General features: G+C 40.5%; 5 protein-coding genes and 2 long non-coding RNA genes across 8 annotated transcripts in view; 2 read left to right on the plus strand and 5 right to left on the minus strand.

The window, feature by feature from the left end:
* The window catches only part of ptprb (protein tyrosine phosphatase receptor type b), a 39,455-nt gene extending 30,301 nt beyond the window's left edge, over nucleotides 1–9,154 (minus strand). The window contains exons 1-3 of the mRNA XM_082510704.1: nucleotides 8,701–9,154; nucleotides 3,347–3,725; nucleotides 64–201 (exon numbers count right to left, since the gene is read on the minus strand). Coding sequence (XP_082366830.1) covers nucleotides 64–201; nucleotides 3,347–3,725; nucleotides 8,701–8,775 — 592 coding nt within the window. The 5' untranslated portion in view covers nucleotides 8,776–9,154. The remainder of the gene's footprint in view (nucleotides 1–63; nucleotides 202–3,346; nucleotides 3,726–8,700) is intronic.
* A 4,854-nt stretch (nucleotides 9,155–14,008) lies between these two features.
* On the minus strand, nucleotides 14,009–54,417 carry LOC309691907 (receptor-type tyrosine-protein phosphatase R-like). The gene is made up of 17 exons (XM_082509925.1): nucleotides 54,351–54,417; nucleotides 53,677–54,040; nucleotides 43,088–43,362; nucleotides 33,350–33,463; nucleotides 33,126–33,275; nucleotides 32,185–32,292; nucleotides 30,445–30,567; nucleotides 29,578–29,699; nucleotides 29,222–29,362; nucleotides 24,483–24,672; nucleotides 24,073–24,157; nucleotides 22,952–23,031; nucleotides 21,412–21,549; nucleotides 21,141–21,251; nucleotides 20,900–21,057; nucleotides 20,704–20,817; nucleotides 14,009–19,821 (listed from the first exon to the last, which is right to left on the minus strand). Exons 2-17 carry the CDS (start codon nucleotides 53,720–53,722, stop codon nucleotides 19,728–19,730), a joined length of 2,049 nt encoding a protein of 682 aa, XP_082366051.1. The 5' UTR covers nucleotides 53,723–54,040; nucleotides 54,351–54,417; the 3' UTR covers nucleotides 14,009–19,727.
* Nucleotides 54,418–57,227: 2,810 nt separating this feature from the next.
* Nucleotides 57,228–67,223, minus strand: LOC309691951. The gene is made up of 3 exons (XR_014272168.1): nucleotides 66,904–67,223; nucleotides 66,038–66,211; nucleotides 57,228–57,424 (listed from the first exon to the last, which is right to left on the minus strand). It is a non-coding gene; the product is annotated as an uncharacterized lncRNA (long non-coding RNA).
* LOC309692266 (uncharacterized protein) lies at nucleotides 57,593–60,318 on the plus strand. The gene is made up of 6 exons (XM_082510599.1): nucleotides 57,593–57,620; nucleotides 57,898–57,984; nucleotides 58,724–58,799; nucleotides 58,899–59,054; nucleotides 59,487–59,576; nucleotides 60,020–60,318. Exons 1-6 carry the CDS (start codon nucleotides 57,616–57,618, stop codon nucleotides 60,233–60,235), a joined length of 630 nt encoding a protein of 209 aa, XP_082366725.1. The 5' UTR covers nucleotides 57,593–57,615; the 3' UTR covers nucleotides 60,236–60,318.
* Nucleotides 67,224–71,894: 4,671 nt separating the features above from the next.
* Nucleotides 71,895–73,678, minus strand: LOC309692962 (E3 SUMO-protein ligase ZBED1-like). Of its 2 annotated transcripts, none has more exons than XM_082511881.1 (2): nucleotides 72,534–73,678; nucleotides 71,895–72,236 (listed from the first exon to the last, which is right to left on the minus strand). In XM_082511881.1, exons 1-2 carry the CDS (start codon nucleotides 73,606–73,608, stop codon nucleotides 71,908–71,910), a joined length of 1,404 nt encoding a protein of 467 aa, XP_082368007.1. In that variant the 5' UTR covers nucleotides 73,609–73,678; the 3' UTR covers nucleotides 71,895–71,907. The 2 variants fall into 2 exon arrangements, with proteins under 2 accessions (XP_082368007.1, XP_082368008.1); XM_082511882.1 differs by having other exon boundaries at nucleotides 71,895–72,244.
* Nucleotides 73,679–76,653: 2,975 nt separating this feature from the next.
* Nucleotides 76,654–79,599, minus strand: LOC309692963. The gene is made up of 4 exons (XR_014272538.1): nucleotides 79,255–79,599; nucleotides 78,307–78,378; nucleotides 77,624–77,725; nucleotides 76,654–77,450 (listed from the first exon to the last, which is right to left on the minus strand). It is a non-coding gene; the product is annotated as an uncharacterized lncRNA (long non-coding RNA).
* Nucleotides 79,600–95,911: 16,312 nt separating this feature from the next.
* On the plus strand, nucleotides 95,912–106,500 carry LOC309692301 (tetraspanin-8-like; the record flags this gene model as incomplete). The annotated part of the gene is made up of 9 exons (XM_082510655.1): nucleotides 95,912–95,971; nucleotides 98,796–98,852; nucleotides 98,954–99,058; nucleotides 100,457–100,531; nucleotides 104,249–104,344; nucleotides 104,574–104,678; nucleotides 104,821–104,868; nucleotides 105,116–105,199; nucleotides 106,336–106,500. The coding sequence occupies 9 exons, from the start codon at nucleotides 95,912–95,914 to the stop codon at nucleotides 106,498–106,500; spliced, it is 795 nt and encodes a 264-aa protein (XP_082366781.1).
* Between the last annotated feature and the right edge of the window lie 13,069 nt (nucleotides 106,501–119,569).

Genomic DNA, 119,569 nt, shown 5'->3' on the forward strand with positions numbered 1-119,569 from the left:
ATCAGGGCTGTTTCTTTTGAGGACATGGATGATCATAAGCAGTTAGAAACATCACAGACGTACCGGACTGATCTGGACTCTCAGACTGTTCCCACAACTGAAGCCTGAAGCGCTGCGTCCTGCCGTTTCCGGCCTGCCAGGAAAGGCTTAGACTGCTGCAGGTCCTGGATGTCACCGCCAGGCCAATCACTGCCGAGGGCTCTGAGACAAGAGCAAATTAAACATTAAACTAAATAATTCAATTTACAGCCCGCTTTAACCTTTTGCCTTGCATGCTTATTTCATTTAATCATTTGTACCTGTTCCAGCTTTTGTAAGATTAAGTGCAAAGACTTGCAAGCGTTTAAATGCCCATTTAGGCTGGCTGTTCTGATTTTTGTTGTTTACTCCCACCAACCCCTGTCGTTTTTGTTTTTTTGTTTTTAAAGAAAAGCTAATTGCGGAAACTTTAACTGTTTATTTGTGGAGATTGTGATGACTGTATTTGACCTCAGACTGGAGTGGCTGGTGACACAAGAGTACTTTTTTAACAACCCTGTGAGGCTGCAGAGAGGCGATGTGGGAGAAATTCAAACAGGCATGTGTGTGTGTGTGTGTGTGTGTGTGTGTGTGTGTGTGTGTGTGTGTGTGTGTGTCAGCAGGCCTCCCACGATGTTCAGACTTTGATGACAAGGCCACAGATGGATGCGATGGATCCTTTTCCTGCTGAAACCTCCCTGCAGTCCGACTGACCTTCATGTTCAAAATATATAATTTACCTTAAAGGAACAGTCCCACTGTTTCAGACAACATGGAGCTCTACCATGTTCGAGCTCAACACATCCTTTGGTTAGATGACAACCACAACATCAGTGGACACAAACACAATGCTGTAACGCAGCACATGTGAACATGGTGCAGCTCGAGGCCGTTTAGGATCCACAGTTATTTCTTTGTTCTTTGTTTAAGCTTTTCTGACCCACAAAGCTACGACTGGTCTGAAGAATTTAGGACTGGTTCTGTACGTGCAGCCAGTCGCAGCCCTCTTCCTAAAACTGCTGTGAAGAAATGCCACCATGCTAATGGTTAAAGGCTACAAAGAAGTAAAGACATGGCATCAACATAGACCTTCACTGTGAAATGATTAGAAGTATCTTTATTCTGTAACTGGCAGACATACATGAACACTTTAAGAACTCTCTCATAACCTGAACCCAACATTAAATATTTAAGTTTTTCCTCTGTTGCCAACCAACTCTCTGAAATAAGCGCAGGAAACCTCGACACCACCCATAGTTCAGAGCAGAGAGCTTGTATTTGTTTCCAATAGCCTGAACATGATTTATGAAATTTGACCATTTTCTGTTACTATATGGGATAAAAATCAATGTCAGAAAATGATAACTGTTGCTTTTTTTATAGAAACTGTTAGCATTCATACATCTGCTGCTTAAGTCTGAAGTCAATCGTTTTCAGGTTCACATTCTCAAATCAAATAAACACAGAGTTAAAATTGTTTCAGCTCCAATAAAATCATCAGTGTGTCTTCTCTCCAGGAGCTATAATAAGGTGTGATGTTCAAACTTCTATGACAAGCAGGACTGATGAGGTTTTAGTTTTAGAAACATCCTATGAGGTCTTATCTTAAAGACCTCTTAGTACTTTTCTTCTGTCTTCCTCCCCTTACACCCAGCCAGCCGCAGCAGATGGCCACCCCTCCCTGAGCCTGGTTCTGCTGGAGGTTTCTTCCTATTGAAAGGGAGTTTTTCCTTCCCACTATCACCAAGTGCTTGAGCATAGTTTGATGGTCGGGGTTTTCCCTGTTTTATTGTAGAATCTTACAATATAAAGCACCTTGGCAAAACCGCTGTTATGACTTGGTGGTATATAAATAAAACTTAACTGAACCAAGTTAGAAATTAGCTACTTAGTTTTTATCTGGAGAGGATATACCATGTTCTGACTTTCTTTCTAAAAAGTCTTAAATGTAGAGTACTGCTATAACTTTGCCATAAATTTGGACAAAAATAAAGATGAAAACTAAATAGTGATGTTTGGAAGGTCAGTATAGTTGTGCTAGTTTATATAATGATTTGATATGTTTTAGCCTACCTCGTGACTAGCTACAGATCTAAGACTAATATAAAAACACTTGCACAAGGAATATGGAGGATGGGCGTTAAACTGTTCTCAATAATAGTTAATGTTGAGGACAAACAGACAAACGTCTTCATGTGACAGGAAGAAGATCCCAAAAACAGACCAAACTTCAGACCACGGTGTCTGACATGATCCTTCACGCAACAACTTAGTTAAATATAAAACTAAAGTCGGGATTAAGAAAGCTTGAATAATCTAGTAAGCTACAGGTGGATGGTTCTGTATCTAAAGATATCTTCAAATATCTTCAAAACTAAGTTTCTATTATTCTTTGAGACGTGAGACAGTTGCCTGGTTCATAGTTAGATTTTTCAACAAACTAACCAACCAACCAAGCTGGCAACCAAATAAATACATGTGATGTAAAAATATTTGACCAGTCCACTAAAGGTCAGTGGATGTAACAGTCGGCATGCCACAGAAGATAAGAAATCACAAACGCCACAGTAGAAGTGTTTTGCATTTCTGAGAAGGTTACTGTCGGGACTCGATTGGGTGCAGCAACACCCAGTTTTCCCCAAACTCAACACACACATGAACACAAACACACACTTATACACACCTTCACACCCTTTCCCAGTGCTTCCCACAGAACAAAGAAACAATGGAGGCAGGAAATGGCTGAACCCTGAGCTCTGCCCACGATGGAAATACACACTGAGGGTCCAACTTCTGTTCTGGACTCCCGCCAGCGTAGAGACACAACACACACACATGCATTTACTTTAACAGCTCTATCACTCTCTCTCAGCAGGGCAGGGGTTCCTGTAGCTAATCACAGAGCTGCAGAGAGGGGAAGCTGCATGACATTAACTCTGAGGTACACAAAGACATGGAGGTCGAGTCCTGTTGGTTCACTTCAAACGCGAGAGGGCAGAGGAGATGGAAACAATGCAATGAAACAGAAAACAATAGAGTATTAGCTCCACTATAGTGAATGGGGTTTAAGTCTGTGAACTGGTGCAGGTATGGTGTGTTTAGCACCGTGTCAAATAAAATAAAAATTTGTCTTGCCCTAATAAAACTACAAGAAGTAGCAGAAATGTCACACGTTCAACATAAATTCATTGTGCATTTGTAATCAAAATTACTGAGTATTCTAAGTAAGTAATGAGTATGCACATTAATATTGATATTTCCGTCAACAGTATGTATCTTTTTTGAATATTTTACATTTTTGACACATCTAGATGGGATCAGGACTTACTGGTGTGCGCGGTGATGTTTGCAGACTCCTGATCGGTCTTCGACTGCACCTGCAGCTGGTAGGTGGTCCCAGGCTCCAGGTGATCCAGAACACAGGTGAAAACTTCTCTCATGCTCTTGTTTCCTCCTGCTTCAACTCCTAGCTGGTCGGTTCCTACATGATGTGCTCTGCTTGAACCCTCCAACGCCTCCTCTTCTCTTGTTTTTTGCCTACACTCGATGCCATCTGTATCTGGAGAGGTCACAGTGAAAGAGCAGTTCTGTCCAGGTGTGCTCACAGTCAGTGATATGGAGTCCAGACTGGATACCAATTCAGATAAGGAGATGCTACATGGTGAAGAAGCTACATTTTCCTCTGCGGGAGCTGCGCTGCTTCCATTCTGACAGAAGAGATCAGACATCAGTGAGAAGAAACATTGAGAGGAAAACTTTAGAAATAAAAGCATAACATAAGTTTTTTTTTCCAGGTGTTTGTGACCAAAAGGTACACCAGTTAATACTGGGGAAAAAAATGCAATGCCTGAGCAAGGAAACCAAAAGCTGCATTTCTCCACTTGAGGCTTCAAAAGTGAGTCAGTCCTCAAAGACTTCATTGTTAGAGCTTTACAGGAGTCATACCTTTTGGTGCATTTCTAATCACCTGACCAATAATATGGCTCCTGTGCAGTTAATTGTATCAAACAGTCTATAAAGTTTGAGCCATGGTGGCCCTGAGAGTAAAACTGCAGGTCCCCACGAAGTACCGTAGGAAAGAACACCAGTTCAACTGATTTTATTTTGGCATGTAAAAATGTGGAACGTTTTTCTCAGATAACTGAACATGACGTACAGTGTCAGAAAAGATTATGATATTGTTCAAAATATCAGAATGTAATTTTAACTATTTTATATATGTACATATATATACATATATATATATATATACACACACACATATGTATATATATATACATATATATATATATATATATATACATACATACATATATATATATACATATATATATATATATATACATATATATACATATACATATATATATATATACATATATATAAAGGAAAAGAAAATCTCACAAAAAAACTATGCTACAGGATGCAGGTAAAGTGTGTTTTAATGGGATGAGTTGTTTAATATTGTAATTATATGTTCGCTTCTAGCCGTTTACCATTAGCTCGTCACTTCTGTCTCCATTGTGTTTCGTGAGGATGTCTTTTGTGAGCTGATGCTGTCTTTTCTGCCTTGAGTTGCAGTGCATTTGACCTCTCAGGTCCACCGTACTGAAATTCTGAGAACTGATTTTGGATGTTGCTGAGCACTAATGAGCAGGTCTCTGTATCTGTTAGCCAATACCACCCTATCGTCCAAATATGGTTAACAGTTTCTACAGACATGTTGATGCTGGAGCGTTCAGGAATCTGCAGCCTGTTTTCCATAAGGGAGGAAACAACAGACTTTTATAGTCTGCTTTCAAGTCTACAGGAGGTTCATTCCCAAAATGAAGACGTTGGGCGTTGCTGTACTTTGATCCCATTGTTCTGATAAATTTCTGAAGTTCTGGCTACAGAGGAGCCAAAACGTAAGTAGTACTCAGATCATGAGTCCAAATTTTCCCCACCCTTCTTAATTTTGATCAGCAAACAAAAACTTTTTTTTCATTTTTCTTTAATATTTTCTGCTTTCCAAATATTTTTCTGATTTTGACTCACACATGAATAGGGGCATATTTTGGTGTTGATGCTCCAACCACTGAGAGGTAAGAGCCCAGTTTGACCTGCAAAGTAGGCGCTGGGAAGTAAGGGGGGTGGTGTAAGTTGAGCGGCTATTTTTAGAGTCCTTTCTATACCTTGTTCTGTAGTTTGTTTTTTCCTACTTGTTTTTGGCTTTCAATTTAACTCACTGAGGTTCAGACCCTAAAAACAGCTCAACTGGGTTTAGGAAAGGATCACAGATGGACACAGTGATGCCACCAGTTGCATTTTGAAGAGTGCTAAGTTATCAGCTAATGCCAGCTAAATTAGTTAGCACGCTGCATCCATAGACTGTATCAGAGCATCACACAAACTCCTGCTAATCAGTGCTCTGTAACATCCAAATAAAATCCTAGAATATAACTCCTCAAAACTGCAGCTCAGACATCTTGGACGGTCTGTTAGTACAATAACCTCACAGCAGCCATATTAGTGGTCAGATAATGTCATTAAAAATGCTCCACAACGCTCCAACAGCACAAACACAGTCCAGAGGTCCAGTTCAGTGACTCCAGTTAACTGAGGTGAAGCCTAGCACACAGCTAGCAGCTCCAGCCACCTGTGCCACCGTCCATTTAGCAGTCAAAGAGACCAGGCCCCCAACAATGCCAACTGTAAGCCAATGTAAAGAGGTAAGTTATAAAAATATTCTGTACAATTGTTATGAAGAGACTAAATTAGCTACAGAGAACGTATTTATACATAATTCCTGCTTTAAAGTTGAGCATTTTAAAATGTTTATAGGGACTGACTTGCTTTTGAACCCTCAAGTAGACATCAGTGGAACAGCAGATTTTGTCTAATGGCCCCAGATGTTGCTACTTGGCCAACAACATTAATAACCTTTGAGATTCACACACCTTTATCACCAATGTAATATCCCACTCTGTCAAGCTACACACCAATGGACACTTTGTGTGTGACTTAGTCATACCAGCAGTGCAGCTTTGACAAAACAGCATTAATTAATGAGACTGAGGTGCACAAAGCTATCAAAGTGTCACCCAAAATGAGCAAAAATAGAATCAAATTTATTTGGTTCACCTCATGAGGGTCCAATCAGAAATGGCAGAAACTGACCGATCAAACCAACAAGCTTTTTAGCAACTACTGTCAGCGTCTGCTGTGAAGTATAAAGATTAAGAGTTTATTTTAGTAAAAGGGCTGATTTTAAGGCTTTGAGAGCTGCAGAGTTTCTGAAGTATCCACCGCACGGACAGTTATTCAGCTGTGCTATTTAAAGAGCTGCGACTGCATGTTTGTGCGTTTCTATCATGTTTTGGGTTTGACTGTTGAACTGACCTCCTCTGTACTATGATAATAAAGTTGGAGATAGTTGCTTCTGAGCTTTTTGTCCTCAAATTTTGGCCAGCACAAGAGAAAATAAAACAATTTGTCACTGATAATGAAGTTCAGGGAGTTCAGAGACAACAATGCGGCAATGAGGCGACAGTCAGGAAGAGAAGGAAGTGCGACCGAGGAAAATGAGACTGTATAAATGTTGGTGTAACTTACTAATCACAGAAGTAGCAGCATGAGGTTATGGTTAAATCAACCTTCAATCGGCTTTGATATACTTTGATATAGTTGGAATTCTTTATTAATAAAGAAACGCCTGAACTGCCCCCAAACACTAATGTGAGCTAAACCTTGGCTTACTGTGAGGTCAGACTCATTAACCCTGTCCTACCCAGATAACTGACAGTGAGACTAGTCTGGGCTTCATTTTGCAAAAGTTAAGCACTGGAAAATGTGTGCTATGACATGTCCAAATGTGGCCCACATGTCATAGCACACCTCATATGTGGCACGTCATCGTTAAACCTCTGGGAGATTTTAGGCAGTCAGTCAAAGTCAAATATGGCCCAAGCAAAACTGTACAGGAGCCAAACCTTCACTGCTACTTGGGTAAACCTGCTGATGTGCAGTTTTTGGTTTCAGCCAACAATCATCAGAGTGTAAACCTGAAGACACTGGCTAGAAGTAAAATGTTCTGTTCAGTGTTTCTTTCACTGAACAAACATAAAGAAACATGAAACTGAAGCAATGATAGTAAGAACATCCCATTTTTTTTACTTCTGAAAAAAAAAATACATATTTATTATTTGGAACTGTAATCTAGAAATGCATTCATCAGGAGCATGTGTTTCTTCTCTGCTTTTCTGCAATCACATCCCTGGTTTAGCGCCAAACAAGTGACTCGCTTGTTTGAGTGTTTTAACCGCCGGGTCCACATATGTGGACATCACATTTTGGGTTGCCTAGACCAAAATACTAAATTTTGCTTTACAAGGGCCTGATATCCACTTACAAGGACATTATACGCCACTGTTCTATCGAAATTTAAAACAAATGTTCTCAATTGTGGATCTCATTTTTCTCAGAAACAAAAATTGGGTAAAAAAAAAATCTGGTAATTCTTTGTTTTTACATTCATCAGGTCCTAATATGTCCAAATATCAAAGAGAAATTAAAAATGCATGACATGGAAGAGTTCAGGTCTTAGGAGGTTAAAGTGGATGGAAGTATATTTAATGAAGTGAACCGTGCAAAAAGAAATCATTTTATACATAGAAAAATGTTTTAGATTGTGTAAATGCTCCATCACATGTTGGAGCTCAAAGCAACACAAAGAGAGATGGCACTTTATGAGGTTTCCCTTTGCAGTAACAGGTGTCACCAAAGAAGACAAACTGTATCGCACAAACTTTTGTTTGTATCGAACTCAAAGTCTAAATTATAATTTTTAAAGGGTTCATTTCAAATAAAGTCTCATACATTTCTGGCAATTTTCTTGATTAAACATTTCCGTTTTGGTGTTTAGAACAGGTCAAAAGCCTTTGAAAAGTGTTGAATGTTAATCAAATCAAACACTATGCATAGTTCACTGGTGACCTGATGGATGCTAACACCAAGATTTGTTTGTCATGAAGACAAATCTTTCTTAAAAGGATGAAAAATACAGATTGTTCTAAATATATACGTATATGTATATATATTTGGTTGGTTTAAGACAAAGTTTGCTGTTATATCTCAAGTTTTCTAACTAAGAATGACAAGGTCCTTAAAGCTTGACATTAACATAAATTAACCTGGTTTCATTTTTTAGGCTAAACAGTGAATCTACTCTATGTAACATCTCACATGGATTTCATTTTATTTATCTCATTGCGTGTAATTTTATTCACACCTGACTGCTTTGGTATTTAAAATGTAAAAAAAGAAGGGCCAGTTTTATTTTGCAGTTTAATTTAAAGAACTGAAAGAAACCATGATTTAATATTTGCTCATCTTGTATTAGGCACACTTTTGAAAACAGAGTTGTGGAGACTTGTTCACAAAGCACTTTGTTTCTTTTCTTGTTGCATTTTTGTAAAAGTCCATGAAATATATAATAATTACTAAATTTCTAAAAAAAAAATTACATATTTGGAAAAGTAAAAAAAGTTTGCATTGTGTCCGAGATGACCCTGGACTACAGGAGCATGCAGAGTGATCAAAGTTAATCTAAAGAGTAACTCAGATCGCACGAGGTTGATATCACATTTGAAGCTTCTTATGTATGTGCTCCTTTTCTACACAGATCATGAATGTCAGACTGACCTGATGCAGCATCAGCAGCAGCAACGAGGTGAACCGCAGACAGCAGAAATAACTGCAAACTTTACATTTCAGCATTTTGATCCTGTCTCAGATCCCCACGCGGACCATGCACCACCATAATCCTAAGCCTGAGGTAGGACGGGTGTGTTTGTATTCACTGTTTCAGGTGGATGGTAGAAAATATCCTTCTCTTTAGTCTCTTTTGTGTTCAGCAAAGAATCCAAGTCCTGATAGGAAACCGAAGAAAAATGTTGAGAAAAAGTGGTTAAATGTCCTTTTTAATATCTTTTAAAAAATTATTCCTTTTTTAGACAAAAAATTGAAATTTTCCCAGGAAATGTGGTTTTATTTATCCGTCGTCTCTGCTCTGCCTCGTGTCCATCCTCTCCTTAAAACTCTCAAAGTAAAACAGCCTTTCCCCTCTTTGCGCTCCCTGTCTCACCAGCTGTATGTCTCTCTTCCTGCCTGTCTGTCTGTCACTCTATAGTGTTGAGGTTGGGACTCAGTAGCGGACTTCCTCAATCAGGCCAACAGACCTGTGAGTCACTGCAAAGGCACGACTACAAACCCAGCCTGGATGGAGGCTAAAAATAGGCCTGCAACTACAATAGCAGCACACCTTGATGCACTGACAGCAGAGGTAGATGTTAAAAATAGAGACGAGTGTTTGATTAAATCTCACTGAGACTGAAGTTTAAAGTTTGCTCCGTCTCTCTTTTTTAGTGACAGCTTTGTCTTTGGATGCCGCTCCATTAGTAACTTTGCTGTTTCTGTGGGTCTATATTCGGCTCAGCTGTATATTCAACTCTAACAAGTCTTCTATTGAGTAGGTTTACAAGCTAAACGCCAAGCCACTGTTACTCCCTTCAATGGCAAGTGACCTGCTGGATATTCAGAGAGCATAAAACCAGTGCATCAAAGAGCTGGGGAATTATTTTTATAGAGCCAACATCAATGATGATTATATTCATATAAGAATTTATATGTATGACTAAACTCTATCTTAAGAAAAGATATAATCCATAAAGTTTCTTGATTAAACATTTCCGTTTCTAGCCATGTAGTGGCTAGAATTTTGTTTGCACTGACAACAACAGGTCTCACCCATATGGAAAAGAAATAGTAAAAACTTATATGACTTAACTCATGAAAGTGGCCACTTTCATGAGTAAATCATATAAGGCTTACATGATTTACTCATGAAAGTGGCCACTTTCACATTACTTTCATATATTGTTTTAGTAAGTATCCAAAACATACAAGTTTCATTATATAATTCTTCAAGGGATCTTATATCTGTTTTTACTCTTGTATGCTTTTCATACAAGTTTCACACAAGACAGATACAAACCTTATAAGTTTTATATATATCTTTTCCATATGGGCATTCTCAACAGGTGCTGGACTTCACCAGCACTGCCCTTTGTCCACAATTCTTTTTAGGTATTTGTCGGCAGCCTTTCGTGAAAAGGTTCCTGTTAGGTGGTATATTTAAGGTGGCCCAAGGATTGCTTCACTGAGTGATGAACTCTGGCTTGCCCTGCAGCAGTTTGCAGCTGAGTGCAAATCAAGGAGTAAGGGTTAGTACCTCAAAGCCTGAGGCCATGGACATTTCCTGGACACCAGCTAGATAATATACTCCATGCATTACTACCAGGAGCAGGCCAACCCAGGACGTGCTGGATTATGCTTCTTGGCTGGCTCGGTGTCCCTGCAGTGGAATTAGAGGCCTCATTTAGGGAGGGGGAGGTCTGGGCATTTCTGGTTACACTGTGGTCACCATGACATGGACCAAAATAAGCATCAGAAAATGGATTGATGGTTTAATAGGTCAGTATAACGAGACAGAGCCATGGTTTATTTAATGGATATGCATTAAATATATGCAACCAACACTTCTCAAAAGGAGCAACGTGACAGCAAGGGGGCTCCATTTCTTCTTTCGAAGTTTTACGACTACCAGCGATCAGCTGCCGAGTGCTTACAGGCGAGTTTCCATCATCCATGCAAACTACAGACAACCGTGTCAATCTGCGAGCAATAAAAGCATTCACAAGGAGATTTTGGTGCATCATCTTCTAATATCGCCTAACAAAGTCCACCACCCTCAGGGAATACACAGCATTCCCTAGTGAGGACCCCAAGGGGGCCCACTAACCAGTGTCTGAGACACAGTAATGGACAAAGTGGTTTTCCAACAACCACAGTTTTGTTTTTTTTTTCCATAGCAGAATTTTAACATAGAAGCCTAACACATCCTTACATGTGTGACAAACTGCTAAATACTGGAAATCAAATTTCAGCTTTTCCACTTTTCACTGTACAACTTTTATCTTGTAGTTTCAACAAATACAAGTCAAAATAATAAATACCATGAAAGTTATGTTGGAAAATTCAGATTTGTTGGTTCTTGTCTGTAATGCCTAATTAGCTATAATTGTGCTTTCAGGCCTCTGGTTAGCTTTCTAGCATGATGGAGTTTTGTTTATATTATCTTTGTAAAAAACGTAATAATTCTAATTCAGTTTTGTGTTATGAATTTCTCTACTGTTTCCCCTTTCCTCCCAAAATATATACACTTAATTATCCACAATAACAAGACAATGATCAGTAGATTTTTGGCCAGGGCTGCCAAAGATCAAATCTGAGCCAGAAAAGGTCAAAGTCGACTTCTTTATGAAGCAGTGTTACAAGTTAAAGGCCAAACTCCTTTTGTTTCAGTTAGTTTGAGCCACATTTAGTCATCCCCACCTTTTTCCTTCCTTCCTGTTCCCCTCCTCTCTCTCTCTCTCTCTTAATCATAGTTTCTAGGAACAAAAGTTTTCAGCTCTACACAAGTTAGTCTTTAGTGTAACTCTGACCATTAAACATTTCATTTTATGGAATCTGGTAAATTTCAATGCAACAGTTTGTGCAGGGGTTACTCTTATTATTTTACTGTATACTAAAAGTTTCTCTCCCAAAGTAAGCTCTATAAATGTGTGTCACTTTTTCATGTCATGTTGACCGCTTCTCCCAGTCTCTGTTCAAATGTGACTTTTAGGTGTTTTTGTAACGCCACATTGCTCACATACCTCAAAAACATTTGCACATACAAATACATGATGCTTAATTTAGAAACTGAGACAACTCCCTTTAAAAATTCCCTATTTAATTTTTTTTAGCTGCTGTTTATTGAGAAGATGCTGATTAAATGCTGGGATTAAAACTTTAAATTTAACCACAGTAAATTAACGTATCTCAGCTGTAATATCGTAACTTCTCAATGTTTCCAGAATCCCTACATATACTATTAAATAATAGTATAAATATTTTTTTCCCATTTATGTCTGTCTTTTCAGATACACTTTGTAAATTGAAGTTCTTTTGACTGTTGGATTATAATATTATTGTCATATTAGGTTGTTTATATAAATTTCCATTTGCTATACCAGACTAGGTATTATATGAACATGTTTTTATGGCCTTCAGTACCAAACATATTTCCTGTGTTTCTTGATATTTACATGCTGAATATTTTTATCAGCATATCTTTATTTTGTTGTTGTCATCACTGCTTCTTGATTTATTAAAGTACATAAAAAGTAAAAAATAAATAATAAGATAAAAATATTTAATGTCATCGCATAACTTCAGCATTTAAATGTCAACATTTGGCAACCAGAGGCTCCAATCCTGCACCCCAGACAGCTTTACACCATGTAAGACTTTACAGAGAAGTAACTGAAGTTATTTTCATGGTTTAGATATTTTGTGGGATATCACATGAAAAAAAAAACCCCTGCTAATATACATCGTAAATATAAAGCAGTATTTTTGCTGCAGAACATTTGTGAAATGAAAATCAAAAATATTATTACTTATGTAATTATAGTCTGCTTATAATCACGGACTGAAATTATATGTTTGAGATGTTCAGGGAAACTATTTTTGCATTTTTTCCAGTTACTTCTGAAAATGGGGTCAAGGCCAGAGGTCGAATGGGACACGATATTTAGACGCAAACTATAACGTGATAGTTTGAATGCCCACATAGCAGTGCCATTTCCTAAATGTTACCAATATAAACATAGGCAGCAAAACTTTAAACAAAGTTATAAAAACAAAAGACATTTTATGAAAATTTGAGCTTGAAAAGGTCTAAGGTCCATAGTCAAATATTTAGAATCCTCATATCATCCTATATGTCTATGTGTTGTCAATACAAACAGTGGCAGTAATAAAATGTTTAAAAACAGTTCTATATGGCCTTTTATTATCATTTTGACATTCAGATCTACTAACCCTGAAGGAGAAGTCAGAGGTCAGCTACACAATATATACCATACTCGTAAGGAAATTGATAAGTTAGGCACCATTGAATGACACAGGAAGTCATTCGTGCCTGTGGCTCTGTCTCTGTACAGTTCCTCCATCTAAAGCACAAGTACACACTGCAGTAGCTGCACACTGTCACATCCTCCACAGAGAAAATTACAGTCAGTATGATAAGACAGGCACTTTCAAATTTATCTCATTCAATTTTATGTAAGACTTTGGAATATTTATACATCAGACCTATTTGTATTCAATAGAGCTATTTTTTTTTTATTTTTTGTATGATTTATTATTAGTACTTTAACTAGTGAGTTATGTTTGTACTATCTTCGAGCAACCGTACCCTCATAATTTCCTCTGAGATTTATAAAGTAGTCTGTTTTTGTCAATTTGTAACTATAAAAATCACTAAATCACTTCATCCCGAAGACCTTGGTGGGTGTAAGTTAAATTTGAATAGACTGTTAACATGAGCCCACTCTACACTCCTACAAACTTTTATCAGAATTCATACAAAACTTTGAAGTATTGTATTTACAGATGGAAAAAAACTAACACCATTCATCGAACACTGTTGTTAAATCCCCTGAATTTAAGCTGAAAGTCTGCACGTCCAACATGTTATTAATGTTTGATGTAAAACTTTAAAAATTGTCTCACTGTCCAAATATTTATGGCCCTGCCGGTATCTGGTTTTAAATCTACAGAAACGTTTAGACAACAATATAATCTGTCAACTTTTATACAAGTCCTTGCTGCTGCAATACTCCCACGTTTGATTCCTCTATTCAAGTTAGTGTACAATACACATGTAAAAACCTTGGATATTATTTGGACAAAATAAATTTAGGTCCTCTATTTTTATTTGCCTATATGCTGCCACCCCAGTTCTGGCAACATTCAATTATGGATTTAGATGGATTATAAACACAAACATGGAAAGAGTCAATGAAGATAAGCAAACAGGAATCCATATTTTTCATGTCCAGTGTTTTTAATCCTCAGGTTACAGGTAACAAATATATATATATATATATATATATATATATGTATGTAGATAGAGTAGATAACAAGGTTACAGCACTACTCAGTGGCTAATGTTCTGAACCATTACAACATTCAAGCTGGTTAGTAATACATTAAAAAGCTATGTTTCATAGGTATAATAGTTAGACCGTACATACACTAATTAGTATCAAGTGTACTCTGACTGATCTGTAATGCCCACACAAAAGAAGTTTAAAAAGGACCGTAATGTTATTTATATTATTTATATATATATATATATATATATATATATATTTTTTTTTTTTTTTTTTTTTTTTAAACTGTACAATTAAAAATGATCTTTGAGTAAATGCACATGTACAACTCATAGCAGAATTGGTAAAGCTTAAGAAAGTAGTATTCCAATGCATGTATTCATGAAAAGAAGTTAATACCACATGAATCAATGTGCAAGAGAGACCGAAGATTTAAATTAAAACACCTTTGAACCACTGGGCTAGAAACTTTTCATTAGCTAAAATTCCTCAATAGGGTAATGTTTGCAAATGAGTAGATTTTTTAATTAGGTATAATCTACACCAGCCAGTCCCCAACCCCCGGGCCATGGACTGGGAGCGGTCCATGAGTCGTTTGGTACTGGGCCACGAGAGTTGAGGCTCGAGCGTGTAATTTATGGTTTTCAGCGTTTTTAATCGTTTTTTTTCGTTATTTTTTATCATTAACTCCGTTTCCCTGGGTCTTTTCACACGTGTTATGAACAAATCTTTTTATTTTTGGTACTGGTTTTATTTTGTTGCATTTATCGGCGACACCTTAAAAGCCGGTCTGTCAAAATATTGTCAGACATAAACCGGTCCATGGTGCAAAAAGGTTGGGGACCGGTTTATGTCTGAACTAAAGAATAGATCCGTACATAACTGACAAGCTGATCGACTTTGGCTAGCTAAGGCTAGTGAAAGATTTAAAACTTTAAAGTTATAGTGTGTACAATTTCCACCACTAGATTACAGATATCAGTTCACTGAGTTCTGCTTTCTTACCTCTGCCAATCAAGTGCAAAATCCTAGCTACAGTGACTGTTAAAGGGCAAACAAGTTTTAGTCAGCCAAAAGAGTTTAGACAGATTAAATTTAGACTGTAACCCATAATACCTGCGGGCAGCTGGCATGTTTCAAGAACTGTTTGTGTAAAAATACTTTTTGGATACACTATATTTCAATATTTGAATAATAGACATTAAATACAAATGGATATGGTCACTTAAATATTTTGCAGTATTTTTCATTTTTACCCCAGAAGACCCCCAAAAACTCTTGCCACTATTGATCTACAGAGAGTGTACTCTGATAACAAAGTGACTCTGGACTGGATCCAGCTTGGAGAGTTTCCCTATTGTGTAATCTGTTTGCCTGCTGTTTAACTCAGCTGTCAATGCTGGATGAGAAGCATCCACCTTAATTTTTTTAATGTGCTGAAAGTGGTTCATATATTAGCACAAGTTTAAAAATAGTCTCTGTGCCAACATAGTTAACTATGCATGTGAAAATGGTAAACAGCTTTTCAGGTGCTTAAGATTTAGCTTTATATTAAGTTTAAAATTTCAAAAGTACAAGACAATGCTAGACTCCTGTATAATAATGTAAATACACACCTTAGCACTTTTAAATGATTGGAAGTTTTAGTTTTGTTTGGTCCACATGCTCATAGTTTCTATTGTTGATTTCCTGGAATGAGCCAGAATAATCATCCAGTGCCGATGACTTTTGCAAATTTCACTCTGTAGTTTCTGTATTCATTCTGAGTCAAGAAATTAAAACGTAAGCTTGCAGTAGTTTCTAATGAAGTGAAAGAAGAACATTCTCTAAATGGCTATACATTAGCATCTGAGTTAAAAAAAAAAAAAAAAAAAAAAGTAGTAAATTTAAAGATCTTCAGCAGAAAGTTGAATTCTTACAATAAACACTAAGAGCCCGGAAGCTGTAAATTTCATGTCAAAAAAATGAAATGCACTCCAAATTGTTTTCAATACAATGTGATTACAGTATGATAATTCTTTAAACATTTAGGGTCCCTTTAAGCTCCATCAACAGTCAACAACAATACAAGTACAGAACATGAACCACATCCTACTGTACACAATACTACGTCAGAGGCAGTGTGTGTTGTTGTGCCCGCTGCTGTAGAGGGCATGGAGGCTGGGCTGAACCCACTTTCACTTCAGTCAGTTCAAACAGAGAAAATTGTATCACTACTGAAATATCCGGATTCGTCATCCAGTTCCTGAATTTGCTGAAGTGAACAGCGGGTTGATGATGGTCCCATGAGGCACGTTGGACGTGCAGACAAAGAGATTCTGGTCCGAAGTCCCATGATTGTATCATAAGTAAAGAAGTAAATAAAAATATATTGTTACATAGAAAAAGTCTTTAAAGTTCCTCTTGTTTATTTTCCCTTAACGGTCTGATCCCAATGCTCCCAGTTATAGCAGCGAGATTTGTGTTTTTGTGATGTGTACTTTGAAAAGATAACTGCCCACATTGGGTTTAATAGCACTTTAACATGTACTGTACATGGTTTTCCCATTCACACAGAGAGAATATTAGATGATAATGCCAGTGTTCTTCATTACTGACATTAGTGTTGAAACCTCTGATCTCTAACAGAAAACTGAAATAGATGTCTCAATATTGTTATTTTTGTTTCACATTTTGTTCAAAAAAAAAAAAAAAGTAGTCTATTGGTTCTTTAAAAAAATAATTTACTGACAAATATAAGAGTCGATACTTTTTCTTTAGCTGTAATTTAGTTTAAGGAAATTTAGAAATTACTGCTCCAACACAGAGAGAGGCTTAAACAAAACTAAGGTTTGAGGTTGTGTCAAGCTTGGATTTTCTGTCTCCAACAGACCAAAAGCCAATTTTTAATTCATGTCAAACATTTAATGATAATGAGATATGTAGCCCAAATGGCTACAGTTGACAGAGGACTGCTAAAGACATCAAAAACATGTAAAAACTGTATAAAAATAAAGTTATTATTACTTTGATACACCAAAATAACATACTCACTAAATAACATAATTTACAACAGCACATCGATGTGATGACTGCACCATATTTCACATTTTTGGTATAAAGCAATATATCACACAACAGGGAACATGTCACTGCTAGACAAGGTTAACTAGATGGAGTGTAAACTCTGAGACCGAGCAGCACTAATTTCGTATTTGTGGCATCAGGAATGGCTTGTATTTTTTGACCCTGTTTTAGAAAGCCAAACTAAAATGGCAACACTCATTTTAGAGAAGACCACTGTTATCCTTTGCTACAGTCTGTTCATTTGAACTATGAATCATGCGAAGTTACCAAAGACCTTAAATAAAAATATAGAGCTTGAAGTAGCTATATCAAATCCCCTTCAGTTAGGCAGGGTTCAAACTGCTGGGGGGATAGTGGGGGGGATTTCTAGGCAAAAGCTAAAATATGATTTTTTTTGTTTTGTTTCTTTACACTCCCTGTGCTCTTCAGCAATCACAACCTGATTTAATTATAGATCAAATATAGGGCTGTTCGATATAACGATATATATTGGATGACAATATAAAAACATCTATCATTTCATTTTATACTATCGTTTGTTTCGTGGTGTCACAAAATAAACTGTTTAAGGCAATATTTTTTCGTCATTTTGATGGTCACTGTAGTGGCTATATTAATTTCTTAAAGTTCTCTCTTTCTCTTATATTTAATATAACCACACTACGGACGGACAAGCGCCTGTTTAATGCGTTGTCGTTAGCAACAAAACCATTGCGTGTCCGCTTGTTTATTTTCCACATAAACCTTTCATAATAAAGCTCAAGATCCTGTTTAGACTTTTCAAAATAAACTGAATCGCGTGAAAGAGTATGCAGAGTATTTACGGATGAGAAGCAAAAAAAGAGCCGTCAGGTGTTAAAAAATAAACCTTAGACTCAAACATTAGAACAGGCTTTTCCCCGCAGCACGCCATGTAATAAATACTTACAAAGAAAACGGCGGCCGTTACAACTTATGTCTAAAAATGTATAGTTTCATTCAGCATTAAAACACTCTACTCCAGTTACACGACGCCCAGCTGGAAACACTTCACGCAAGTCGAGCTGCCCGAGATTCGAAGAGTTTATAGAAAATGTTAAATTTTTGTGATTTATATCGTTATCGGGACGATAGATGTCTTATATCGGGATATGAGATTTTGGTCATATCGCACAGCCCTAATCAAAGTTTTGACTTTTAATTTAACAATTAAAAACACTACTCGTGAGATACCTTGCAAGCCACCATTTTCCATTTCCCTATGTATTTTCATTTGTTTATTTATTTATTTAATGTATTAGTCATTGGTCTTTTTAAGTGTTAACATCAAGGTGATAAAGAAAAAACAATTATTTCTTTTGCATTGTAAGTTACAGCTACCATATTACCCAGACTTAGCATTGCTGCCAGAACCTCTCTGGAGCTGTACTTGATGAATATTACATAAACAACTGTTAACACCACTATACAAGCTTCGCTTAGCAGAAGAATATTAGATTTAATTGGTTTAACAAAAATACTGTATTAGGATAATGCACTACTAGTTATAGCATGAGTTAAGTGGTTAGTATATATTTATCAACATTAAAGCAATAAAACTACTGGAGCTATAATTAGCCACTAATTGCTTTGCTGTACTACAAGAACTATAGCTTAGCAGAAGATTAGCATCAATCTGCTTTGTTAGCTTTTAGCATGTTGTTAAAGGTAGCCCCATTTGGGACCTCAGCAAAAGCTGGGAAACTTACAGAAACAAGAATGTAAAAGTTGCTGTTACCCCATGGGCAACCGTTGATAAAATAATTTATTTGTTAGCTGTTTATCCATTAGCTTACAAGCTTACATAACTACCAATGTCAATTGTTAATGTATCTGAACCTAGCATTAGCCCTATTGATGTCAATCTAGTTTGTGTGTTTGGCATCTCTGAGAAGTTTGATGTGCAATAGTTTAATAAGTCAATGAGATTGTGAAAAAATATGAAAAAAGAAAACCCACCAATAAATAACAGGTTAAAAAAAAAAAGGAGCATTTGAACCTTGTCTTAGCCTAAGTGTAGGAAGTGCACTGTGACTAAATCAGAGAGTAATGAATAGCATGCTGAGGTCACAAACAGGTAAGTGTTGGTTCAACAGTACTAGAATAGTTTAACCAATGGTGCAGCTAACAGTCATTTTTCAGTAGCCATTTTTATAAAAACACCACATTACAAAATAATGAAAATGCTAGAAGACATAAACACAACAGTGTTATTGAACAATGTACCATCAGTTTCAGTAAATTGAAGTTGTTAAGTCTCCATGATAAAAGAGACATTATGGGAGAGTCTGGTTAGTTAAAACTCGATCCAACAATCGGTTGGTTAAGTGAAATGGGCGGGTCCACAGAGTTTGATGAAAAAGAAAAGATGAAAAGATACATTCCATTCTTAATAATTTGCCTTTCCCTTTTCCTTGAGCAGATTCTTCCCAGAACAGTCCTGCTTGGTTGTCCATGCTGTCCATCAAATTCCAAGGCCTCCTCCAGAATTTCCCAGACTTCCCAAACCACAGTTCACACCCGCAGAGGACTGTTTTAGCACACTTCCAGGTTAAACTTGTACCTTCGTCAGGTGGATAAACCTCACTGGCCAGTTTCTGCACATAGACGGGCTTCATATAGGCTCAAGGCATGATGGACAAACTCATACTGTTCACCTGTCTGGATCATGCCTCCCCTACATAACGGAAGAGAGAGACAGAGTTAGGAATGAGAAGCAAAACTATTTGTTTAAAACATGCAATAGGGATGAATTTAGTGCTGGCAATAAACCATAACACACCATCTGACTCTAAAGTGCAGACAAAGTCAAATTTGCAATTTATGTATCTTATGTCACTTAACAAGGCTGGGCGACATGTTACAAATCTCCAAAACAACTCCTGATGAACTCAACAAATCAAAGTCATATTCGTCCAATCATTCAAACTTTGTTATGATTACTAATAATTTAATTTAAATTAATATGTATTGGATACATGTTTAAAAAAGGTCCTCAATGAGCGCTTTAGCAACCACAAAGAGGACAAAAAACAACAACAACTAAACACTGAACATAATCATCAATGGCAAGGAAAAAAGCGACCACACAGAAAGAAAACTGCCAAAACCAGTTTAAACAATCAATGCAACACAAAACAACTGCAGGACACCTTAAATTTCCACAAATGAGGGGGGGAAAAAAATAAAAAAATAAATGTCCAGATACACATAATATACACAATTGTAAACAAAAACAACCAGAAAGAGATAAAAAAAAAAATGACCACAAACTAAAACAAGACTATCACCAAAAGGTCTGAAACAACTGCAAGGACACACTCAATGCCTTCAAAGGGAAACCAAGAGACCACAGAGACTTAAAATGACCACAAAGACAAGCGAGGCAGCTTCAGAGTTTATGCAAAAACCATGTTTCTCAGCGACTAATGGTACTTTCTTACAAGAGCCAGTTAGAGGTTTAAATGTCAGCTTTTTAACACCCTTTAGATTGTTTTAATCATGGAAGTGAGGACCTGCAGGTCATCAGTAAAAACCTGCAGGAGTACACGTGTGTTACCTGTCGGCTCGGAGCTGGCAGGTGATGCCCAGTACATCCACCACTCCTTCCAGCTGTAGCTGCCGGCAGCCCATCGTCGTGGCGATGAAGCATCCCGTTCGCCCAATCCCAGCACTGCGATCAAACGAGCAGGGTGTCATTTCATAATTATATAGTAGTAACAGAACTGTCACGCTGTCGGTCAGTCTGTCAGTACCTGCAGTGGACTATAACTGGTCCCACGTTGGTGGCGGCCCGTCTGTCCGTCTCTACGTCAGTCATGAGCTGCAGCAGCGGCAGTGCTGAGACCGGGGTTTTGTGGTCAGGCCACGATGTGTACCAGTAATGCTGCACAGAGCAGGTTTGGTTCCCACACTGCATACATGAAAACATACATGACATATTAGTCCTGATTCTCAGCTCTGATGAGAACACGTTCCCTGCTGTGCAACGTGTACCTTGAGCGTGAGGCTGCGAGTGGTGTAGTGTTCGCACTCTCTGATGCTGTTCACCAACACTTCAACCTTCCCATAGATGCCTCTTTTCTCCGGCCAGTACAGAACACACTTCTACAGAGGCAAGCACAAAGACGGCATTCATTAACTTCAGCTCACTTTCCAGATCACTCCATTTTTGTTGCTATACACTCAGCGCCTACAACACTTAAAATCTACCCTGGCATTAAGAAGACGCTCTTTCTTCCACAGTCTTTGCTTTTTAGACTCTTACCTCGTTCTTCTCCTTCAGTTTGGTTATCATGACAATAACTGGTGACTCCTCTTGCCAGGCCATTTGCCAGAAGTCATTCACCGTGTTCACCATAGGACCCTGAGTGGCGATGTACGCCTTATCGTCCCCCAAGTAACCCTGCAGAATGAACCAATCACACAGCAGGGTCAGCATCATTCACAGAATGATGAATGTATTCCTCCACCAGGGTCTATCAGCAGCAGTAGACAAAATATACCGGGATTTCCCAAAACTTCATGAAGACGTGCAAAGAAAGAACCTGTTACATTTTGGAATACATAAATAAAATAAAAACGTAGAAAAACCCATTTGTCTGCATTTAAACCATTTTTACACAAAGAAAAACGGCAAGAAAATGTTAGAACTGTAGATTAGTCTAAAGAACCTGAAAAACATCATTAACTTGGTTATTCAGCTGATCCATTCGCTCGTATTCACTGTTAAACAGCAGGTTAAATCTTTCATGCCTGTATATGAACTAGTTTAATTGAACAGTGATTCAGTGTTCTCTCGCTGGCATGGCCTTTAAGGCATTTGTGAATAAAAACTTGTTTTATTTCAGGGTGCTCCTCATGCTGTTGGTTTTTAACCGACATAACTGATAACTGGATCAGGATGTGGCTAGTTCCAAACTAGCTTGAGCTAAATGTGTGCAGAGAGCAAAAAACGGTGCATTAATGACTCCAGGTGACATAACAAAAACAAACAGTAAGACCGTGCCAAACTGAACTTCAAAAACATATTTCATTTCTAAGCTTCAAATTTAAAAAAAAAAAGTGCTGTGTTTCATTTCATAATCGCTGTTATTTTCATGTAATTGAAGTGCTTACTTATTCTGGATGAATAAGATTTTTGGTGCGTGTGCGTGCGTGTGTGTAGTAGGACAAAGAAATTAAACAGCCTCGGTTGTCTCATGAGGTCCGCCGCTTTAAACTGTTTCAGTGGTGTTTCCTGACAGGAAGACAGTCTATTGTGTGGAAGTCTGAGAGCGACATTACAGACTTCTACAGGCAAATACTTTCACTGTGTAGGTCGACGAGGAGCCAGAAGAAAAAGAAAAGGCTGTTTACATTCCAGATGAGTGATAATGACAGCCTTCTTGCTGTTTTTTCTAAGGTTTAGAGAAGATTTAATAAAACAAATGTCATCATTAACTGGACTGAAAAGTTTTTCAAAACCTGAGTAAGTACCAAAATGTCTCCCAGATTAAACACAGCAGCTGAGAGCTAGAACAAAAAACAGGAAATACAAGTAAGCCAGGCAAAAATAAATAAATAATACTCAGAGTACAATTTGTTGTTATGCAACTGATCTACAGACAGAACATGAAAATACAGATGAGTCGATCAAAACAACACAAACAGCAAAGAAAACACAATAAGCTAATTGTCTGGAAAATAATGAATAGAATTTTTTTTTCAGAATAGAAAAAGGAAAATAAATGAAAACAACAAGTATGTTAAGTATTAGTTCATAAATCGATTGCTTGGACTGCAGGACAGTTTGTGCCGTTACCCACCCGTATGTAGTTAGCATTGATGTAGGTGCTCAGCAGGTCGTTGGAGCTCTTTGACTTTAGGATCACTCTGGAATGAGGGTCTAGGAAACATACCAAGGACAGGAGATGAGGACACAAGGAAAGGTACAAAGGAGAAAACTAACGAGAATAGTTTAAATTAAGCTCAAAAACATTCTGAGGAAAAGTATCACTTTTAATCAGCACCTGAATTTTGAAACTCATGTCTCAAAGTTTACCCAGTCTTGTTTTCTTTATCTGAGAAATATTGTGTAAATCAAACTTTTACTGTCAGTCAATCATCTTAAACTTTTAGTACACACTTTAATTTTCTCTAATCTTGATTATTGCAATTCACTTTTCATATGTGTCACTTCTAACACCTTATCAATGCAGCTGACCTCTCCAATCACCTAACCAGGGTCATCTAACAGTCCCTCGCTATCATATTAAAACCAGAGGTGACCGTGCTTTTAAACTGTAGCTCCCAAACTGTGGAACCGCCTTCTTCAGACTATAAGGTCACCTGACTCTGTTATTTGTTTGAAATGTCTGCTGAAAACTTATTTTTAGGTAAAAGCTGAGGCTTCAATGTAGTCCTAAACAAGCCAATATATGATGACAGTGGATATCTACCTATAACATCTAGGGTTGGTAGAGTCCTATTGCAGGTTATGTTTTAACGTTTGGAGCACATTTAAGAACAACACAGAATGTGGAACAGAGGAAAGTCTGATTGACAGCAGCTCTAGGTGAGCATTCCTTTCTCTTGATTGGTCGGAAGGAAGGAACAGTGCTGTATTGATAACCCCACCCTCCTCCCAAAGCACGGCTACACAAACCAAAAAGTAAGTGTGTGTGTGTGTGTGTGTGTTACATAATGTCTTAATCAGGATAAGTTCCTGGCCGACAGTGTGAGAACAAACTGTGCTCAGAGGAAAATGTATTGTTCCGTCTGCTCATGGGGAAGAGGGAGGTGCGATAATAGCTGTCCTTGCGGTTGTTGGCCTTTGACACTAAGTCCCGCCTACATAATAAAACAACTTCCTGGTTCATCAGGAAATCAGAGACTGGGATTGTTTTGGAAGTATTTCTAACTCCATAGCAACACTGAGAATACTCACTGGGCAATATGGTCTTATATCTGTTCTTGGTCCCATGATTCGGAATATCCAGCTCCTTGGGATCTATGAAGTTCATTGGGATTTCCTGAGATTTTAGGAAGACAAGTTTCAATTTTATGGCACATTTCTTACCCAGATTAAAACACAATGCACTTTACATGAGTATTATTTCAACTTGACTTGGTTAGTTAATAATCTTTGTAAATGAAGAAAATGCAATGCCTTTCTCTTCTCATTGCAAGAAACTGCTGCTGATTTTCTCACATAGAGCTCTAAAATCCATTATAAAGCTGTTCCAGCTATGAACTTGAGGGCATTATGAAAGACTGCATCACTGCATGTAAATCAGCCCTTCAACATTTCAGTGTGTCCCATCAAAAACCCAACCAAAGCATGAAATTCGGGCTCACAGCGAACTCTGCGTGCAGCCTGTGGGTGTTGTTAACGATGTCGCGCAGCTGCTGTCGGGTGAGCGGCCGGCCAGCCGACAGCAGGTACTCCCTGGCCACTGCCTCCCTGGGGGTTACCACGGCGACGTTAAGGGGCTCCACAGTGCCGAGAGCAGACATGTCCAAAACCAGGGAGACATTAGAGCCACGTCTGCAGAGGAAGGATGGGAGGGAAGAGGCAAAGACAGCTTTTGTTAAAAAATGGAAGGGCTGATCACGCGAACGAGTTCCCTTCCTTCCTACATTTTTATTGCACTTCTCTGGTTTGCTGGTTGAGTTTCAGTTTGGCTTGGTCAATTTTAAGGTTTTTCCTGACTCAGAGTTTGCAATTTGATAAACAAAAATCCCCCTTAATGCTTCAGACAATAATTTAACACAAAGAAAAACCAAAACTGGTTGAAAATAATTTTTGTTTACTTTATTTTACAACAGCAGTGATTTAACCTCGGCTCTTACTAAAAACTCTGTTTGGTCTGACAAACTCTTGCTTTCATAAGGAGACAACGCTCTTCCAGCTGATAACAAACCACCGAACCCAACATCAAAGAAGTTGTCGTGTTCAAAATGGTTTGCTCCATCTGACAAATCACTCACTTTAAAAGCTCAGTCTCATTCCTCCTGTACATCTTCAAACCAAAAATTCTGTTTTAAAATAATTAACTGCTGTTCACCGTCATCATGACTCCACACAATCTGGTTTTACGTATGTAGGGGAAACCACCGCCAACCTCAGCAGGGTATATGGTTCAAAGAAGGATTCATTCCCTTCTGGGGCTCAAACCCGGTCACAGACAGTCTGTTTGATGAATTGTTACCTTCAAATTATAACAAAAATATAGTCAATTATTTTACGTTCAGGGAATCTGATCTGTCTGGTGACTGACCATTTGCCAATTACAAAGTAATGCAATGACAGATTCCTGCAGTCTTGCTAATCAACAGCTAGCCAACAAATGTTATCTTATTCGCTAACATTCAAGTCAAGTGCCAAGAGAGCTCTGAATTATACATTGGGGAAACCAAACAACTTCTGCTTAAGCAGATGGCACAACAGGATTCAGAAGTCAATTATTACAAGATGAGGATGTGCACATGGTGGACTGGAAGGAGCACTGGGTTGACTGGGCTGACAAGGACGCCCATTTTTATGAAAAGGGGACATCTCTGAACCAATGAGGGGACCTAATGGTCACAGCAGCCAAAAAAGCTGGGGTGCAGCCATCTCCCTCACAGTTTGCATGGTAATTGCTTATGAAATGGCACTTGTGGCTCATGGTTAGGCACTGGAGCTGGTTTCAGTTGTTATGCGGCTTTATGGTTTATAATGTAGGGAAACCTGCAGTCAGCTGACTGAAAAAGTTACTTTGATGAGTGATGAAATATTTCTTCCTGGATGAATATGCAGCATCCAGATGAACAGACAAACATCCACCTATTGACATGAAAGTCTGGTTTTATAAGACTCATTAAAACATGATTTTTCAATAATTCATGATAATTTTATGAATATTTTCAATTCAAACTGGAACTTTTCATACTTTGTGTACTTTGGTTTTACTTGCACATCTCTGGTTGTTGCCTCCTTGATATTAATTACATGCTGCATGCATTCTTCTGTCTAAAACATGGGGTGCTGCCATCCCGTCCAGTGCAGACATATCTGGCTAAATAACCAATGCATTTTACATTATTCAAGAATCTCGTGATAATCCCTAAATAAACAAAGGAAATTCTTTATTGACAGCAGATTAATAACCAACACAAACTTCATGTTGAAAGAGCAGAACTGCTGAGCTGAACTCGTCGGAACAAAAGGCCGAGAGGTACAGAAGACAAGGTGTGCTTTGATGGGGTTCATGTGGGTGGACTCTCTTCATCTGACTACGTGTCAGCCAGTTTCCTCTCCAGGATGCTGCTACTTCCAGTTTGTCTGATTGGCGATTGGCTGCCATCCAGAGTGGACAACGCACACACAGACACACAAGTGAGACACAGACACCGAGAAAAACATCCTGTTCTCACTCAGAGCCCGAAATCTTCCTTCCTTTTCTTACCTTAAGGAACACTGTACGTTTAATTACCTCGCTCTGATGTAACCAGAACAAAATGGCCTCCGAGGTCTGAGTGTGATTTAGCGGAAGACTTAGGAGCAGCAGATAAAGCCCTAAGTGCTCAACGTCAAGCCGAGGCGCACAAAGATGTTTTCTTTTCAGTTATGAAACTACTTAAGGGGGGAAATGAGCCTCAGCCAAGTTTGAAGGCGACAGCAACTGTATGAAAATGTAAGTCGGCGTTCTCTCAACACGTCTGACTTAGAAAAATGAGGTCAAACTAATTTACTCAACCAAATCCAAGCATCTCACAACTAAATGCGTCTTATGTAACTAATGTGCCGAAGGGTGACTTTTTAAGCCAAAAACATCATCATATTACTGAAACGATATGATGATAAAAAACCTACAAAGATGTGAGATAAACTTTAGGCACACCTGCCAATGTTTGCCAAGCTTTTACTCTTTTAAGGTTTGTATTAAGATATTTATGATATCTAACAAAGGGACAAATTGTTGAAAAGAGTGAGTCAGTTTAAGTAAGTGTACACGTTATATGGCACAGGTTGGGAACACAAGACCAAAACTTCACCAGGACTACGGATTCACAATCCTACCGCTTTAAATTTATTAGTAATCTGATAATTCAAAGGTAAGGTGGCAAATTCTTTCCACTCGAGGTGATTCATGTTAAACGCCTGTCCGCACAGAAAGTGATTTAGTTGTTGGAGAACGCTTCGAGCTGTTGGTTATCCGCTAGCAGGGATGCCACGCTCCTGCTGAGGTAATCAGCAGGACTCTTTGATCCCACTCAGAGTTGATAAATTCTGTAATTCGGGATCCACCAACTTCACCTCCACAGCAATTAGTTTGTTTACAAGGCTCAGAGTTTCAGATACTTCCCATCAGACAGGCCAAAGAATCTGATTTAGTGGAGAAGAAACCAGTAAAACTCCAGAGCCTACTTCTGCCTTGCCAAATATATTGCACTCCACTCGGGAGAGAAGTCTGCATTATGAAGCTGGAGGTGTCATTAATCACAGCTTTGTCAGCCAGAAGAATCTCCACTGCAAGCTGAAAATGACTTTATTAGGTCTAAGGAAAGAAAACATCAGAGTTTGGGTTAAAGACGCCCTGTATAATCAGGAACTAGCCCTTTATCAACTCCATCAGACGCAGACAGCTCCTGGAGCGAGGTCTCAGCGCACACACAGGATGGACTGAGGGGACAAAGAGGGGTCGTTTTAAACTTTCAACTCGAGACCAAGAATAAAAATGCGTTCATAAGAATCAGTTTATGACTGTGGAAACCTGAACTAACAATACACACCTCACAGCTCCAAGCCTGAGACAAGTGTGGAAGTGTGTCCGACGGGACCCCTCTATTCATATAAACACCAGCCTAAGGACCTGCTGAGTCCTCTCTGATAGATATGAACACACACTCTGCAGACTGATTACAGAGGAAACTTACGTGACTGTCTAAATGCAAGCCTTCGGTACTGATAAACAGGCAGACAATATATTAAAAGGGAAAGCTGAACCCTTCACCCCTATAGTGAGGGGGATCTCCTGGCTCCGCTCTGCGGTGCCCTGCAAAGCCACTTGTACCCTTAGAAGGAAGGGTTGCTGCAAATCACTTTTATCCTACGACAACATTTCTATCCTGATGGGAGCGGTCTCTTCCAGAATGATAACGCTTCTCTCCAAAGGCTACAAGGGCTCACTGAGTGGTTTGAGGAGGCTGGACATGATGCGAATCAAACACTATGGCCTTTAAAGTCAACAGATCTTAATCCAGTTCAATCCCAAATTTAACATCACAGCTATAGAGCAGCTAACACCATCAAAAGCAACAGCTTACAAAAGTGTTTGCATTTTATAATCAGGAAATAGACGGTACCCAGCTTCAAAGAGGTTTTTCTTCTTTTTGCACTGTTTGTGTCGAACTTGCCAAACACATTTCTCGTGCTTCCAAGTCTTTAGTAACAGCGAGAGTAAATGTTAAGACTCCATGAAATGAGACTGAAAAAAATAAACTAATCATGGATTTAATGTTTCCACCACACTTTCCACCTTGTGTAAGCACATCTGTTCAAAGGCTCATTGTGAGCACGTACACAGCTCAACACCTGCCTGCTCCAACAATCACAGGTTAGAGGTTACGCTACTCCACACACCCACACACACACACACCCACACACACACACACACGGAGCGCGTTCTTCCTCTCACAAACACTGAGTGCTCATTAGATACATTTCCATCTGAATATTAAAAATAAATAAATAACATACAGGCTTCATTGCCATTTGAAATTCAGTAGCTTTTTGATCTTACAATATTTTATAATTAAAAAATTCCCATTTTAATTCATCCAGATTCTTGATGCTTTTACATAAGAGTGTAGATATGTGTGCTACCACACAGCTGAAACTGTACTGAACCTCTACTGGGCGCACGTCAGTGTGACCGGGTCCTACAGTTACTAGTCTGGTTTTATTTAAGGTGATGTCTTTTTCAGGGACAGGCTCTCTTTTTTCAGTCCAAACCACATTCAGCACAACAGAAGAGTTCAGGTCTTAAAGTGTGATGTTCATGTTTGGTACCGGTGTTTTTTCAACATGACAATCCAGAAGAAATTCTTACCTTTCTTGAAGTCCTGCAGCTGGTTTCATCCTGAAGGGGGAGGGGCAGGGCTTCAGCTCGTTATTGGATGTAACTGGGGTCACGCTGGGTGGGGGTGTGTGGTTGTTGCTACCAATAATTGGTACAGGTGTGGGGGCGGGGCTATGAGGAAAAAATAGAGCAAATTAAGCCTAGACTGATTAAAAACTATCAAAGCAGCAAGCTGTGGAGCTTCATAAGATCATTCCCATTATGAACATCTGCAGATGTTATGCAGCTGAGAAGTCCCGACTTTTAATCAGATTATCACTTTATTAAAACTCAAACAGAAACTACCAAAGCATCATGGGAAAAAGTCTGTGGCTAAATAAAATAACCTTGGCAGGGGGACGACAGGTGGACCGAGGCGATGGCAGGCTGTGATTGGCTGTCGCTGGGGAATGGGTGTGGCTACAGCAGGCAGGAGCTCAGCTTGGACCATGCTTCCTGAAACGATCACCTGAAACACACACACTCGTTAAGTTGCATTCGTTAAGAGCTAACCTGGCTGTTATAAGCTGGGCATACACTGCAATTTTTTCAGTCATGTTATTCAGCTCGGGTTCGTCAGTCACGATGCGTGGTCTCACACTATACAGCACAATGCTCTGATGCGACCGGAGTGCTCACACTATGCGTCCATAACATGAAGCTTATAACACAAAATCTGTCTCTTGGTCTCCCTCTGTCTCACACACACACACACACACTTTGCTAAATTGCTAAAGAAAAACATTGATCAGGCAGCTGCAACTCAGCAGTAATGTCCATCCAACAGTCGTGATAAATTTGTGAGGCCAGACCGAAAAGGCTCGGATGAGCTTGCCAAAGATCTACAAGTTGTGCTTTCATCGCTTGTGTCCAGATCACACGCTGCACTGCCGTGCTGCTCTGTCTTCCTGCTTCCATTTCTGTTTGCGAGTGCGCATTGTGAGAGGCTGCATTGACATCCTCACGAGTGCCGACAGGATTTCAACCAGGTTTGATTTTCTTGCGACCCTGCAATTGTTGATCGGGAGTTGGTCGTGAGGTGTTAATCACTTCTCATCACCCCATGTATACTACACGATGCACGACACACGATAAAGGCGAAACTCGGGCCGATCCCCAAAACGGTCGCACGACTGAAAAATCCACTCAAAATGGACCAAAAATCGCACAGTGTATGCCCAGCATTAGACAAGCAGTGGGAGTGTGGTGGTGACCTTGGTGCCCTTTGACCTCTGGGTGGGGTCTGGAGGTACTGTCGGGGTTAGATGGAGGTCAGGGGGTGGAGCTTTCAGCTGTCTGTCAGAAACCTGCACCTTCTCTTTCATTCGGTACAAAACCTGGAGGGAAAAAAGAAAGAAAGATCGAGGTCGTTGCTGCAGAGCGTGAAGGATGGAGCTCGTTCAGATCAGGAACCTGAAAATGTTCTGATCCCAGATGTGAACATCCAGGATTTGCATGCTGGAAAAAAACAAAAAAAACAACAGGAACCTTCTAGAAAAAAAAATACACTTAAGGATAAATGATGATGTCATTTATTGTTTTTTTTTTAACATTGCATTTTTAGTCTCTTCTATTTTGTTTTTAGGAGTAATTTTTTTTGTTTTACCTTCCTGTGGGCCATAATTATTTTATCAAGTTTTCCACTGACTTTTTTCTATGTCTTCTATCAGCTGTATTTAATAACTTCTTGCTTTGTGTTGGTTGACTGATTTTCTTATATATTCTCTGTTTACTGTGTTTAATTTATTTTATATAGTTTCTTACATCTATATATTTTTTTTATATTCTTTATTATATTAATATTATTTTTTTAAATATATATTTGGGTTGACTTGTGTATTTCCTTCCCATTATTTTTTATTTTCTATTTATTGTATTCAAATGCTGTTTTATTTCCCCCACTCTATTTCTTTTTCAAATACTGGAAAGTGACATTTGTATTCTTAGATTTTTAATATATTACAGTTTTATTCTATTTTATCATCCTTTTATGTTATTCTTATTTTAATGTATTTATTGCTTTGTTTCTTTTGAGGGTTCACTGGTGAGTTTCTGCTTGAAGAGCAACAAAATTTGTCCAGAGGAAAAACAATTGACTTCTTTCTTTTTTGTTTTTAAATATAATATTTTAACAGGTTTTCATTCCGTTTTTGTTCTGTTTTTGGTCTGTTTGTTGGATCTGACATAAATCTGCTAAACCTGTGAATATTGGAACATTGTAGAAAAGGAAGAGGAGAAAAAAGGGAATATAAGGCCGAGGCATGCAGAGGTTTGTGTGTGCAGGTGCTCCTTCATGTGGACAAGATGTGACGTGCAACTTTTAAATATTAGTGACTATTTTGTGTTTGCTTTAAAAATTATTTGTTGTTCATATGCATATGATTATGTGATTTTATTTGTTTCTGCTTTCTATTTGGGGTTCATTAATATTTTTTTGTCATTCTAAAAAGATTTATTTATTTACATTTGTTTTTTATAACTTTTTATTTTCTTTTTGTATTTTGGGGAGTGACTTTGTAATCTTATTTAATGTTTTTATTAAGTTTTGTTTGTCTCTTTTGTTTGTAATTTTTTCAGATTTTTATTATTTCTAAGAATGAATTATTCATGAATTTGTTTTCCTTCTTTCTTCTTGGAGAATTCATTTATTTACTTTGAAGGCTTCATATGTTCTTCAGTAACTCTCTGACCTAATTACATGTAAGTCAAAGAGCTTGAAGGAGTTCTTGTTAACTGGTTGATTGGATTTACTGATGTGGCAGCTGAGGATTGTGAACCCAGATTTGAACCCAACATCGACTAATTAGATTAGCAAATCTTCTATCTTCTTTCACTGTGGGATATAGGACAGGTTTTTATGCTAACTTTATACACATTAGTGAGTGAGTGTCCAGTCTTGCATATTTACAAAAAACAAACAAACAAACAAACAAAAACAAAAAACACACATTTACCATCAAGCAGGTGATGACGATGACGAATACAGTGAAGAAGAGGACGACAGCATAAAAGCCTTCTCTGCTCCACACGTGGTCCCTCTGCTCGCCCTGAAGGACGTTTTTCTACAGAGGAAACGAAATTTAAAATCCAGTTTGTGATCATCTGTTCAGGATTTGCTTTATGACCTCCTCACGGTCTGTGTTAGGCTGTGAAGGTGGGAGGCAGATCTGAAGACGTTCAGTCCATCATGATCTAATATTTCCCAACAGGCCTGCATCTGTCAGCTCGTACTTCCTGAGAATATCTGATTTCAAAAAATTTCCACAAAATTATTGAAGCTATTCGTCCAGAATATGTGAACACAGTTTTTGTTCTTCACAGTGATTTTACAGCCTTAAGCTGCATTTATACTTGACCTTTACTTTAAAGTTTATTAGATTTACAGACTCTGGTTTTGTTTTGTTTATTTTTGGTAGCACGTTTTCCAAAACAGTGGCTCCAAATTTTTTGCACAGTACTTTAAAGATCACCATAAAGAAGATATTATAGGAGCTGCCATTCAGTCAGAGATTAATAACCTCTGACTGAATGTTGTCACTGCAGTCAGAAGTCTGAGAGCATTCAATATTCAAAAACAGATTTTTGGTGGATTACTCCTTTAACGCAGCCTGATTGTGGGCATCTGCTTCTCACTGACACCTGTGGGAAGTTTCTGATTTGTTGCTGTAATATCGCCACAGAAGAAGAACTGCGTTAGTCACAGCTGCGACTGTGAGTGATAATATTAACTTAACGTATAAAGCTGCTCCGCTCCTCATCTGGCTGATCGATGGCGCTTTAATAGTTCTATTAAACTTTCAAGAGCGGCGCTCTGCCCTCTAATAATCTCAATCCATCCTCCCTGCCTGTCTCCATGGCAACTAATGGGGATGCTTAACAAGAAACACACACACACCTCAGTGGAGACCTCGGTGATGCCAAAGTGTCCCAGGTGGCGATGAAGCACCCTGACGTTCAGTGATTGGATGACCTCCTCGGCGGGGCGGGGCTCGGAGATCCCCAGCCTATCGGAGGACACAAACAGCTCGATGCCATTCTTCTTCTCCTGTAAGAGATGTCTGTCAGTCAGGCAGTCAAGTGAACAGCGGGTGAGCAGCGGGTGATCGACTGGCATCTTACATTCAGCTGGTTGATGTGGACGTGCCCCACAGGAACGCCCAGCGCTGCCGCTACACCCTCCCGAAACCACCGAAGAAGACTGACGTTCAGCCTTCTCACATCCACAGCCAGGTACTGAGAGAGAGAGAGAGAGAGAGAGAGAGAGAGAGAGAGAGAGAGAGAGAGAGAGAGAGAGAGAGAGAGAGAGAGAGAGAGAGAGAGAGAGAGAGAGAGAGAGAGAGAGAGAGAGAGAGAGAGAGAGACCTCAGCAATCACAGACCGCCTAAACCGGACCCATTTGTGTCGTTTAATGCAATCATCTCACCCAAAAAAAAACAAATAAAACCCCCCAAAAAAACAAAAAACACAACAACAACAACAACAACAAACATAGCTGCCCTGCGCTTAGATGCATAATTATTGTACCAACAAACCATCTGAAGAATCTAGTTTTGGTGAGTAAAATTCTAGAAACTGTAAAACTATATTTTATGGACGCATTTGCCCGATAACCCCAAAAGTCATAGCAGCCAAAAAAAACTCTGATGCAGCCGTGCTAGGATATTAAATCTAGCCAAAAATATCAAACAGCAAATATCAAAAAAGTCATGCAAAAAACAAAAATGCCAACACTGGAGCTTTACAGCGAGTCCACGACCAGTCCAAGGCCTGAAGCCTGTCGATTACATACTGTAACCCCAGGTTCTGAGAACACTGGTGCAGCCGTCTAATACAAAGAGACCAAAAACATGTCATGACAGTTTTGTACTGATGGGAGGACACCGTGAAGCAGATGGGAAAGTTATGCTGATCTGAACTTTGATGCAGTATGATGGACGGGACTATGAATGCGAGAACAGGACATTATTAGCTGAAGGCGGTCACCGACACGAGCTGAGCTGGAAACTAAAACTTGGAATTCAGCTGAAAAACACCTGCAGACATCACCTGATTATACAGCGCACCGTTTTCGTGATGTTTTCAGATTTGAAATTATTGCATCGTGAATGTGTGTTTAAAGGGGAGAAACAGAGTATTCAGCCAGTCGTGCTTTACTGTACTCTCTTTTTATCCTTGGTCTGGCCAAAATAACAAAAATAATAATAAAAAGCAAAAAAAAAGCAAAAAAATGAATGACAGCTCTGAACTGAAGATCAGTCCCGACTCCGACAAATAAAACTGGAAAAGAAAACCTAAATAATCACCATGCTGGATCTCCTGCCTCTCCTTAGGAGGAGAGACTTTTGTTCTGTGGCTTCATCACCAAACAGATCAAATCATCCCTCCATCGCCCATCCTGTTATTTTATCTCTCTGTGCTCTCACCCTCCTCCTCCGGTTTGGCTCTTCTGGTTTTCCCAAAAGCCGCTCAGCTTCCAGAAAAAGTGATATGACAGACGCTAATGAGTCACTGAAGTTTACAGCAATCTGTGTGCAGAGAGAGCCAACAGGAAGTGCTTCTTTGGATGAAGACTGACGAGTACACAGACAAAGAGCTGTTTGGTTTAAGTCTCTCATTTCAAAGTAAACTTTATATTTAAGGGAAGTGAAGGTTCAGATGTATTGACTTTAAATCCACTTATCAAATCCAAATCCTCCCAGATCCCTCAATGATCATCTCCAGTTGTAATCATTTGCAAACATTACAGATAGATGCAGTTGGCTCAGTTAACAGCAGTTTATAGACCTGAGCTACTTCAGTAGGGACGGTGGGGCCAGCGGGGGCTTTGTGTGCTGTGGATCAATTTGACTATGCGGGCAAAAGAAATACTGCTGTCCTTGTCATCTCACACCTGTGCTGAGACACTACAGAGAGCGACAAGCTGAACACACTCATAAGTGCTGCCGCTGCCCTAACATCACACTGTGCGTGCTTGTGTATGTGTGCGCATGTGCTTGTGTGTATGTGTGTGCGCATGTGCTTGTGTGTATGTGTGTGCGCATGTGCTTGTGTGTATGTGTGTGCGCATGTGCTTGTGTGTATGTGTGTGCGCATGTGCTTGTGTGTGCATGTGCTTGTGTGTGCATGTGCTTGTGTGTGCATGTGCTTGTGTGTATGTGTGCACGTGTGTGCGTGCGTGCTTGTGTGTGCGTGCGTGCTTGTGTGTGTATGTGTGCACGTGTGTGCGTGCGTGCTTGTGTGTGTATGTGTGCACGTGTGTGTGCGTGCTTGTGTGTGTATGTGTGCACGTGTGTGTGCGTGCGTGCGTGCGTGTGTGTGTGTATGTGTGCACGTGTGTGTGCGTGCGTGCGTGTGTGTGTATGTGTGCACGTGTGTGTGTGTGCGTGCGCGTGTGTATGTGCGCGCGTGTGTATGTGCGCATGCTTGTGTGTGCGCGCGCGTGTGCATGCTTGTGTGTGTGCGCCCGTGTGCATGCTTGTGTGTGTGCGCCCGTGTGGGAGGTTGTTTACTAATGGCTAAAACAACCTGTTCTGCTGCCACTTAATTCAATATGAGGAACAAAAAGCAGAGGCACACAGCTGATGTTATTATCCAACTGCGTCTGGTTGCAGCTCGTTCTGTTAAACAAACATCTCGAGAGACACAAAAACACAAACGCGTAACCCACTACTGCAGAACTGGACGCCACTAACCAACCGATGTCTGCTCTATAAAGGTGAGCAAACTGAAAAATACCAAAAAAAATGCTCAAATTAAAGCAGTTTGTTGAGAAACTCATTTAACTTTCACCAACTGACAAACCAAACCAGATGTTTAGTCATAGATGATAAAGAAAATGAGAAACCTACGAAGCTCGAGTCACCACAAAACAGAGAATCAACGATACAAAACAAACCTCTTTGTTTAAAAAATGTCAAAGAAACCATCATGTTTATGCCTCAGAAATCAGCTTCACCTGCTGACAAACCAAAGTACTCAGTTTTCTGACGTGAACAGCTACACAAAATGAAAAGTCTCAGATTTAAGATGTTTAAACTTCTTCAGTAATCAAAATAAAATGTTTCTCTGAACAGTTTGCTGAGACTTAGCTTCACAGGCTGAAAATCTCAAAACTCTTACTGGCTCAAATAACCAGAAAAAGAAAAAGAAGATAAAGATGAATCTTCAAAATTGTAAGTTTTGATATTAACAAATTAAAAAGTTCTCAATAAGAACCACTTCATTTTCCTCAGTGCTTTAAAATGCCTGGAATGGTCACCCAGTGAACTAAATACCTTCAGATTATTAACAAACTGTTTCAATGTGAAGAATGACTCATCAGCTGAGTGAAAGTTAAACAGAGAAACTGTCAAATACAGAAAGAAGCTCACCGAAGTTCATCCTCAGAAGCAGCTGCAGTCTTAAATGGATGTCAGTGAAAGAGGAAAAAACTAACAAACAAGCAAACCACCAACAACACCTACACAACCTTACCGAGCAAACATGCAAACATTGTTGATCCTCGCCGACTGCCACAGGAAGCTTTTCACTGAATGAACAGACACATACACAGAGGCAGGCGATGCGCCTAGCAGTCAGGGCTCAGGGACTTTTTGCTCCAATTCCTGATCTTGTCATTCCCTGATCTCTCATTGGCTTAGAGGAAGAGAGAGCTCAACCTGCTACCTGATTGGCCGTTGTCCCAGTAATGCCATTATCCCGCTGTGCTTCCTGTCGAGATCAGGTGCCATTTCTGTCCCCCCACCACACACACACACACACACACACACACACACACACACACACGTTAATAACAGCTAATATCCTCCGGTCAGGTGGGAAGGGAATCCAATTTGGTTCAATGAGAAAAATCGGAAAGAGGGGGAGGGTAAAGTAGTACAGATAAATAATAAAAACATAAAAATATTTAAGAGTTGGAGTAAAGTAAAATTACACACTTTGCAGAATCATATACTGTACATCTTATTAGTGGATCTGATGTGATACATAAAGAATCAATTATTATTAATTATATAAAATAATCATGATGTGAATCAATAAAGAGAATGATTGGTTGCTGCCCTATAAATAAGTAGGTTACCATTTCATTAAACAAATGGTTTATCATTAAGTGGCAACCTCAATGCACGTAGAATTACGAAATTATCGAAAAACTGCAGTTCCCCCAATGTCCACCAGAGGCTTGAGCAGTGAAATATATGGAAGCCTGTTTCCGCCACTTAAAAAAAAAAAAAAAATCATATAAATACACACACACACACACACACACACACACACACACACACACTGAAATTTTGAGTTATCCTTCTTGAAATTTCGATTGATTAACTCACAATTTTGTTTTATTAACTCGAAATTTTGAGAACAATAAACTCAAAAGTTCGAGTTAGCTCTGCCAATCAGTAACCTACATGGAATGTCCACTCAAAACCGGTTCACAACAAATTGGCGCTTTCAAGAGTACGTTTGCTGCTATGTGATTCAGCTACACAAGGATTTCATCATTTGTGAAGCCACGCTGAAAATAATCAGCAACTTGTGCATTCATGACTGGCTGTAATACTGGTAGCTTAGCTGTAGCATTTGTTTTCTTACCGTATTGGTCCATTTGATTGACCTTTGTTGTTATTATTTATTTTATTTTATTTACAGATGGGACAGACATGACTGGGGGATAGGAAAGGGAGAAAGAAAGATGAAGGAAAAGAAAAACAGAGGGGAAGAGGGACAGTGAGAAAGGGCACTTAAAAAGAGAAAGCGAGAGAAAAAAAAAAAGAAACAAAATCTCCTGGATCACTTGTTGAGAGAAAAAGACGAGAAAACTAGCAAAAAAAAAGAGAGCAACATAATAAACACAACATCATCGCATTAATCTAGCTAAGTGTAAACAGCAGTAAATACTAAATATTGAATGCTGTGGTGCAGCACGCAGGACTGACAGCGCACAATGTGCTTTGAGGTAGCAGCCAAGAAAGGTGTAGTTTATGTCTATGGACAGTGAACACCCGTGCGCAAACCTGTGTGGATCAGCGCGCTTGTATTCAAAAGGTTTCCCCATGTAAAGGTCTGCTAGAGGGTGTAGGGAGCCATAGCCCCGTCCCCCAGGGCATGAAGCAGGCATGGAGGAGATTCAGGCCCCAGACATCCAGAGGCCCCAGAGTGCGAGAGCCCAAGGAGGACCACCGGAGGGGCATCTGTGCCACCCTCCTGGGAAGAGCTGAGGAGAGCCCCAGATGAGGGGTCACCCAGCAGCCACGGAGCAGAAGCTAGAGGGGACTGCACTGGCGTGCCCGTCGGCTCTGCCGGCAGCCAGCTGTGCCAGAGTGAACCGAGCTGCAGGCCCAGAGGCCGGAGGCCCGAGGGCCCCCTACGCCCCGGAAGAGGCCTGACCGAGCAACAGGCGCCAGGCCCTGCCAAGTAGCTACCGGGAGTGAGCTGATACATACCTGAGTGGATGTAGCTGCTAGCTGTATGCTAGGCTTCAGCTCAGCTAACTGGAATCCCTGTACTAGACCTGTGGATTGCATTTGTACTGTTGGAGCCCTTTTATTTGCGATTATCTGATCAATAATATGGCTGCTGGGCAGCAAATCGTAGTAACAGACCATCGACACAGTATAGCCAACCTAGCATGAGCCAACTACTCCTCCAAATGTGGTACTTCTGGTTCCAGTAACAAGGTGTAGTCTTGGTCACAGTGTCTACGTTTATCTGAGCCTTTCCGGAGGTTCATCACAGGGAGTTTTTGCTTCTCACTGTTGCCAAGTGCTTGTTTATGGGGGGTTGATTTTGGGGGCTTTCCTCTGCATTATGGTAGGGTCTTTACTAGTGGTGCAACGGATCAAAAAATCTCACGGTTCGGATCAGATCACGGTTTTAAGTCACAGATCGGATCAATTTTCGGATCAGCAAAGAAAAGAAAAAAAATACAAAATTTTAACATTGACTTATTAACTTATTTAAGTACTTTTTGCCTATTAAAAATATTAAAATCAAGACTCATTCCACAGAATTATATAAAAACAAATTAAGGTGCAATATAGGGCAGTACAGGGCTTTGTATCTACCACTGCGCTGTGATATAATGAGCGGTCACGGTCACGTGGCTTTCCGTTGCCCTGGAGGTCGACCCATTTGTAGTTGGGCAACAGAAGATGCCTGGGACAGTTCAGCCATAACTTATAACTTATACATAACTTTTCCTGCTCATGCATGCCTGGGTACAATCTTGTCACTAAAGTGGACGCGCAACGGGATATGGGGCTAAGCACGTTCATCATAGTTTAAACCCCTTGTTTTGCACAAGGGAATACGGCCTCCCATCTGCAGCTAAACACCCCAGTAGCTTTTGTAATAGCTTTAGCCCGGTCGGATTGGGCAGCAAAGGGCTGCTTAAATGCCACAAACTCCTCTGCTCCTCCACTTGGACCGCTATCGCTGGCTATAACTATCGCTTGACAGACTGACCACATGCACCATACACATACTTTTTTTTTTTTCTTCTTTTTCGAATCTTCGGATCACGTCGAACCGTGGAGTGGGATCGGTTCGGATTACGGATCAACTGTGATCCGTTGCACCACTAGTCTTTACCTTACAGTATAAAACATCATGGAGCAAATGTTGGCATTATGAAAATAAAACTCAACTGAGCTGAAATGCATGTAACTCTTCTGCATATGGATAATGTTGCCTTGCCGGGTGACAAATTAAAGGAAAAACCAACAAAGGGTTGAGTACAAAGGTCAGGCCAAGAATGGTGGGTATTTAACAGAAATATGCAATATCATTAATAACAGAGATAACAAAACAATAATCCAAGCGGAGAATTAATTTTGACTGCTTGACATCGCCTAATTACTCAGACTGATACGACTTCAGTCAGAGCTGGTAATATTTTCTGTACCGTGAATTTAATCACATTATGAGTTTTTTCTTTAAATAACCGTCTCGGTGTGGAATCTGCCCCAGTCTCTTTTTCCTTCCATTGTGCAGCTTCTGTGCAGAGCGCTGGTGGGAAAAACGTGAGCGACACGTGACCTCAAGCTCAGTGAGATCTCACACAGACACACACGGCTGAATGAGTGGGATAACATGAGGTTAGATTATTCATGCTTGTGTTGTTTCCTTTGAGAAAAATTACTGCAGTTGTATTTTTATCAGCACAGAGTGGTATCATGACATCAAATCACCTTATTCTATTTGAAGAGTTTATTTTATATACTTAATTTATATCTGTTCGTTTATATTATATTTATCATAACAGCATTTACTGGTTATTTTCAGTGTGTGTGTGGGTTCTCAGCACAGTGAGCAGCTGATTATTACCCGTCTGAATATTTTTAGGATACAAAGGCCCTTTATGAATCTGTAAGAGGCTGGTAAACAGTATAGAGTGCAGTGCTAACACACGATGTTTCACTTACTAACGTAAAGACTTTCAGTATATTGATATAAAAATGATTTGAGTACAGGAAGCAGTAATGGTGGTAGGGTTTGGGGTGGGTATTACACTAGATTAACATCCACCCCTTTTCACAATTTACACCTATTTGAACACCCACATGGAAAAGATGTTAAAAACACAACACACACAAAACTGCACCCAGGGATAAAAAAGGGGAAAAGGAAGCAGGAATGAAATCAAAATGCAATGACTTCCAAATCACAAACCCTGAGAGAAAGACCATTTAAAAAAGAAAAAAAAAAAAAAAAAAAAAAAACGACAAAAGAAACACATATACACACACACACACACACACACACATATATATGTGTATATATATATACACACATACATACATACATACATATATACATACATATATATATACATACATACATATATACATACATATATATATACATACATACATACATATATACACACACACACACATATTAACTGGTCCCATGAATGTGTTAATTCCTTAACTACAAATTTAGATTTCATATTATTTTCTCACAGCAGTCCTTTCAAATGTTCTTATGTTTTGGTCTGTGTGTGATTTATTCATTGTGCATTGTGAAGGGTGACCTATGCCCCACTGGAAGGACCCCGCATCCTGCAGACTGAGCTGCAGAGACAGACAGGTAGCCATCTGTAAGCTCTCAGCATCCTCGCCCGTCTTTTAGTTTCCACTGGAGGTTTCTCCACATTGCCTCTACTCCTACAATGCATCTGTGGCGATGACACCATTGACTGCTTGGCGAAATATTGTGGGAGTGTTGGTAGCGAGACTTCACATTTCAGGCATGTAGAGATTCAGTTAAATGAATCAGCAGCAGTGTTTGTCCTATAAATAAATCTCTCTGCCTGCTGTGAATCAGACCAAGTATCAGATGACTGACCACAGCTCTGAAGACGTACACAAGGAATCAATCATGAAATCCAATATGTGGTACAGTGGGGAGCAAGCAAATGGTAAATGAAGACAAAAATAGTACAGGAAATATTTTACTGTGTTCACATGATGACACATGAACTCCTATAACTAGAGTCACGCCCTGGTGATCTCTGCTTCTCATATATAATAAAAGTGGCTGCTTGTGTTCAATAGTGAGGAAGTCTGGACACCACTAATAGTGGTAATTACTAATAGTAATACTACAATCAAACCCCAGCAAAAATGAGCTTTACAAGTAGTTGTTCCACCTTCTGCTAGAGTGAAGCGCAGCCAATCAGAAGACGGCTATTATAAAGGAAGAGTTGCCCGAGTTGTTTCAGACACAGGATGAATATTCACATTTATACTATGACTCATGCAGTTACAGCAACAAGCAAATGAAAGAATTTTTTTTTTTCTCCACAGACCCGCTGGAAAAAAAAAATCCTCATGAGAGTAAAAATAGTCCAAAAAAAGATTTATGGATGTGTTCTTTGCTGAGAGGAACACACCTGAGCATCAGTGTGAGAACACAGCACAGCTGAACCTGCAGTCAGAATCTGGGTCACAGAAAAAAATGTTATGGCTTTCCAACATCGTTATTTATAAGGAGAGCTTGTTGGTGTCATCATACCGTCGTCTAGCACTGCCATCTTTTACCTGCCTATCTCCCTCATTCGTCCACCTGTGTCGTTGTCTCAGTATCACTGTGAAGGTCACTGCTGTTTGTCCCTGAGTTACGCAACCACCCCATTGTGAAGGTAAAGTGGGTCTCTCATGCACACACACACACACACACACGATCAAGGTTACCATAGCAACAGTGAGTGCAGCATCTCTCTTCCTCCTCCACCCATGATGTGGATAGAGCAACGTCTCACCCATCATTCACTTCCTGCCCCTTCACTGCGACCTCTGATCTTCTCAGCATGAGCTGCCTGTAACCTCCCTCACCCCGTTTATCCAAATCATATCAACGGTGGGAAAATAAGACGACTGAATCACACCATCCAGAAATTCCTTATCTGCAGCCTTCAGCTGCTGGAATTTCACCAGCTGTCAAACTGACATTTCATCACTATGGATTCCTGTTGGTCAGATTTACTTCCAGGGCTTAAAGCAAGGAACATTTGTGTCTGAAATATATTTCAGAAACCAAACATCCTCTGATAGAAAGAATGCATTTTTCAGCACAGACACTCAGTTTTCTGTATTCTGGTGAATTTATAAAAACGAACTTTTCTGCATCGATATAAGAGAAAGCCAAATTCCCTTCTAATCCCCAGTTTTGGTAGTACACATCATAACATGCTAAAATCATAATGTGACAAGCTGTAAACCCAACGGACAGTTAATATGACTGTGTTCATGTCCAGCCTGAGACCCTTTCACACTTCGCTCACTCCTCAGTTTGTGTCAACATAACATGTATCCTAAGAATTCCACTGATGTCAAATGGCTGGTTACTCACCACAGTAACCAAATGTCGTGCGGATATAGCGGCATGCTCCGGCTGCACCTCATGATGTGGTCGTGCCAGCAGGTTAAGGCTTTGCTGGCCGGCGGGCTCCTGAGGAAACAGACCATCAGGTAGGTCTTTGGCTAATCTGGCAGGGTGCTGATGGTGACGATGATGATGGAGGTGGTGCTGGAACTCTGGCAGTTTGTTCACATCCTGATGACCATACAGAGATGGAGGGAAACGACCCAAGTGGCGGAAAGGTGAGGCCTCATTGGAAGATGATTCTGTGGAGAGAAGGGGGGAGAGTTAGTTTAGAATTCCTGCAGTGGATAATTTCCACAGTCCGTCAGACGAGCAGATTTATGCTGCTGCATCGACTCGGACTGAAGCTGCTCTAATGAATGATGCACCTTTTTAATCTCAATGGTATAGTGTTGGAGCCATAGACTGTGCAAGAGGAAACCCCTGCTCACCAACTAAACCCAACCAACTGTGACAAATATGAACTGCGTAATTCACCATCGCCCTTTAATTATCATGGCAAAAGGAACAAAAAACCCTGAGGAAGCACTTTCAGTGCAGCAGCGTATGTGATTTCACATACGAGCATATACAATACAACTGAATATAATCTCTATGAAAGTGGTATGAGATAATCTTAGTGGATGTGGACCCAGTGCATAACCCTGAGGTGCACCACACCACATTTCATTTCATTTATTTGTTCATTTTCAGGCACAACAAATACCTATATTGAACATAAAATGCACAAAACAAAAAAAAAAAAATTTGCCTGAAAAAGGAGTGGGACGAAGAAAACTTATTAAATCCCACCCCTATACTCACTCATCAACAAAAAAAACAAACTTCCCGCAGCTACGCCCATCATTGCATACAGACCTATCAACAGCCCCGGGCACATACAAGCATCTAAACGGCAGCTCGCAAACAACAATTAGAGCCTTCATAACTGAATACAGAATATATAAATTATAAATTGCATTACCACAGGTAACAGGCAGTAATAACTACAAGTAACAAACACACATACATATATATCTACACACACAAGTACATATATGTACATACATACGCACACTTTTTTTTTTTTTTTTGGAATCCATACCAGCAATGGTAAGAGAACATACATTACAGAGCACACTAAAAGCATCATTGAGTATACTGTGACCAGACCAACTGTTTGTAGAGAAATTTAAATCTATGAATAATTTTGCATTGTTTCAATTGTAAACTCAGACTGTTCCAGATTTTCACACCACATACAGACACACAAAAACCTTTACGGGTTGTTCGAGTTCTGGGTAATTTGAATTCTCCAAAGCCTCTCACATTATAAACCTTTTCCATCCATCCATCCATCTTCATCCGCTTATCCGAGGTCGGGTCGCGGGGGTAGCAGCCTAAGCAAAGAGGTCCAGACCTCCCTCTCCCCAGCCACCTCCTCCAGCTTATCCGGGGGAATACCAAGGCGTTCCCAGGCCAGCCGAGAGATATAATCTCTCCAGCGTGTCCTGGGTCTGCCCCGGGGCCTCCTCCCGGTGGGACATGCCTGGAACACCTCGCCCAGGAGGCGCCCAGGGGGCATCCTTGCCAGATGCCCGAACCACCTCAGCTGGCTCCTTTCGATGTGGTGTGTATAAACCTTTTCTCGAATTTCAAATCTAGTTTGTAAATTTGCCGGTAAAAGTTTAGTAAAAGCTTTATACAAAATTATGGATGTATTGTAATTAACCAGATCCTGGAATTTAAGTAACTTTGCCTGAAGAAAGAATTTGTGAGTATGATCTAGATAACCAGCCTTGTGAATAATACGCAGTGCTCGTTTCTGTACTGTGACTAATGGATTAGTTGTATTTTTATATGTGTTTCCCCACACTTCCACACAATATGTAAGATATGGAAGAACCAGAGTACAGTACAGAGTACGAAGTGCATCTTTATCAAGGTATGGTTTCACTTTGTTCAAAACTGCGAGGCTTCTGGAAATTTTGGTTTTTATGTGTCTGACGTGGGGTTTCCATAAAATTTTATTATCAATTACGACTCCCAAAAATTTATTTTCACTCACATTATCAATTGGTACACCTTCAATGATAATTGGTAATTCTACATTATATTTTAAATTACCAAAAAACATTGCTTTAGTTTTATTTATATTTAATGATAATTTATTTATGTCCATCAATTTTTTTATTAATTTTAGCTCCCTGTTTACGGTCATTACAAGATCAGTATAATCATCGCTACTGAAAAATATGTTGGTGTCATCTGCGAACAGTATGAGTTTAAGTACTTGAGAAAAATCAAAAATATCATTTATGTATACATTGAAAAGTTTTGGTCCCAACACTGACCCTTGGGGAACACCACATGTAATACCAAGTTTCTCTGAATGGTAATGCCCTATGCTAACATATTGTTCCCGACCCGTTAGGTAACTTTTTAACCAGTTACCAGCTTTCCCTCGAATACCATATCTTTCCAATTTATCCAATAATATTGAGTGATTGATTGTGTCGAAGGCCTTTTTGAGATCAACAAAAATACCAACTGCATATTTATTTTTATCCAGTGTATCAGTAATTTCTTCTACTGCCTCAATTATCGCCATTGAAGTGGTTCTTTGCGTTCTGAAACCATACTGACCAACATTTATTATTTGATGTTTTTCAAGGAATTTTTCTAATCTTGAATTAAAGAGTTTTTCTAGAATTTTTGAGAATTGAGGCAGTAGAGAAATAAGCCTATAATTGGTAAAACTGTGTTTGTCATTACTTTTATATAGTGGTATTACTTTCGCAATTTTCATTTTTTTTGGAAAACAACCAGACTGAAATGATAAATTACAGATATATGTTAAGGGACTAGCAATATTCAGAATAACCTGTTTAACTACAGACATATTTATGTCATGATAATCCATTGAAGACTTACTTTTACATTTTAATGTGATATTTATTACTTCTTGCTCATTTGTAGCTGAGAGGAACAGTGAAAAGGGATTTGATTTTATATTACTGATATTTTCATTTTTATGACACGGGATGTCTGCTGCTAGTTCAGGGCCAACATTTATGAAGAATTTATTGAACCCATCGACAATATTACTCATGTTGTGATTTTCACCATTTGCATCAGTAAAATATTCAGGATATGATGTTCCAGAAGATCCTTGTTTAATTAAGTTGTTTAACACATCCCAAGTTCCTTTTATATTGTTTTTATTTTCATATAATCTTCTTCTATAATAAAGTTGTTTGCTCGTTCTTATAATATCAGTCAATTTATTTCTATATGCTTTATATCTTTGTTCCACTTCTTTTGTTTTTACTTTGATGAACTGTTTATACAGATTGTTTTTCTTTTTGCAAGCATTAATAATTCCTTTTGTGAGCCAAGGACTTTTTATCTTTTTTTTTCTTTGTCATGTGTTCGTTTACAGGACAATGTTTATTGTACCACATAGTAAAAATATCTAGGAAATTATCATAAGCCTTGTCCACATCTGACTCTTCATACACCGAACTCCAATCTTGTTGTGCTAAATCGAAATTGAAGGCATGAATTGCTTCTTCATTTATTGTTCGCTTTGCTATCATGATCTTGGTATCTATTTTTTTTAAATCACAGTCACACAAAGTAAAAACTGGTAAGTGGTCAGTTATATCACAGACAAGCAGGCCACTATTAATTTGGAAATCCATGACATTAGTAAAAATATTGTCAATAATAGTGGCGCTATGTGAAGTTATTCTGCTTGGCTTTGTTATTGTTGGATATAGTGATAAGCTGTACATCGTGTCAGTAAAGTCATCAATGGCTTTTAACCTTGTTGGATTTAGCAAATCAATATTAAAATCACCACAGATAAATAGTAATTTTTGGTTCACTGAAGCAAACGTTTTTTCTATCCATTCATTAAAAGTGTCAATACTTGAACTGGGTGTCCGATATATGCAACTTATTATAACATTTCTCTTTTTGTCATTCATAATCTCAATAGTCAAACATTCCAAAATTCCATCAATAGCCATAGACATAGTTGTTACAACATTATAGTTTATAGAGTTATGAACATATATAGCAACCCCGCCGCCCGCCTTATTTAATCTATTCATGTATTTTAAATCATATCCATTCAAACAAAAATCTATTCCTTTATCGACATTGAACCAAGTTTCAGTGATGGCTATAACACTAAAGGGGCGAGAAAATTGTTGTAAATAGTCCTTAATGAAATCAAAATTAGAGTACATACTTCTGCTGTTAAAGTGAATTAATGAGAGCTTCCCGTCTAGGTTAATTTCTTTTTCATATTGTTCCTGAGTGAAATAATTACAATTTTTAACAAAAGTAGAGAGAAAGTTACTTTCAGAATCTATTTCTGGATCTATTATATTATGCTCCTTATATTCACAATCTAGATCAATTACTTTCTGTTGAAGAATTGATTTCAACGTGTCCATGTCATTTCCTGGTGTAATTGATACATTGGTGTCAGTTATACTTGTCCAGATCCTCCATGTTCCTCACTATCAGTACTTTTGCCTCTTCTGGTGTCCCGTTTAGCTTAATGAAAATCTTACAATTTATTACCCATGTATGTTGTATTTTACCGTTCTTCTTCAGTTGCCTTGCCTTCCTCGCGATGTCTGCGTTTTTTCGTGTCAGATGCTCATTAATGAAAACGTCCGTGCCTTTCAGTTTGCGTCCTTGTTTCAGCAGTGCGACCTTGTTCTTCCGATTGACAAATCTCATAATGACGGCCGGCGGTCTGTCACTCCTCCTGGGCAGTGAGTGACATGCTTCTATGTGCTCTAGGTCCATCTCTATCCCCTTGCTTTGGAGGAAGGACGCCACCTGTTGCTCCACCAAGCGGGTCTCCTCGTCGCTGGGCTCCCCGACGTTCCCGGCCACCGCGCGCGCATATGAGCGCGGCTTGATTTTAATACCGCTGATGACCACGTCGTTCGTACGGGTGTACTGCTCCAGCTCATCCACCCGCCGCTCGAGATCCATGATCCGTCTGTCCTTCTCGGCATTTTGGAGGCGTAGCTGTTTTACCTCCTCCAGAAGCAGCTCCTGCTGCGCCCTGACTGCGGCCACGTCTCCGCACAGCGCTCCGAGGGAGGTTTTAATGTCCTCAACCTCCTCTGGTGTTGGGCCTTTCTTGGGTGGCATACTGAAGCGAGAGCACGAGGCGGCCACCACGAGGGACCCGGAAGCGGAATTTCTGATGATGGCGCCTGGCTAGGCCCGCTGGCTGATGGTGGAGCCTGGCTGGGCCTGCTGGCTGATGGTGGAGCCTGGCTGATGGTGGAGCCTGGCTGTGGCCTGCTGGCTGATGGTGGAGCCTGGCTGTGGCCTGCTGGCTGATAGTGGATAGTCTTAAACTAAAGTATTTTTCTAAAGCTATACCTCATCCATTGGTTTGGAAGCCTCAACATTAGTGTTTTGGGTCCCGCCATGTTGTTTTTTTCCATGTTGTTTTTTTTTGGAGCCAGAAGTGACCAGATTAACGAACATATTCGTTAATGCTAGCAGGTCTGTGCAATGCACAAATAGAGCTTACTAGGTAGCACTAAGTAATATCTAAAATAAATCCTCCTTACTCACATAAACTGGAGCACAACCTTCTTGAATGGACTGTTAGTGCATTTAACCTGACAGCAGACATATTATTGGTCAGATAATTGCACTAAAAATGCTGGAAAAGCTTAGCACTCAGCTAGCAGCCGTCTGACTCACACTTCACCTGTCAGTCACAAAGCCACGCCTTTAAATGGTAAATGGCCTGTATTTATATAGCGCTTTACTAGTCCCTAAGGACCCCAAAGCGCTTTACATATCCAGTCATCCACCCATTCACACACACATTCACACACTGGTGATGGCAACCTACATTGTAGCCACAGCTGTCCTGGGGCGCACTGACAGAGGCGAGGCTGCCGGACACTGGCGCCACCGGGCCCTTTGACCACCACCAGTAGGCAACGGGTGAAGTGTCTTGCCCAAGGACACAACGACCGAGATTGTCCAAGCCGGGGCTCGAACCGGCAACCTTCCGATTACAAGACGAACTCCCAACTCTTGAGCCACGATCGCCCCGATGCAACTTTGCCATGATGCAAATTTAAAGGTTAATGCGATTTAAACAGGTGAGTTATAAAAACATTACCTCCTTACATTTGTTATGATGGATAAAATCAGCTAAAGAGACCAAAACTATTAATTGCAAAACCATGAACATGACACATTTGACATAAGTGGGAATTAGATGAGCAATTTTTTGGACTTCACAAATAAAAATACTTTTTCTATTTTTAATGTAAAGATGTGGATAATGTCCACAGAAGTAGGAAAGCGTCAAATCAGTTGCTAGTTAAAATAATTTCAGAGAATGAGCGTTATTTTACAATAATTAATTTAAATTAATGTTAATAGTTCTTTAGTAGATTTTAATTACTCATAAAAAAATTTTTCAAAGTAATCTGTGTGCTGGCATTTATCCAAAGCTTTTCACTCGAGACTTGAGAAAGAAGACGTGCACAAAGGCTTTACAGTTCAAAAATCTATTTCTTGTAAAAATCCTCTGCTGTGTCCTCCTCCTCATGCCTCTTATCTTTCATCATGTCGTTCTCCAACACATCACATTCAGTATCTCTCACAGAGATGAAGAGAAAGCAGCAGACAAAATGAGTGCAGGAGATCCCATCTGTCTACCTCTGCCATCCCAGCTCATTGGGCAGGACAGAGACTTTCATGAGTCTGCAGGCAGGCTGAGAGGAAACCCCTGTGCACTGACTGAACCCACCCATCTGTGATAAATACGAACACTGCATAATTCACCATCAGTCTTTATTTATCCTGAGTGGTGGTGGTGGTGGTGGTGGGGGGGTGACTGAGAGAAGCACTTTCTCCATTTCATATTCATTCATGGTCCTTTCTATTTAAAGAACACTCAGACATGAAAGAACCATCAGAAGTGGCCGGTCCTCTTCATGTTTAGTTTGCTGGCGGACAGAAAATTAACCGATTTCATTAAGCAGAAAGTTTCTGAAATATACACTTGAAGACATTTAAAAGCTCAAGTCTGCATGTGAATCAATCAAGAATTAAACTTTAATATGACTAATCATGTCTAACCAACACAAGAGGCCAAGTGCATGAAACTCTGTATATTCACAGCGATAGACTTGTGTATTGTCCATCTTTTTATTTATTAAAGTCAATTTGTTAGGTTTTTCTGCTGCCTAGCTATAACGCTAGCTTGCATCACTTATGTTATTTTCACTGTCTGCAGGAGGAGGAGTGAGCAGATGATGCTGGAAATTTCTCCTGCAGCTTCAGCCTGAGCTGACAGACTGTTCGTCCGGCCGTCTGCTAGACTCCAATGTTTGTTCTGGCAGCAAAGACACGGAAAAGAAGGTGTCCTCCGACTGCTGTCGGTCTGCAAACATTATTTTTCTCTGCTGTATCGGTGCCAAAAACCTGTTTTCTGTGAGTCAACAAATGCAGACAGAAACCAGGAACAGAGACCTGATATAGTCTCAATTTTATCTGGAAAATACATGTCTGAAAGTAGGTTTCATTAAAAATAAAAGAAACATGTTGAATTTTGCTGTAAAACATTAACAGCAACAGGAAGCTGCAACAATAAATCAGGTCTCAGCTGAAATGAAAAACTGAAGCAGGCCTTTCAGGCGTCCGGGAAGCTGACATGGCTCTTCACGTCTCTGTTTGGCATCTTTTTCCCTAGTGACAGCTTCCTGGTTGCCATGCACAATGCTGAGTTGAGCTGTGCTCGGATTGGACAGAGGAGCCGGCTCTGCCTCTTTTCCATGAGACTACCAGCAAATCACAGGTCAAATTAGAGCAAGGGCAAAGTCTTCAGTATGCGCGTGTGTGAGAGAGGAGGAGAGATGTTTAAAGTTATGACTATTAAAATTCATTAACAGGTTTAAATGAGAAAAAACAAGGACACAAGGATGTTGACTTCTTGTTACTGTAAAATAAATCTGTTTCAAGTTAAGTATCGTGTTTGTCTTCTGTCTTTATTTCCATCCAATGTTTGTCTTGAAAAAAAAAAAAAAAAAAAAAAAAGAATCTCCCACTGCAGCGGGTAGGAATGTACCCACTGGAACATTTGGGGTCTATAACACAGATTGTATAGAAAAGATGGATGTAGCCACTGTGACATCACCCTTTTGTTTCTGAGCTCCGCATTTTGAAGCCTTACCTTTAGCATTTGGGCCTCCATCATGTTTTATTGGACCTAGTCACCATATCTGTGATGAGTGCCATGCAAGGTTATCAGCGAAGTGAGCAAAATTGGTTAGAAGGTTGGAAAACATCCAAATAAAATTCTACAATTTCACTGCATATAGGTCATATTGTTGATCAGATACTTGTAAGAAGGCCACAACAGGCTCCAATTAGCTTTAGAGACCACAACTGTTTGTGGTCAACAAAGTCTGCCAAAATCAACAGACACCAAACACTGATCTGCCCTGAAAGGGCCAAAAGAAGGAAGACAAAAAAAAGTGCTCATCCAACAGGTGATGTACACAAATCTGCAAAAAGCTATGTACCTCTCAAATATCAAATTATGAAGATTACAGATCTCACACTATAGTCAAAACTCCATCAGTCTCAAACCAATGTGGTCGCACAATACCAGCGTCTCAGGAGATCTCAGTGTTCCTATGTCAAGATGTTTCAAAAGTGCTTACTTTTAGTTTTCTTTGCCTTAAAAGCTTCATAGTAATCCCATTCAAGGTGTGAGATATCAATGTTATTGCCATCTTTGTTTACATCCAAGCAGTGATGCAGAATCAGGACTCTTTACAATTTTTAAGGCAGTAAAATTCTTTTCAGAACATGAATGAGCTAAGTCCCTGGAACAAGACGAATATCTGGATCTGGATTTGTCTGTAATATTTTCTTCTTCTGTCATTCTTATTTAATCATGCCCACTCTCTTGTATTGGTAAAGAATCCTTTCAGAAATTTCTGGATCCCGATTGAGTCCCCTTCTTCTGGTTAGACCTTTCCTAAATCCATTCTCAAATTTGGAGAAACCCAACGAAGAACACCAAACCTTTCCTATGAAACTCTTAACCTACTTCAAAAAGCAAACCCATTTCCCTCTACCTTTTATTAGAGTTATTCCAGTCGTTCCAGCAGCATCCATTTCACCTGCCTGGGGAAATCTAAAAGCAGCTTCCAGGAAAACAAAAGTGCAATCTTCTTCCTGTTTAGGAGCTTTCATTTCCCCCAGGAGGCTTCATGCCCGTTGTCAGACAGAAAAGTCAAAGGGATGCTCGTATGGAGACAAATCAAAGGAGCAATGATACATTTTTAGCCAAATTAAAAACTTGTCTTTAAACAGCAGGAACCTAACTGTACTTGGAGGAATCTGAACCGAGAAGTTTCTAGTTTACAAAAAAGAAAAGCACTTACATATGCATGCCAAAAAGGGCAGCATTTGTGCCAAAACAACCTCACAACAGAGGAAAATGCTCCACAGCTCACTTACTGCAGAGCTCCAGTTTTACCTCAGCCTGGTAAAAATGGAGCCCTGCAGTGAGCCAGTAGCTGATCTTATTCTTCAGCTGTGCGCTTGTTTCCAGCCCAGCACCTGCTTCTACCAGTCATATCATGTAGCAATACTGAAATGCATCTGTCTGTGGTGCACAGGTAAAAGTGAATCCCTGCAGTGTGGGAGCCATCGATCTTCTTGAATTTCTATACAACCTCATGTGTAAAACACAGCAGCTGTCCAGCTGCCAATTAGGAGCCCAGGTTTGTGGGGACACAGTCTGGTGGTTTACTCTGACCTAGATTCAATTTTGAGACTTTGCTCAGGAACTGCGTCATTAAAACAGCCGGGAAGGTGCAGTGAGGATGCCAGCACCTTCTGCCGCAGCTTCAGATGACTCGATTATAGAAATGGAATATTTTTAAATGCAATCCTTTTGATACAGAAATTATTAAATGGAAAAAAAAATTTCAAGCACAGGTCTTAAAATGCTATGCTCAAAATCACAGTACCCCACTTCAGTGTGTCATTCTGGGATTAACATTATTAAACAGAAACTATTAAAATGTTGCTCTGTGAAAATGATATAGCATCTGCACTAGAAAATACTGGAAAACTATATGAGTCAGCAATGGAAATGGGTTCTATCATAGCCTATTTTTGCAGTATTTGCAGCAATAGAGTCATCTATATTCAACACTTCTGTACAGACAATATTTAAAAGTCTTTTCTATGTTTTTGTTCCTCTACTGTGGAAGACTTAAGCACTTCTTCTGAGGAATGTCAGCTTAAGGACTTAAACTATGTATTTGCAGTTGATATAACATCACCTGCACTGGGTAAAATCCTATTAAGGACGCTAGCAGTTTTTCTTTCTTATTTTATCTGGAAGACCTTCAGCCAGCTATCAAACAAGCAAACCGCACATTAGAGGAGATGTGAGCACCATCTGCGCGCATGTTTACAGGCTGGACTGTAGAAACATATTTAATCACCGAAACAGGATCACTGTGAAGTAACACACAGCAGGCGCTTACCTGTGAGCAGCAGCTGTGTCCATATTAGACACACGGACAGAAACATGGTGAATGCTCCTTTGCAGCTCACTCTGAAAGAATCAGCTCCTCGGATTTCCTCCTGCAGCTTGTCTCGGTGCTGTAATCAGCCCGCGGCTCTTTCCTTCATTAAGCAGCCGCTGCCAGAGCTCCGCAGACCCGCTCCGGCACCGAACCCCGCGTCGCTCCTTCTCCGCCCTGCCGTGCCCTAAAGCGGCCTGGCCGAAAAACGAAGAGTCGTTCTCCAACCGCGTTAGATGCGAGCAAAAGCAGAGGACTCTCTCCCTCTGACATCAAAGGAAGAATAGTGTTTGTGTCCACATCAGCTTCAGGTGGAGGATGAAGGCTGGCGAGGATGAAGAGAGAGACGAAGGGGAGGAGAGAAGGCGTGGAGAGGAGACGAGGATTCGTCCTTAAGAATATCAGCGCTCAAATTAATCTCAATACTATTAGAATGATTTCAGTCATCTTCGCCATTATTTTGTTTAGCGATTAATAGAATTACATTTATAAAAACCTATGTTAGCAATAATGCAACAAATCGTTTACCCAGAACATCGTTTTACTTTAAATGACTGCAATAAAATTGTAATTTTTCAGTCACTAGCCTGATCCCAGAATGTATTTATCATATCATATTATATCATATAATCCACCATCATGGCTGATATTTCTGTGTGGAGTCTGGCTGGGTCCTCTCCGGGTACTCTGGTTTCCTCCAACAGTCCAAACACGCGCTTGTTGGGTTCACTGGTGATTTTAATTGGCTGTAGGTGTTGTAGATGTAAGTGTGAATGGTTGGTCTGTGTTCCCCTGCTACAGACCGATGACCTGTGCAGAGTGTATCCCGCTTCTTGCCCTATGGCAGTTTCCCCACAACCCTAAATTGGATAAGGAGAAGAAAATGGATAATGTAATATAATATAATATAATATAATATAATATAATATAATATAATATAATATAATATAGGTGACTATAAGAGACTACAAGGTAACTCTAGCTCTGGCTGTCTGGACTTTGCTTCATCACCAGGAGTGTAAAGTATGAAATAATAATACAAATAATACCTTCAGTTTGGAGATGCTGCTGTGGAACACCAGCTTGAAGTTGCTCTGTGGCTCCAGCTCAATCCAGATCAGTCAAACGTGGGATGCTTAGAGGAGACAACAACTGACAGTTGTAGCCGAGTCCATGCTAATCACCTGATTGTCAGCTGCCAGAAGCTTAAAACAAGATGTTTGGCAGAGATTTGTCAAGTCATTCATGGGCACGGCCCACATACTCATCTCCGCTGCTCATCCCAGAAATGTGTTTTCCTTACAAATAAGGCTCAATTTAAGGGGAAATAAACAGAATAAATAAATGAATAAAAAAAGGGGTATTGCCAAAAAGCTTTGTTACAATAATAAAATAATTTAGCAAAACATAAATTTTCTTACTTATTTTAATATATACAATTATTACTTTTTGACCAACTATGTGCACAAGTACAAGGAATTGGGCTCTAATTATTTCTTTGCTCTCAGAACACAGTCGACAACAGACAATACCAGCATGCGCAAAGACAATGGAATAACAGAGCCTTTCCAAAAAATTAGAATATCATGGAAAAGTATATTTATTTCCATAATTCCATTCAAAAAAACTTTCATAGATTATAGACTCAGGGCCCACAACTTAAATGATTTTAAGGACTTAGTTGTTTATTTGTACATAATTTGGGCTTCCAGCTCATAAAAGCCACAAAAATAGGAACCTCTTACAGACAGGTCAGACCTGTCTGTAAGAGGTTATTAATGACATTTGGTAATCTTGTTTTCTCAAAAGGATTTTTACCTGTGTAGGTTGTTTGTAAAATTACTGAAACACCCGAAGCTTCATATAGTCAATATCTGCAACTTCAAAGTGAAAGAGCTACGTGTATTTATGCACTTGGCATAGGAGCTGTAAATATTCATCTCTACCAATTATTCCTGACAGAGGAGTTATTCTAAGAACTCAGAGCTGAGGTTCCCCTTTTCTAAGACTGTATGTTCTTAGAAAAGAGGAAGCTGTTAGTTGTTTATCACACAAGAGTTCATGTCAAAAGTCACATAGACATTTGCTTAGTGATCAATAAAAGAACACATTTCATGAAGCTGATCACACTATATACAATTTTCTTCTGACAAACATTTATGGCTCTCAGGCTTTTTTCACATTGATGTGTTTAACAAAGTCACAAATATTTATAATGTCACTTTTTTTTTTCAAATTCAGATTCAGGGTTTGCAGTAGTGACTGTTGAGTCATTTTTGATAACGTTTCCCAAAAGAAAATCATTAAATAATCATTACTATTCAAAATTAAATCATTTTTCTTAGCATATTGTTAATACATATTATCACAGCATCAGAATTTACAAGTAAAACTGATGATGGTACAAAAATTAAACATTAAGATGAACAAATATAATGGGCACATCTGATTATGTGTTAGTAAACTGTGAGTAAAGAGGCAACAGGTAACCATGACAATATTATAACTATTTATTTCCTGTTATAAAACAGTTGACATCGTATAAATTTTTAAATATGAAAAAAGCCAGCTTTCATACTGTCCTTTTCTTCTGCTGTGAATCTTACTGTTTCACTGCTCAACTTGCTGGTAGAGCTGTCGTCATATTTATAGAGACTATAGATAAAAACTAATTGGAAAAATAAAATGAAAATCGAAATAATCCTGCACTGACAGGAATGACAATCTGCAAATTCAGTAGTATGAACAAGTGTTTGCATATTTGATTTTCTAATCTTTTTGGATATTTGTCCATTTAAATGTTTCAGATTGTTAAACAAATTTAAATATTAGACAAACATAACAGTGGGGTTGGGTTAATTAGAAACACTAAATTGTGAATGTGGGGGTGAATGTGAGTGCAAATGGTTGTCTCTGTTCATGTGTTAGCCCTGCAAAAGACTGGCAACCTGTCCAGGGTGTACCCTGCCTCTCGCCCTAGGCAGCTTGGATAGGCTCCAGCGCCCCCGCAACCCTGAAAAGGATAAGTGGAAGCGAATGGATGGATGGAGATAACACAAGTAAACACAAAATGAGTTTCTAAATGAAGGTGTGTATTATTAAGGGGGGAAAATTTTCAAATCTACATGGCCCCATGTGAAAAAGCAATGGCAAACACTTTTTCACACCACTGTACAAGCTCTGAAGTATAAACTGAATATTCCCCACAGTTCCCCATCATTCCACAGGGTGAAGCTGCAGCTCAAAACACTACAACCACAACCACAGCCTACACTAGTTCAAAGCACACTGATTCTCAGTGTTGTGTCATAAACAGAAATATTCTGCAGAGACTTTTTTAAAGAATACTTAAATGAATAAAATAGATGAAATAAAATGCAGGTGAATATGGAGCAGAGGGGGTGGAGTCAGTGTGTGTCTGCAGAGAGTGTGTAGAAGGACAGAGCAGCAGCAGAGCAGTCCAGACATACTGCTGAGGGAGACACAGGAATGATGGTGGACTCTGCTGTGTCTGACAGCAGAGCTGTTCCCACAGCAGTTCACTCTGCAGCACTAACAGTCATCTGAACTGCTTCTCATTCCTCTGTCAGTCACTGCTGGATTAAACTCTGCTTTTCACTCCACTTCCCAGTAACAATGACCAGTTGGAACATCTCCCCAAACACAAGCTGCTGCTGTCCTTTCTTAGCCCTGGTAACTTCACTTCCAGCTGTAGAACAAAGGATAAAAGAACAGAGATGATAAATGAGTGTTTACAGAGGCTCTCTTCAGCAGCTGTCAGTCAGTGTTGCAGGAAATCCAGCAAAAAGAGCAGCAGGGACTTGGTTGTGGTGGAGCAGCTGCGTGCCTTCCTCTCAGTTTTGGACTTAATATGCAGAACTACACTCTAAAAAATGATTCATGGGGTTAGTAAGTAAAGCTTAAAATTAATAGCTTTTTCTGCATAAAAAATTAAGTTTGTTGCATGTACACATTGTAATCAGTTGATAACTTAATTTAATGAGTTGGTCGAAATGAAAATAAAGAAAACAGTCTTAGCTCAGTAATATATCGATTTTGAACAGACATTTCTGTGTTAACTTAACATGAAAGTGTATTCAGTTAATACAACTTAAAAATCTCGTAAGCGTCCTTTAAAAGCTGAGTACAAGGCTGACTTGCCCGGACATGTTGTGCTCTCAGACCACTGATCGAAAGAAACGGAGGCAAAGAGAGAAAGCAGAGAAGCGGCATTTTGTACGGAACATTATCAAACGTTAAAGCTTTGTGGTGAGTACAATTTTTTGCCTTGTTTTATTCACAGCAGCTAATAACTCTAACTTTAACTCTATCAACACGCACTGCAAGAAATCCTTTTTACACAACACTAAACTCTTCCTCGGCGAGTGGTGGTGATAAGCTAGTAACGTTACACTTCTGGCTAACTTGTGAAGTAATTCGACCGTAACATTAGTCTTTGTTAAGTTTTGTTTTACGGTGGCAGCCAAATGGTGTTAATTGACACTGAGCTTCTGTAGCAGTAGTTTTAACTCTGCAAAGACAGGGTAATACATGTTTTTCTTCTTTCTACTTTGAAATCGTTGCAGCGTTGATGAAGGTTTGACCAGCAAAAGGCTGGGCCATTTTACATTCATGACTAAACAAATGTAGGTTACTGAGTATACATTCGGTTTAACATCGATGCATTTTGATGTTTAAGTCCTAGAGTTATTTTTATGTGAGATTGAAGTTTGTTAATTGAGCCCTAGCTGAAGAACAGCCTGTGTCAAAGTTCAGTCAAAAAACGCGGGCGAGGAAGCGAACGCCATGTTGTAGAAACGCCACAGGAAAGATCTTAAGTAACATTCATAAACTAGTTGTTTTAATGACATTACATTGAGTGTGCATTAGCACATAAAATATAATTTTGCTCTTTTGGGTGTTAACTGCAGATACATAAGCGCAGTTGTATCACTTAAGAAAAAATATCTTTGATTTGGAAACATAACATAACATTCTCCATTCGCAGGCAGGAAGTTGTCAATCAAGCACCAAAAATCAATGACCTGAAAGAAAGATGGCCTGCTCTTTTTGATGCAGTTCAGGTAAATATTTTTCCATAAGATAATTTGCAGTATGTATTCTTTTAAAGTAAATTGTATACATTAACATGTTGTGCCTATTTGTGCCTTTTTTTTATACAGATAAACCAAGAATTCAGAAGGATCACCACTGTTAACCTGGAGACAACATTCATGGCAAAGCTGGACCAGTACTCTCAGAAAATAATGTCCTTGCTTTCCTCAAGAGGAGGGGCTGCAAAAATGCGCATTCGGCGCATCCAGAACATGCTGCTAGAGGTATGAATGAATGAAATGTAGTTTATTTCAAATAGGATAATCCACTTTTTTTTCCAATAGGTGATATTGAGTCTTAAAAGGTAGCTGTTTACAACTCAACTATGTCAAATTATTGTTTAGAGCTTGAGGCACAAATATCAATTAAAACTATAAATACTTAATAATAAAACAAATTATAGGTGATGTGGATCATGATTGGCAGAGTAATTTGCAAGATTTTGCAGTTTTTCTATTTGTTACCTGGATTTTTCAAGTTCATGAATTGATCATTTCAGAGAAATGATCAATTCATTATTTTGATTATCACTGGAAATCTATAATTGGTACAGTTCAGGCCATATAAAGTCAATCCTTTTTTTTTTTTTTTGGATGTAATTATCAAAAACCCATCCTCCTCGAAGAGCAGTTCGACATTCTTTTTCTTATTCACAGGACGATTCTGTGGAGAGAAGGCGAGAGGTCGCTATCCGTGGCTTAGTGGTGTATCTCAGGGAAAAGGAGGAGGATCTCTTCAAAGAGCAGGTAAATCAGACATGACTATACTTTGTATTAGAGGTACGATCTAATCTATTATTAATTGATTTCTAAATTAATCGGCAACTATTTTGATAATTGATTGATCGGTTTAAGTAATTATTTTAGAAAAAGAAGTCCAAATTCTCTGGTTTCAGCTTCATAAATGTGAATAGTTTCTGGTTTCTTTACTCCTCTATGACAGCAAACTGAATATGTTTGACATTTGAGGTCATCATATTGGGCTCTGAGAAACATTGACATTTTTCACCATTTTCTGACATTTTCTGGACCAAACAACTAATCAGATAATCGTCAAAGGAGCTTGCAAAGAGAACCTTCACAGACATAATCAGATAATCGAGAAAATTGTTAGTTGCAGCCCTATTTTGTGTTACTCTCATGTATAAGTATGATTACTTAAAACATTTATATTGATTCTGATCTACCAGGATGGTGGCGGGGATATTACCAATGAAGTGATGAAGATTGTAACCAGAGGTGCCACAACGTCTGATCCAGCCAGCGCAAGGATCATACTTGAAGGAACAGAAGTCCTAGCAGACCTGGATGTACCCAGAGCCTGTGCCTTGCTAATGGGGCTGATATATGCACTCAACCTCAGCTACCCAAAAGAACTGAAAAACACTTTTGAAAAACACTTTTGAAGTGTTTCAAAAGATATTCCTCGAGCTGGATGATCTGAAAGCCAGTCCTAAGGTAATGTCACTAAAAAGTAAACTGTTGTACTAAAAAATCTGAAGAGTGAGGCTATCCTCAAATTAAACGGGAAATGTTCCACTGTTGTTTGCAATGTGTTGTGTTACATACTTTACAGTAGGCAGTAGGTGTAAAGTTGAGCGTTGAGCATTAAGTACACCTAGTTAAAAATAATGCACTTTAAAAGGATAGCTCGGGTCTTTTGAAGTGAGGCTGTATATGAGGTACATATGTATTGTGAGTGTATTACACACAGTAGATGGCAGTCAGTAAGCTCCACCTACGGAGAAGCAGACGGGGCCACCGGCACGCAAGATGAGCCTCCATCCTAATAAAACTGATGTCAGTTTAAATGTACATTATATCAAGAATATGTTTACTGCTTTATTTTGCTATCAGACAGCCTTTTCTGTGAGGAAAGAGAAGTTCTACTGCTTGTTGTTTCAATCGCTCTGGCCCACCAGCGTCCATGGACAAAAACAGCAATTTTACCTGACAGCACACAGGAGTTGCTGGTCTCCTGCTGCCTTGATCAGTAAGTGTAATTGTGTTATTTGGTGACTTTGGTGTTAGTTCGGGTTAGTTCAGATTTACCAAAGTCACACAAACAAACTGAGCCTATCGTGCGTGTTGGTGGCAGGAATGTGCTGACTGCTGTCTACTGTGTGTAATACACTCACAATGTACTTCATACTTAAAAAAACCTAAACTATCACTTTAACACAAACAAACTTGAATCAGAGCATGACTGTCAAAATGTTCAGTCTTTTTGAGACAGATTTACAGGGGTGTTTTATGTCATTTATTTTATGGAGGCAACAATTTTGTCTGCTATTGAAATGTCAATGAGTCTGGAATGGTGGACTGGTGTTCTAATAAACAGTTTGATCATAAAACTGGAATTTCAATGTGTAATTTATTGTATAATTGTAAGTTATAAGTTATTGTAAGTTACTAGTACTCAAAAAAATTAAGGTAACAATTTGCATGGATATTTCTGAGTAGAATAAAAGTAAAAAAATAAGTTTTAATAACTAAATGGAGTAATTTTTTAAACAATTAAAATTAAGTTGGTTCAACTTAATTAAGCTTGTAGAGGACAAAGCAAATCATGTTGTTTGTACGTAAGGAATAGAGTTTGCCTAACTAGAGAACTCTTGTGGCATTTACGCTATAGTGGCTAAGCTGAAGTAACTTAAAAAGATCCATGCAAATTGTTACCTTAATTTTTTTACGTTAAGCCAGCAGATCTTTTTTTAGAGTGTAGAAACACTTTATACTTATACTTTATACTTACTTTATTACTGTACCAACACTTTAGTGATGGCTCTCTGTGTTTTCATGAACATCTCATCTATTTCTGCATCACTTTTTAATAAACAGAGACTGTCCCTGAAGTTATCTGGATGAAACCCCTAAGAGAAGGACAAATATATATAAAATATATATAATTTTTTTAATATATAAAATATATATAAAATAGTAGCAGAGCTTCCGTTCTGCATGCTAATAAATGTACTCTTAAATAGCACCCAGTTAATTTCTCTGCTTCAGTCAAATTGATCTCAGACCTGTCACGAAGATGAAGCTAATCTGGTGTTAAAATGAATACAAAAATATGTGAGATCAGATTGGAGAGTTTGATTCAAATTGTATGGCTGTCAGTTAGAATCCAGCTTTATTTCTTGTAGACATGAACACAACACTAATTATCTTCACAGAACTTAAACACCTGATCACAAAAAGATTTTTGGCTCATCTGACTGGTCGAATGTCGTCTGTCTCCTCTTACATCTTCAATGAATCAAGCAGGCACTGAAAAGTTTTACAGAAAACACAGGAGTTTTGCTTTCATACTAACTTTCTTTAGCACAATACTTCTGAAGCAAAGATGGAGTACACCCTCTACTGACCTCATACACTCTAGTCTGCAGTGTGGATTTTTGGCTAGATCAGAGAGCAGCTCCACATCTGAATCCTTCAGTTTAGAATAGAATAGAATTCAACTTTATTGTGATTGCACATGTCACAGGTACAGGGCAATGAAATGCAGTTTGCATCCATCCAGAAGTGCTTTAACCATGATATAGATATATTACAATATATACATTCACTTGTAAATATGTGTTGGCTTTAGGGACAAAATCTCAAATTGAAGGTTAAAATTGCATAATTGTAACAAAAAATTAATTCATTTTAAATTAATATCTGAGGAAAAATTACTTTGAATTTACTAACAATCTGGCAAAGGTTTAGTAAAAAAATGACTAAAATATCCATTACAAAGAAATGAAAACCTTTTGTGTTTAAGTAAAACTCAAATTGGATTCAATAATTTTCCAATTAAACTTTATAAATAATGACTGAATAGTAAGAGAAAATCAAATTAATTTAACTTTTCTGAGTAAAATGAATCAATTTCACAAAGAGAACATTCAAACAGTAATTGTTTTTATTGTGGAATATAAAATGTATACAAAATTTATAATATAACATTTTTCTGATTAATTTAGATTGCATGCACTGAAATTCTTCACTAGTGCTTGGAATAATAATAATAATAATAATAATAATAATAATAGGAAGAATAGGTCATACTTAGAAATACAGTTTCAGCCAACTCCTCAAGAAGGTCCGTCTTTACTTTGGAAAAGTAGAAGATTTCCATTCTTTTTATACTCCTCAGTGGCTCTTTCCAGTTACATTTCAGTTTTGCATGCTGACTGTGGAATAGGGAACAGCTTTGGCCAGGTCTCACAAAGTTCTGCCTTTTGAGAATAATGGTGTCCCGAGAAGTGGTTGCAGCAGAGTCTGCATTGGATACAACTGGATTGGATGATGAGTCATAGTCAGCTGACAGTTGATCAGTGTCTTTGTCTTTTATCTGGTCACTTCTGCGAATAGTGAAGTAGTCCTGAAATTTTGGTTTAAAATACTGAAGTCGTTTGAAATCCCAAAGGTATCCTTCACAACACTTTGCAGCTCCTTTTCTGTTGGTGGGATCCCTGATGGAAGAACCAACTTCTCGATTTGGTCATCAGTGATTACATGGAGCTCTATCTCGTTCAACCTAGAATAAAATGTAAATGGGCAGAGTTAACTTATATTAAATAGGGTCAACTTAGTCAATTTCTTCTGCTTCAATTTCAAAACTAGTAGTTTAATTCAATACAATCATCCATCACAACCTATTTAAAATTCATAGTCTACATACTGATCAGCTGAATTTAAGTTGAGGGATCTTCCAGCAACTGAAAAGCAGACAACATTAATAACAATCACACTCTCTGAAGTAAAAATTTTACACACACAAATTGTTAAAGACAAATTTGAATTAATACTAAAATTTTTAAAGGTGAGGTTCACATATAAAACGAAAGGTCCAAACGCATAGAAAAATCTCAGTTTTCAAAAATACTCGGGTACGTGTGGACGTAGCCTGATACACCAACCAAGTTTAACTGGAAACTCGCATCATCCCTCTATGTGAGCTGTGCCTGCACTAAAGTCACAGGGCTCCGACAGCATGAAAATGTAAACCAGTTATGTTGCTGGAGTGAGCCACTTTAGCTTAATTACCACAACTGAAAAACACTGCGTGGAGACAAAAGCTTCAAAAAACTGTGACTGACAAAATCCCGCACAATTTTTTTTAACTACATCACTGAGTGATGTAAATGAGGGAGGTTACAGCCCATCGAAATACATCATTAATATATGTTTTAATATGATAAAACATGTGGTTAGTCAAAGCTCTGAAGTAACACAGCCACAAAAGCTTGGAAAGTGATCTTATGCTAACAGTTCACTTCGTGCTATTTTGCGTAAAAATACGATACTGTCATTACAGTGGTCATTATTAATCTAATTTTGACGTATCATACTGTTTAGAACTTTAACTTAAAACTGCTATACGTTATTGTTTAAAACGTGTTGTATATTCATACAAATTAAGATAATCTCACCTCAGACAAAATGGAGATCATCCACTGCTGAACCGTGTGTGTCCTGCACATGGCACAGCAGACTACGGGCGGAAGTGTAGAATGATTGAAATGAAAATGCTTTCAATACTTAAATCTATTAGATTTCTTCATTTTTCACGGTACTCATACATTTTTGTTAAATCTGCTCAACAAAACTATTGCTTAATTGACCCCAAACAAAATTGTGAAAATTTAAATAACTGAACATCTCAAAAATGTTTAGTTTTGTTTAGATTTAATTAAAACAACACATACATGTTTTTACTGAGTAATAGTTACTATTACTTTCCTATTAGATACTAATTAACCAAAATCACAGTTTTTACAGTGTATATATATATATATATATATATATATAATTTTCTGAGTCCTTGGTTGTACCATTTTGATTATTGTCATTTCCCTAGGTTTCAATTACGGCTGTCACGGGTTTAGTTCTTAGGTTTTGTGTGATGGCTCCCCTGTGTTCTGTCTTATGTCTACTGTGCCTTTCTCTCCCATGTTCCAGGTCCCTATGTTCTGTCTCCCCAGTCTAGTCAAGTTTACATGTCTAGAGTTTAGTTTGTGTGTTTACTGTTCTACTTTGAAGGTATGTGTCTCATGTCATTGTTTCTAGTTTTGCTTCCCTTGTCTTATCCAGTCCAATTACTCCCAGCTGTGCTCTCCTTCTGTGTCTCATTTCCATCGTTATCCCTCAGTGTATTTAAGCCCTGTGTTTCTCTTTGTTAGTGTTGCGTCCTCCCTCATAGCTGTGTATGATTAGCCTCCCCCCCCCCCCCCCCCCGCGTACGATTTATTATTAGTTTTCCAAGTTTAGTTTTGTATCGTTTGGCCTTGTTTTCAGCAATAAAGCTGTGCTTTTGAGTTCACGTTCCATCTCGGTGAGTTTTGCATTTGGGTCCTCTCCTGCCTACACACAGCCGTTTTGTGACAGACACCTACATTCTTCACCCTAAACTACGACAAATTTTGAACACAGCAAAATTGTCCATAAAAATAAGAAGCCATAGGACACCTGAATTAAAAACAAACAAACAAACACACTTACCTCAACTAAGTTGTATATGGAAGAAAAAAAAGAGTCTTTTGTTAGCGTGGGACCCGGTAATGTGGGGAAGTAACAATAATAATAATGTTTAAAAAGTCCACATGAAAAAGCAGGTTCTGTTTACAATTAAAAACTAAACTTAAAGAGAAAGCAAAGCTACTTCCAATATCAAGTTATTAAAAACAAAATGATGACAACAAAAATTAGAAGCTCATCAAAAAGAACAAAATCAAATCACTCTCAGACATCTGACACAGTCCTCTAACCAGAAAGAAGACTTCAATTGCCACAAACACAGACTACATGCTGAAGAACAAAAGCTATATGGCCCTCAGGTTTTCCTATCTCAGATTACTGTGAGGTAACCTTTTTCTTTTCTTTTTTTAACCTAGAAAACAGAATTGTTGATTTTATCCTCGACTACTGGTTTGGTGTATGGATTGTAAAGGACCCAATGTGAAAGACACTGGAGGCAGAGCATTCTAACTAAAAGTAATCTTCAGTAGCCATATCTAAAAGGAAAACCAGTACTGAAAGTACTGAAAACAGAGATTACTAACACATAAAATATCACACTAGGCCACAAATATATCCAATGCATCACCACGGGGGAGGGGGGCAGAGACAGGGGACATTACATTCATCACACAGCATAGGTGTCAGTTTATAAGGGACTTGCTTAACACTTCAAACTAAGGCACATTCAGTAAACTGACCTCAGAGTTTCCAGTCTACAATTTGGGCTCTTCAATGCAGCAGACAGCAGATCCACTCCTGAATCCTGCATCACATTCAAGCTCAGGTCCAGCTCTGTCACATGGGAGTTCTTGGCCTTTAGAGCTGAGGCTATGGTTTCATAGTGAGTCAGTGACAGTTGACATCCAGAAAGTCTACAATGACAGATACATTTTTAAAAAATTGTTATAAAGATAGCACGTTTTTCATACATTTCATGTGGAAATGGGGTGCTCACGCACAAATCTGTGGTTATCTTATATTATTTGCCCACTAGATGTCCTCATCAGTTCACTCCCTTGTCCTTTGCCCTAAAGGCCCAAAGGTGTACAAATGCAGACATGATAATCATGTAGATTTGAATTAGGTATGAAAAAGTGATGCAATGGTGGCCTTCTGATGCTAAGTCACCCAAAATGACATTGCACCTAAAAACTTAGTCAATAACACTCAAGGCAACAACAAGGCAAAGACAAAACAAACAACCACAACAATGACAACCACAGTCACATTTTTTTATTACTGCATCCATCCACTTATGCTGAGCCCACCCAGAATGGCCGAAAACCTCACACTATCTAAGGGAGCGGCCAGGTCTAACAGTATTCTTTCTCAAATAATGGATTAGGCAAAATAAATGTAAATAATAGCAATAATTTCTGTAACAAGGACAACCTTTAGCCTTATATCATTGTACATTATGCAATACCCTCATTCTTTTATCACTACAAAAGATAAATAAAAAAGATAAAACACACACACACAGAAAAATAATCAACCACAAAAAAAAACAAAACAATAAAAACAGAACAGCTTAATTAACACTGATTTAAGATGTTAATCACACCTTGTCTCACCAAGCCTTTCTGCAGTTCCTCACAGCTGGAATCAATTTCCATTTTCCCACCAATGTTGTGTTAAACTTCCACAGATCCAACTCATCCAGAACCTCTTCAAATGTTTGCAGCATTAAGACCAGAAAAGTGCACTGTGACTCCGAGAGGGCTCTCCCTAATTTGGTCTTTGACCTCAGGAACTCTTGGATTTCCTGATGCAATGTGCAGTCATTCATCTCCAACAGACAGTAGATGATGTTGATGCTTCTGTCCGGAGACATGTTGTAAATGTTCATTCTCGTCACATTGTTGATGACTCGCTGGGTGATTGATAATGCTCTGGGTCTTTCCTCTGTTTGACCCCACAGGCCTCTGAATTTTCTATAGCTGTTTAGTGTCATTGTTTGAATTGAATTCTTTGAATTGAAAAGGTCTATGAGTCTGTCATTTATTTGCGTATTTGTCTCTGTCTGACCAAGCAGATCTCCTAAGAGTCTGTGGTTGGACTCCAGAAAGAGACCATGAAGGAAGCGAACAAACAGGTCCAGGTGGCCATTTTTACTTTCGAGGGATTTCTGCATGACTCTCCACAAAAATTTATCCAAAAAGAATATATCTGTGGATGATGATGAATAAGATACTAAAGATTAAGGATAAATACAAAGACCATTTCTAAGGAACTTCTGAAGCATTTCTGTCTTCTGGTTGGTGTAACAGTGAAACATGTAGACTGCAGCCAGAAACTCCTGAAAGCTCAGATGAACAAAGTAGTAGACTGGTTTCTGAAAGATACCACATTCTCTTTTGAAGACATTTGTACAGACTCTTGAGTACAAAGAGACCCCTACACCATTGATATCATGTTGCTCCATGTCTTCTCGGTAAAACACAATGTTTCCTTTCTCTAGATGTTCAAATGCCAGGCTTCCCAGCTTCAGAATATCTTGCTCATCAGTCTCCATCAGTTTTTGTGGACGTGTTTTATGTCCCTCATAGTACTCGTATTTTTTTTGGTTGAATTTTTTTCACATTCTGTCTCTCACAGTTGAAGTGTACCTCTGGTGCAAATTACTGACCTCTGTCATCATTTTAGGTGGGGGAACTTGCACAATCGGTGGCTGACTAAATACTTTTTTGCCCCACAGTATATATTTGTTTTTTGTTAAGTTGCCTAATAATTATGCACAGTAATAGTCACCTGCACACACAGATATCCCCCTAAAATAGCTAAAACTAAAAACAAACTAAAAACTACTTCCAAAAACATTCAGCTTTGATATTAATGAGTTTTTTGGGTTCATTGAGAACATTGTTGTTGTTCAATAATAAAATTATTCCTCAAAAATACAACTTGCCTAATAATTCTGCACTCCCTGTAGTCAACATGTGCTCCAGAACTGTAGCAGTGATCCAGCAGAAGACTGGGATTCTAGACATGATGTGGAAACTGCTGAATGTCTTCATGTGGGAGATGATTCTGCTGGACAGCTCTTCATCATTGAATCTCCTCCTGAAGTACTCCTCCTTCTGGGCGTCAGTGAAGCCTCGTACTTCTGTAACCCTGTCAACACATGTAGGAGGGATCTGACTGGCTGCTGCGGGTCGAGAAGTTATCCAGATGAGAGCCGAGGGAAGCAGATTCCCCTTGATGAGATTTGTCAGCAGCTCGCTAACTGATGACTTCTGTGTGACATCAGACACGAGCTTCACTTTAGTGAAATTCAGTGAAAGTCTGCTTTCATCCAGGCCGTCAAAGATAAACAAAAGTTTGCAAACAGCGAGTTGCTCTGCTGTGACCTTTCGTAATATTGGATGAAAAACATCAAGCAGTTCCAGAAGACTGTACCGGTCATCTATGATCACGTTCAGCTCCCGGAATGAAAGCAAGACCACCACATCAATGTCTTGGTTTTCCAAACCTTCTGCCCAGTCCAGAGCGAACTTCTGTACTGAGAATGTTTTTCCAACTCCAGCAACACCAGTCGTCAGAACCACTCTGATGGGTTTCTGTTGTTCAGGTAAGGCTTCAAAAATGTCTTGGCACCTGATTTGAGTGTCATGCATGGGTTTCTCCTTGGAAGCCATTTCTAGCTGCCTCACCTCGTGCTGGGTATAAACAGTTTTAATTTGTCTCTCTGTGATATTGAACTTTGCATAGATTCCCTGATAGACAGTTCCACTGCCCGTTTCATCAGCTCTTTCAGTCACACATTTATATTTCTTCCTGAGATCGATCTTATGTTCATCTAAAAGCTCCTGAAGGCCAGCATCTTCTGAAAGATAAGAAAAACAATCAAGAACAAAGAAAGAATTTAATATTGATTTAATATCTGAACAAAACACCAAAAAATAGTTTTCATAAATAAGCCCTTCAGCAGACAGATATTCAGTCTTACTTTGTATACAGCTGCTCCAACTTGCTGTCTGTGGCTGTGGAAATGAAGAAAAATTATAGTGCACACAAACAAGGAAATTGACTCACTAGTCAAATAAAGGTTATTCTGATTATGACCAGTACAAAAGACAATAAAGTCAGAGCCTTCATCGGGAATTAGATGTAGATATGGCAAACAACCCTGTTACGCCGCGAGGAGCGGTGAGGGAAACATCAGACTTCACTCTATCTTAATTGAAGTAATTGTTTTATTGTCTCTTGCCAACATCATGCACACGCAGACAGCAACTTCTCAAAATGGCTCCCAATCCATTTCCTCCTCCCTTTAAATACTCTAAAGACCACGCCTTCTTAATACAGACTGGCCTATAAAAGAGCTGCAATTGAGGCAGGCCTCTTCTTTTCTGGGAAAACAAGATGGCCACCACAGAGGTAACCAGCAAAACACTTTGTTACATGAACGCTTCCCAACAAACCCTAAACACCAACTTCAAGCCAATTGCAGAAGTTATCACTAGTGATGGCCAAATGAAGCTTTCCGAAGCACTGAAGCTTGTATCGAAAAATGGTTCATTACTCGAAGCTTTTCAACACAGTCCTCTCCGGTGACATCTGGTGGCGAATATTTTGAAGAGCAGCTTGAATCTGCAAAATAAAACGGACTGCTCAATCATCACTGCTCACTCAAGAGTGGAGTTCTCTCCGATATTGGGCCACCGTTCCGTTGCTTTGAACATGTAATTGGTTTTGTTGTCTCGATTGGGGGGCTGAAAAAATGTAATGCGTATTTGCGTAATACATGTTGATCAATAAACTTTCCCTATTTAAACATGCACTATGGTGTGGCCTTTCTTTGCTCATAACTCCTTGATGTTGGTAAATACAATAAGTGAGCAATATATACATTATACATATGATAACGCACAGCACATTATGGAGTATGCCCCTGCTGTGGAGTCCTTCCACCATCTACTTGTCGTTTAATCACTGGACAGCTGGACAGGTTCATACAAAATATTAGATGAGGCCAATTGTCCTATACATATTTTTGACCTAGGTGTAGGATTGATTGTGAACTGGAAAGGGAAAATGCTTAGGGGGCTGAGTACGGCTGCATTGTTACTGATTTGTAGAATCATTTTGATTCGATACAGGATCCGATTCAATATGATTGGAATCTGGAAAGTTTTGCCCCAGTCAGAAATATTACAATTCTGATCATTTAACAGTATATATCCATAATTTTGTATCTAGTAAAAGAAAGCTGACACATGTGAGACTTAATTAGAGATGTAAACAGAGAGTTATGAAACCTGCAGCTGCAGAAGCCAGCGGAAAAAAAAGAGGCAAACACAGCGCGGACCCGCCGACACATCAAAATCTGATTCTGACGCGTCGGGTCCGCGCTCTGTGTTCACGTTTGTATGCAGAATCCGTAAACCTGCTCCCAGTTACTGTTTTAGCTGTATGGTGTTTGACGACATGTTGGGAGGTTTAAGCTGAGATGCTGGCGTTTCAGGCATAATAACGTTAATTCACAAATCGACACAGGATTGTAATGAATCAATATCACTTTATTCAATTTAGCATGGATTGTAATCAGAAAGGCGATAATCAAAACCCACCCCTAATCAAGAACTTGCAAAGTAAAAACATGATCTATGTCAGGTAGCCCTTTTGTTAGTTACATTTAAAAAGAGGATTAGTGTTACTGTGCGCTGGCTGAGTCTGTTCCTTTTCTTAGAAATAGTTTCTCCTGCCCTGGAGAAAATCCACTTGCATGGAACAGAAGAGGCTGTGGAGTGCAGGAACCACACTGCAAGCTGGTAGATATGCAGGTATTCCTGGGTCCTGCAGACTATCACCTAAAAACAATAAACAAAATGATTGTCTAAACTGTAGCAATGTAATGTATGTATAGTGTCAAATACATTGTTGTAGTCTTCATCAGCTTTAATTCACATAGAAGTGTTCCTAAAGTCATATGCTGTAATGGCATTTCCATTATGAAAACATGATTTTGGACATGTCAGGTTTTTCACTTCGGCAGATAAAATGAATTGAGCAAAATCAACTCAAAATCCCGCGAATGATTCACCTGCCTGTAAACCACTGAAACACTTGTGTTCGGAATGAAGCTTCGGACGTCACCGATCACGTGACTCTGGCCAAACGACACAGTGCTTCTGCAGTGTGTTGTTTTTTGGGTACACAAGCGGGCCATCATTAGTCTAATGGGTAGATGTAATCAATAAACCGTTCTTATGTAAACATGCATCATGGTGTGGTATTTCTTTGCCTGTCACTTCTTTATGTTGGTAAATAAAATACATGCAAAATACATATAATAACATACAACACAGTATGGCGCATGCCTCTGCTGTGAGGTCCTGCCTCCAGGTACTTAGCAATTAACCACTGGACACCTGGACAAATCTGTTTATAGATCATATTATATTTGCTACATCTCTGATATATTTTGAAACTGGGGAAAGAACTGATTGTGAACTGGGTGGGGGGAATCCTTGCGAACATGTGAAATACAAAAATTCAGATTCAAATTCAAATTCAAATTTTATTTGTCACATACAAATAATCATATAACATGATGCATTTAAGGTTATCCTGTGTGGCTTCTATTCAAGAAAAGAATTTGTTCCACTGTGCAAGGACTGAGTCTGTTCCTTTTCTTGGATATGATTTCCCCTGCCTTAGAGAAGATCCTCTCACATGGAACGGATGATGCTGGGGTGCACATAAACTGCAAAGCAAGTTTATGAAGATGGGGGTATACATTCTTCCTGGTTGCCCAGAAGTGGAGCGGATCCTCTGTCCGGGGAATCAAAGGATCTGCCATGTACCTCTGTACTTCCACTGTGGCATCTGCTGTGGCATTCCTCACCTGCCTCTCCACCATATGGCTGTCCAGCAAATCCCACAGCCCACCACCTGAAAGACTAATGGAATTAAATAGCTGCACATTCTGTAGACTGACATTTCCAGATGTATTTTAAAATGACATCACATGTGAATATTCAACTGTAAGTGTTACTAAAGATATCTAATGAAATTTATATTTCGACAAGCAGATTGTCGTTTTGTTAAGAAACGTCTAATAGTCACATATTTCCAATAACGGAATTGAAACTTTGGGATATTAAAGCATATTCTTACTATTGAGACATTTTTAGAATATGCTGGAACCCTGTCATTGTGTTATGGACTTCAGGTCAACAAAAGCCATACCTGACTGAGTTGCAGAACTGGTTGCTGGCTCTGGCTGTGACGAGGTAGATGGGATAGGAGGGACGGGCATGATCTGGTCTTTTTCATTTTCAATGATGGTGGCACATTCTGCAGTCAGACGTCTCACTGCAGCTTGAGCATTGGTCTGACTGCAAAACCCCACAGCCTTGAATCTTGGATCAAGCAGGGTAGCAATGGTCATGACACTCATTGTTTCCAAGTGAGACGAACATTCACCCAGCATTCTTGTGAGGTTCATGCACAGCTGGCGGGCTTTGTCATCCAGAACTTGAGGTTGTTTTTTAGCAATTGCATGCCGCAGCATGCAGACAAGTGGAATGACTTTGGACCCAGATACTCTCTGCTCTCCAGAAAGTTCAGTAGTGGCTGTGTAAAAAGGAGAAAGCACCTCCAGGCACTCTTTAACTGAGTGGTACTCCTCAGCAGTGACAGGTGTGAGATCTGTTCTCATTGAGACAAGGGCAGCACTAACTGGCTCTCTCTCCTCATACAGACGCTGCAGCATGGTGTATGTGCTGTTCCACCTGGTATCAACCTCCTGAAGGAGCTTTAGATGTGATCTGCCCATCTGCTGCTGCATTTGGCAGAGCTTCTCCTTTGCTGTTGTGCTAGATCGGAAATAGCTTACCAATTTACGTGCCTTACCTCTGATCTCCACAAGCCCAGGCGTGTTGTCAATTGATTTTCTCACAATGAGGTTCAGAGTATGTGCAATGCACTTTGTGTGGCGCACTTTCAATATTTTAGATGAGGCAATCATGTTTGGTGCTGCATCAGTGACGAGGCATCTGACTTTATTTTGGATGCCCCACTCCTCCATCAAAACCTTTTTCACCTCAGCAATATTTTCTGCTGTATTTGCCTTTGGGAAATGTCCCACTCCTAGCAACACTGTGGACAGTGTATCTTGTTCATTGACAAAATGACATGTCACAGCCAAGTAGGCATCCATATGAATGGATGTCCACATGTCACTGGTGAGACTGACAGCTGTAGCCTTCTCCACTTCTCTCTTTGCTCTCTCCTTTTCCTCCTTGAACTTTTCCGCCACCATTTCCTTTAGAGCCTTTCTGGTGGGGATTGTGTAGGTTGAGTCCAAGACACCAACAAACTGTCTGAAACCAGCATCGTCAACAATGGAAAAGGGCTGCGAGTCCTTCACGATCATGTTCACCAAAGCAGCATCGACCACCTGCTGTCTGGTCTGAGTGGGATTTGTGTGCATGATCCCTTCAATACACAAAAACATTTGAATGTGAGGATGGAAATAGGCTTAACTGTGTTGTATAAGTTGATTAGTCTTTAATGCCAGTATTCACAGGTAGTTCAATGGTTATTATGTGTTGTGGGATAAAGTAAATGGGCCTCCCATCTTACCAATAGCCTGCGGACATTACATAGGAAGCGGAAGAACCACCAACCAGTGCATCCTCTCACCCAGAAAGTGAAGTCAAACGCAATTAGTGACATTTTGTGCTAGTGATGTGAGACATGAATGAATGAATGACTGAATAATGGTTGATGTCCATACCATGAATGCTTGGATTCACTGTCATTGTACTCGTAGATGAGACCGCATTGTGCTTAGCACGGAGATGCCTCAGCATCGATGAGGTGTTGTTGTTGTAGGCCAGCTGCTGGTCACAGACCAAGCACCGAACCTAAGTAGTACATGGAGTGATCCTAGTGTTATTTATGCACACTACCCCCCCCCCCCCCCCCACACACACACACACACACACACACAGATAGATCTCTCTCTCTCTCTCTCTCTCTCTCTCTCTCTCTCTCTATATATATATATATATATATGTATATGTGTGTGTGTGTGTGTGTGTATATGTGTGTGTGTGTGTGTAAAGACAAGGTTTGTGAACTTTTCAGTCAAAATAAACAAATGCAAAACAGAGGCAAACAAGAACACAAAGCTGTCAAACCTACCCGATTGACCGAAATCAACTCAAAATATTCCCACACGCCAGAACGTCCTCTCTTCCTTGCTGGTTCCATATCTGTCAGTGGAATGGTCACCTCTGCGCTCTCTGTCACCATCAACACACTCCACGAATCCCGTGGATGATTCACTTCCTTATATCCGTTTGAATCAGGTACCGAAGCAGTTACGTGCGTAATGAAGCTTCGGACGTCACTGGTCACGTGACTTTTGCCAAACGAAGCAAGTCTCGACACAGTGCTTCTGAACCAGTGTGTTGTTTTTTTCGACACACGCTCCGGAGCGCCAGCTTCAAGCGGGCCATCACTAGTTATCACCATTTACAAAGATATGCTCTATCCCCACTGCTGTTCTGGATAGTCCTGATAGCCCTCAGCCAGATCATTAACAAGACTGGTCATGGATCAGCCACCATCTCTACATGGATGACATCAAGCTGTTTGCCAGGAGTGAATGAGACATTGATTTGTTGATCCCCACCACTAGGAGCAACAATATCAGAAAACATTAAAGTAGTAATAAGGAGAAGTAAGTTAGTCAGAACTGAGAGGATTGTACTACCAGAAGCATTACATTGCAGAAAATGAGGATAGTTATAAGTACCGTGGAATCCCACAGGCTATACCTTTGAAGCGTAAGGCAAGTCCTGAGACGTTAGCTTAATGGGAAGAATAATGGACAGCTACACCCTGCTGGTTATCAGATGCCCTGCTTGGACAATAAGCTGGCCATAGAAGAAAATAGACACCACTGACAATAAGACTAGAAAGCCCCTGAAGGGTTACGTGCAAAATCCAGCACCCTGAGACTATACACCAAGTGGAAAGAAGGAGGCCAGCGACTAGTGAGTGTCAGAACTACTATCCAGGATGAAACGAGAAAGAGCCATGAGTACATCAGAAAGATGGCCACAAATTATCGCATATTTTGTGAATACCTCAGGTAGCATGAACCTGTAAAATAAAAGGAGCAAGGAGAGAAACTATCATAGATGGCACAGAAGCAGTAATTGTGGCAGCACAGGAACGAGCTCTGGGTCTGAGATCAATAGAGGCTGTGGTCTACCACACCAGCAAAAAACCCAAATGCAGGCTGTATAGAGATGCCCTTGAGATAATCCAGCACATAACAGCTGAGTGCAAGATGCTAGCAGGTAGTGCATACATACAGAGTATACAGGAACATCTGTGCAGAGTATGTGCTTGTCCCAAGGTTAAGATGGTGGGTGAGAATGAATAAGATCCTGTGAGACTTTCAGATACAGAAAAGCAATCTGGTGATGGCAATCAACCGCACATAGATGGACAAGCAGAGAAAGAAGCCTGTACACTGTAAAAACTGTGACTAGAGGTTACTTAAAAAAGTTATGGCAACAAAGTGACACTTGAAATAATTAAGTAGATTTTAATTTCAAAAGATTTATGTAAAATGTAGAGAAAATGTTAATTAAATTCAAATAGAAAACAAAAGTAGATATTAATAGAATTAAACTGTAAATATGTGTTGGATTTAGGGTCAAAATCTCAAACTGAAGGTTGAAATTGCCCAACTTTACCAAAAAAAATAATTGATATGAAATAAGTCTCTGAGAAAAATTACTTTGAATTTACTAACTATCTGGCAAAGGTTTAGTAAAAACTTCCTAAAATATCCATTACAAAGAAATGAAATCTTCTTGTTTTTTCAGTAAAACTCAAATTGGATTCAATAATTTTCCAAATAAACCTTAAAAATAATGACTGAATAATAAGAGAAAATGAAATGAATTTTACTTATTTTCTGAGTAAAATGAATCAATTTCACAAAGAAAACATCAAAACAGTAATTTGTTTTATTGTGGAAAATAAAACACAGTAATTTATAATATAACATTTTTCTGCTCGTATACACTGAATTCTCATCAACAATCTCCTGATCTCCTAAATACATTCCTCTGCTGTAAATTTGTTTTAGTGTCATAAACAGTTTATCACACAGCTTTGTGTACAGAGCAACAGCAACATAAACTGCATGAATGTAAACCAGTTTTGTAAAAAAGAAATTAATCTTTAGACTGTAATATCAACATGAACCTGAAATTTGAATATCTTTTACCGTTTCCTTTATCTCTGTTACTTATTTATGATTGACAAACAAAAACTTTAGTTAGTCAATCTTTTGTTAAATTGAATCACTCAATATAATTGTAGAACAAAGGTTTTTCACTCATGTACATGGAATATCAATAATGTAAATCAACCTTTTATCCCAATTTGGATGTTTAACCTGAGAAAATCTAAGACACATGTAAGAGGAAGTAACATTTCTACAGCTACAGGACTGCACTTCTGTTAAATTTTAAAGTTGTTTTAAACCAATGTTTTATAGTAACATACACTATAAACAAAGAAAAGCTTCACTAGTGATTCCTCCAATTTGCTGCCTTTCAAACAGAATATTCCTAAGAAACTTGTAGGTAATAAAAAACAAAATTAAAATGAAGAGCACAAATACAGCCTGACACATTGCAGGTCATTTGGGTAAGATATGAATAAGATGAAATTAACTTAAAAACTGAAAAGATAGCTGCATCTAACAAAGACAAACCAAAGGTTTTCAGTGAGCTTACTTCCCTTTCATTCTTTCAGAGTCCTCGTTTAAGCCAATAACTTGTTCTTGAGGCTGTTCACTTTTGGTGAGAGCTTAGCACAATCCAGTTCAAGGAAAAGTTTCTGGAATACTTCCAAGGTGTATTTTAGCTCTTTGGGATAGGCAAGATCGACTGCATATGTCAATCCAACCAGCATTGCGCATGCTCTTGGAAAATTGCCCAGAGCAGGCATAACTCTCACACCCTCCAGCACAATGCCAATGTCATCCTCCTCAGATCCAACAGCCTTGATTTTGTAGATTTTCATCCTCTGTTCAGAAAGATCTTGTGACACACCATCCTCATCAGCATCCTGAAACAACAAACACATGGGTTTTCTGACTGTAGTTGCACACATGAAATATTTCCTGGACACATCCTGTAGCTGAATGACAAATAAAACATGATAATGCCTCAAATTATTTGAAACTTGACAAACACATATGAATAACAAAAACAGAATAATGTTTCTACTTCAACACTTACACTGTACTCTTTGATCAGTTGATCAATGGACTCCCCAAGGTACACCATCAAGCACTGAATAACCAGATTTCTGGTTATGTTATTGCTAGGATTGCTTGGTGACTGAAAATGAGCAAGAATTCCAAAAATTACCATCAGATAAGTGACCATTTATTAAGACAAAACTGTGAGAATTGGCAGTATTAAAAAAAACTGTTAAATATCAAATTATCATCACATGGAGCATTATGTGCGATAATTAGCTGATGTTAATGCACATGCCTGGGTGCTGACAGTCAACACAAAGGTATTGTCAACATGCTTGACAGGTTCAATCTTTAAATGTGTCGTTTTAGTAAATTACATTAATTTAGTCATTTAGTTTTTTTAACTAATTTAGTTTATGTTAGTCAGAAAGGGTTTTTCCTTCTTGGGACAAAACAAAAACCCAGCAATACCTGTACTTGTGTTTTTTTGTTTTTTTGTTTGTTTTGTTTTTTTTACTAAGAATAGACATGTATTTAAAATACAATTAAAACATGAAACCCATAATTGTGTTGTTAATTATATCAGTGACGTCCTGGCGTCCTCTTGCACTGACAAAAACATGCAAACAAATTAGTGGAGCTGTGCACCATGCAAATGAAATTTGACAAAAAAATTCTTTAAATAAAATTCCAAGCTGAAATGTCTGTGGAAAATACCTTGGCTATGATAGCCTGCAACTTCAATCCCATGCTGATCAGGTGAATTTAAGTTGAGGGATCTTCCATTACCTGAAAGGAAAGCAACATTATCATTTTTGACGTTTAGTCAGCTGTGTAAAAACCAAGGAGGAACCCACCCGGGGGATTAATAAAGTTTTATTTTATCTAATCTAATCTAATAACTTTAATCTCAGCCAAACCGATTTACTCACGAACAAATAAAACACTGAAAAAAACCAAACAATAACATTTTTAGGTTGTCTAAGTGACTTATACATTACGTTTAAACTGAGTAGCGAAACCCCGCGGTGATCTGAAAATGATGTGCCGGGAGTTGTGCCGTTCTCAGCGGCTTCAGTGACCCTCGAGCTCCCGGCTTGCTATCGAGCTGTTGGGTAGCAGATGCTCCGAAAACGTCGAAGCACTTTTGCAAACATGCGATATCTTGATAAACCGAGCAGATATTTGATGTTTACACAGCTACTTTCGCGCCTGAAAATATGTTAAAAGTTTATTTTGTGACCCAGAAAGATTACTAAGAGTAATTTTAAAACTTAGTAGCGGCCGCCATTATTGGAAACTGGAGTTCGAAAAACTGACTGTGGCTGACAAAATCACTCACAACTGACCGCAAAACCTTTTCATGAACTTTTAAACGTGGATGAAAGACGTTAAAACTCATCGGAATATACCGTTGATATTTTTTAATACGGTAAAACATGTGGTTAGTTAAAGCTGTTCAGTAACACAGTCGTGAAGGCTTGGAAAGTGACCTTGTGCTAGCAGTCCACTAACTGCCATTTGTGTAAAAATATGATACTATCATTACAGTGATGATTATTAATAAAATTTCGACGTATCATACTGTTTAAAACCTTTACTCAAAACCGATATACGTTATTGTTTAAACCGTGTCTTATATTTGAACAAATTAAGAAGTCTTACCTCTGACAAAATGGAGACGTCCACTCATGAAGCGCGTGTGTCCTGCACGTGGCACAAAGGATTATGGGCGGAAGTGTACAATGATTAAAATGAAAATGCTTTCATCAGTTAAATCTATTAGATTTCTTAAATTTTTTTAGTACTCAAACATTTTTTTTAAATCTACTCAACAAACCATTGCTGAATTTACCCCAAACAAAACTGTGTAAATTTAAATAACTGAACATCTCAAAATTGTTGAATTTTGCTTAGATTTGATTAAAACTACTCATACACGTTTTTACTGAGTAATAATTACTATTACTCTCCTATTAGATTCTAATTAACCCCAATCACAGTTTTTACAGTGTAGTGATAGATGTAGCTATACCGAGTGATAGCAACATCAAGACGAAGGAGAATGAGAAGCTTGAGAAACAGCAAAGGCTGAGACATGAGCTAAAGATGATGTGAAAAGTGAAGGCACCAGAGGTCCTTATAACTGGAACACTCAGGGCAGTAAACCCCAAACTTGGATGGAGAGTATTAATATATCCTATAAACAAAAGTGAGAAGATCCCATTGCGACCACTGTTGTACCAGTTCTGACTTCTCTAATTCATAATTTAAACTGATCTGTGCACAATTGCTGTCCTTAATGAAAACATTGTTCTCTCCATTGTGAGCTGACCATCAGATCCATTAAGAACAAAAAGTCTCTAACCTTGTGTTTGAAGGTTCAAGTTCAGTACTCAAATGTGGATTAGGATCTTTGGGCTGCTCACTCTCCATAGACATCCTGGAGACTCTGCTCTCTGTCTCTGTTGCTCACCTCTGGAAACAGGAACATTGAATAAATCCCACATTGTTCTTGTATATGTTCCTGTTGCTTGGACATTGAGATGACTCTATCATGGTTGGGTTCATGAGGCTGAGGCTCTGAACATGATCAAGTGTGGCATTTAAATCCTAAGTCCTGATTATGGCTATGCAGGAACTTGTGTTTTGAAGATGGGCAGTCAAAATGAAGTGCTGGCAGAGCAGAAGGCACAGTTCTCTTGTCCGATCTTTCTGCACACACACACGCTGCTGTGTTTGAAAAAACAGCTGTTTTATTTTACTATTCAACAAGTGATATTCTTCACTGTGCAAATACTACATTTAAACTCTGAACCTGTAAAGTGCTTAGACAATACTAAAATCTCTATCACACCAATTCTGATGTTATCATGCCTATTGAAGAATTTAAGCACAAAGTCATTTGAATAGAAACAGTGTCATGAAAAATTATTTGCCCCTTCCTGGGTGGGGAGGGGTATATTTGTGACACTTAATTATTTCAGCTACAACAAATTTTATAATTATATAAATGTAACCAGAATAAACATAAATTGCAGGTTTTAAATTATGATTTTCTTTATTTCAGCATCATTGGAAAGTTTTAAGGATGAATGGCCCCTTTAAGATCATGCCAAAGCATCTCACTCGGTGACATTAAATTTGTAGCCCTTTAGAGGTGGCATGAACTGATGGCTGAACACTGCACTTCAGAATTTTAAAAAAATGGTAGAATGATAAATTTTGCTCCCAGTTACAGCAAGTTGTGCAGTTCCTGAAGCAGCAAAGCCTCCCCAGACCGTCAGACTACCACAACCATGTGTGAATCTTTTAATAACTGTTAACAGTTTTAGTGACGCTGATCTAACAAAAACAGCAGCGTGCTTTCTTCCTTGTACATGACTCACCTTCATGTAACTTTTCATTGCAAGCAGGACCTTACACTGCTGAAGAGTGGATGGTTTTTGTAACAGTCATTCTTCTTAGACAATCTTCCTGTTCTGTTGACTATGGCATGTAGTCAGAACTTACTGAGCAGTTTCCTATTGAGCAGCTCTTCTTTCCTCCCTCACATTACATGACTACATTGTTGTGTGCAAGTCATAATTGAGCTTCTTAAAGCGATATGATCACCTCTCTCTTTTTTTCTTTTTTTTTTTTTTTTAAATAGCACACATATGAACACAAGTAGTAAAGGTTTTATTATTAACTTGGTAAACTCAGCTTGCTTCTCATTGTTACACCCCACTTAGAAATGAAGTAGTACTGGGTTGGGGGCAACACAAAGTGTAATGAAAACTATTTACGACCACAAAGTCGATGTGATTAAAACATGGTTTATTTCACAGAACTAATTAGGCCCAAAAATAAACACAGGGAAGCTCTACGCGTCAGGGTCTTCAAGGCCAAAACAACAAACAAAACACCTCCTTTCTAACTAAAAGACAAACCAAGATCTCTCTATCAGAAAACAAAATACAATGGCTGTGCTCCTTGTCTAGCCACAAAACAGGAGAAACAGTCAAAACAAAAATGGCAAAGAACCCCTATCTGCTGTGGTTCACAATTATCTCAGTAAAGGCATACCATTACTCACTGAAAGAAAAACCAAAGTTACGCCAAGTTTCATAAATTCCCACACGCAGCTACAGCCCGCTGCCTAAACCACTGCAGCTAACAGCTCAGGCAAAAAGGGGAGGGAGAAGAAGAAGGGGTGTGGCGGTTAGAGACGCAGTCTTTATGCCATGGCTGATGAGCTGCAACACATGTCAGCTGCGGCTCATGAGGCAGAGCTGGAATACAGCAGAGGGAGAAATGAGAAAAAGCTCTCTCACATAGGGAGAGCCACCAGAGGTCAGTGACCACAACACCCCCACATAAAATTTTACATAAAGTAAAACAGACATTCTTTTAACACATACCACCATGTTCATCAGGGAGGTTAACGCTACACCCTGAAAGTGCATCAACTATTACATTGTCCACACCTCTCTTATGTCTGAAGTCTAGATTGTATTCTTGAGCAAGCAAAGCCCACCTCATCAATCTCTGGCTGTGGTTGTACATGTGCTTCAGGAATATCAAAGGGTTATGCTCGGTATACCCATACGGAAAAGAAATAGTAAAAACTTATATGTGATTACTCATGAAAGTGGCCACTTTCATGAGTAAACCATATAAGGCTTACATGATTTACTCATGAAAGTGGCCACTTTCGCATTACTTTCATACATTGTTTTAGTAAGTACCCAAAACATACAAGTTTCTTTATATAATTTTTTAAGGGATCTTATATCTGTTTTCACACTTATATGCTTTTTACACAAGTTTCACACAAGACAGATACAAACTTTATAAGATTTATATATATCTTTTCCATATGGGTATACCATAACAGGAGTTGTGGTTGACCCTATGTAAAAGTCAAAATGCTGCAAAGTAAGCAACATGGCTAGTGTTTAATTCTCAATGGTGGAGTAGTTAAGTTGGTGAGGTTTGAACTCAGCTGAGAAGTAGGAAACTAGGTGACTGATGCCATCAACTCCATCCAAGGCAGCAGGCCCAGACAAGGTGTGTCCTAGGATGCTAAAGGCGTGTGCTGCTGAACTTGGGGAGCCGCTACAACGAGTCTTCAACCTCAGTCTGCGACTGGGGAGAGTGCCCGCCCTATGGAAGACATCCTGCATCGTCCCGGTCCCCAAAAAGAACCGGCCCAATGAGCTGAATGACTTCCGACCGGTGGCACTGACGTCACATCTTATGAAGACTCTAGAGCGGCTCTTCCTCAACCTCCTCCGACCACAGGTACAACATGCCCAGGACCCACTACAGTTTGCATACAAGGCGGGTGTCGGAGTGGAGGATGCCATCCTGTACCTCCTACACAGAGCCCACTCACACCTGGATGGGGGAAAAGGCACGGTCAGGATCCTGTTTCTTGACTTTTCCAGTGCCTTTAATACCATCCGGCCCTGTATGCTTCAAGAAAAACTGAACAGGATGGAGGTGGACCCCTGCCTGGTGGCTTGGATCTCCGACTACCTCACCGACAGACCACAGTACGTCAGGCTGAAGGACATCACGTCTGACACAGTGGTCAGCAGCACAGGAGCACCACAGGGAACTGTGCTGTCCCCTCTTCTCTTCACCCTGTACACCTCTGACTTCTGCTACAACTCTGAATTATGCCACATTCAGAAGTTTGCAGACGACACAGCCATCATGGGGTGTATCTGGGATGATCAGGAAGAGGAGTACAGAAGTCTGGTGAGGAACTTTGTCGCATGGAGTCACACAAACCACCTGCAACTCAACACCTCAAAGACTAAGGAACTGGTTGTGGACTTCGGGAGGTCTAGAGCAGGTCCACTGCCGGTTCAGATAGAGGGGGAGGAGGTGGAGGTGGTCAACAAGTACAAGTACCTCGGGCTGTGGGTGGACAATAAACTGGACTGGTCATGCAACACAGAGTACCTGTATAAAAAAGCCCAAAGCCGACTGTACTTCCTCAGGAGGCTGAGGTCTTTTAACATCTGCAGGAAGCTCCTGAGGATGTTTTACCAGTCGGTGGTTGCTGGAGTACTTTTCTATGCTGTGGTGTGCTGGGGGAGCAGCACAGCAAAGAAGGACTCATCCAGGCTGGAGAAACTGATCAGGAGGGCTAGCTCTGTGGTCGGCATGAAGCTGGACACTCTGGTGACAGTGGCAGAGAAAAGGACATTAAAGAAACTGATGGACATTATGGACAATGCCAGGCATCCTCTGCACACGGCCATTAACAACCAGAAGAGTCTGTTCAGTGACAGGTTGCTTCTCCCAAAGACAAGAACTAACAGACTTAAAAACTCCTTTGTCCCACACGCCATCAAACTGTTTAACTCCTCTCTGGAGGAGAGAGGGAGGGGAAACAGGAGGACAAAGGAGGGGGGAACAACTAAGCTGTAGTGCCTCTTCACCTCACTGTGCAATACCTTTTGTGCAATACTTTTGTAAATAGTCAACGGTGCAATAGACTCAATACTTGAAATGTGCAATTCACTTGTATTTTTATTTTTATTCCTATTTATTCTATTTATCCCCTTCGTATATTTTATTTATATTGTCTCTGTATTTATATATATGTGTGTGTGTATAACTCTGTAACTTCTGTCGGTGCTGTGCTTTTTTGGAAATCGAATTTCCCAGAGGAACCCACCCGAGGGATTAATAAAGTTCTATCTTATCTTATCTTATCTTATCTTATCTTATCTTATCTTATCTTATCTTATCTTATCTTATCCTGTAGCAGTACTGCCCCAGTGCCAGTAGTGCTTGCGTCCACTTCCAGCCTGAAGGCCCTGCTGAAGTCAGGAGCAGCCAGTACAGGGGTGCTGGAGAGGAGAGAGGAGAGACTTGGCACAGTCAAATGCATGTTGATATTCGGCAATCCAGATGAGTTAGAGGACAAACCTGCGTTTCTATCTGTTGTGCCATCTTTTGCTTGTTTGTTTCCTCTCCCTATGTATGAAGGGTGAAGTTAACAGTGGTCCCAGTGGTAATCGGAGCACTTGGTAGAGTGACCCCCAAGCATACATGCCAACCCTCCCGATTTTTCGGGGAGAATCCCGAATTTCAGTCCCAATCCCGAAAATCCGTCCCAATTAGACCGCGAAGGCAAGGTCCTCAGGTGGACGAAGCCTCTGAATTTGTACACCCCCGCTGGTTCTGGCTGGACAATAATAACGGTGACATTTAACTCATTTTTTTCAAATAAATAAACATTGTAAACAAAAGTTTTTTGTATATATATGTATATGTATACCCCCCACCCCCCAACAGCCCTTTTGAATATCTCCCTAATTCTGAGGTCTCAAGCTAGGCGACTGGCCATGAACATCCCAGGGGCATTGACAATATTACACATTATACTCCAGACAGACAACAAAGAAAAATGTTGATGCTGAATATGACATGAAAACATGTTACCATAAAAGATCACATTGTTAAAACATGACAAATTGACATCCAAAAAAAATAAATAACAAAACAATGCACTCCGAATTGTGCCATGCAATTTGATTGATGTACATTGACTGAAAATTCATCACAAAATTAAAAATGGTGATGGTGTTACACTGTAAAAAGTTAATGGATAAATCAGTGAAGATGCTGGGACATGATGACACTCCATGAGCGTCTGGCAGCACAGATAAATGAGCTCACTAATGGGTGAGATGAACCCAGAACTGCTAAATGAAGGCCAGATAGTCTTGATCTCCAAGCATCAAGAATCCGAAGGGACTGGTCCCATCCAGCCCCCGACTAATAACCTGCATCAGCTCATTAAGGAAAGCTCCCTCAATATATAAGTGGAGCCCACAAACACCACAGAAGAAAAACACAAGCTCCTGGTTTCACTCCACGTTGTGCACCCTAAGACTATATGCTAATCGGAGGTCATGGGCTAGTAAGTGTCAGAATCACAATGCAGGATGAAACATAATTATTGATGAAATCAATAATTATAAGAGGTCATTGCAGACATATCCTACATATAAAGATAACAAGATCAAAATTCCAACCACTGTTTTCTCTGTTGGGACTATAATTCACAATTTAACCTGACAGGTTCTAAATGATTCCTAAATTCTTTCCTGCCGTGAAATATTGGTGCACTAATAAGTTTGTTTTTTATGAAAACATATTTTTCCTATTGCTAGCTGAGCATCAGATTGATTAAGGACAAACAGTCTTTCACATTGGGTTTGAGGGTTCAGGTTCAATATTAAAACCTGGATTTTAACTCTACATAGACATCCTGGAGACTCTGCTCTGTGGTTGTGCTGCTGATGTCTGGAAACACAAACACAGAATAAATCCCCATTGTTCTTGTGTATATTCCTGTTGTTGGGCACTGAGATGATGCTCTGTCAGTGTCATGTTTATGAGGCTGAGGCCCTGAACATCATCACATTTGATATTTGAATTCTAAATCATGTTCACGGTTGTGTATGAGCTTCAAGACAAATGGGCGGAGTCAAGTGCTGACACAACAGTAGACACAGCTCCTCCTTCCCTTGAGTGATCTGTCTCCTGAAATATCAGGTCAGATATATAATTACTGAAAAAGAAATACAGGAATATTTTTTACTCCGAGTACAGCTTCAAGTAAGTTAAACTTCTGGGATATTGATGTGGTCAGTTAGATAGCAGAGGAGCTTGTTAATCAGTTTCAGCTACTTTGGTGTTTATGAAATTAACAAGTGCATTAGAGGAGCAACAATGAGTCAATCCCCAAAACAGGTGGAGGCAACATGACATTTTTCCCTCCTCATCTTTTCTGACTGTTTTTCCAATAGTTTGACATTTGGGCTGGGTTATTTATATAGCACCAAATCACAACAACACTGGCCTCAAGCTGCTTTATATTGTGAGGTAAAGACCCAGTTGGCCCATTACTGGTAACATGAGGTTATATCTGGACCATACAGAAGTTGCATAGGTAGTCCACCTCTGCCAAGATACCACATCAATACATGGCACTGTTTAAGGTTTACTGTGTCTCCTGGCACAGCCTCAAGAGCATGGAAGAGAGTCCAGAAGATAGGAAGTTACACTGGAAGAGCTGGACGGGCCGTAGAAGGTCCTTAACCCATCAGCATGATTGGTATAACAGGATTAGCATTGTAGTAACAGGGCCCTGCAAAATCACCTCCAACAGGCCGCTTATGTCACTGTCTCTCACCAGAAAATCAGGAAAGGATGTCAGGAGGGTGACCTGAGGGCCTGATGTCCTCTAGTGGCCCCTGTGCTCACTGCCCAGCACCATGGAGATCGATTGGCATTTTTGACAGAAGACCAGAATAGAGCACCAGGTCTACCACTTGCGCCCTGTGCTTTTCAGAGGTGAGAGAATGTTCACCATGAGCACATGTAACTGACTGGTCTGGAGAAGCTTTGGAGAATGTTATGCTGCCTGTTACATCGTTCATGACCAGTTTGGTCTTGGGTCAGTCTGGAGAGGCATATCCACTCAGGGACAAGCAGACCCCTCCAGGCTAGGCACTGGCACCAACACTACCATTAGGTGATGAAACCCTTGGACCCATTGTGATGCCGAATGGTTGTCTTTCTTTGAAACCATGTGTTCTTTTTGGACAATAAGGTTTTCTATTTGACATTATTGTTGATTCGTGAGTTTTGACGTTAACTAAGGCAGGTGAGGACTGCAGTTTTTTAGATGTGTTACTGCAAATGAAACGGTTCAGAGAAGCATATCTAACAGATGGTATTTTTCATCCTAGTGCATGACTCAGTTTCATCTCACTTTACAGCAGAAACAGGAACTTACTTTGTGTGTGAGGGTCCACCTCACTGCTGAAGACTGGAGGACTTTTTTAGTACCAGTCCCTCTTCTTAGATAGTCAGCTGGATTGCCTAGATTACACACAGAGTTATGGCGCCAGTTACACAGTGGTCAGTCGACACACCACATAAACGCACAGTAACACTCCCCCGAGCAATTTCCCAGATATCACATGGCAGCTTTCCTGTCTGCAAGCAATGGATCAGCTTCTTAAAGAGATAGGAGTGCCTGCCTCTCTTTGTTTAAATAACAAACATAATAAGCCAAATAATCCTAAGCAGGATATTAACTGAAATAGGGATATATGAAACAATGAACTAAGAAACAAAGCAAGAACAAAATAGAACATCAAATAAGAAATAAGAAATCAGAAGGCATCCTCAGTCCAAAACCCAAAACCCAGGACCATGATGTTTTTACTGCACTACAAACTTCTTATAGTACATTTAAAAAGAACACAGAAAACAAAATGAATTTCAAATATAATACTATTCCCTTAAAAGTAAATATTGCCTAGTGAGTTGAGCTGCCTTGCTGTGGGACAGAGTGTTTGTCAGGTGAGTGGAAACCCTGCATCAAAGCCTCCTCGTCAAAGTCTGGCTGTGTTGGAAAATTTGATCAAATTCAGATTAAAGTAAAGAGATTTCAGTTGAGTTCGTTTTTTCCAAGTTTAACATTTGTTACTCTCTTTCTCTCCTCTGTCTGTGGGGTCGACATGTCTCTAGCAACCTTCTCGTGGCTCATCTACATTTCTTTCCTTTATACCTGGAAGCAGATGGAGACTCATTCACCTGTATGCAATGTGATAATTACCTTAGCTACTATTTAGGCAGTGGCTGAAGCAAAAACTCAGGTGTGGGAGGAGTTCGGAGAGGCCATGGAAAAAGACTTTTGGACTGCCTCGAAGAGATTCTGGCAAACCGTCAGGCGTCTCAGGAGGGGAAAGCGGTGCTCTACCTGCACTGTGTATAGTGCTGGCGGAGCGCTGCTGACGTCGACTGAGAAAATTGGTTGACACGCCTCTGCAATGTTGCGTGGAGATCAGGGGCAGTACCTGTGGACTGGAAGACCGGGGTGGTGGTCCCCATCTTTAAGAAGGGGGACCGGAGGGTGTGTTCCAACTACAGGGGGATCACACTCCTCAGCCTCCCTGGGAAAGTCTATGCCAGGGTGCTGGAAAGGAGAGTTCGTCCGCTAGTTGAACCTCGGATACAGGAGGAACGATGCGGTTTTCGTCCTGGTCATGGAACACTGGACCAGCTCTTTATACTTGAGGGTGCATGGGAGTTTGCCCAACCAGTCTACATGTGTTTTGTGGACTTGGAGAAGGCATTCGACCGTGTCCCTCGGGGTGTCCTGTGGGAGGTGTTGCGGGAGTATGGGGTGTCTGGCCCATTGCTACGGGCCATTCGATCCCTATACAACCATTGCAAGTAAGTCGGGCTCGTTCCCGGTGGGTGATGGGCTCCGCCAGGGCTGCCCTTTGTCTCCGGTTCTGTTCATAATTTTTATGGACAGGATTTCTAGGCGCAGCCAAGGAGGGCTTTCGCTTTGGTGGCCTCAGAATCTCATCTCTGATTTTTGCGGATGATGTGGTTCTGTTGGCTTCATCGGGTGAGGGCCTCCAGCTCGCACTGGAACGGTTCGCAGCCGAGTGTGAAGTAGTGGGAATGAGGATCAGCACCTCCAAATCTGAGGCCATGGTTCTCAGCCGGAAAAGGGTGGAGTGCCCACTCCGGGTCGGGGATGAGTTCCTGCCCCAAGTGGAGGAGTTCAAGTATCTCGGGGTCTTGTTCGCGAGTGATGGGAGAAGGGAGCCGGAGATCGACAGACGGATTGGGGCTGCAGCTGCAGTAATGCAGACGCTGCACCGGTCCATCGTGGTGAAGAGGGAGCTGAGTGTAAAAGCGAAGCTCTCAATTTACCGGTTGATCTACGTCCCTACCCTCACCTATGGCCACGAGCTGTGGGTAGTGACCGAAAGAACGAGATCGCGGATACAAGCGGCAGAAATGAGCTTCCTCCGAAAGGTGGCTGGCCTCTCCCTTAGAGATAGGGTGAGAAGTTCGGCCATCCGGGAGGGGCTCAGAGTAGAGCAGCTGCTGCTCCACATCGAAAGGAGCCAGTTGAGGTGGTTCGGGCATCTGAGAAGGATGCCCCCTGGGCGCCTCCTGGGTGAGGTGTTCCAGGCATGTCCCACCGGGAGGAGGCCCCGGGGCAGACCCAGGACACGCTGGAGAGATTATATCTCTCGGCTGGCCTGGGAATGCCTTGGTGTTCCCCCGGATAAGCTGGAGGAGGTGGCTGGGGAGAAGGAGGTCTAGGCCTCTTTGCTTAGGCTGCTGCCCCCGTGACCCGGCCTCGGATAAAGCGGATGAAGATGGATGGATGGATGGATGGATGGATGGACTATTTAGGCTGAAGGTTGGCCTTAGTTGCTGCCAGATCATTGTACCTCCTGTGGTGGAGGAGTTTAGCACTCATGTGCTGCTTTTTTGCTTTGAACTGACTTGATGCTCTTTTGTGCAGATGGTCCATTATTTTCAGTAACCCAGGAAGAAAATAGGAAACCTGTTTGCTGGGGTGCTCTCTCCTGGACAAACTGACATGCAATAATCAAGGTGTAGAAAAGGGTCAAGGCTGAAAAACTCAGGTGAAGTCATGGATCAGTCAGACAGCCATAACAGCCATCTGGATGCTGTAAACTTCTCTACAGAGAACTAAAGCAGCCAGAGTGAAAGACAAATGATTCCAAAGTCCTCATGTTGATTTTCTATGTATTTGTGCAGATCCTTTTGTCCACTCCATCATCAGCACAGGCAAGATAAAACTAGATTTTTTTACTTTCTGTGGTCATCATTTACAAAACGATAACTGACAGCAGACGAAGCAGGAATTCTAATTTTACATGTATTATTAGAAAACCACATTTCTGGACATAAAACAATAAAAAAAAGTAAACAGATGAATCAATAAAAGAGATGAATCAATATCACTTCCTATTGCAAAATGGGAAGCGGATTTATCAGTTAACTTAGCCCTAAACTTCTGGTCTCAGATTTGCTTAAAAACCTTTCATCTAATTAGAAATCCCAGTCTTCAATTAATTCAATACAAAATATTACATAGAGTGCACTATACAGGTCATCGGATGTTCAAGATGGGCTTTACGTCTACCAACAACTGCTCACACTGCCAAACCAATTCACCGGACAATTATATCCACGCTCTTTGGTTCTGTCCACCAGTTCAGAAGTTTTGGCGCGAGATATGTGAAGACTTATCAAAGTGTCTGAAATGTAACATTCCAACTTCCCCCTTAGTGTGTTTGTTGGGCAGCTTAGATAATGTCACTTCAGAAAAGAATATCGCCCATATGGTTTTCACTGCCCTATGCATAGCCAAGAAAACAGTCCTCATGAACTGGAAAAATAAAAATAATCTTAATTCTAACCAATATAGAAATTATCTATTAGATTACATTAGTCTTGATACAGCCTCTGCCACCACATCAGATCAATTGCTCTGGGCTCCTTTGATCAGCTCCATCACCTAGTGGGGGTGGGGGGTCATAGTTTGGTCCCGCCTTCACTGTTGTGATTGGTGTGGGGGTAGGGACAGGCTTAGGGCGTCGGGGGGTTCCCCGGAGGCATTTTTCTTGGGGGTCTCAACCCGGGGTAGCGGTCATGTCCGGTTAGGGGCTCTGTTGGCTCTCAGGTGACTGTTTCCTCGCGGCTGCGTGCAGCGGGACCAGGGGAGGGTCTGTGCTGACGGACGTGGGTTACTGACCTGGTAGCCTGGCTGCCCCTGGGTGGGTCCGGGATGGGCGTGAGGTTCTGGGGGCGCTCCGTCTCTGGGCTGGGGCCCAGGCCGGGCCTCGGGGGCTTGGGTCCTGGTTGGTGTGTTGCCGGGGTTGTGGGCGGGTGGGTGCATGGGGGCCCAGCCCTGGAGCGGGGTGCCGCCGGTGCATCGAGCCACCTGGGGGGCTCTTCAACTGGTGGGGAAGATTGTCACATCTTGCAGGAGCTTTCCTCTCCTCAGGGGCTCTCTCTACAGGAGGGGGAGATACAAGAGAGGTGGAGGAAGATCTCAGCCTGGGTGTTTATTGTCTTATGTAGTCTGGAAGAAGAGTGGATGGTGGGGTGGGTGCAGTTTTCTCTGTGGTGGGGTTGGGTGGACTGTCCTGGGCTCTGTGGGGCCGGGAGGCGCTGCCTTTCTGGGCCCCGGTCTGGATGGGCCTGGGCCCCCTTTCCCTGGTAGGTCGCGGAGTATGGGGGTGCCTACTGGGGTCAGCGGGGGAGCTGGCCCTAGGGAGGGGTCACTTGCCCCTCCCTTCCTTCCCTCCCCATCTCCAGCTGCCTCCCTCTTCCCGCTCCACCACAACCACCCACACATGCAGGACCTTGGAGTAGGGGTATGTCACCAGGGTGCAGAGGAGGCCACCCCCCCCCCCCCGTCCCCCGTCCCCCGTCCCCTTCTGGCTGCCTCTGCCTCAATTTTATCCCACAACTTAGACATTCACATTACTCACACTCTCATTACACATACATATAGGATCTTGGGGGTGGGCACGATACACGGAATCCAAAGTACCATCAGGGTGTACACCCCACCCCTGGCATCGTTGCCCACCTCTCAATGTTAAATACACGTAGACATTGAGGGCCAGCAGGAGGGACCATGCGCTTACCTGCTGCTCTCTGGCAGGTAGCTCCATGCCCTCCTGGGTTTTAAATGCACCTTAGAACACACATGCATCAACACTACAATGAGCGGGTGGAGGGAGGTTTGGAGTCTTCTCTCACCCCCATTCTCTGCGACCTGCTGGAGCGGGGGGGCTAGGAGGAGGAGTTGGCCGTCCGACTGCGGTCTGGAGTGTGGGGCCTCCCTGCTGCTGCGGAGTCGGGGCGGTCTGCCTCCCCCCACCGCAGGGAAAAGGGTAACACCACCTGGGTCTGGGTGCAGTTCCCCCCCTCCAGGGGCAAGGGTACCTAGACCCGGGGCTTAGAGTACGCTTGGGGAGTGTGATCGTGTGTACAGCGTCTCTTTATGTCTGTCTCCACGTTGGTTGAGTGTGGAGTAAGTGTATATGAGAGCATGAGGGTGGGAATGGATGTTTGTATATGTGTGTGCCTGTATTTCTGTGTCTATATGTCAGGTTGGGTGTCAGGCGCCACCTCTCTGGGGACATCTTAGGCCCTCCAAGGTATGGAGGCCTATCTCCCCCTACCACCACTTCCCTTGCCAGTGGCGGACTCCCTCAGACATCGGTGCGTTGGTGGTTCTTTGTGTCCGGGGATGGGCGTCCGGGTACACACCGGCTCACTCCTTGGCGGCCGCTTATCGGGGCCTGGAGCCTGGGGCTTGCTCGGGCCACTTCGGAGGTGGGGTGCCCCCGGCCTCTCGGCCTGGGGCTCGGTCACTCAGGCACGGCTGGCTGCCGACGGAGCTCACGGGCGCGTCACTGCAACTCCCCCTGGCTTCTGCTCCGCGGCTGCTGAGTGAGCCCTCATCTGGGACTCTCCTCAGCTCTTTCTGGGACAGTGGCGCGGCTGCCCCTCTGTTGGTCTTCCTTGGTCTCTTGTGTTCTGGGGGCCTCTGGATGTCTGGAGTTTTGATCTCCTCCATACCTGCTTCATGCCCTGGAGGACGGGGCTGTGGCCCCCCCACACCCTCTAGCAGATCATTACATGAAGGAACCTTTTAAAAAACAAAAAACAAACGCGTCCATGCTCACAGGTGTACACATGGGTGATCACACCCACAAACTACACCCTTTTTGGCTCCTACCTCAAAGCACACTGTGTTCTGTTGATCTTATGTGCTGCACAATAATGTTTAATATTTAGTATTCACTGTCATATTCCCATATATCATTGTGATGTTGTTTATTCTATTACTCTTGTTCTCTTCTGTTTGTTTTCTTTTTTCTTTCTCAGCAGGTGACCCAGGTGATTGATATATGCATTTTTTTTCTTATTTTTTTTCTTTTTCTGCTCATTCTGTTGGTTTTTGGTTTTTGCCCTTCTCCCCCGTCCCTCTTCTCAGCTGTTTCTCTTTCCCTCTTTCTTTCTCCCCTTCTTTTCCCCAGTCAAGTCTGTCCCATATTCAGTAAGTGAAAATAAAATAAACAATAAAAGGTGAATCAAATGGACCATTATGGCAAGGCTGGGATGGTCAATTTGGTAAAGTAAATCCGTTGGGCATCTTTCTTTGCCTTTAGACAACAATTCTGATGGCAAAAGAGCCAAACGGGACAGGCCAAAAAAAAAAAAAAAAGTAAAGTACATTTAAAAAAAACATTTTCGAAAATCAAATTTATGCTCATGCACCAAATTTTAAGAAAACTCAGTATTTCAGAAACCACAATCACAAAAACCCTGTTCAAAAAAACGAATGTTAAGAAAACACAATGAATTTTGTTCTTGTTTTTGTTCGACCGTGCTGATGTCTCTTTATTAATATTTAATAGTGTCACGGTCCTGGGTCGGTGACCCAGTGTTTTGTTTGTTATTATTGTTGTTCTATGGTTTCTTTGCTGTCAATGACTTGTGTTCTGATTTGATGTTTTGATTTTTATCATTGTTATCACTATTAGTGTTTAGGTTTCTTTCTCTGTCGTTCTAGCACTCTAGTTCTTTGTTTGGTGATTTCTAGTTCGTAGGTTTTGTCCATGTGTCCCTTTTAGTTTAGTATCAAGTCTGCTCCAGGGGTAAGGGTACCTAGACCCGGTTTGTAGAGTACGCTTGGGGAGTGTGATCGTGTGTACAGCGTCTCTTTATGTCTGTCTCCACGTTGGTTGAGTGTGGAGTAAGTGCATATGAGAGCATGAGGGTGGGAATGGATGTTTGTATATGTGTGTGCCTGTATTTCTGTGTCTATATGTCAGGTTGAGTGTCAGGCGCCACCTCTCTGGGGACATCTCAGGCCCTCCAAGGTTTGGAGGCCTATCTCCCCCTACCACCACTTCCCCTGCCAGTGGCGGACTCCCTCAGGTGTCGGTGCGTTGGTGGTTCTTTGTGTCCGGGGGTGGGCGTCCAGGTACACACCGGCTCACTCCTTGGCGGCCGCTTATCGGGGCCTGGAGCCTGGGGCTCGCTCGGGCCACTTCGGAGGTGGGGTGCCCCCGGCCTCTCGGCCTGGGGCTCGGTCACTCAGGCACGGCTGGCTGCCGGCGGAGCTCACGGGCGCGTCACTGCAACTCCCCCTGGCTTCTGCTCCGCGGCTGCTGAGTGAGCCCTCATCTGGGACTCTCCTCAGCTCTTTCTGGGACAGTGGCGCGGCTGCCCCTCTGTTGGTCTTCCTTGGTCTCTTGTGTTCTGGGGGCCTCTGGATGTCTGGAGTTTTGATCTCCTCCACACCTGCTTCATGCCCTGGAGGACGGGGCTGTGGCCCCCCCACACCCTCTAGCAGATCATTACATGAAGGAACCTTTTAAAAAAACAAGCGCGTCCATGCTCACAGGTGTACACACGGGTGATCACACCCACAAACTACACCCTTTTTGGCTCCTACCTCAAAGCACACTGTGTTCTGTTGATCTTATGTGCTGCACAATAATGTTTAATATTTAGTATTTACTGTCATATTCCCATATATCATTGTGATGCTGTTTATTCTATTACTCTTGTTCTCTTCTGCTTGTTTTCTTTTTTCTTTCTCAGCAGGTGATCCAGGTGATTGATATATGCATTTTCTATTTCTTTTTTTTCTTTTTCTGCTCATTCTGTTGGTTTTTGTTTTTTGCCCTTCTCCCCCGTCCCTCTTCTCAGCTGTTTCTCTTTCCCTCTTTCTTTCTCCCCTTCTTTCCCCCAGTCAAGTCTGTCCCGTATTCAGTAAGTGAAAATAAAATAAACAATAAAAGGTGAATCAAATGGGCCATTACGGCAAGGCTGGGATGGTCAATCTGGTAAAGTAAATCCGTTGGGCATCTTTCTTTGCCTTTAGACAACAATTCTGATGGCAAAAGAGCCAAACGGGACAGGCCAAAAAAAAAAAAATAGTATCAAGTCTGCGTCTTTGTAAATAATCTCTTGTTTCCTGTTTTATTTTGATAGTCCCAGTCCTATGTGCAGTGAGTCTAGTTTTACTTGTCCTTGTTTCGTCAGCTCTAATTTCTTCCTCCTGTCTCCAATTCCCTTTGTCATGTTGTTAACATTAGTCCCCCGCTGTGTCTCTCCTGGTGTTTACTTGTGTGTTTTCGTTCTAGCTTCCCAGATTGGGTTTCTGTTTGGTTTGCCATGGTCAGCAATAAAGCTACTTTTGAGTTCACATTTTGCCTCTATTAGTCCTGCGTTTGGGTCCAATCCTGTCTGCCTGCACAGCACATCATGACAAATAATTCATTAGCTTTCTAATCTACAGGAAGCTTCTACAGGAAGCCCTGCCCTTCTCTCTTGCTTTCCAAGATTCATTTGTACTATCACTTTTTCCAACCACCGCTGGATGCAGAATCACAGTACGTGTTGATGCATTTATGCTTCATCATACAGCAGCATGAGTCAGGTCAGCCCTTCTCTCAGACATTTCTTCTTCGGCTTCAACGTCTTCTTTTTGGTGAGTAACTGGATTTTAAAAGGGGGAAATGGTTCTGTTTTCTTTCTAAGAAGATGAAAGGTATGAGAGAGAGAACAGTAAAGACACACAATGAGTCGGGATTTTTGAGTTATTGACATTCACATCTCTACAGAGCTAGTAAATAAATCAATACAAACAATCTGAACATGTAAATTTTATGACAGTCTGAAGCTAGAACATGATCTGTTCAGAGGCACAGGGATATAATTTCACGTTCTACAGTCACATTAAGCTGCTATTTGTTTTAAAGGGGAGTTTCAGATATTCTGTTCTACTTCAGACAGCCTGGTGTTCTACTGATCAAAACATTTGAATGATTTTATCGTTTCCTCTGCAAATGAAAATGCAAAGGGGCTGAGAGGTAAGCTCCATCAAAATCTTAAAAACAATGATGGCTAGAGTTTGCAGCAAAGCACACGATAGCTGAAGAGTCCAGAAAAACACAAAGCAATCAGAAAAAAGGTACAAAAACTTTAAGAAGATCAGGACATGCAGGGAAGACAAATAGCTTTGGTTTAGCTTGTTTGTTGGCTAGTTAGATTTTTAAACCATGTGTTAGAAACTAACAGAATGATCACCCAGGAAAGAAAAGGCAGTAATCAAAGTTGGTGGTGAGCAAGGCTGGACTGGGACAAAAAATCGGCCCGGGCATTTTGACTAGAGACCGGCCCACCAGGATAAAGATTGAAAATGTGACGTCATTCAGGGGTAAAACCGCAAAGGATTCTGGGAACTTGTGGCAAGAGGTACTAGCGCACGCAGGCTTTCAATTGAACTGAGTTACACAGCGATAAAAAGAAACACAAAAAATGGCAAGAAGCTGTTGTATTATTAACTGCAATAGCCGGTCACATGACAGCCACGGGAAGCCGATCGTTTTTTTTTTTTATCGGATTACGTCGTTGAAGAGAAATTTTTTAAGCCATGTTTCCGAAGTAAGAGCCGACGGATGGTCTGGATATACCAAATATAACGTCCCAGAACACTCCAGCTCACATGTTAGTCTGCTCCAAGCATTCCCACAAAGGTCAGAGTTTTGTAGTAGTTAATACGTCATTTTTCTTAACATAATTGGTGATATAGGTTACAAGCAAGTCTGGCGCTGAACAGAAATTGTTGCACTATGCTCCTTTGTTTATTGTGCATAAATAGTGAATTGTCCTGACAGAATATTGTGTTTCGCTTCTGTTATTATGGTACATTGACAAAAACATATGCTTTTATTCACAGGATAAAACAGTTGTTTTGTATCACTAATTGTCCAGTGCGATTACAGCATACAATATTATTGTCACTGCTACATTTCTGTAATGAACCAGAAATTATTTCCACTACTAATTAATTACCGTTGAGCTCAAAGGTTATATTAATAAACGGTTAACGAATGTGTATTTATGACGACGATTTGTGAGACTGGTAAACTTACCTTTGTTCGTACGATGGTCTTTCGTTCTACACGGTGCATTTCAAGGTCCTGCACCCATCCGTCGGTAAACTGTACCTGGGCTTGTTGCAGTGACCTGAAGTTACTAAACTTCACGAGTGTATGCACTCACTCCAAGAACCGTATAATTATAAATATGAGCGTGGTGAAAGTTGGGCAGCACGCTAACGTCCTTTGTCCACTCTGTGTGCTCGTACGGGTCTAACCCTTTCACTCCTTTGATTTTTTCCTCGTATCTTTTCTTTGTCTTTTCGTCGAGTCTGTCTTTGTACGGACCGGCATTGAACGTTTGTGGTGCTGCAAATGCTTGCATTTGATGCGGTACTTGGATTGTTTTGCCACGAGTTCCCGGCATGCAATGCGCGAAAAATCACGTGATTGCTAAACAAGGGGGCGGGTGCATTCGGCCTCCTCGGCTGTAATTGGTCCAGCCCAGAGTCGATCATGACCAACTGGCCAATCCAACACCTTTCATTATATATACCCTTCCTAAAAATAAATAAATAAAAAAAATCCATCGGCCCATAAAAACAAAAAATCGTCAGCGGCCCACCGGGCAAATGCCCGGTATGCCCAATGGCCAGTCCAGCTATGGTGGTGAGGCATTTGAGTTCCAACAGCGGCAACAGGTATTGCCGGTTTCAAGGGCACAAAGAGCAGATCTCACAGGGGTCAGTATTCATGGCCACAGACAGACCAGTTATCCAAAGCATAAAAACAGACTCCACAACAAGATGGAGGCCGTGAGCGGACCTGGGCCAACACAACGCACCTTAAGCAGGAAGCCTGATAACTGCTCACTCAGCAGGTGAGTAGTCTTAGCCCTAACCCCCACAGCTGCTCAGCGTTCCAGCAGGAAGGTGGAGACATGGGGGAGCACACACAGAGTTGTTTTCATTTCTTAGTGGGGACATCTAATTGACATAATGCTTTCCCTAGCCGCTTACCCTAACCATCAAAAATGAATGCCTAACCCTACCCATAACCAAAATGTAACCCTGACACTTAAACCACATTTTGAGTCTTAAAAATACCTTCAAACTCGTCGCGACGGACATTTTGTCCCCATAAGGGACTGTCAGTCCCCACAAGTATAGTCACGTTCCAATTTTTGGTCCCCACAAAGATATGTGAACATGGTATACAGACAAAGGGAGAAAACAACTATAGAAAAACACACAGGAAAGGCGAGCCAGCACGAGAGACTCGAGGACCACGACTCCATAATAAGGTTCCATCTCAGACATAAACGTAGAAAATTAAATGGTGTTGGTTTACACTTGTACACAGCCCAGAAAACACAGGATTCCCCTTTTGTTGAAACTTCCTTGGATGATATGCTGCTCTGCTGTGTTTCAGCTCATAGTGGGACTCATTACAACTCCGGCTCTGCTGTTTAAATGTTATCATGACAATGTAAGTAGCACACACACACACACACACACACACACACACACACACACACACAGCTGTTTGTTATGAAGCACTAATCAAGCATAAAACTATTCTTCATTCAGTTTGTTCAGACAACCCACCTTTACATCTTTGCCTCCGTTACCGTGGTGATCAGCATCTTGGGGGCTCACGGAGCCCACACGGCAAACCTGATGAGCCTAACTGTGGTGAGCAAAAACTCAATGGCTGCTGACTGACAAATATTAGTAATTTTTCAGGTAAACTGAAGCATGAAAGAGTTTTGTTCTCACTTCTGCCATCTGTTATTTTCTGTCACATGTACATTACTTGAACATCCCTGTTAACTTTTAGCTTACATGGAGTCTGTTTTTCCAGCTCTTGGAGCTGTATGATGTCACAGAGGGGATATCCCTAATAACACTTATAATAAAGCTGACTTAAAGGGAAGGCCTTAACCCCCATCCTAATCACTAGGGTTCATGCAGACCCGAGGTGTATATTTGTTGTAATATCTACCTCATTCCACTTTTTTACAACCTTGTCAAAAGCACCCAATGTCACCTATACAGTTTTAAAGATTTGAACTTTTTATTCACTTAATGTTTGCCATGAACCCCAAAGTAAAGTAATATAAAACATCTGGGGAGTAAGTAGGTTACATTTTGGCGCTATAGTGGAACCAAAGCTGGGTCGTTCCCTGATCTTGGGTCATCCCAAAGGTCTTTTCTTTGCTTCCAAGCCACAGACAGGAAGGTGGTGATAATTTGGTCCTTCTGTCACCAGCCAGCATAGCCTGAGGCAAGTTATTAATGTCAGCTAAGAAGAGAAATACGTATTGGAAATAATATAATCATAAATAATCAATAACAAATATACACCAATTATCATTTTCTCGACTGTTTCCATTTGCATTTTTCTTTTCTTTTTGTAAATTCTCCCATTGTTAACCAAACTAAAACTACCAGCATCCACCTTTTTTTTTGTTTAATGGAAATTTTGATTGATTTTAATAATAAAACACTGAAAACTGAAGAATTTCTGTCACTTGAATCCAGATTCATATTTTTAAAAAATGCTTCAGCATACTGCTTTTTAATGAGACTATTTAATCGGAAATAAGAGCAGCATGGAGATTTTGTAAAGTAGTGAAACAAATTCTACTTTTTACTTAATTAAAAAGTACAAAAGTTTTACCTTAAAATATATTTCATGTGAAGACAGTGAAAGTGCTCATTGTGCAGAACACATAATCACATTGGATCATATTTATTGATTCATGTATTTATTACTTATTGATATAAGTTACTTATTTACTGCTAAGTTTCTTTCTCTTTATCCAAAATAAAACAGCATGACATATTATTATAGTTCATGAAAGCTGTACTTTAGAAAAGAATTTGAGATAATGCACCCCACATCATTCTTATTTCTGAAAATCAGATGAACAGAGTTATCTTTCTCCCACGTCTCTCCTGCTCCTTAAAAGTCCCATGTTGATGTGGTTAGATACAAAATAGAAAACTACAACCAAAATAAAACAAAATGCAACAAAGGTATTTACATATAGAAGCTGAGGCAGCATCTCTTTGGTTCCTTCTCTGCAGTTCCTGCTGTGCACGTTCATTGGAAGTCTGCTGATGCTCAGAGCTGGAGCTATCACTGCTGCAGCCCGACCAAACGTAAGGACCCGGTTTCTTTTTACTGTGTTGGTTCTGTATTCAACATTCAGCAACGAAGCTTCTCCCTCAAACTCAGCATTCCCAACAAAACACAAACAGATCCCAGGTTCATGCAGGAACATCAGAAACATGGAGGTTTTTCATTGTGCTACATGGACCTTGTCAGAGTTGACATCCTGAAAGAAGAAATGCATTTTAACCACAACAGTAATTTACCAAAAAGTATGAAGAGTGCTAACAGCACACCACTTGGGTTCTGTTGGGTTATCTCAAAGTTAATTAGGAAAGTGTGTGGGGGGACCTGAGTTTGAGTACAAAGTGGAAGAAAAAGTTACAGGACCTATAAAGTTTATTTTTTAGAGGTATAGCAGATGTTTCCCTTTTTTCTCAAGAAAAATTAAACGCAAATAATTGTTTATCCTGTAAATTAATAGTATTAATGTTTCAGACAGGCACAGCTGATGACATTTGCTCTCTAGCTCCAACACTGAACGTTTTATTATTAGCCGGTAGCTTAATCCAATGTAGCAGATGGCTAATGTGGCTGTTGGGTAACTGCTAATGGCTAAACGGCAAATGTTACTGACAATGTTCCCTCTAATTTTCCATGTGTCTGAGCGAACACACAAACTCCCTGAGTGATCCCTTGAAGCACTGTGAGCAACAGCAGACGTGTGCACTGTGGTCACGCCAGCATCGAATCCATCCAAGTTACATGGTTTATTAAAATAATCAAATTACAGCGTTTACATTTATGTTAGACTACTTTTAATTAACTGCTTTAGCCCACTTACATTGAAAATTTAAAAAAAATCTTGTTCATGACCTGTGTAGTATGTTAACACTATTGGAAGTAAAAATAACTTAAACTCCAATTTTGAAAACACGTGTTTTCCACAGAAAAACAAAAACAAAACAAAGTTGTACAACTTTGTTTTGTTTTGTTTTTATGAAGCTCTGACTTGTATTATGAGTCTGTGGTCTGGGAGAGAGTCCTGTAACTCTCTGTCTGCAAAATACATTATTTAAAGACCAATGTTGGGCAATTAATTATATAATTACTTCTTCAAAACAGTGAGTTTTGCAAAAAACAAAGTGTTTTGCAGCTATTTATTTAATGTCAAACTATTTACAGAACAATCAGGTGTTCTGTATCAAATTTGATGCCACACAAATTATTTGTGCCACTCCAAAACATAATTTCTCTCCACTATAAGATAAAGGAGAACAACAGAATAGAATAGAATAGAATAGAATAGAATAGAATAGAATAGAATAGAATTCAACTTTATTGTCATTGCACATGCACAGGTACAGGGCAACAAAATGCAGTTTGCATCCATCCAGAAGTGCTTTAGTGATATAGATATATTACAACATATATTAGCAATAATATAGATATGTAAGTATATTACAGAAATGGGTCTATTATGGTATGTTATAATGTACACGGTATGAAGTATGTTGTGAATATTCTATAACTATAAGTATGTACAGGCTGTAGTGAGTACAAGCTATGTACAGGCTATGAACAGGATATAAATATGAAAAACTATACAGAATATGAAATAAATAACTTTACAGAATCTGAGATATACAGCTATACAGAAATGTGAACTATGGAAGTTGTAAACAGTCGTAGGATTAAAGATTATCGAATGTACAGAATGATTATTTACACAGAGCTATACAGTAGTGCAGTTAAGATAAGTGAGATATGTGGATAGTTTCTACAGAGGCTAAAGTGCTGGTGGTTGTGAGTGGTGGTTCAGTCCATGTTATTATTGTGTGTTTGAGGGTACAGTTGTCCATTGTGGGTGTGTGTATGTTCAGTCCATGAGTTTAACGTGGGTCAGATGTCAGGAGGCAGAGTTCAGGAGTCTGACAGCTGTGGGGAAGAAGCTGTTCCGGTACCTGGTGGTCTTAGTCCGGAGGCTCCCGTGGCGCCTCCCAGAGGGCAGGAGGGTGAAGAGTCCATGTGATGGGTGACTGGGGTCTTTGATGATTTTCCCAGCCCTTTTCAGACACCGCTTCCTGTAGATGTCTTTTATGGCAGGAAGTGGTGCTCTGGCAATGCGCTGGGCAGTTTTCACGACCCTCTGCAACGCCTTTCGGTCCGAGGCAGAGCAGTTCCCATACCAGACTGTTATACAGTTGGTCAGGATGCTCTGCAGCCTGATACCTGCAGGCCTGACAACAGGAGATGTAATCAGAAGGTTGGTGGTTCGATCCCAGGCTGCATCCTGGCTGCATGCCAAATATCCTTGGGCAAGATACTAACCCCATGTTTGCCTACTGGTGGTGGTCAGAGGGCCCGGTGGCGCCTGTGTCCGGCAGCCTCACCTCTGTCAGTGCGCCCCAGGGCAGCTGTGGCTACAATGTAGCTTGCCATCGCCAGTGTGTGAAAGTGTGTGTGAATGGGTGAATGACTGAATGTAGTGTAAAGCGCTTTGGGGTCCTATGGACTAGAAAAGTGCTATACAAATGCAGGCCATTTACCAAATGCAGGCAGGCCATGTATCACTCCTGTAACACCTGTAACATTCAGCAGTCGCCTCATTGTTCTGACACACACAACAGAACTATTGACTACACTACACACTAACTACACAAGATTTGCGCTAAACATCACAAATCTCTCACATCTCAAAACACCGCCGTCACTCCTAAAACTTCCCCCTTCCTAAACATCTAAATGCCATGTTGCCATATCATTTTTTGATTAGTCGACATGGTACATTTTTCTACCAATAGGAAAAGCGAGGGGCGCAAGGGGGTGGTTTTGTTTTTGCTCACAGGCGGAGAGGGCTTTCGAGCGCTTTCCTTATAAAACACTGTTTTTACCGTTTCTTCCCGCAGTAAATATAAACAACGAAAGTATTCAAGAAAAAAAACAAACATTGCATATATTTTTATCATAACTATGGTTTTACGTGGCCTATCAACACAATTTAAAAACTGGTATAAAGTCCACACTTTTTCCATCAATTGTTCCGTCTGTCCTGCTCACATCTAAAATGGTTGTACACGTTGTCATTAACGTGGCTTCACTCCACATCAGCCACGCCGCTTTGCTAGCTAAAACACCGGTGTGGGAACATAAGGACGCTGTCATAGCCTGTCAACGTTGATTAGCTGCGTATGTGAATGCATTGGCTAGACTATGGGATAAGGTGGCATCATTCTAATCCCATACTGGAGCAGCCAGTCACTTACTGACTAACACTGCAGAACAGAATGAATTGTTAACGTATTTATTTTAATTTCAGTTCAGGATAGTTTTTTTTTGTGCGCAACGCAGATTTTCTGTGCACAGAGACCGTGCCAGCAGTGCGCAATTGCGCATGCGCGCAGCTTAGAGGGAACATTGGTTACTGATAACTGTTGAGTGCTGTTGAGATGGGAGCTTTACTGACCTCTTAAAATTCATCATAAAGAGTTATTCGCTGTTATGAAAGTCAGCTTCAGCTGGTGGTGAGGTCAGGATGAACTGTCTGTCTGCGGCACTGATACTGATCCAAATGAGTATCCAGACCAATAGTAATTTTAGCATTGATTTCTTTTCTTTGTCTACCCTAGTATTGATTGCTTTTGTTTCCACTAGTTTTGAGCAGACATGCACAATTTTAATTTGAGTAAAATGTCATCAAATGCAGGTTGTTTGATGTTTTATAGATTATTATGAACTAATAAACACACTCCTGTGTGATTTTTCAGTTGGGGCATGTGATGGAGGAAAGGTTTCGTTTGCTTTTGCCACTGGATCAGGCTTCAGGTGACATCAGGGATCAGGTTGAAAGACTACAGACATCAGTAAGCACCTATCACACTGTCAGGCAGTATAGCACAATACTTTGAGTCCAGGAGCAAAAGAAAAGCCAGAGCTTTAAGATTTCTGACTTCCACAAGATATGCTCTGTATTATTCAGTATTATTTTTGATGTGGCAGCAGTCACCAGCACCGAGTTCTGTGTGGTTTGTTCTGCACTGTGTGGTGTAAATAACACTGCAGCTTGTAGCTCTTCTTCCCGTCCGTGTTTAGTTGCACTGCTGTGGTCTGTTTGGCTACAAAGACTGGGAGAACAGCATCCCTGATTCCTGCCTGTGCAAACAGGATGTAGAGGAATGTCAGACAGTCAGCTACACAGTGAGTAAAAGAAGCTGAGACACTAATAACTTGCAGAGTTATTGTATTAACTCAGTTTCATGTGAGGTGTTGACGCTTTCTGAAATGGTTCCAACTGAAAGACAAACAAAATGACTCCTGAGTTTGTTTCCTGTGTTTTTAGAACTTCCTGTTGAACCTTTTCTGGCAGAAGAAGTCTGTCTTCACACAGGTGAGAGCTGCTAAATGCTAAAATTAAAGTTATCACTTGATACACAGGTGTGAACATATAAAAAGTGTATACCTTCAACGTTCACATCAAGGCCAATGCTCTCTCTGACAATTTTAAAGAAGTTTTAACAGATATGTGATTATGAAATAATGGAGGTAAGTGTTATCTGTTTCCTGATCCCCTGAAAAAAATTCCTTTTCCTGTCACTGCAGTCAGAGTTCATATGTGTTTGTCTCTCTGTCTTCAGCCCTGCTTTCCCATCATCAGCAGCAGGGTTGTAAGAAATGCCAACATCACCCTGGGCGTGATCTTTGGTCTCTTTGTTCTAACAGTGAGTTATTCATTAAAGTAAAATGTGTTATGTCACCATAGCTCTGCTTTTTTAATGTTTTCTTGCCTTGTATTTAAATCTCCTCCAAAAACGTAAAAAAGCATTTTGAAATGATTTATGTCCACATCTCTGACAGCCCAGGTAATGCTGAATGATGTGTGCTCTTAACAAATACTTAGAAATATTTACAGAGAATGTTTTTTTTTTAAAGAAAGAGCTGATTCAGAACTTTGGAAATACACCAACTTTTCAGCACTGGAATAGTAAACTTTTTCCTGCTATGATCCTTTAGCTTGGGTAAACTCATCTTCACCACAGAGTGTCATGGTTCAGCTGTGTGGCAGGCAGGAGAGGACCCAAACGCAAACTCACGGAGACGAAACGTAAACTCAAAAACACAGCTTTAATGCTGGCATAAAGTGAAACACAAAAAACAGTACTAAACTTAAACTGGGGAGACTAAAGCACGAGGAGCCACAGGGAAAAATCACACAGCTATGAGGGAGACTACGACACTGACAAAGAGAAACACAAAGCTTAAATACACAGAGGGATAAGGAGGGAATGAGACACAGAAGGAGAGCACAGCTGGGAGAAATCAGGACTGGACGAGACAGAGACGCAAAACTAGAAACACTCACATGAGGCATGGACCTTCAAAGTAAAACAGGAAGTATCACACAGAGACGCGAACTAGACACAGTGGAGACAGCAACTAAGAAACAGAGACAAACCATAAGGCAGAGGTCTAAGAACCAAAATACACAGAGGGAAATACTCAGCTTTGAACACAAGAGACTAGACTAGAGGGAGTAACAAAAGACCAACCATGAGAACATAATGCACAATGCAGGGTGACAGAAAACAAGAAACTCAAACATGCAAAGACACACAATAAACAGAACAGAGGGGGCACAGAGAGACATGAAGGGCAGGGGAGACTTAACATGGGTTGAAACACAAGGGGGAACTAATAAGCAAATGAACATAGGAGGCCTAATGAGCTAAACATACTATAAACATCAAAATGAACTAGAACTCAAAACACTGGGTCCTAAGACCCAGGATCGTGACACAGAGTGCATGAGTGACAAACATCATCGTGTCAGTCTTTATTAACTGTTGTTTGTGTGTAGCTCTTCGGCATGGTGCTGTCATCACTGCTGATCTATCAGATGTATAACACGAGCATCAGGTTGAACTGCCAGTGGATGGACCAGCCACCTGCCTACGAGCTGCTGGACGACACGCCAGAGAAGACGCCTTCAGCCTCAAACCCTCCTCACAACTTTCAGTTATAGAGCTGGTGTTAGTCTAAACCACCTATACTAAATCAATCAATTAATCTAATGGGACATGACCTGATAAAGACAGAGGGAATGGACACAGGCTACATATACACTGGGGATAGAAGGGTAATATATCATATATCAGTAATATCATATCTGTGGAATAAAAAAATAAATAAAAAAGGAACCTTCAGATGTTGTTTGGTGACAGAAAATATATATATATGATTAAATATCAGATAAGCAGATTCAATCTGTTTGTAATCTTTCCTCTGTGCTGAGCTTCGTATCTCCCGCCCCCTCACCGCTTTGAGGGCGAGCTGGAGTTAAGGGAGAGCTGTCATGGTTCTGAGTCTTTGACTCAGCATTTTGAGTTTTGCTCTGGACTTGGTATTTATTTCTTTGAAAGGTTAACATAATTAATGTTCTAGTTTCTTAGTTTGTTATTTATAGTTCTTGATTTTTTGTTTTGTTGTGTTAGTTATCTCTTTATCCCCAGTCCCAGCGTCAGGTTCACATGACTTAGTTTCAGTGTGTGTGTTTGTCAGTTTCTCTGTTGAGTCCTCCCACACATTCCATTTCACAGGACAGCTCTGGTATTTAGTTCCAGGTTTCCCCTCTCTTTCCCATATTTTCTTACTATTAACAGTTCATTTGCTACAGCGAGACATAGTCTGATGAACTGCCAGCAACCACAAAAGCACTTTGTGTCAACTCGTGTTATTCCCAAGTATGGTGTATTAATAAAAGTGTTTAGGCTACTGTACATGAAAAAGTAGCCAATTAGTAAAACAGTTATTTTGAAAAAGGAGAGCAAAAGAATATAAAAATGACAAGAATACTTATCATTTCCTTTTCTCATTACTGGTCTGTTTTCCTCAAAGCTGCATATTGTGTAACAATGACCACAGACTCAGTGGATTTTTTTCTGCACTGTTTTTACACACTCAAAAAAAAAAAAACAGCCTATACGGCTGTTGATGTTTAAGGTCTGGGAAAGCTTTTATAAATTCTCTCTCTCTTCCAACGAAACTAAAACTCCTGGAAGCAAAATGAGTCACAGCTGGATGTTTAAACTGCGTGCACGTGAGCCCAACAACGTCCATACAGCTTTTCTCTCCGGCTCAGCAGCAGAAATTTTCCACTGCTGCTCCTGGTGCCAAAACATTGCGTTTGTGTGTGTGTGTGTGTGTGTGTGTGTGTGTGTGTGTGTGTGTGTGTGTGTGTGTGTGTGTGTTATGCCTAATATATTTGCTTGTATTGATAAATAGTTTGTAGTGAACAGGATTTAAGATAAGAGTATAACATAAAGAAATAGAAATATTAAATATCTTTATGACTCTCTCTTATTGACCGGTCACGCAGTCACACCAGAATAATTTGCGCACCTATACGGTTCAATATACCAGCGCAATTCATCATGGTGCCTTTAAGGGCACCTCGTAAATTCAGGAATACTGCAGCCATATAACTTGAAAACAACCACACGTGTATCCAAAAACATTTTTAATAACAGTGTGGTGGTGTTTGCAGAAAACAAGTTTTAAATTTTTTCTTTGAATTTGTGCTCATGCTGCAGTGATTTCTAGGATGTAATCATTTCAAAATGTTGCAGTTGTAAAAATCCGTAAATGATCACTGTCAGCTTGCCTGCTGTGACAAACTGAACAAGAATATGAGGTTAATAATTAATGGCGGCTGATAACCGCTTGGTTGTTAGATCCTTTGAAGTGTGTAACTATGTCTGTATATTAGTGTGTACTTTGCATTTTCATTTTATTTTTTGTAAAAAATGAAGGTTATTACAAACAGTCCTGTTGATGTGTTAAATAAAAAAAAATGAAATTTGGTGGTAAAAATGAAATATTTAGAAGCTACCTTATTGATTTTAGCATTAAATTATAATAAACTTTATCAACAGGAACACCAAAATGGTTATAGATATGTTTATCCCAGCAGTAGTAATACGATGGCACCTGTCCAAGATGGCGGCCAACCAAACCGGTTTGACAACCGGTTTGACCGGTTTCGTGCGTGTGCGCATGCGCGTTCAGTAATACGATGGCAGTAGTCCAAGATGGCGGCCAACCAAACGGTTTGACAACCGGTTTGGCCGGTTTGACAACCGATTTGACCAGTTTCGTGTGTGTGCGCATGCGCGTTCAGGTGTTCTTACCCTCTGGGCGGGAACGACTCCTCCTAGTGGGATGTGCTAGGTTGTATGGGTATAAAAGCGATCCTTTCACATTCTAAGAGCATCACCGCCACGGTCTGAGGAGCACCGACACATCGCGCTAAGGATCCCCGACGCATCGACCTAGAGCACCGACACATCGCGCTAAGGATCCCCGACGCATCGACCTAGAGCACCGACACATCGCGCTCGCTAAGGATCCCCGACGCATCGACCTATGGAGCTCGGAATGACACCCAGCCAGGACATCGCCCATGCCACAGGCACTCTAGGTATGTCTTCAGGAGTATGCAGTCGGGGTCCTCAACGTAAAAAGCAACGCTGTGGAAACGCCGCAGATGGAACTGTATTCAAGTTAGAATATCGAGGCGTCGAAGGGTATGTGTATGCCATTAAATATACCGAAGGGACAGTTGTGCTTAGTGTAGATTGTGGTGAGGGATTGTTTTGGGGGGAAGCCCAAGTCATGTCTACTAAAAACTGGAAGCTCTTCCGCACCGTAGTGTGTGCGGACCTGGACAATGTGGGTTTCCCAGAGCTGCTGTATGTTTCCCAGTGGAACAGTGCATCAGGCCCTGAGCTTTACAGGGTTGAGGCTGATCGTTTCAATCGCAACCCCGACGACTTTATTTTTCTCAGTGTATGTGATGACAGGGATAGTCTTATTGCTTCCAGAGGGCTTGAAAACTGGAGGTTAAATCCATACCCTCTAAACCTCGAAGAGCGCACAAGATGGTTTAAGGACTTGTTTTTTATACAGTGGTGCGACTGGAGAGGTTTGTCGCGTCTGTTTAGCCAGATTGATGACGCGATCAAGAGGGACAGACTCAACACTGCGTACGAGAGTATTAGAAAGCGCCTTGTTTTTGACGATCTGGCGAGTTGTCCGAAGACTGGTTTGCCTGGTACCCTGTGTAAACCTAAAATCATAAGACCTTCCGACAGCTAAACAATAAACTGGTAGGTTTAATGTGCGGGTGTGTGGGGTTGAGTGTGTATCTATGTGACAAATTAAGAGCTTGTGGTTTTCATTTTACAGAGAATGACACGCCCTCGTGGGACCTGTTGGAGTCACCATCAACAGAGCTGCTAATCCCGACCCCCCAGACTCCACCACCCTCACCACAATGCTCGCAGGACCCCCTCATATCAGACCTGTGGGATGAAACTGTAATCGACATCAAACTCGCAACTCTCCACCTGTTAATGTTGGCTTTGAATGAGTTTATACAAGAGACATGTTACGGATGCCAAACAGGCCACCCCAGTCAGGTGCAACACAGCTGCTTGCAGGAATTGTCTGAGTATTTCTTCGACACCTACTATGATGATGTGATGATAAGGCTCCAGACTGAGCGATTCATCCCTGCCATCCGGCTGTTTGTACGCTCATCCACTGCAGATGGGTCTGGAACACAAATCCGCAGAGTTGCAGAACACATCATGTGTGAACTGAGATCAGAGCGATATATAGTATGCGCCATTAATGACAACATTGGGCACCTGCTAGATGCAAGTACTTGCGCCCGCCGTGTTAAACCAGCCATGCTCCGCATGATTGGAAACTACTGGGCTGGGTTACATCTGGTTTAATGTGGGGTGTCCAAGTATCCATTGTCTGTGATTGTGTCTTTGTGAAAATTAAATAAAAAGACTTGTTAACATCAACATCATAGTCATTTGTGGTTTGTAAATCATGGAAAGCACATTGCATAAAATATATCATGATCCAGCCCATCCTGCGGGGTTAGCCAGTTTAAATAAGCTACGTATAGCGGCAGGGGAGGCATCAGGTGTAACACCTCCACTATCTCAGGTCAAACATTATTTAGAACAAGACGACACCTACACACTCCATAAACCTGCAAGGATCCATTTCCCCAGAAATAGAGTATTGGTGACAGGGGTCGACAAACAGTTTCAAGCCGATCTGGTTGACATGTGTGAATATGTGACAGATAATGATAATGTGAGATATCTGCTAACATGTATAGATGTATTCTCAAAATACGCATGGGTTAGATGCCTAACAAACAAGACAGGGTCTGTTGTATCAGCTGCTTTTGAGGATATACTTAGTGAGGGTAGGATCCCTGTGAAACTACAAACAGATGAAGGCAAAGAGTTTTATAATGCAACCTTTAAACAGCTAATGAAGCGATATAATATCAAGCATTTCTCAACAGCTAGCGAGGTTAAATGCAGTATTGTCGAGAGATTCAATCGTAGCTTCAAGGGTAGAATGTGGAAGTACTTAACATCAGCCAACTCCCGGAGATATGTAGATATCATACCAGATCTCACACAAGCATATAACAATGCTTATCACAGATCTATCCAAATGGCTCCGGCAGAGGTGAATAAGGATAATGAGAAGTCGGTCTTCAACGCGCTGTACAAAACGAGGCCTCAGAGGGAACTGCGCTTTAAATTTAATATCGGTGACACTGTACGAATATCAAAACTGAGAGGAAAGTTTCGAAAAGGATACGAGCAGACCTACACCGATGAGATTTTCACAGTCAAGGAACGTATAGGGAGACAGCCCCCAGTGTACAGATTAGTGGATCTAGCCGGAGAGGTATTGAAAGGGTCATTTTATGAGCCTGAGATACAACGTGTGGTTGTTGATGAAAACAAAACATTTAAAATTGAAAACATATTGGCTAGAAAAAAAGTGGGTCGGAAAAAGCAGGTGCTAGTGAAATGGCTAGGATGGCCCAACAGCTTTAATTCGTGGATTCCAGAAAAAGACATCGTTGAGGCGTAATTAACTCAGATGACGCAGCTCTACACACATTCATTCAACACTGAGCATAGACTGAGAAAGCATGAATAAAAAGAACAACAATGCAGGCTTCTATGTAAGCCTCTTCTCGAATGCTTCATCACATGTTTACCCGGGTAATAAGATATCTAATTTTAGAACAAAGCTAGCAAAACCTATTGTTTTGGATCAGCCATATGAGGTCGCTGTTATAGAGATACAGTACCCACGCATATGGCGGACTTTTCCACAATCAGATTCGGAAGTGGAAATTCATGACCCCGTCAAAGACGGAACCATAGCCATAACCATGATCGAACTGTCTGTGGGCCATTATGCATCTGTGGAACAGATAATAAAAGAATTTAATTTTAAATGTCAACAGCACCAAGCCACTGGAGACATTAAAATGCAGTACAACGCCGTTAGTAACCATGCCTGTGTTATGGGGCCTAGGGGGACTATTCTCACATTTAGAGGGAGACTGGCGGAAATCCTAGGATTCAAAACAGGAGAACCGTTTGCACTTCATTATAAAAACACATATGCCCCGCACCCCGCAGACATATACGGGGGAAAATATAACATCTTTATTTATGCAGATATCGTTGATTACCAGCTTGTGGGTGACGCCCACGCGAGGCTATTAAGAGCTATAAATATTACAGACGATGACCGCCTGTTGCCTATTCTACAATTTGACAGCCCACACTACACACCTGTGTCAAAGACATTAATCGACGACATAGAAATTGATTTGAAAGACGATCGAAATCAACACATACCCTTTTTATACGGCAAAGTGTTTGTCAAGTTACACTTCCGACCGATAACACAGCATTTTTGAAAAAAAAGGATGGCCGTCTACAACACTGATGACTCAAAATATGTAAAATACTACTTATCACAGGCTGGTGGAGAGCTCGGAGGGTATGTTGGGACCAGTACACAATATGGGACAGGTCTGGGTGGGTTGTTCCGTAGCTTGTTTAGATTTGCAGTACCGCTGTTTAAAAAAGGAGTCAGCATAGTCAAACCACACCTAAAAACAGCCGCATCGGGCATAGTGTCTGATGTCATAACCAACATAACCAGACCCTCAACCACTAAGCAGGACGGTAACGGCTTGTATGTGTATACGCCCAAACCATCTAAGACCCCACCCCCAGGGCAGCCGTTGTCTAAAAAGCGTAAAACCACAAAACCTAGCAGGAGAGCCACCAAACGGACACCGTCACGCAGAGTGAAGAGACCCAGAACCACTCGTTCAAAAACTGCAGCGCTTGACATATTCTAAATGGCACTGTTACACAGTCATTCTGGAGAATGTGTAAAAACAGAGCTCGATCTTTTTACTGTCCCATACACACAGACTAGCATTGAGAAAAGTACATTTATTGAAATCCCACCTGTATCTGCAATCACTGATGGAGGGCCGATCGAGTTTTACATCTCATCGTCGGGTGAAGATTACCTGGATCTAAATGACTCATATATCTACACACGGGTGAGAATCACAAACGCTGATGGCTCAAACCTGGCTAGGGACGCTAATGTAGGATTTATTAATTATCCTGGATGCAGCATATTTAGTCAAGTCGATATTAATTTGGGAGACCGGCTCATTAGTCAATCATCCAATACATATCCATACAGAGGTGTGATAGAATGTCTTATCAATTATAATAAGGACACTTTAGACACACAGTTCAGCACCGGGTTATTCTGTAAGGATACAGCATCACACATGAATGACACATCTATAGAAGGAGAGAACCAGGGTCTGATGACCAGAGGTGGCTACACAGCAAATAGTAGTATTGTTGAATTGATTGCACCAGTACATGCAGACCTGTTTTTTCAAGAAAAACTGTTACTTAATGGAATCGACCTGTCGCTGAAATTTGTGCGCTCTAAAGACGAATTTGCTCTCATGACAGCGGATGCCAATGCATACAGAGTTAAAATTGTCTCAGCCAGTCTCTTTGTCAAGAAAGTTAGTGTATCACCTAGCGTCAGACTTGCACACAGCAAGGCATTGCACCATGCAAACGCAAAATACACGGTAGACAGAGTATCTTTAAAGACCTTCTCCATACCTGCAGGGGCTAGAATATCAACAAATGACAATTTATTTATGGGTAGGATACCTAAATTTGTCATCATTGCATTCATAGACAATGAAGCATACACAGGCTCCTACCAGCGTAATCCATTTCATTTTGAAAACTGCGATATAGAATTTATGTCTTTATATGCTGATAGTCAGGCTTATCCTGCTAAACCATTCCAGCCAAATTTCCAGAGAAAACACTATATCAGAGAATTTTACCAGCTGATACAAACCACAGGAAGACATTTAAAGGACAGATCGTTGGCCATAACACGTGACGACTTTGGTAACGGCTACACTTTATTCTGTTTCAATCTGGAAGCTGACGAAGGACATTCAGGGAATGTGTCGTTAATTAAAACTGGGAACGTGAGATTGGAAACCCGTTTCAGAAATCCACTACCCCGTACAGTGAACCTCTTGTGTTATTCTGTATTTGATTCAGTCATTGAAATATCTAACATGAGACAGGTGCTCTTGGACTACTATTGAGACAAAAACGGTCATGAACACTATAGAACTATCAGCCGTGGTCGGCGGCATTATCAATAAAAACACACATTTCCTAGGCGTGTTAGCCTATGATCAACTAACCACTGAACGGCTTCAAAGACTCCCTGCTATGTGTATTGTAAACACCCACCCTTCTACGATGCCAGGGGAACATTGGCTTGCTGTTTATATTTCGAGAGACAGACGCGGTTATTTTTTTGATAGTTTTGGTCACTCGTTAGACAGTTTTCCCCCAGCAATAAAGATGTTTCTTCTAAAAAACTGCTCCACTGTTTTATATTCAGGAAAACAAGTGCAGAACGACTTCTCCATCACATGCGGTCAACATTGTGTATTTTTTTTATATCATATGCAAAATGGTGTATCTTATGCCCGCCTGCTTAACATGTATGGGTCTGATTTAATTTGTAATGATGCTATGGTGTGTCGATTTGTCAACAACATACAACCTGTTGCTGTATGCAGTGATTATGTGTGTGTGCAATGTGGATACTGATATGTACTAATGAGAATAATAATAAAAACAACATGAGAGCATGATTTAATCGAGTCAATGGTATTTATTATCAAATCTCATATATATATATATATATATAGATTCATAACATACTTTGTTTAAACATAAAAGAAATCAAACATTAACCAGTAATAAAAGACATAAAATATTTAACAGTAATAAAAGAAAATAAAACAAAACAATTTAGCAGCAATAAGTGAAAAAAAAACATAACAGTAGAAAAACACCAAACAGCAAATATTTTTAGCAGAAAAACAATTTCTGCAATAAGAAAAAAAAACTGAATTCAAAAATCCAACCACTCTACAGGACCCCCCTTTAATTTGTTTTTTTTATTCTTTATTTTTTTTAGTGTACTATGTCGCAGCGGTCCACCGGGGGTGTTCTTTTTTGGTGTGTGTTTTAACAAACCACGGTCTTCAGACAGTGTGTGATCGGTTTTATACAAGGCGACGGTCTTACGTATGCCTGTGTTAGATATGGCTGATAACGGTATGTTTAAATCTGAGAAAGCTTTTAAAAACTCTGTCCAGCCGATAGGTCTCAAACCCTCAGAAGGTGTGTGTGTGGTTGTGACGGCTTTAATTAGATCATAAATGTGTGAACCAGGGATGGTTTGTTTATCAACAACAATTTCGCCTTTGTCATTGTAAGAGATCAAGTGTGGCGAACGGTTCACCGCTGATAGAATAAGTTCTGCATTCCTCCTACTCCTTTTAGGTATGTGTGTTAAAACATTCTCCGCAACAAGATCCCGCACCCCGGCATCACCATGAACAGGCAATGTGTCCGCCGACTGGGGTTGCACATCCCTGTTAAATTGTTCAGGTAATGATAAAGACAATACATTCTTTTCACGGGCACCTTGTCTCACAAGGGTGAGGTATCTTTGGAGAATATCGCTGTATTTTTTAGCCTTCTCATACACATCTATGTCAGAATCTTGTAACACTTGTAACATCTCCTTGTCCAACTCGTTCTGAGACTGTTGTCTGATGGTGCCTGTTTGCTGCTGCTGCTGCTGTTGCTTTATTAAGTCCAACTGGTGTTGGGGTACCAAAAACATCTTTTGCACATGTTCCATTTTCACCTGTTTGCTATCAGACTGGTTATGAAAGGGATTGCAGCCCCTAATAACGGCAGTAAAAACCCTCCAGATTGGTTGATTGTCTTTCTCTTTTTCAAAGATTTTATTTTTTTGTCTGCAATCAGTCTGATTATTGTTTTTTTCTTTTTTAGCTGTTTGTACTGCTGATTGGTCAGTGGAATGTTACCATGCAATACATTAAAGGCTATCTCACACAATGCATTGATAAAATCTAAGTTTGAATTACTAATAATAACTCTGCGTAGAGTAGGAGGAGCCCTGTATATCATCTCCAACAGAGACAGATTCCTCCGCATGCGTGATGACATCCTCTCACCTCTTTGCTGATTTTTGTTTTGGAATGTAAACAACCGGACGGTCTGACAGTAAATTTGTTCTGAGTCTTAAATAGTCCGGGGTCTTAGCTTTATAGTCTATTAAAAGATACCCGTATGTTGTCGATGTGGCATCATTAAACGCTTCTATAAAATATTTAGTATTACCCGGAAACATTTGCCTGGCTAAAAGCATAACCTGATATTTATCTCTCGGATTTTTAAACAATATTAGGTAATTAGTGTTCAAGGAAATGGTTCTACTGGATTTTCCCTGAATAAACAAATTCTGAACTAGATATATACAACTCAAATTCCTATGATGCACATACTTTGTGAACACATTTTGTACTTCTAAATTGTTAGCTGCATCGTTCATTACATCGTCTATAATTAACAAATTGTTCTTTTCTGCAGGCAGAAGGGTGTCATCAGCAAGAGATTCGGGTATACCGTTAACAAAGTTTATGTTTCTTATCTTAAGAAGCTGGTCATATAGTGTCTGCCAGCATGAGTATATATACACAATGTTATCAATGCTGCATGATATAATCCTGGAAGAGTTTTCAATTATGTTTTTAACAAAAAAAGTCTTGCCACAGTTACTGGGACCGCTGACCACCATGCTGAACGGATGCTGCAATCGGGCGTCAAACCGCTGTTCTAATTTAAAATCCATAAGGAAGGGTTGTGAAGTCTGGGAGCACACGGCGCTTATTGTAAACAACTTTAACTTTTTTCACAATGGTTTCATTCTTCAAATGAAGCTTCTTTTTATCGCGTCTGATGCTATCAGACACGGCAACTAGGTGTGCGTCTGATGTCTGATTGGCTACAAACTTGCGGACTAAACCTTTCAAGGAGTCGTGGGTGACAACTTTCGAGTTTAATGCATTCAGTGTGACGCCTTTACATTTGACCTGGGTCTTGCCCAGCGATGTGTGATACGCGTAACATTTTGGCCCACCGGAAACAAATTCCGCTATGTAATCCTCCACACCATCCTCTCCACAATCTAATTCACTTGTGAGATCCCCCAGAAACGGACCTAGAGGAGGCATCCACTCGCCAGGGCGTGCCGTGAAAATGACACTGTCCGTGTCACAATACAGCACGCGCTGCTGCAAGTTGTCTAGCAAATCATACAGCATGAGTCTGGCGTGTGCAGTGGTCATGGCCCCGACAAAGACATTAACGTCCTTCACACGGGAAGCTCTACCATCAGCGTGGCGCCACTGCACCATTGCGACGTCGTCAGAGATGAAACAAAACTGACGCACGTCGTACTGGTCGCTAAACATTAGCTGGCTAAATCTGGAAGGGTCTGTAATGAGCTCAGATGATGCCATGTTTGACCTCATGCTGAAACGACCCCATAACGAGTTTAACAACAGCTTGTTACAGTTACGAACAGCTTTATTTACACAAATCTTGGATGGGTCTAGCATTATTCCCTCCTTCTCATAATACTCGTCTATGTACTTCAGCTGTTCGTCAGGTGTGTTCACATGATCAGGATACCCCGAGGCCTCCTGTTTGAGTTTTAGGAAGGCTTTCACATAGTCTTTAAACAATGTGTCGGTCTTATTGGGGAAATGCCACACCTCATCAACAGCAAGAACCCTGTATCCCTTCTCAACAGCTTTTTCAAGCTCAAATGAGACCCATGTGCCTTTCAACACCCGCTCACTGTCACTGTGCCCGCATGCAGTATGCTGGTTCTGGTCTTCAGCACACATGCTGCAGAGTGGAAACATCAGTTTTCCAAGGCATCTGTAGGGTAGGACGGGGTGAAAAAGACCCTTAGGTGGGAGCACTGTGCATTTAACAAAGCCGAAATAATTTTCTAGCTTGTCAAAGTTGGTGTAAATGACTTGAGGGTGTCCTACAGGATAGTCTTTTTTAGACTGCACTGTGGGATAGAGACTGGTGAAGTCGTAGTAAAATATTTTTTCATCACAAGCAGTCTTGTGGTACAGCTTTAGAGCATTTGTGCGACCGCCAAAAAGGGCGTCTCGGGGATTCAGGCGTTCTGGCTTTCTGTACGTATGCATGAAAGCCACAACTGCAGGGTCTGTCTGCTTCAAGGCAGCCCATTCACACTCCCACATCACTATTACGCTCACACTGTGTTGTGATCTCAGTGCATCAACTTTGTCACAAAACATGCGATGCAGCAGTCCATAGGATGCTTTGCTGACAGGATTAACTTCACTCTCGGGGTAGCATTTAACACAACCGTGGTGAAAACATCCTGCAAATTCATAAGCTGTATTACTTGTGGGGTCAAAACCGTCCACAAAATACGGTCCAACCCTCTGTTCGCCTCCTCTGAGAGCATGTTTTACCACTTTGTTGGTGGTGTGGGACACATATTGAAGCCATTCAATAGAGACGTTAGAAAACGTCTTGTTCTGCTCAACGTATGCCCCTTCATACGTGAGAGCGAGCGCGTCTCTAGGCAGAAACAGCGTTTTATACACACCCATACTAAATGCAGCCAGGGTGGTATACATGAATGGATCAACTTGAGTACAACCCAGTAGCGTGTCACGATAAATGATGCATGCTTTACGCAGGACATCAACATCGTTAACACAGTAACGCCTGAGTTCAGCCTGAAAATCAAAGGGATTCTGTGAGGCAACCTGGTACCATTCCATGAATCGCACCTTATCGCTTTCAGACATGTGCTCATAGCCGTAGAAGGAGGGGTCTGGGTACGGGCCCACATAACGCTCATTATCCCTCGTATTAAACCTGTGTGGGAAATGGCCCTTCTGCAGGTCTTGAAAACCTAAAGCAGAGGGTATTTTGGCAAGGCCCATGGGCAAAAAGCTGAACGAATCAATCCACCGCTGGTCATAGTCCCTGTCATGCATTAAAATCACACGGCTGCCGCTCATTATGACACTAGGTGTTATGCTCTGTCTGACAAAGTACTCGAGGAGTATGTAGTTATCAAAGCCAGATGCATTATGTGCTATGAAAGTGTACCCACGAAACCTTGGGCGTCTGTAATGCTGCACAAACGCCTCCACACACTTTAATGTATTAAATGTGAACTTATTGCCCTTCAGATCAGACGCACACACAAAGTTAGCCTCGTGTTTACCGTTGTGGTACCGCGTCTCAAAATCATATAAAATGTATTTATCGTTAGGCTTCTGTTTTTCAACAGGCTGTATGAAACACTGATGGTCAGAGTCTCCTGCTAATTTAGGCTCGCGGCAGTGCTCGCATCTAGGCTGCGCACATTTGTGTGGCAATTTCTTGGATTCTCTATATGTGGTGCCACAGTGCATGCAATGTTTCATATTATCACAGGGGATCATGTTGTGTTTTAATTCAGGTAATTTGTGTTGTTGGTAACAGTGTTGTGATTTGCAGATGCGGTTACAGTCGCTGCATTTCACTGTGGGTCCCCTGTGATGTTGACAGAGTGTGTAACATGTGTTACATCTATGTTTACAGCTGTGCTGTAATGGTGTATTATATATACTGTAACAGAAATTACACACATAGGATCCCCCCAAAAAAGCGGTCGGGTTTAAA

Source organism: Aulonocara stuartgranti (genome assembly GCF_965226115.1).
Source record: "Aulonocara stuartgranti genome assembly, chromosome: 17".
Lineage (NCBI taxonomy): Eukaryota > Metazoa > Chordata > Actinopteri > Cichliformes > Cichlidae > Aulonocara > Aulonocara stuartgranti.

What these genes read in the sequence shown, in the direction of transcription:
- LOC309691907 (XM_082509925.1), bottom strand. Translation starts at nt 53,722, where the DNA reads ATGTTTCTGTCCGTGTGTCTAATATGGACACAGCTGCTGCTCACAG. An exon ending in CCTGTCGTCCCCCTGCCAAG is followed by an intron (nt 29,363 to 29,577) that starts GTTATTTTATTT and finishes TTTTCCTCATAG; the next exon opens with CCCCGCCCCCACACCTGTAC. An exon ending in AACTGAAGGAGAAGAACGAG is followed by an intron (nt 21,252 to 21,411) that starts GTAAGAGTCTAA and finishes TTGCCTCTGTAG; the next exon opens with AAGTGTGTTCTGTACTGGCC.
- LOC309692266 (XM_082510599.1), top strand. An exon ending in TCAAACGTTAAAGCTTTGTG is followed by an intron (nt 57,985 to 58,723) that starts GTGAGTACAATT and finishes CTCCATTCGCAG; the next exon opens with GCAGGAAGTTGTCAATCAAG. An exon ending in AGGATCTCTTCAAAGAGCAG is followed by an intron (nt 59,577 to 60,019) that starts GTAAATCAGACA and finishes CTGATCTACCAG; the next exon opens with GATGGTGGCGGGGATATTAC.
- LOC309692962 (XM_082511881.1), bottom strand. Translation starts at nt 73,608, where the DNA reads ATGGTGGCGGAAAAGTTCAAGGAGGAAAAGGAGAGAGCAAAGAGAGAA. An exon ending in CAGTTCTGCAACTCAGTCAG is followed by an intron (nt 72,237 to 72,533) that starts GTATGGCTTTTG and finishes TTAGTCTTTCAG; the next exon opens with GTGGTGGGCTGTGGGATTTG.